The 124,444-nt window shown below is 47.2% G+C and overlaps 16 protein-coding genes across 32 annotated transcripts in view; 11 read left to right on the top strand and 5 right to left on the bottom strand.

Annotated features, from left to right (window-relative positions):
* Oamb (Octopamine receptor in mushroom bodies) overlaps nucleotides 1–26,385 on the top strand; it is a 26,725-nt gene extending 340 nt beyond the window's left edge. Inside the window, exons 2-7 of one of the 2 annotated variants that reach the window (XM_033384850.1) lie at nucleotides 689–1,149; nucleotides 8,580–9,016; nucleotides 14,292–14,583; nucleotides 14,652–14,888; nucleotides 16,314–16,803; nucleotides 24,528–26,385. In XM_033384850.1, coding sequence (XP_033240741.1) covers nucleotides 14,332–14,583; nucleotides 14,652–14,888; nucleotides 16,314–16,803; nucleotides 24,528–25,450 — 1,902 coding nt within the window. In that variant the 5' untranslated portion in view covers nucleotides 689–1,149; nucleotides 8,580–9,016; nucleotides 14,292–14,331 and the 3' untranslated portion in view covers nucleotides 25,451–26,385. Of the gene's footprint in view, nucleotides 1–688; nucleotides 1,150–8,579; nucleotides 9,017–14,291; nucleotides 14,584–14,651; nucleotides 14,889–16,313; nucleotides 16,804–21,786; nucleotides 23,375–24,527 lie in introns of those variants that run through there. The other variant, XM_033384856.1, reaches the window with a different exon arrangement.
* A 10,372-nt stretch (nucleotides 26,386–36,757) lies between these two features.
* On the top strand, nucleotides 36,758–37,999 carry LOC4800889 (uncharacterized PE-PGRS family protein PE_PGRS24). Its single transcript, XM_001358045.4, has 3 exons — nucleotides 36,758–36,908; nucleotides 36,974–37,761; nucleotides 37,828–37,999. Exons 1-3 carry the CDS (start codon nucleotides 36,816–36,818, stop codon nucleotides 37,838–37,840), a joined length of 894 nt encoding a protein of 297 aa, XP_001358082.3. The 5' UTR covers nucleotides 36,758–36,815; the 3' UTR covers nucleotides 37,841–37,999.
* A 4,113-nt stretch (nucleotides 38,000–42,112) lies between these two features.
* Nucleotides 42,113–44,958, bottom strand: Cpr92F (cuticular protein 92F). Its single transcript, XM_001358044.4, has 2 exons — nucleotides 44,801–44,958; nucleotides 42,113–43,812 (listed from the first exon to the last, which is right to left on the bottom strand). The coding sequence occupies exons 1-2, from the start codon at nucleotides 44,810–44,812 to the stop codon at nucleotides 42,664–42,666; spliced, it is 1,161 nt and encodes a 386-aa protein (XP_001358081.2). The 5' UTR covers nucleotides 44,813–44,958; the 3' UTR covers nucleotides 42,113–42,663.
* A 9,523-nt stretch (nucleotides 44,959–54,481) lies between these two features.
* Nucleotides 54,482–61,844, top strand: Nep4 (Neprilysin 4). 3 transcript variants are annotated; one of them, XM_033377236.1, is made up of 5 exons: nucleotides 54,482–54,605; nucleotides 57,952–59,615; nucleotides 59,681–60,689; nucleotides 60,754–61,187; nucleotides 61,679–61,844. In XM_033377236.1, exons 2-4 carry the CDS (start codon nucleotides 57,957–57,959, stop codon nucleotides 61,077–61,079), a joined length of 2,994 nt encoding a protein of 997 aa, XP_033233127.1. In that variant the 5' UTR covers nucleotides 54,482–54,605; nucleotides 57,952–57,956; the 3' UTR covers nucleotides 61,080–61,187; nucleotides 61,679–61,844. The 3 variants fall into 3 exon arrangements, with proteins under 3 accessions (XP_033233127.1, XP_033233126.1, XP_002137135.3); XM_033377235.1 differs by lacking the exon at nucleotides 54,482–54,605 and adding an exon at nucleotides 54,745–54,889; XM_002137099.3 differs by lacking the exon at nucleotides 54,482–54,605 and having other exon boundaries at nucleotides 57,223–59,615.
* A 92-nt stretch (nucleotides 61,845–61,936) lies between these two features.
* On the top strand, nucleotides 61,937–65,677 carry GluRIID (Glutamate receptor IID). The gene is made up of 14 exons (XM_001358043.4): nucleotides 61,937–62,278; nucleotides 62,338–62,498; nucleotides 62,558–62,780; nucleotides 62,842–63,234; nucleotides 63,293–63,456; nucleotides 63,515–63,745; nucleotides 63,809–64,012; nucleotides 64,072–64,156; nucleotides 64,219–64,495; nucleotides 64,553–64,754; nucleotides 64,810–65,035; nucleotides 65,097–65,209; nucleotides 65,260–65,409; nucleotides 65,472–65,677. Exons 1-14 carry the CDS (start codon nucleotides 62,170–62,172, stop codon nucleotides 65,646–65,648), a joined length of 2,715 nt encoding a protein of 904 aa, XP_001358080.3. The 5' UTR covers nucleotides 61,937–62,169; the 3' UTR covers nucleotides 65,649–65,677.
* Nucleotides 65,678–65,751: 74 nt separating this feature from the next.
* On the top strand, nucleotides 65,752–69,572 carry GluRIIE (Glutamate receptor IIE). Its single transcript, XM_001358042.4, has 13 exons — nucleotides 65,752–65,985; nucleotides 66,278–66,438; nucleotides 66,504–66,720; nucleotides 66,780–67,169; nucleotides 67,234–67,397; nucleotides 67,457–67,687; nucleotides 67,746–67,949; nucleotides 68,011–68,095; nucleotides 68,155–68,431; nucleotides 68,490–68,691; nucleotides 68,750–68,975; nucleotides 69,035–69,297; nucleotides 69,359–69,572. The coding sequence occupies exons 1-13, from the start codon at nucleotides 65,859–65,861 to the stop codon at nucleotides 69,518–69,520; spliced, it is 2,709 nt and encodes a 902-aa protein (XP_001358079.4). The 5' UTR covers nucleotides 65,752–65,858; the 3' UTR covers nucleotides 69,521–69,572.
* On the bottom strand, nucleotides 69,540–78,596 carry Lrrk (Leucine-rich repeat kinase). 4 transcript variants are annotated; one of them, XM_015183173.2, is made up of 11 exons: nucleotides 78,424–78,596; nucleotides 77,423–77,582; nucleotides 76,099–77,358; nucleotides 74,168–76,042; nucleotides 73,624–74,109; nucleotides 73,178–73,553; nucleotides 72,042–73,121; nucleotides 71,446–71,973; nucleotides 70,547–71,379; nucleotides 70,059–70,491; nucleotides 69,540–69,992 (listed from the first exon to the last, which is right to left on the bottom strand). In XM_015183173.2, exons 1-11 carry the CDS (start codon nucleotides 78,440–78,442, stop codon nucleotides 69,771–69,773), a joined length of 7,272 nt encoding a protein of 2,423 aa, XP_015038659.2. In that variant the 5' UTR covers nucleotides 78,443–78,596; the 3' UTR covers nucleotides 69,540–69,770. The 4 variants fall into 4 exon arrangements, with proteins under 4 accessions (XP_015038659.2, XP_015038660.2, XP_015038661.2 ...); XM_015183174.2 differs by lacking the exon at nucleotides 78,424–78,596 and adding an exon at nucleotides 77,648–77,879; XM_015183175.2 differs by having other exon boundaries at nucleotides 69,771–69,992; nucleotides 72,042–73,118; nucleotides 78,424–78,442.
* A 1,860-nt stretch (nucleotides 78,597–80,456) lies between these two features.
* Nucleotides 80,457–86,176, top strand: Pi3K92E (phosphatidylinositol 3-kinase 92E). 3 transcript variants are annotated; one of them, XM_015183158.2, is made up of 8 exons: nucleotides 80,457–80,581; nucleotides 81,553–83,558; nucleotides 83,623–83,829; nucleotides 83,895–84,482; nucleotides 84,545–84,851; nucleotides 84,912–85,082; nucleotides 85,150–85,269; nucleotides 85,327–86,176. In XM_015183158.2, exons 2-8 carry the CDS (start codon nucleotides 81,748–81,750, stop codon nucleotides 85,453–85,455), a joined length of 3,333 nt encoding a protein of 1,110 aa, XP_015038644.2. In that variant the 5' UTR covers nucleotides 80,457–80,581; nucleotides 81,553–81,747; the 3' UTR covers nucleotides 85,456–86,176. The 3 variants fall into 3 exon arrangements, with proteins under 3 accessions (XP_015038644.2, XP_001358077.4, XP_033233188.1); XM_001358040.4 differs by having other exon boundaries at nucleotides 80,457–80,605; XM_033377297.1 differs by lacking the exon at nucleotides 80,457–80,581 and adding an exon at nucleotides 80,637–80,657.
* H (transcriptional corepressor hairless) lies at nucleotides 86,124–93,195 on the bottom strand. Of its 4 annotated transcripts, none has more exons than XM_033377292.1 (6): nucleotides 92,602–93,195; nucleotides 91,803–92,512; nucleotides 91,553–91,726; nucleotides 90,618–91,456; nucleotides 88,965–90,549; nucleotides 86,124–86,719 (listed from the first exon to the last, which is right to left on the bottom strand). In XM_033377292.1, exons 1-6 carry the CDS (start codon nucleotides 92,619–92,621, stop codon nucleotides 86,598–86,600), a joined length of 3,450 nt encoding a protein of 1,149 aa, XP_033233183.1. In that variant the 5' UTR covers nucleotides 92,622–93,195; the 3' UTR covers nucleotides 86,124–86,597. The 4 variants fall into 4 exon arrangements, with proteins under 4 accessions (XP_033233183.1, XP_033233185.1, XP_033233184.1 ...); XM_033377294.1 differs by having other exon boundaries at nucleotides 92,991–93,195; XM_033377295.1 differs by lacking the exon at nucleotides 86,124–86,719 and adding an exon at nucleotides 88,176–88,896.
* Nucleotides 93,196–93,770: 575 nt separating this feature from the next.
* Nucleotides 93,771–97,229, bottom strand: LOC6896949 (ras guanine nucleotide exchange factor B). 2 transcript variants are annotated; one of them, XM_015183388.2, is made up of 6 exons: nucleotides 96,982–97,229; nucleotides 96,595–96,887; nucleotides 95,459–96,523; nucleotides 95,182–95,402; nucleotides 94,896–95,107; nucleotides 93,771–94,822 (listed from the first exon to the last, which is right to left on the bottom strand). In XM_015183388.2, exons 1-5 carry the CDS (start codon nucleotides 96,991–96,993, stop codon nucleotides 94,905–94,907), a joined length of 1,794 nt encoding a protein of 597 aa, XP_015038874.2. In that variant the 5' UTR covers nucleotides 96,994–97,229; the 3' UTR covers nucleotides 93,771–94,822; nucleotides 94,896–94,904. The 2 variants fall into 2 exon arrangements, with proteins under 2 accessions (XP_015038874.2, XP_002137134.2); XM_002137098.3 differs by having other exon boundaries at nucleotides 93,771–95,107.
* A 1,399-nt stretch (nucleotides 97,230–98,628) lies between these two features.
* LOC6904092 (lipase 3-like) lies at nucleotides 98,629–100,078 on the top strand. Of its 2 annotated transcripts, none has more exons than XM_002136391.3 (3): nucleotides 98,629–98,761; nucleotides 98,817–99,518; nucleotides 99,578–100,078. In XM_002136391.3, exons 1-3 carry the CDS (start codon nucleotides 98,690–98,692, stop codon nucleotides 99,980–99,982), a joined length of 1,179 nt encoding a protein of 392 aa, XP_002136427.3. In that variant the 5' UTR covers nucleotides 98,629–98,689; the 3' UTR covers nucleotides 99,983–100,078. The 2 variants fall into 2 exon arrangements, with proteins under 2 accessions (XP_002136427.3, XP_033232579.1); XM_033376688.1 differs by having other exon boundaries at nucleotides 99,565–99,778.
* Nucleotides 100,079–100,557: 479 nt separating this feature from the next.
* Nucleotides 100,558–101,982, top strand: LOC4800877 (lipase 3-like). Its single transcript, XM_001358038.4, has 3 exons — nucleotides 100,558–100,680; nucleotides 100,736–101,437; nucleotides 101,501–101,982. The coding sequence occupies exons 1-3, from the start codon at nucleotides 100,609–100,611 to the stop codon at nucleotides 101,915–101,917; spliced, it is 1,191 nt and encodes a 396-aa protein (XP_001358075.3). The 5' UTR covers nucleotides 100,558–100,608; the 3' UTR covers nucleotides 101,918–101,982.
* Nucleotides 101,983–102,192: 210 nt separating this feature from the next.
* Nucleotides 102,193–103,720, top strand: LOC4800879 (lipase 3-like). 2 transcript variants are annotated; one of them, XM_033380866.1, is made up of 3 exons: nucleotides 102,193–102,456; nucleotides 102,511–103,209; nucleotides 103,318–103,720. In XM_033380866.1, exons 1-3 carry the CDS (start codon nucleotides 102,412–102,414, stop codon nucleotides 103,654–103,656), a joined length of 1,083 nt encoding a protein of 360 aa, XP_033236757.1. In that variant the 5' UTR covers nucleotides 102,193–102,411; the 3' UTR covers nucleotides 103,657–103,720. The 2 variants fall into 2 exon arrangements, with proteins under 2 accessions (XP_033236757.1, XP_001358074.3); XM_001358037.4 differs by having other exon boundaries at nucleotides 102,202–102,456; nucleotides 103,264–103,698.
* LOC4800876 (lipase 3) lies at nucleotides 103,673–108,935 on the bottom strand. 3 transcript variants are annotated; one of them, XM_033380860.1, is made up of 3 exons: nucleotides 108,367–108,935; nucleotides 104,887–105,056; nucleotides 103,673–104,802 (listed from the first exon to the last, which is right to left on the bottom strand). In XM_033380860.1, exon 3 carries the CDS (start codon nucleotides 104,688–104,690, stop codon nucleotides 103,857–103,859), a length of 834 nt encoding a protein of 277 aa, XP_033236751.1. In that variant the 5' UTR covers nucleotides 104,691–104,802; nucleotides 104,887–105,056; nucleotides 108,367–108,935; the 3' UTR covers nucleotides 103,673–103,856. The 3 variants fall into 3 exon arrangements, with proteins under 3 accessions (XP_033236751.1, XP_001358073.2, XP_033236744.1); XM_001358036.4 differs by lacking the exon at nucleotides 108,367–108,935 and adding an exon at nucleotides 105,350–106,094; XM_033380853.1 differs by lacking the exon at nucleotides 108,367–108,935 and adding an exon at nucleotides 105,108–105,270.
* Nucleotides 108,936–110,839: 1,904 nt separating this feature from the next.
* Dtg (Dpp target gene) lies at nucleotides 110,840–115,776 on the top strand. The gene is made up of 3 exons (XM_001358035.5): nucleotides 110,840–111,301; nucleotides 113,872–114,177; nucleotides 114,243–115,776. The coding sequence occupies exons 1-3, from the start codon at nucleotides 111,136–111,138 to the stop codon at nucleotides 115,607–115,609; spliced, it is 1,839 nt and encodes a 612-aa protein (XP_001358072.3). The 5' UTR covers nucleotides 110,840–111,135; the 3' UTR covers nucleotides 115,610–115,776.
* A 1,708-nt stretch (nucleotides 115,777–117,484) lies between these two features.
* Nucleotides 117,485–124,054, top strand: LOC4800874 (xaa-Pro aminopeptidase 2). The gene is made up of 8 exons (XM_001358034.4): nucleotides 117,485–117,668; nucleotides 119,770–120,010; nucleotides 121,291–121,364; nucleotides 121,444–122,118; nucleotides 122,176–122,288; nucleotides 122,343–123,055; nucleotides 123,114–123,182; nucleotides 123,243–124,054. The coding sequence occupies exons 2-8, from the start codon at nucleotides 119,962–119,964 to the stop codon at nucleotides 123,647–123,649; spliced, it is 2,100 nt and encodes a 699-aa protein (XP_001358071.2). The 5' UTR covers nucleotides 117,485–117,668; nucleotides 119,770–119,961; the 3' UTR covers nucleotides 123,650–124,054.
* Nucleotides 124,055–124,444: the final 390 nt, after the last annotated feature.

The following is a 124,444-nucleotide window of genomic DNA, read 5'->3' as shown; positions in this document are numbered from 1 at the left end:
TCTGCTCAGAGCAAACGGACGACCAACCATCCAATATTGTTGAATATTCCTCACATTTTGGTACCTGCGGGTGATTGTGGGTGATGTGATAAACGACAGTTGCTGCTGCTGCTGCTGCTGACATTTGAAACTGGCGCTCAATGTTGCTACGTGCTTTCCACAGAAAATAAAAGAATACAATGCAAAAACTAAAGAGGCGAGAGCCTCAAAAACCAACAACAACAATTAAATGCTATTATAATATTCGCAAAAAGCGAGACTATAGTGTGTGAGTGCATTTATTATGCATTCGCCAGCCAGTGTGAAACGAGTGTGAATGCCTTTTATGTGATTTTATTGTGTTTTTGTGTCTTTTGCAGCAGTGCCGTGCCGCTTGTTCTGTTCTGTGCGGTTCGGTTCCTTGTTTGCAAATTGTTTTCCCTCGTTTCATTTAGTTTCGTAATTTCCCTCATTAGCAAACAATTTCATTTGGCTGTCATAGAACAAACAGCATTGACAAACTGCAATTTTCATAATTGTACCGCTGTCAGAGTGCCCATATGCTGAAATAAACATATCTGTTTATAGATGCAGCCCAAAATATGATGTCAGCCAGAGATCGAGCTGTCGGGCTGTTTCTGGTTTCTCTGTGACAGCAAATCGCGACAATATTGCTCAGCAAATAAAACACATTTCCATCAAATTCTAGCGCAAACAAACTATAAATTTTATGAGCCCAGCTTAGCCACACTTAATGGAATATTTCAACCGAATGTGGAATAGAACATGGCGAATTTAGTCAAAATGCGTGCAATTATTCAACGCCTGACAACCGATTAATTGGCAAAAGAGTGAGTGCGGCGCAGCGCGGCGCGGCGGCAGGCAACATTGAGAACAAACGGGAGAACAAACAGCTCGCGGCAACAAGTCGAGAGGCCCACAAAAAGTTAGCCAGGCAAACTGTCGAGCCGGTTAACGCCTCCCAAGTGCATCAACAAACAGCAAACAGAGCGGCAGAGTGGCGGCAGCGACTGCGGCAGCTACAGCGGCCACAAAAACTTGACCGATTTTTCAATCAATTCGGCGACGGCCGTGTCGCTAATCTCGCCCAGAGAGCCCCCTCCCCCCCGCCGTTTACAATCGCCATCGAAATCGCGATGATTTATGCAGGTGAGTCGCACCTACATGCCCCTATGGACATATAGATCTACGATTACTGGGTAGTTAGCTTGTAAGAGTGTAATGTCTGTCACAGGCGCAGGGAACAACAGTTTTCGAATCCCCTTCAAATAGTTAGATAGATATTTCCATGAGTTTTGTGGCATCCCATATTCAGAACATCGCACTCTATTCTTGCCACAATTGAGGTTGCCGCTAGCGTCGTTTAGCTATGTAAATGCGTGGAAAGACGGCTTGGATGGAGCTGTGGTTAGACTATTGGAAATTAGTTTAAGTGCTCGACAGACTCAGTTAATTGCAAACCCATATCAACAGCCATGAGGGGCCCGCAACGTAATTAGCAGACGCGGGGCAGGGGAGTGGGGAGTCGTGTGGCACACAAATTACAAAGCAAAACCGAAAAACGAAAATTACAAAAATACAATCGTCAAGTGTTTTGTGCATTTGTGCGGTTTTTTTCTGTCTAGAGCCAGAGCCGCAGCACGTGCCCCATTCCAATTCTGGTTAGAGACAGTGTTTATACAGTGGCCTTTCAGAGTGTCCTAATTAACTAAATTGGTTGCCCTGTTGACAATGGAAACCAAAGTGTGACCGACCGGCAAGAGTTTCGTCCTTCTTCCTTTTGTTATGCCGAGTGTGAAGCTTAACAGACACAATGAGCCGCTGACAGGTGAAATGGGGGCAAACAATGAAAGTTGTTTTGACAGGCCACACAAAGGGCCGCAGTCCGGACTGCCGACCGAAAGGAATATCCAATAATACGAACAGATGGCTTGGCAGTTGAACACAAGGGAATTTCAATCTTTCCCAGCGAAAGGTGAATTAGGTTTTCCTTAATTTATTGAAATTCAAAGTAGGAATAAGCCAAGCACTGAGGCACTCCAGCTGTCGTCACGATTTTCCGACCTTAATTAAGCCCCAACTGATGAACCGGAGTCTACCCTTTAAACGTTTGTTTTCCCCATTTTATCCGCCGGAGCAACTACCTCCTGCCTCTAACATAATTTTGTGTTATGTGCAGCACTCTGTGAAGGCATTCAAATTGCTTCCTTGTCCGAAAGAAAGCGGAAAACAACAGAAACAACAAAGGCGAGGCAGCGCCTACGTGCATAAGCCACCGAAACCTGAGATTCTTTCGCTCTGTCGACACACAAAAGAGCGTCAGCATAGAATTGTGCAACACCCAGCCCAGTCTTGCCACTCAGGCCCCCACTGGGGCGCGGCAGTGGCAGGGAGGAAGGGAGAGAGTGGGGCAAGCCCACACGTACATCGAAACGAAGCGAAACAAACCAGTTGAAATATATTAATGGGGCGGGAATGAAATTGTTTTAGGTGTTTTGCTGCTCGGAGTGTGTTGGCATTAAACTTGGCATTAAATAACAATAACCCAGCAATAAAACGGGTAGGGGGGCGGGGAGTTCTCTGAACAGAAGCAACGCAACGTAACCCTTTCACTTTCGCTTTCCCTTTCAGTGTCGCTTTTGTTTTTCTTTTCCATGTGTGGTCCTCCGCTGTGTTTTCGTGCCATTTTGCCGCCTTATTTCAAAGTTGTCACCTTACCCTTATGACCCGCTTCCCTGAGCCTCATATGCTCAAGTAGGCTCGCTCATGTAGCAAACAGACAATGGAAGGGCAACCGGAAACAAAGGAGCGCAGCGAAAACTTCATTGCGTATACGACGCGTGAGCCCCCCAAGAAGTCTCCCAGTGTGCGATGTCTGCTCAATGTATTTGGCAATCGTCGAGCGCTTTTTATGGCCATGCCAGATTTGGGTTTGTCTTTTTGTATACCTTTGGATGATGCTATGTGGCGCGAGGTGGAGTCAAATTTTGTGTAGAAAGATCTCGTAAAAGTTTTGATTGACACGCAGTGGCCTGCGAATTAACAGCTCATTCCGATGCAGCCACAAAGTGGATGCCAAATGAAGCATGAGGAGGCAACGAGCAACGACCAACGACCCAACGGTCGTGGCAACGGCCAAGAGCCAGCCAGTGGCAACTGGAACGGAAATGAGTTCCACTGCTCGTGGCGAGCTTAGCACTTGAAAAATCACCTAATTCATTTAAAAAAGCACCAGAATGTCAGAGCCACAGGCGAAGCGAAGGGACTCCATTTGCCAAAAAGGACGCTGTCGTCTGGAGAAGTCTGCCAGAAGTCGCCTTGCTTGGCTTTTATCTGCAAAAGTCGGATACGAAACGAGGCGAGGAGTCGACAAACTAATTTAAAAATCCACTTGCTAAGCGTTTCCCACCTCCACGGTCCATCGACCGGGAGGTGGGACCACTCTGGGGCCACTCTGAGGCAACTCAGGGGCAACTCTGGGGCAACTCTGGGGACTGGGGTCTAGGCTGGGCCGGGGATATATATTTTTTTCATTTCTTGCCTTTTATGATGATTTTGCACTGCGTGGCAATAGTAGAGCAAACATTTTAGCCCCCCAAGTGTTTAAATATAAAACGGAAATGAGCTTTACTCTGGGTCCTGCTCCGCTCTCCTCCTTCTGGCCGAAACGTGCCCAATGAACTGGAGCCATGAACTCGTCGAGAACTTCTACGAGTACCATTCCGCCTGTACAAGTGTCTTCCCCTCCTTCTCGAGAGTGTTCGAGTGTGTATATGGAAATGCTAATTAATGGCTGAAACTTTCTTTGCCAGACACTTTTGAATTAATTGCTCACCTACACAAGTAATTCCATTTCATTTGCCTAGCCCGTTGCCCGTTGCCAGTTGCCCATTGCCAGTTGCCGTTTTTGCAATTTTTATTGCCTCTTCCAGGCCAACAGAAACAGAAACAGAAACAGAGAGCGAGAGTCATCCAGTCATCCGATATCCAAGCGAATTGCCAGACACGAGCCATGTTTGGGATGCCAGCCACGCCCGGACAACCGATGGAATTGCATTCTATCAGACGATAATAAAATTGCATTTGCATCGAATGCAAAATACAACAACAAAAAGAGACACAAATATATTTCTATATCCGACGGATATGTAAAAGAAAAGCAATTTATGGATTTGGTTTCAATTGTTTTGTCATTTTGATTGGCAGCTTGAATTGGCAGCACAGCTCATCCATTTGGCAGGTTTGCCAATGTTTTGTGTTGCGTTTAGTCTGTTTTCGATGTCAAATGTCGGGAATTGCCATACCCATTGCCATTGCCCTTTGCTCTCCGCCCTAGCCAGAATCATTCTGTTGGATGTCGCTTTCAGATCAATGCGACATTAAGTCCGTCATCAATGAAATTTTACCCCTGCTCCGTGCTGACAATGGGAATCGAATGAATTGAAAATCGGATTCGTTTCGTTTCCTGGGTGTGTGGCAGTATGTGACTGTGTGCGACTGTAATTAATCTAATTTGCAGTTTTCCTTCCCGGGAAACATCTGGCTTTGTGGCCCGCTACGTGCGTGTGGGGTAAAAGCCAAAACCAAACCCAGACCCAGACCCACAGCCAGATCCAGAGCAAATCTCTGCAACCGTCGTGCTGTGAATGTACGAATGGTGGCTTGAGGTTATTCATGCATTCATTATAGTGACATTCATTAGTTAATTGATCAGCCATGGCGGAATGCCAGACCATTCATTCGCTTTTCTTTCGACCACTTTTTTCGCCGAAATTTAAAAATGTAAAACATTTTCCCAGCACAAAATCCAAACACAAATTATTTCGCACATGAAAACCAGCAAAAAAGAAAACACAAATTCTGAAAACTAAACAAAAAATATAAACAAAACATAATACGACACGGACATAGACAGAGAGAGACAGGGACAGTTGCATGAAAGGAAAAGTGGGTGTGGGTGTGGGTGAGAGTGTGTGTAAACAGAAGGGGGAAAGTGCCCAAAGCGTTTTCACAGTCAATTTTCTATGTAAAGCCAAAAGACAAGACAACGCCTGCCATGTGTGTGTGCATAGGAAACGGAAAGGGGTTATGGTTGTTGGGGGTGCTGGGGGTGCTGGGTGTTTTAGTGTAAATTTTTATATTTCGTTGAGCATGGCACATAAATTCTTTTGTTAGTTCTGGGAGAAGGCCATCAGAACGAGCCCACGCTCTCACTCTCTAGCACTCTCTGTCCCGCTCTCTGGGTGTGTTTATGTATGGGTATTTGTGTACATTCAGGACAGGAATAAGCATAAAAGCCTTAATGGCACACATTTAAAGTAGTTCTAGGCTGAATGAACCCTTAAAGTACAGGTCCCCATGCGATCGTAGCCGCACTGGACTGACACACTGCACGAAAGAAGTGGTTACTGAGAAAGAACTGTCGTGGATCCTTTAATGAAGAAGCTCTGAAATGCTAATGGTATGCTCTTATGTCCATCATCCACAGTGGGGTAGGACTAGGAACCATTCAACCACCAAAGGTTGAGGTCTTAAGAACTCTTCAATTATCACCATTCGGATGCCAAAAATTGTCAATAAATACTTCTTAGCCAAGAATGAAATATATGCTCATAAAAGGGTTCTTTAAAACACATCAATTATGCCTAAACTTCTCACCTGAAGTAAATATCTATAAAATTGCTCAAATAAAACTACTCCAATTAAATACTAAATCAACTTGCTGTTAAGAACCTCTCCATAAAAAAATCCTCTTCAACCCAAAAGAAAAACTATATTAAAGGCAATCTGTTAATCTTAAATCATCAAAGTCAATTATGTACGAGCCCATTTGTACATCAAGATTAACAATAATAATATTTAACAATCATAAACTTTTGATACTGTAAACAAATGGGAGCCAACCCGACCCCAGAGTACAGATGTTTTTCCTAGCCGTGCACGTTTACCTTAACAGCAACACAATGAAAATGAAATGGAAAAAGGAAGAAAAACAAACACACAAGCAAGTACACAAATGAATGTGATGGGCAGGGGGAAGGGGAAAGGCGGGGAAGGCGAAGGCGGCGGACGCAAATGTAATGACACTTAAGTGGCCCTGAATCTCAATCCCGATCTCTTTGCAGTCGAGTGATTTCGCCTTGTTAACAACGCCACCTTGCCGATGACGTATAGAGGTATACCGAGTACGTATAGTTTTTGTTGCTGTGGCAACTAAGGCACTCCTGGATTTCTTTATGGCCCTTTGGGGCCTACATTTGAACGGGCTAAATAATTTATAGAGCTTTTGCTTATGCTAATATTAGGGGTTGGGAAATATTAGATTCATATTTAATGGCTCTTAAAGTGATTTATTTTTGGAAAGTGGCCTGCGTAAATTTATCCCTGGGATCTATTGTTCACTTTTGGTCTCCTTGTGGGTTCTTTGCCCATAAAAATTCATGTTTTTTTATCGTTGGAAATATATTTTAATGAAATTCGCTTTAATTATATTGTTTTCTCTTCGCTCAATCCCCCATTATATGTCTAAGCCACACACACAATCCTTTTGACTTTCATAAGCAGTCCGGAACCAAAGCCATGACAGCTGTTTGTCTGTTTGTCCTGTGGCTGCTAGTAACAAGAAATGAGAAATTAAACTTTTTCGACGTATTCGACACACACATCTAATTAGTTCGGAGCCCCGCCATCATTGTGTATGCAACGCACAGCTCTATATATGTATGTATAACCCTCTAATTTGCTGGAAGTTGCTCATTTCCGACTACGGAGGAAAATGGCTGCACATGACATGACATCCCATCTGCAGTTTCCCACTCTCCCCCCCGAGTTTCCGCCTCGGAGCCTTTGAGTTAATTTAATTTAGCATATTTAAATTGGATCAGTGCACGATGAGAATGATGACGATGTTCTCTTGGCAGAGTGCATTATGTCATAATGGCAGACACAAGTGTCCGCTAATGCGTAGAAAGCAGGAGAATTATTATGCAAATACTCGTTAAATATACATATCTCTGGACTCAGGACATATGTAGCTAGAGATAGAGGAGGATGGAGGTACAGAATGAATCAATGCTATCGTGCCGGACAGCCATAAGGCAAATATGCATATATTTATTAATAGGTGCCCACTCTAGATTGTCCTGGGAGTGGCTGATGGCTGTCGCAAATGAATAAAAATTAGCCAGGCCTAAGGGCAAAGAATTCTGAATGTCATTAAATACAAATTATGGTTATTAGCAGATTTCGGGCGAAGGGCCACAGGCCCTGACAATGATTTGACCTTCTAAGGCGCCAGAACGCGCCGAAAATTTAAATGACGCATTCGGACTGTGGACTGTGGACTGTGGGATCTATATTCATACTCGGTACACATAAATGGAGCCAGGATGATTTTGGATATTTGGAGGCACGTGGCCTCATTATAATATTCCCATTATAAATGCGTGAACGCGTTACTAGGACCTTTTCGACCGAGCCGCGCCCATGACTTATTCAATGTTTATCGTGTTGTCAGCCATCCAGCCGGTCTGGCCAACGCTTTAGGCCACGGTCAAGGGGCAAACTCAAGTTATTAAACATTGATTACCTATCGATTCAGGCATTGTTGTAGTACTTGTTTGTTTGTCTGTCTGTGAGGGCTGGCGGAGACTTCGAATGGAATGGAAATGGAAATGTAAGAGGTGCCAACAAATGCAAATTACGTGTGAAAATGCAATTTCTCATCTCTCCGCAGTTGCGGCCACGCAGTTTGACATTTCATTTCGGGTTCCTGTCCCCTGCCAGCTGGGAAAGCCGATGTCAAGCTGCCTGAAGGAGTGACAGGCCGTGAAATGAGCGAAGGCCAAATAAAGGGGAATAAATTGTAAGGAAGCAAGGAAGCAAGCCCATGCTGCAATGAGCCTTTCATCAGCAAAAGAGAATTGGGAATTGGGAAATTCTTTAAGGTTTACCAAACTTTTAAATGCATTTTCAAGGCAAAGAAAAGCTTCTGCTGCCGCTGCTGCTGCTGCCACACTCAATCAAAATTGAGTTATTTGTCAGTTTTTCTTCTTGGAACTTGTATATTTATTTTCCGCATAACTTTTCCATGGAATGCAAAACTTTGGGGCTACCTATAGAAATTGTACAAGTCACTGGAGAAACTTCCCCGGCAGGCAATTAGCAAATTCTGATAGCTTTTGTCATCTTACAACTGAAAAATTGAAAAGAAAAACAATTGGATTTACTGATTGTCATCGACAAGTCGCCTGTAAGACTTTACGTCCATCGCCCGTCCCCCTCATCACATCTAAGCTCTCTGTTGATGCTGACAAATCTATATTCTATGTGCCATAGGATTTTTGGGAAACAGTAAATTTATTGACAGCTCCAGAAAAATCAAGTGCCAGCTCAAAATTTCTCTTGATACGAGCAGCAGACAGCAAAGCAATTGACGTAGAGTCTCTCTCTCATGGTGGAAATGAATGAAAATTGCGTATACGACATGTGGTTGGTAGCAATTGACAGCCTTACAATCTATTTACAATCTATATTTGCCAGCCCTTTACTCTACCCTCTCGCAATCTCTCCATTTGCAGGTTATTTGGAAATTTCCGACAGAATTCCAGAGCATATATATTCACGACTTATACATATTTGATATGTAAACCACGAATCGTGTAAACAATAGAGTAAACATTCCACAGGCCGGCGATATTGGAGGAATCCGCTCCGTTTGACTTGACTATTCGTGGGCGTGTGCATATTGACATTGACCCCCCACCGGCGGTACGGTGTGCCACACAAATTCGCTGTTCTGGATGGAGACAGAGTGCGGGTGCCGTGGCCCACGAGACGAGAACGGATCAGCTGGAGCAGCGGCATCGGCGGTGGCAGCGGCAGCGAGACCAGGAACAGGCACAGGCCCCGGCCCACAGTCAACCACAGCAGCCACGACAACAACATGGCCATAAGGGAACAGCAACGAACAAACTGTAGTTCATGGTTACAACAACCCAACAAACTGCTGCTATTGGTGAGTGATTCAACAGGGATTGGGGCAGTAGTTAAGGCGCTACTTTCAGGCGTTAACAAGAGTCCCAACTTAAGGTTCATTCTTATCCCGATTCGATCTGGGTCAGGACTTTCCTGATTTCTTGTTCAACTTTGGACCAACTACAATCAATCAAACGGAATTTGAATGCGACTCTATTTGCCCTAAGGACTTGCCGGGACGGGAATGGCAAGCATGTCGCGGACAATTAGTCAAGCCTGATGTTGAAATTGTGCTTGCTGTGTGTTAAAAATTTAGTTGGCAACATTTCCTGTTATTATTTCCGCTGCGCGTTTCCGCTGTGGCACTGTGGCACGCACGTTCTGCACGTGGCTTCTCGAGGAGTAAACTGCGCCCAAGGAGGAAGTTATTTCGTGCAGGAGCTGAAGTTTAAGTTCCAGTGGGGGCACGTTTTAGTTCTGTTGTCAGTTGCAGATTTGGCCGATGGAAAATATGTCCCTCGTGGCCTTTTCTGTGTATCTGTGTGAATGTTGCAATCAACTTTGACATGTTGACGCGTGTGTGTGTGTGTGCCCGACATTGATTATCTTGTAGATATGCCCTGTCTGTCAAGCTGTTTGCGTTGCACCAGCAGCATCAGAGTTTTGTGTGACGCTTAGTGGAGTTACCGTTGGGCAAATGTACGCCAATAAATCCAGCGCCTCAATCTACATGGCACTTGTGGGTGGAGCAGCAGCAGCAGCAGCAGTCGCGGCATCAGCAGACGACTCTGTCACTTTAATGCTCCGCTGAAAGATGCTCGTAAAGTTCAGACACACACGTCGTACGACGTCTCGTAAAACGACCATTACACAGAAATTTCAGAGAATGTGTGCAAGTGTAAGTGAGGAAGCGACAGATAAATCGGTAGAATGAGATCTGTTAATGGCCCCGACTACTTAGCAATATCAGGCTGCTAAGCCATTAATTCAATTTTAATTACTTAAAGCAATTTTCATCATAAATCAGTAATTTAATTTAGCCCAGCACAGGCACAGGCCTCCTCCTCTCCTGGATGTCCTTGCCAGCAAAGCCACTCAGGTGGCACTTGAACAATTCTTGAATTCCAAATCTAAAGACCAGGCCTGCAAGCTCATCGAGTGGCTTTAGCCTGTCATTTGCATTTGGTATTCAGCAACGTAATAGGTAATTATGTTCGTAAAAGAGACATGACAATGGCAAAGAAGGCTCAAGTGATTTTGACAGAGGACAACAAACTCCGTGTGCCAGATGACGGCACGACACGATACGTATAGTTGAAAATGTTAAAGTTCAACTCTATCTCTATGCCAACCATTTAAGCGTTTGTAATTGGGGATTTCTGTGTGGGTACGAAATTTTTGGCGCTATTCGCTACCAATTATCAGAATTAAATTAAAAGTTTTTGCGGCAAACGGTCGACAGGCGGCGAATTGCAGTTGGCAGAAATCAGCAAGCCGCAAAATTGTTTTATCTGCGTGTGGGGTCTGTGTATAATGGTCCGCTTCCGCTTCCGCTTCTGTGGCCCCCGGAAAATGTTGCGTATTTTGGCATTTTAATTCTCTTCCAACTCATTTGGCGGCGAAACTACGGGCCTGGCATGGCCTGTTCTATCCTGTTCTGGCCTGGCTAATTGCTGGAAACTGTATTTTGTGCTGCCACAAATGTTGTGGCATAGTTGAACGGAAATGTTTCCGCACTGGTTGCAGTCATTGAATTTCCTTTTGGACTACTCTTGACCAAAAACCTAATTTCAATTAGAATAAATCATTATAATGCAATTTCCCAGGGGGTTCAAAAGCCAGATTTAATTTAATCACTCAATTTGTGGTTATTATTTTGTGTGTTTAAGGGATCAGAATTGACTTGACTTCATAAATCCTTTGAATAATCACTTATGTTGTACGAGTTTTTTTGGATTCTGGCATTATCCGGTAGCTTAACAAAATTGTTGTAGTGTAACTGGCACTTGACTGGGAATCCTTTGGTCTTCCTGTTTTCCTTTTCACTCCCTTGTGTAATTTGCCTTGAAATCAAATTTTCAGCAATTTTCCTTCGGCGTTTTTTCCTTTTTTCCTCTGTGCATTCTCACTCTCCATTGCCATTTCCGCTCTACTCGTGTGCAACAAATCAGATTCAGGCTCTCCTCCTTGGAGAAGAAAATTAAATGAAATTATACAATTCTACCTCTGTTCTTGGCGAATGAGTAGTGCTGCTTCTCAAATACATATTATTTTTTGCTTGAAACAATGGTACTTTATGCTTCATTTGTATGCACAGTGCCTTGCCATGGCTCTATACCAAATAGATATGGTGAATCCTGCCGACATTGCAATTAGGACATGGCGGAAAGTAAACTTGTGGGTCAATGGCGCATCACTGGTGCATTCATCGCCGCACTCTAATGGAAAACCTTAATTATTCTTCGTGCCCTGTCTTCGTTGAGTGGCTGGCGAGTCTCTGCTCTCTGTCGACTTTACGTGTTAAGTGTCCATTAGTTGTGTCAATACCATTCAACCCCCTGCTCTTCCTACTCCTGGTCCTGGGTAGTGCCTGTGTGTCGAAAAAAGTAACAATTTCCCAATCAATTTGGACTAAAGCAAACGCTCCCAAAACCTCAATTGGAGGGTTTCGATTGAGTGCAACGAAAGGTCTGGTCGGAGCCACCCCCACTTGAACTTAAACATTGACCTAATAAATAAGGCATCATTCAAGGAGAGGACCCCTCTGCTCTTTAAAGTCATTGGAAATTTATGCCGCCATAAATATCATTATTTTTTTTAACGCCTTTTGACAATTAATTTCCATCTAAAGAACTCTGTTAACTTTTTAATGCTGAGCTAATTAAATTTAATTTGCTTCAAAGCTGCACCACCTCTCGCTCCGCATACATTAAATGCTCGGCTCGGCTTTTTTATGTCATCGTCAACTAGGCGTATGCGTAATTCAACAAGAGACGATAGCTTGCCACACCGGCTGGGCTGGGCTGGTTGGCATGGCAATACCCTTACCAGGATTCCCATATCAGACGTTTTTAGTGATCCAATTACACATTTTTTACCGTTTGTTTGTGTTCCGTGAAGGTAACATAAAACAGCTGATTCTGTGGCTTGCTCTCATACATTCTTGCACTGTTTAAAAGAGTGTACTAGGCATATTCAAGTGAAGAGAAGCGCGAAATCAACGCGTGGGCTGTGCTGTGGGTAAAAAGCTTTTACAACTCGCTTTAAATGTCAATTATTTATTATACTCAGCAGCTTAATGCTGGCAAAATTCAGCCTGCAACTCAATTTGGGCATTTCCCATTATTAGCTGCCACAAAGCGAGTTTCGGCATGCAAATTTTATATGCGAACAGAATGCCGCCATGGACTGGGGGAAGAGGCATGGCCGGGTGCCTTTCTCCGGCACGGAGCTTGGAGCTTGGAGCGTGAATGCCTTTTAAACTTTGCAATCGGGGCAACAGCATTTTGGCTCCTGCTCGTCCTTGCCACTCGGCTCGGCCCTTCCATATTGTTTGTCATGTGAGTAATTTATGCGAGTTCAGTACACGCATTCCCTGTCCCTGATTGGCTACCAGCTACCAGCCACAGCTACCGCTCTTGGCCTGGCTTGGCCTTCCCGAGTGCTGGGAATATTCCATTCAGCCAGCACTGTGAAAATTTCTCCGAGTGTCAGAGGAAAGGCAACAGCAGGCCCGTCCTTCGCCTGGGGCTGGGCTCTTAGAGGATTAAATAACTCATATGGATGTTGGCCTTGAACTTCAACTGTAATCAATGCTTTTTCCAGGTCTATGAGTAATTTTAAAATCGATACGACTCCTGCCACACATACGTGCTGTCTTTAGCTTTGTTTAGATGGGCTCGTTCCCATGGTTGTCCACTTTGTTGTGGTCCCCAGAGGGTCACTTCCGTGTACAAATCCCTAACATTGATCTTTACACAGCAAAACAGGTGTTCATTAGCACATCCACATTCACAGCCACAGAAACGTACCTCCGTTGGTGGAACGTGCCAAAAGGTTCGCACAATCAACAGCCATATATTGTACTTAGATCGGGCTTAAAGAAATGTATACTTTAATCGATTTGTTGCGTGTTCTGAATATCGCGTACCCCCGCCCAATTATTTCCCGAAATATCGAACCAGGGGGTGGCTGCGTGCGTGCCTGCCCGGCAGTCGGCAGAGCCATTAAAGTCAAAAATAATTTCAAATATTGATTAGTAGCCAAATTGTGGGCACAGCCATCGAATGGCGCAGCCAGTTGGCAGTTTATGGCAGCTGATTGCTTGTTTAGCTCGATTTGTAGTTTATCAAGTTAGATGGCATGTTCGATGGTCCCCCTTCTCTCGCTCTCGCTCTCGCTCTCACTCTCAATAAAGAGCCGTGTGCATTGTGTGGAATAGCAATTGAAATGCAGCCAACGATGATGCCGATTCGCATGCCAATTCATTCATAAATTGACTCGACGCGAACACTGCGCACTCAATATATCCCCAGTACAGTGAGGGATCGCAATTAATTATGGCAATTAAATTGCAATGTCCGTCTGCCGGCTGAATACCAAGTGGGTTGGGGTGGGCTCTCAGCCTGGTCAGCTTTACTCGTGTTTCCGCCCGCATTTAATTTTCAATTATTTGCACAGGTCAGCTCTGGATAACACCCAGAGATGGCTTATGCCGTCTTACAAAACAATTAAGCAAATATGCCAGCAGGCATTATGTGCCTGCTCCCCTTCCGCCCTCCTCTCTCCGTATTCTCTTTCCTCTGTAATTTTCCATTTTTTTTTTTCCATTTTGGTTGATGGAGATTTTCCGATTTTCCCTTCTGTGGAAAAGTTTATTTGCCTGCTGGCGCACACAACAGTTGAAAATAACAGAACATCGAGCGTTACTCGAACCCGAGTGCCTTTCTCCTAATTAGAAGCACTGCAATGCTCGTATATTGTTGCACAGTTTCTTTTTAATTCAAGTTTCTATTTAAGGATCCCAATGATTGTTAGCCAATTTGTATCTTCGGGTTCTGTGGTCCACCCCAGTCCCCAGGCCTGTCGATTATTGTTCTAAAAATAGGGACAGTGTCTAAGCGAAAAGCCGTAGGTACTTAATTTAGAGCACACGCACATTTTCTTTCAGTCGGTCTTTTCCTGGGGTCCTGCGGTATTTATAGACCGAAGTTCTTTAATAAATTAATTAGGCACGCGAGGGCCGCTTGGCCCTGACGGATTGTGGCGGCAATCAGTCGAGTTGCGTGGTAACCTTCCTGGTCTTTGGATTGCAGGTGGTGAACACGGATATACAGCCATCTGAAAAGTACCGCCATGAATGAGACAGAGTGCGAGGATCTCATCAAATCTGTGAAATGGACGGAACCAGCCAATCTGATCTCCCTGGCCATACTCGAGTTCATCAACGTTCTGGTCATTGGCGGCAACTGCCTTGTGATTGCCGCCGTCTTCTGTTCGAACAAGTTGCGCAGTGTTACCAACTTCTTTATCGTTAATTTGGCTGTGGCCGATCTACTGGTGGGTCTAGCGGTGCTGCCCTTTTCCGCCACCTGGGAGGTGTTCAAGGTGACTAAATACATATATATATAATACATTTTCACATTTAATCAATGGTTTTCTTTCGGTGTTGGCAGGTCTGGATATTCGGCGATGTGTGGTGTCGCATTTGGCTGGCCGTCGATGTCTGGATGTGCACCGCCTCTATTTTGAATCTGTGTGCCATATCCCTGGATCGTTATGTGGCGGTCACGCGACCCGTCACCTACCCAAGCATCATGTCAACGAAGAAGGCCAAGTCCTTAATCGCTGGCATTTGGGTACTCTCATTTGTTATTTGCTTTCCGCCCCTTGTCGGCTGGAAGGATCAAAAGGTGAGTGTCGACCCACAGTCCCAAGGCCCACAGCCCACCCACAACTGACCCACAGCTGACCCAATCCGATAAATTAACGAGCGAAACGCGGTTTGTCTCTGCCAAAAAGTGAGACGGAGAAAGGAAAACAAAATTGAAAGTCCGTAAACTGTTTTTAGCACGCCCAATCCTCATAAAGAACAAACTAAAGCCCGCTGGTAAAAGTTTTTTGGTGCCCCAAACTGTGTGGCCTCTTCCATGGGGGTGGACGACTGTCATTGACACCATTACGGGTGAAAGTTGTTGCCCAACCGCAATGACGACGACAACGACAACGGCAACGACAACCTCGTGCTAAAGACTGCAATCTGGCTCATTTGTGCCAAAATTACCGTAAAACAAGACACGAGTTTGTCCCTTTTGTTGGCCTGCCATTGGACGGGTCTTCTTCTAATTTCTGCCCACATTCAGATCCGCTTTTCCACAGTTTTTGGCACACATGCAGGCCGTACACTTTCTTACGCAACGGCAATGATAATGATGTGTTATACATGCCCCAACAACAGAGCCATGGGGGCGGAGCACAATTTATGAGCAACCTCTCAGTGGTTCAGTAATCAGATCAGCGAAGATAGCCAGCCAGCCAGCTCTTGGCCCGGCTCCAGTTTATGGGCCTGCCTTTTGGCTCCGTTTATTTGGGCCTACGTTGTGTCTAACGAAGACATTCAGCTGTAAGCTGATGCATGATATACGGTCCGCCTAGCCAGACATATCAATCTTGAGGTGCTCCTTGGTAACGGACTTTGGTGTTGGTGGATGGGACGTTTAGCCGCATAGCTGCACACACACATGAAAATATATCCTCCGGGCGGAATATTCGTGCGCACAGTCGACTCCATTCACGGCGCCGCAGCTGAATGCAATTGAATGCAATTGAATGCAGTTGAATGCGCCGCCCGTTTGAATGAATGGCTGGCGTTCTGTTTGCTTCAGCATGGACTTTTTGGTCCATCGATTATTATTATGGCACTGCCTCTCCTCTCCATATGCTCAATTCAATTTCGATTCAGCTGCAGCAGGCGGCAAGAAGGATGGGCACAACATGGGGCAACATGCTTTCACATATGTATTCCCCATATTGCTGGGGGCATTCAGTTCAGGCGGCCAGGCAGGGGCGCTCGGAGCTTGGCTTTGTTACAACGAACGGCGAGATGTATGCTACCTTTGTGTAATATTTATGCACAACACGTAACCGAGTATATTTCGCAATATAGCCCGACCCGCACCGCTTTAAGTTGCATTTTTATTGGCTTCTTAGCGAAGTGAACAGGGTGCCAGCGCGAGCACAGAATTTTAATGGACCAACCGCTCTCAGTGGAACCCTCTAAATATCAAGTGTCATAACATGTAAGACATAACACGACCCTTTCTCAATCCCCTTTCCAGGCCGTTGAACAGCCGACCTATTCGCGGGGAAACTATACGCTTTTCTATGCCACCACGATGTCAAGCACAGAGGATGGTCAACTAGAGTTAGATAGCATTAAGGAACAGGGCGAGCAGCTGGAGAGCTCCGCCCGCACTAGCAATGGCAACGCCTACAATCCCTACGATCCCGACTTTGCCCCCATCGATGGTTCCGCCGAGATACGGCTAGCAGCCATGACGACCCCAAGCAGCAGCACCACCACCAGTACATCGTCCCCAAGTCTGGCCACCACCGAAATGGAGTACGACGTGCAGAACAGACCCCAGACAACGCCGGGCAGCTGCCCGTGGAAGTGCGAGCTGACCAACGATCGCGGCTACGTACTGTACTCTGCCCTGGGATCGTTCTACATACCCATGTTCGTGATGCTCTTCTTCTACTGGCGCATCTACAGGGCCGCCGTGCGCACCACGCGGGCCATCAACCAGGGCTTCAAGACCACCAAGGGTAAGTTGAATCCGATTCGGAGGCAATCCAATATACATACCCGTACACCCGTAGCTAACAGACTCCACCAGCTCTCATTTGGACACAGTTTGTTTGAAACTTATTCAATTGTCACCCACGATTTGTCCTAACTTGTGCGTAGCTTAGCCATTCATTTCAAACCATTTACTCGTACTCGTACTCGTACTCGTTCGATATACTACCAAATAAGTAACGTACTCACGTAGATAGTTCATTTTATTCAGCTTAATATCGATTGCTAAACAGTTTCAAATCTCTCGACGTGTAGACAATAGTGTGACGTCCCGTTTGTCCCATTTTATGTTGGTTATACAAAAAAAAAGTGTACATTAAAGACATGCTCACACACACATTCACAGACACTTTAGTGCCGTCGTCCTCGTCGTCCTTGCCAGATACAGTACTCCCTCCGAAAACCATAAATTGTCAGCGAAGTAAATAACAATTGTACGTGTACGTTTACATTTACATGTGTGTGTGTGTGGAACAAATACTTTTATGAGGAACTGTATAAATTGACAAAAAGCAAAAAGTATACAACTAAATTTACATATGCATATATTCGTATAAATAACTACTCACACACACAGTCACACAGACACGTTCACACACTCAGATACACACACACAATCGTACATTTATTGTCGGCATTTTGTTTTTGTGTTCACAACATAAATAAACATGCTAAATAACATGGAAATGAGTAAATATAGGTATAAATATACATATGCATATAGACATAGTCGAAGCATAGAACCCGCCCCAAGCAACCGACAAACAAAAAATCAACCCCTAGAGCCGATTGGCCATAGCTGATTTAAATATAAGCCAGCGACCCCGTAAAAACCCAGCAACAATTTTAATTCTGTATAAATTGGATTATCTTTAAAAACCCTATAACTGAATGTCATCGAAAATTAACAATGCCCAAATGCTAAGTACCTCATAAAATAATTTTAGTTTAGTCTACCCATGTAAGTAACCACGAAATCTCCACTTAAATCTGTGAATAATCTCCTAAGAACCTTAAAATATCGAAAGCCCCACTCGAACTCATCGCAAACCCATAACATACGCACATACATACACTGTCAGGACTTTCCATTAAAGTTTCCTTTTCCTTGTCCCAAAAAACTTTAAAGTACGCCCAACATTATACCAATCATATGCTCAAACGAGAAGTCACGCATTATAATTAGCATTATTTCCCATGATGAGCAAAAACCAAAAAAAATCGATGGATGCTGAGAGAACACAGAACACATCAAACAAATCGGCTTAGATTCTCGTATAAAAAAAAGCAGCCTGGATTAAATGAAAGAAATTCAGCCATTAGAGTGAGCCAGAGCTTCTCGAATGTGGTGGAGACATGAAAGAGGGTCCCTGTCCCTGTTGCTGTCTTTGCAAATTGCTGTTTTCCTGGGGCTTGTCATTTTAGGCTTCGTTGTTCTGACTTCCCATCGAAATCTGTTTGCTGGCGATAATCCTGCCCCAAACACATTCTGTTTGAAGTTGCTGAAAAGGAGCTGCCGTTGTGTGGCACACATTAAAATGTCATTAAATGTTTATTTTAATACGACTTGCACAGGACTATAGCTAGGGGCACGACAGCAGCGCACTTTCTTCCGCCTGATCAGCTCATTGGGCACAACTCTAGTTTATTTCCCCTAAGCCCCTCCCCCCCTCCTGGCAAGCCAAGCGCACGCATTTGGCGATAATCTGCAGCTCCCGAAACAGCCAGGCTGGCTAGTTAGTCAGCCCACCTAACGAGTGACTAACTGACTTCATAACGAAAATCAATAGCCGGCCTTCGTGCACGTTTCTCGTGGAAGTCAATGTTCTATCTAATTGATTGGTTCCGGAAACCCAACCAAAATCCATTTATCGTATACTCATTTTGTGGGTGTTGGCTAGTTGACGCTGAAATGCCTTTAACTTAGCCATAATATGGCCATAATTACCTGTTAGTACTTTGCTTTATAAACCTGTTTTTAGTTCATATTTTCACCAGTGAACTTCTTACATGTTTCTGCCGTTTGCTTGCTTTTAAAGTCCTTGGCGATTTCTGTTCAAAATGGCGCTAAGCTTGAGTTAAGACAGCACTTAAACAGTGATGGCTTACATTGTGGCCATATTGAACCCACGTTGATCCTCCTTCTGACGACAAAAATAAGAGAAACTAGTCAGGCACGCCCACGCCGAAGTTTATATACATTTACTTTACTTTGATTTACTTTTTAAGACATGACAAGAGGTCCGATTTTGGTGTTTCAGGAACCAAAATAGCATTTGGAAAGCACCAAAACAGAAGGACATATGGCAGGACTAAATCCAATCAGACCTTCAGACAGGACCTGAGCAGGAAAATCCTTCCTTTTGTGCACTAGAACCCTCTGACCAATTTAGAAATACCCTCTTCAAGGGTATACAAATGCATTTTGGGGGCCAGCTTCTTGAGTCTACGGCTGATGCCAGCATGGCTGCTCTCTGCTAGCCGCTGAGCTGTTTTTGTTTTGCAACTGTCGTGTCGTTAGTTGGCGCCAGATTTGCCCCACACTCACACCCACACACAACCACTTACTGACACAGTCAAAAAATCAGCGTGTGGCAGCCTTGAAATATGCTTTGTCTACACTCCGTCACACGCATACATACATATGTACTGCTGTGAGCCAAATGGGAGAAAGCTGGCTATAGTTCTCTGTGTGTGTGTGTGTGTGGGTGTGGGCCACTTGTCCGTGCGTGTCTTGCCGCAACGTTCCCGGCAGAACGCAACGGAAAAAGTCTAAAAACCTTCCGTGACACAATGCGGGTGTTGCTGATGCTTTTTGCTCAGTTTTTTTCTGTATTTTTTCTGTTTTTTTTTTGGATGTGTCCCACCCATTCCACACGCCTGTTTAGTGGCTTTTGAAGGTAATCAAGTTTCAAGTTCAAAAACTTGACGAGGTTCATGGTGTGTCGACCACTACAATGCACCCGATGCCAGAGCCAAGCGGGCGGTAGGTCTGGGCGCTGTTATTGTTACGGTTTAGAAATTTTAGAAGTGTGGCCCTGGCCCTGTGTCAAGAGCAGAACGGAACAAGAGGAACTTTCGTGAGAGCTGCCCGTGGCAGTGGCAGTACCTCGCCTTGACTTGCAGCCGCGGCGAGGCGTCGTTCAAAGGTCAAAAGCATATGACAATCAGACCCACACTCGTGCAGATCCACAAGAGGTGGCCCGGATTTTTCGTTACGGCTAATTGCCGTTCATTCAATGTTCATTCAAATTACAAACTATTCATGTATCATTAAATGCACTTTAAATAAATGCCAGGTCTCTGAATTATAAATGTCAAATTAATGGCTGAAAGCTGATAAACAAGCAATTTGAATCAAAGGGAAAAAAGGATAATCCCAGGTACGCCCAGGCCAACGAGTATCTGTGTGTCAACAGGATCTATGCTCGTATGCCGGAATGAACCTAAGTAGAAAACAAAAGTAATATACATTTATTTAAATCAACAACGCCCCAGGATGTGGCATGTCCACGGGCCATGGACACAGTCCTTGCCCACCCAAACCCACACACACCCACGCGCAGGACTAGAGACCGTTTGCTCGGATTGAGCTTTCATATCTGGCTGTATTTACATACATTGGGATAGAGCGGTATTATCTTTTTTTTTTATATATTCCTCATGTGTATACAAATTGTTTGTTTAACTTCCATTTTTTAGGGGGCATATGGATGAAGGGAAATCAATAGTGTATCCTTTTTTATACACATATGCTGCTGGCCGGACTTCTTGTTTGCTATCCTCAGCCTCAGTCTCTGCCACTCGTTTGCCTATATTCATGGGCAAACACAATTTTCTTTCAATAAGTTTAATGGGGTTTATGCAAATTGAAATGTTGCACGTTCCGCCTTAAATTAAGATAATACTCAGAGGCACTCTGTTGTTTAAACATACACACACTGCTGTGCTGCAGAAAATGTTTATTTATGCAACGAGGCCTTCAGGAATTAAAGCTGGCAATCAGTCGGGAATTACCAATAAATGAAAAGCCTCTCGTAATTAAAATCGGACGCATTTCATACGGAAATATATCAGATTTCTACCAAGGCTGCGTTCATTATCCATATCATTTCAGTCGGATACATTTCGCAATGCTGTATAATTTGTAGATCCCTTTTTAATGACCCTTCCTGCTTGACGACCCTCGATTAATAAATAAAATTAGACCAAACAATCCCTGCGCTCGGGGCTGAGCAAATACCCTCGATTCCAACACGTACAAAAAAGAAAACAAATAACTCCCCAAAGAAAACAGAACCAGCATATAAATAAACCCCAAAACAAATTAACAAAGTTTTTAATAGCAATTAATTACTGTGGAAATTCGAAAATCTATAATCATTTGAGCAAACAAAAGAGAACAAACAAAATACATTTAATGAATTGCAATATTTGTACTTTTTACTATTGTACTATTACTAGCGTTTTTTATAATGGAATGAGACCCTTTTCTCTATAAATATATATGTATTGATGAACGTAGAACAAACCTTACAATAATCAACTAAGTTATTCCACCTTAAATATCTTTAATATTTCAATGTAACAGTTTGTAGTTAGTTATCCGCTCTCTCTCTCTCTGTGAAGTGTCAGTCTCCAGCAATTTTAACCAAGAAGAAATGTTTCTTGCATCTACTATAATGTTTTTGTGAATGTATCTAACTCAAACAATAACCACAACCACAAAACAGCAAAAACAAACAACAGCAACAGTTCGTTCATTATACTACCACATGTCCCACATGTACTATACAAAATGAATGTTTTAATCCGTGTTCCTCTTACACCAAACACAAACACCCCGAAATAACTATGATACACCCCCCGTTTCACATGTGGTCTCATCGCGAAAGACATTATTCGTTTCGACTGCCGACAAAAACTCCCCCTCCACTCACTAATTGCAGGCAGTCCCCGGGAGTCGGGTAACAATCGCGTCGACGAGTCGCAACTGATACTGCGGATCCACCGGGGACGTCCTTGCAGCACACCGCAACGCACCCCGCTCTCCGTGCACTCCATGTCCTCGACTCTGAGCGTGAACAGCAACGGATTAGGTGGCGGAGGCGGAGGAGGAGCTGGCGAGGATCATCATCAGTCCATACCGCAGACGGGCACGCCCAAGCGAGCCACCTCGATGCGTGTCAGTCGCCAGCGACCCGAGAAGGTGGCCATCAAGGTGTCCTTCCCCTCGTCGGAGAACGTCTTGGAAGCACAGAGAACGTCAGGCCAGCAGCCACCACACTCACCCCACTTTGCGGTCATCAGCAGCTCCAACGGGCGACGGGCCTCCTTCAAGACCAGCCTCTTCGACATTGGGGAAACCACCTTCAATCTGGACAGCACGGCCCAGTCGGCCACGGACTTGGAGAGCGGTAATGCGGCTGCTTCGACGGCAGCCAAGAAGCGGGCGGGCAAGCGCAGTGCAAAGTTCCAGGTGAAGCGTTTCCGCATGGAGACCAAGGCGGCCAAAACGCTCGCCATCATCGTGGGTGGCTTCATCGTCTGCTGGCTGCCCTTCTTCACGATGTATCTGATACGGGCCTTCTGCGAGAGCTGCATCCAGCCGACGGTCTTCTCGGTGCTCTTCTGGCTGGGCTACTGCAATTCGGCAATCAATCCGGTGATCTATGCGCTCTTCTCGCACGAGTTCCGCATCGCCTTCAAGCGCATCGTCTGTCGCTGCGTGTGCACGAGGAGTGGCTTCCGGGCCTCGGAGAACTTCCAGATGATCGCCGCCAGAGCTCTGATGGCTCCAGCCACATTCCACAAGACCATTTCCGGCTGCTCGGACGATGGCGATGCCGTGGACTTCAGCTGACTAATCGGTAGCTATGAGACGAGCTCGGGACCGGGTCCGGGTCCGCTTCAGCGCACATCCTCGCTGCCGCAGGACTCCAGCGATGTGGGGCTAGGGGACGAGGGGTCTGGCAGCACCCGGCGGATACGGCGCGGCGGCTTCTGCAAGGGGCGCGTTCTCTGAAGGGGCAATGCATTTCGATTTTTGATACTTTTCGACTTTTGTAAACGTCGCGAGCAGCAGTATCCCGCCAGCATCCCACTATACAAATTGTCAGTATTCGCATTGAACGACGTTGTAACTGTATGGCAATAATTTTCATGTATTTACCTAGATCTAAGACTATGTTAAACTACTTACTATATGAGATACTCGTACAGATACATAACTACTTATAACTATTCGTATGAGGCACAAGATACAAGATACACGATAAAAGCCGACTAGCCATAAGCAGCCCATTGTTTTCAGTTCTGTTGTGTACATGTGTTAGGCGCAAGGACAAAACTCTCATCAAATTAGTTACATAAAAGATATATATATATATATATAGGCATATGTGTATGTGTGTGTGTATAGCAGCTGTGTGTGTGTAAGTCAACTGCAGTTGCAATAAAAACGACAGCAGAGAAAAACAAATCGAACTAAATACAAATAAAGAATACAAAAGCCAAGAACAAGTGCCGACAACGAAATGACCAGAAATTGGCAAAATGCCGGGTCTATCAAGGTAGCGACAGCCGGTCTGTGAGGGAAGGCCTGAGGCCCTGAGGCCCGCGACCAAAGACATTCCGAATCATCAAAAGAGAAGTGAAGCCACCATACACCACACCAAAGATGAAATACCCTCTCAATACACAGTCAAGCTGCTATCTGCAGAGGGACTTGTTAGTCTCCTACCAGCATCGACTGGGAACACACACAAAAATGAATTAGATTTTTAAGCACATAGCCGTTCAAGCTTGGTTCTTCATTCTACCGGCTTTAAACGTAGTGTAGAGAATTTTCATTTAACGCTTTCCCTCCTCGCAACACACATGAGTGGGCTCGGTTTCCTTTGACCCATATGGTCTGGTGCTCTTCGCCATCAATGACACTCCGTCTTGTCCACTGGACAGCATCGGGTCAAGAGATTCGATATTAAATTGCTCGAAGAGTACCTCGGGCCATAAGCTGACAGATTGGCTAAGAGCAAGAAGTGGGCTTAGAGCTATCGCTGAACAATAAAGCTGCTTTTAATTCTTCAAAAGCCAAGGCAGGAGCAACAGCACAATCAGGAGTAGGGAATGGGAGGGGGAGAATCTCTGATTATTCATTACTTGTCGCCGGTCGAGTACTCGTAATGAAAATGTATTCAGCAGTTAAACGTGCGTATGAGTAATAAATGCAGAGCAAGCGATGGCTGAGGCATATGGTGCACTGGGGGTGCGATGATTATGCAAATGGCTGTGTGTGTGTGTGTGTGTTAATGAAATAAAGTTCACTTTGAAGGCGGCTTAAAGGCGGCTACATGTCTTGCCAGGATACCAGGGGTTCGTGGGGAGACGGCACTACTCGTACAACATCGTTGAGTGCTTGTCGCGTTTATGGGAAAACATTTGCATAATTACGCGTTTAATTTGCTAAAGTGCAGGCTGGATGGCAATGGCTGGCTGCCCCTTTGGCAGAACGCCAGGCCTGACACCCGACGCTCGACGCCTTCGACGAGAAGTGCGTGCAGGACGTGACACGGGGCGTATGAGCGATATTGAATATGTGAGGGGTAGCAAAAAATACAACACCCTCCTAATGATAAATTTATTCATACTTATATGTCTCTTTATCTATTCCTGTTTTCCGTTCGAACAGGCTCCAAGGGCATCGGATCACGCTTCGAGGAGCAGCGCCTGACACTTCGCATACACCGGGGAAGGGGCTCCAACCAGCACGACTCCATGCACAGCAACGGGAGCACCCAGAGCACCACCACTACCCTGGGCACACCCTCGCCAGAGCGACTGTCCAAGTATGCCACGCGCCGCCTTCACCACCACCACGACAAGATCAAGATCTCCGTGTCCTATCCATCCACCGAGAACATCCACGAGCTGACCCACGGAGACTCCGGCCGTGACAGGCGATCCTCGGGCAACGCTCTCTTCGCCGTCCACTACAACGGATCGAGTGGACGCGAGTCCACGGAGTCGCAGCTGTACAGGCAGCAGCATGCAGGTGGCAGCTCCTGCTATCTGCAGGTGGGCAAGGCCCTGCCCGAACTGGGCAGGCGTCAGAGCAACACCAGCGAAGGAGGCGGAGGGTCTGGACACTCCCGTCCGGCCAATAAGAAGATGGGTCGGCGGAACATCAAGGCCCAGGTGAAGCGCTTCCGCATGGAGACCAAGGCGGCCAAGACGCTGGCCATCATCGTGGGCATGTTCATCTTCTGCTGGTGCCCGTTCTTCACGATGTACATCATTCGGCCCTTCTGCCAGGACTGCGTCGACCCGCTGCTCTTCTCGGTTCTCTTCTGGCTGGGCTACTGCAATTCGGCGGTGAATCCCATGATCTACGCCTTGTTCTCCAAAGACTTCCGCTTCGCCTTCAAGCGCATCATCTGTCGCTGCTTCTGCTCCCGCCAGAGTGTCTCGCTGAAGAGCTCTCGTCGCGGCTCCGACATGTCCGCCATCCGGATCCGGGCACGGACACCCAGCATCACGCCCAGCGCGGCGGCCCACAGCTTTGGGGACGAGAGCGAGCTGCACCACTCCGAGATGAGCAACGACCCCAGGTGACGTTCGTTTGGGCCCAGCTCAAGCTCGCAGAGCAGCTTGGGTGGGTTACGGAAGACGAGCCTCAAGGTGCCCGTCTACGAGATTTGCCATCCGCTGGTCATGGAAACGGCCTGCTACTCCTACGTGGAGCCCTCCGGCGATGCCTCAACCTCGGCAGGGAGCGGGCCCAAACGGACCCAGTTGTAGCCACGAGAGCTGCTGGCGCTGCGTGGACTGGGAACTGGTGCGGTTTCGAGGCCCGGGCAGCGACCAAGGCGCATGGTTCGCATCGAGTACAGCGATGCGAGGGTCTAAGCCGGGATAGCATAGGTAATAGTTTTTTCACTTCGAAATCATACCACTAGAAGAGGTATGTGCCATGACTTCAACCTTCCTTTGACATGGATGGAACAGGCTTTGGAGCAGCAGCCAGCCTATACTACTCGTATTACCCACCATTGTACATAGACATCCTGTGAATACCCTTTATCGACTAAACGTTAGCCTAAGATGGCCAAAGCGGCGATATGTCTGTACATAGTTTAGCTAGGATATGGATATCGCTGTCGTTTGAGAGTTGTACCTTTAAACTTCCGTATGAATAATTGTATAATGTATGATACTCGTAAGCCAAGAAACCAAATTGTTGCTACTGGCAAATAAAAAACATTACCCCGTGCTAAAGCAAAACAAGAAGCAAAAAAAAAGAACATACAGCTAAATTCATAAATAGTCAAGTGTTAATGTTGTACTCTCAGCTCGAAGAGCTTATTCCGATAAATATCTGTGTGTCCCGAATACATAATCAATGCAATAAACGAACCCTGGCATGCCCGAAATAATATATATAGATAAAGGCATAGTACATATGTATTACCCAAAATATACGATTCTCAAGTTAAACGTTTTGTGTGCTACGAAAAATAAATGATGTTTAATTTATTCGGCAACTTAAAGTGCGAGTGTCTCTGTTTCTTCCGGGGGGCCATAGCCAGAACAGCCATCGTTTTAATTAAGCGGAAGTACTTCCCTGGAGGCGCAACAAAGTCCCGGCCCCAGAGCCGGCAGAGGTGAGTGCGATAAAAGAGTTGCAGCATAAAGAAATTGCTAAGCTGGCGCGTAACAAAGGCCAAATTAAAAGCTAAAATGCCTGAGGCACTTTCGCTAACTGAATTAGGGCCAGCAGATAGAGGAACGAGAAAGCCGGGAACATAACTGGAACGGAGCGTGGACAAAAAGAATCTAGGGAGCGGGACTGGCGTTCTTTCCGGCCCTGCGCGTCGGCCCATGCTTCCACATAAAACAGACTATCACATGGAATGACTCAGGAAACTAATTTATGCCCGGACCGGACCGGGCAGACTGGTACTAACTAACCAACTTTGATGGAGGCTCCCCCAAGGCCCGCTCCTACAGCTCCGCAAGAAATCCAATTTATTTGCTTCACTTTCCGCTACAAGAAAGTGTTTTATTTGATGGAAATCAATTGATAAAACGCATTAACTGGCAGCTAAACTTTCAGATCTTCTTCCCCCACCAATGTCCATAAAACTGCCAGACGGAGGCAGACATTGAGATGGCAGGGGGAAATATATCTGCCAGATATTCGTATCTTCCATTGTTGCCATTGAATGTTTTTGGAGGGTGTGTGTGGGCCATACCCAGTGCGGAGTTTCGCTATTAACCTGAACGAGCTATCTGTTCTGAAGATTCGCTTTTCAGATTTAATTAATCAAATTGAATTTACTTTTCGATAACAGTTGAGTTGTTTCAAAAGTTGGCCCCAGGTAAGGACCCACTGAAAAACAATTTAAGCGTGCACCTTGGTATTTGGAAAACTTTGCCATGGCATGGACTCCACATGTATACATGGCAAGATTTGCATAAATGTGGCAAAAAGTTTTCAGGCCCATGGCCCAGGGGCAGGAAGACGGGAAGGGAACAAGGCGGCCGATAATTGGGCTAGCAAATGGAAGTACAAACTGGGTAGATGGCATAAATTACAAAAGTTTCTGATTTCATTATGCCAGCCACACATAAACACAGAACAAACAACCTAGGCAGTCTCCCAGCGCTGTAAACTGGACTGTCCTAGCAGGTCCTAGCAGGTCCAAGCAGGTCCTAGCAGGTCCTGGTAGTCGTTAAAGGCATTTAAGTGCAAAGTTCACATCCGAATGGCAGAGCAAAGATGGCCAAACACAAATGAGCCATGTTCCGGTTGCTGGGCTCTAGGCCCATCCTTTCCGGCCAGTGCTGTCTGAGAGCTTTCGTCTTTGGATCTTTGTTTGCCTTGGTTGATACAGAAGCCGATGGTGCCAAAGGCATGCAAATAGCCACTGCTTTGGGACAATCGATGGAGCACACAGAGGCCGTAGCACAGGAGTCGATACTGTAATCGATTTGATTGTGTTAACTGAGAGACTGGGAGACTACAAATATCAACAGATGTGCCCCGTTTTAGCCAAAGGTACTCGACGTTTTCTTCTTTAAGCCATGACTCCTCTGTCTGCAGTTTTAAGATATTTTTTCATGTTGCTTGTTTTTCTTACCCCCTTCCCTGGGGCAACTTTAAGTTTGCATCAACCGCAGTGCGAAAGAAGACGACCAACAACCCAGCAACAAATAAGTCAGCTTGCTAAACTATAAAGCTGATTGACAAATGGAGCGGAAATAAAAATATAAGTATTTCTGAGATCTGAGCAACAACAACCGCAACTGTACGACTGGCAGACTGCCAGACTGGGAGACTGACAGACTGGGAGACATTCCCAGCCTGGGAGTAGATGTTCGAGCAAGCGGCCAACAAACAATGAACAAGAAAAAACTGAAGACAGCTTAGAGAGCTGCAAACTCAGCGAACTGTTTGCACACTTTTTCAGCAGTAACGATGTGTACGGACGGGCAAAGTTTTCCATTCGACCAGCCCGGACCAGGTCGTGCAATGTATCGAAATGTTATCTGAAGGAGTGGGTTCAAGGCTTACTTGAGGCTTCAGCTGCTGGCCTTGCCAAGTGTTTCAGTTTGCCAAGTTGTTATTTAACAGTTTAAGATAACTTAAGTGTACCCGAAAACGGGAGTTCTTGAACCTGTTTAGCACTGAAACTCCTTTTCGAGCAGGCCATTGGCTGGCTCCTTCCACACATGAGACCCACGCACACGCACTTAATTGGGGGTCCGCCCCAAACCGAGTGGCGGTGACAGTTTACGCAATGCGTTAATTCCATTAATTTACGCCTAATTGTTATGGCCGCCCGAAGTGCAATCAAGGGACAGTCCCACGACAGGCAAGTGTTTTGCTCAACAATGGGGAAAAAAAGCTCCAGTCGAAAACAATTTTGCAAGCCAACCCACACACGCAGCCGCCCCCTCGGGGGAGATGTCCAGCAGTGACACGTTTAACGAACAAGCCAACGAGCCGGGCAATGGCACGTTGCCACTGCCATGCCATTTGCAGGACCCTTGATGGGCTGACGGGCTGGCGGTCTGCGGTCTCCCTGCTGTCAGCCACCTGGCCACCGGGCCATTTTGCAGTTCAATAACCCATTTCCTCTCTGCCAACGCCATTGCTGGAATGGCCAAAAAAACGAAAACGAATTGCCGCCCAAAAGTATTTGAAGTTAGAGTTTGCGTTCAAGCAGCCAATCCACAAAAATGGCAAACAATTTGCTTTTATGGCAAAACAAAAAGCACAGAAAACATGGCGTGGATAGGGGATATCCTTGAGCCAGGCCCCATCGCCATGGCGGCCCCAAAGGACTCACAGTCGATTTCCTCCTTACTTTTTCCCCCTGTTTTCTTTTTTCCTGGTCTGGATTTGTGTCACTTGATAAGTTGTTTCGTTATTGTTGCTGATAATTTGTTGACGGAAGCATACGCTTGGCTCAATTCAATAACTTATTTCGTCCGATTCAATTATGATCCGAGTCCAGTTGACCTTATCATCGCTGACACTGGCCGACCCGGGGCCGCAATTTCATTTGGAAGATAAGATCATATAGTCAAAGTTAATTTAGTTTGCCTGACTGGAGCTCGGAGCTTAGTACTTAAGATTAAATGAAGTATATAAAAGTTCATTTAAGCCCACGACAAAATAAATGCAAAACACTCGTAATTAAATGGCTTAAGAAGAAACAAGAAATAACGTTGGAAAAGTTACTTTAAAAGGAGCCAACGATATCTTACGATATTCAAAATTGAACACATACTCTTAGGCGGAATATTTTAATATTTTTCTCTCGAGAAAAAGTTCTCAAATATTAATAATTAATTTAAATAAAGTTAAATTAATGCAACGTTGAGCATTTTGTGGCAACAACAGATGCAGACACCACACCATCGAAATTTATTTGTTGGCCATTATTTGAAAGTTTATGGCCAGAAAATGCACAAAGAACTCAATTTCCAACTGGCCCTGGCCATGGTCCTGGTCCTGGTCCTTGTCTATTGTTGGATCGCGTGCTGGCGATGCACGGATTTATGGCCTCCCCATAAATTGTTGTGGGAACGAGGGACACAGATGGCCCCAACTCGACCTGGACACACCTTTTGCGCTTTTATGACAGCAGACCCTGCCGAATATTTAAATCCTGCACGTGTGTCAGTCCAATGGCAATCAACAAAAATTAATTTAAACTTCCCCCAACCTTAACTTCACCAAAATATCATTTAAAGGCAGCAATGGAGAGTGAAAGATTATGGCTAGGAGTATGCTAAGGGGAAATATTTTTATTGAAATACTTTCAACAGCCAGCAATCTCCATGGGATTGAAAAGTATTGAGCTTATATTCACCTCAACTCACCCCAAAATAGCGCATTCATTCAGTCGACATTCCGACTATAAAATACCCGCTACTCAAGTTGAATTGAAATTGAAATTGAACACGCAACAGGATTTCGATGGCTATCAAAAACATTATGCACTGGAAATTGTTTCCTTTATTTTCGCTGTTATCTGTTCGCGATTACATCGATTGTTATCCTCCACTATCTTTAAGAGGAAATTCACGGGGCGTAGAAAGCCAACATTTAATGAATACAATAAATTCTGGCTGAAAATGAAAGGGGGGCTGATGTATTCAAACGTAGAGCTCAAGTCGAGCCGTATGCCTTTTGAGAATTCGGTCAATTGTCTGGGCGGGCCTTAGTGCAAAACTCCCAAATCCTTAAGCTGGAGGCAGTTGAACACCCATTCGTTCGAAAGTTCGCCGCCCTCCCATGGTGCGACCAAGTCACTTGAATGGTTTTTGAATGCGAAATGACTGAACGGCATACAGTGTGCTCTGCGGTCCTGCCTAAATGTCAGCTCAAAATCGGGGAGGGTGGGCTGGAGGGTCTTCGCCACTGACTGTGGCAAGATAAACAGACTCCCTGTCGCTCGGGTAAGCTGCTGTTGGCTCGGGACTGCCAATGGCTTCTGGGGATGGCATTAAACAGTTGAATGCCACTCTCAGCGTGCCCGTATCGTTTTCGCGAGTTTTTCTCGCAGCTTCACCGAAAAACGAAAATTGCAATGGGGCCCCCTTTGCCATTGCCCCTGCCCCTGAACGCCTGCAGTTGAGCAAAGAGCTCCTGGCAATTGTTGGCGCTGTAGCAGCAGCAAAAACTGTGGCAATCCTCGAAGTTGGCAGTTGCGGCTTTTTTGTTTTTCGACGGCAGCATGACAAGCCTGAAACTATGCCACTGTTTTTGTCCCTCGACGAGTCGAACCGAACCGAATCCCAGGGGCTGGAAAATTCAAGAGGGTCGCAACATTTCCACGGTAAATTATAATGAAAATGAAGTTGTTGCCAGCGACTATTCGGCAGCCACGTGAAATGACTGTTAATAAGTTCCACTCATAAATCAATTGGCTGCTCCGGCCAAAGTTCGTAATTACTGGTTAGAGTAGTTTATCAAAGCACTTTTGTCCCATTTTTTGCTATTTACATTTAAACAAAACTTGCACAAGTCTTTGTTTTGCGGCTGCAGTTGGATGCTTTTAATGTGGGAAACTTTCGAAATATTTCCATAAAAGTCCTGCTAATTATTTATGTAAGTGGTGTATTTGGCAACGAGTGGTAGAGCCTTTTGTTGAAGTACTGATTGATAAATCTCTTGCTCTCTAGGGGAGGAACCACCACAAAAGCAAACCCCAAAGCAAAAGGCGAATTGGTAAACTTATCACGCAATTAGAGCTCCCTCGCACCTGGATATAATTTATGGGCGCGCACAAAAATGAAGGCAGAGCAAAAATTAAAAGCTCACCGCAAAGAAAACAGAGGAGCCCGGGTGGGGAAATTTTGAAAAATTATGTGTACATTCTGTTACTCCGGCCCGATTTTTTCCTGCCTAGAACTTTGCACTTCCGTCCGTGGGGGCGGCAGCCAATACCTTGGGGGCGCCCAACATTTGGGTATGATTAATGCGTTACAATAAAAGTTGATTTGTTTTTTTTTTTTCATTGTTGTTGTGGCTGGCTGTTAACAATATGCCAGGCAACACAACTGACATGGCCACAAGCCACCAGGCCTCAAATCAGCCAGGTGTACGCTCCAGATGTACGCTCACAGATACATTTTGTGGCTTACTGTGCTGCATGCAAATTGGCTTTGAGTGCCCCTTGCCGGTGGTCTCGATGAGTGGTGTTTTGGTAAAACAGGCTGGAAATGAAAGCGAAACGAAATTGAGCCATTTTGTGTGAATGAGCTGGGAAAATGCGGCAATAAATAACCAGGAAACCAAAAGTGGATCTTCGGCAGCCAATCGGTCCCGGGCCTCATACGAGTACGTATGTATGTAAGATACTTATGGGCTTTAGTTGGGTTTTGTTGGGAATCAAATGCCAGCCGAAATGCTATTAATACATCTGCCGACATACGAGTACATACATATAAATAAATGTCTGACTGTGTGAATGAACTTTAAGCCGATCAATGGAGGGGACAAAGCAGCAAAGGAAAGATCGAGAACCACCAAACCAAAGATATTTTCTCGAATGAAGCCAGGAAGGGGTTCACTTTAAGGATATTTATGCCATGGCACAACTTGGCCATCAACGAAATATTAATAAGGACAAAAAGGTCCTCTGCTGATGCGTAGAAGATACTCAATATAAAAAAAGATTCCCTAGATGTTAGATTGTATGGCTGCTCGAACTTATTTCCCGATGACTCATCGAAATTATTGCTCAAGTTGTCGCCATATCAACAGGTTGGTCCTGCCCCAGCCCCAGACCCCGTTCGATGACGAAATCGAGCTTCTTTTGCGGCATCTGCGTCATCAGATGGGACCGAAACAGGAGAGGAGCCCCAATAATAATCTGCAATGGTCATAAATGGCGAAACCCTATGAATAGAGCAAATAGATAAAATAGTCTACTGGCTGTGGGTGGATGCCGGTCACGGTCTTGGGCTCTTGTCTCTCGACGCCCTCCGTTGTCTGCCTCTTGTCGCGGCAGACATTTATGCAAATGGGCGACGAGTCAGAGCGTCTTCGGCTCTATGAATAGCACAAAAACACAGAAAACTCTAAGGACAATACATTCAATTATCAAGGACTGCGCCAAGACAAGAAGCAGCAGAAGCAGCAGCAGCAGCTCGTCTCCACTTCTAGTTTTTGTTCTGCCTGTCACCGACAGCAGACGTTTACATAAATGACTTTTGTGCCGGGCGACCGTGGCTGAAACTAGAACTGCGATTGTGATTGCGATTGCGATTCCGATTCCGAGTGCTGCTGAGATTGTGGGTGGATGCTGTGGCTGTTAACACCAATTACATAACATGACAAGATGAAGCTGGAACAAGTACTCGTGGCAGCAGACCCGGACAATGCCGCGATAAATGGTGCAAAGGCGGAGAAAACTGTGCAAAGAAAGTGTGGCATAAGCCCCCATCCCTAGAAATGTTGTCCTGGCGTGCCTGTGGGGCTTCCCCGCTTTTCAGTTTGCCCACACAAAGTCACACAGTTGCCGACTCAATTTATGAAAAATTCTCACACTTCCTGGCACACCCATTCCGGGCTGCCTGACTGCCTGACTGCTCCCTTGGCGTCAATGGTCTGTGCGTAAATTACAGGCCGAAGAGGGAAAACTTCAGCCTGATAAGGCGATCAGGACTGGAGAAAATTGGGCCCAGACCAACTGGCGGCAGTCAGCACGCAGGCCATAAGACCCTTAATCTTGGCCTGCAGTACAAGTACAAGTATTTATGGCAAATTCGATATTCGAAGGATTTCAATCGAAATATCAGGCTTAACACTTGACGCCGCTTAAATTGCCTCAGCGCATTCTTAAAGCCAACTCAGACTCGGCTCCAGCTCTACTATTACGTGTATTTGTTTCTGGTTATCTGGTGGCCCGCGGCGGGCCCCAACTGTGCTCGTAAATGTTTTGGTCATTAGCCACGGCGTGAAAACCAATAAACGCGTCGGGCCCATAGAAATAAAGAAAACAAAAAAACCAAGAATAAATCGGGGGAAAAACGAGGCAGCAAAAACACAGCGGAGGCCCCAAAACAAAATTGCAATGAAATCAAAAACTACAAAACAAAAACAAATGCCTTTATGATATGGCCATAAAGGCCGACCAGGCTGCCTCAACAATGGGCCAATTTGTGGCGCTCAATAAAAATAATAAAAATATTGCAACTTTTATTAAAGCCAACCATTTTGGCCACATTGTGTGTAAGCTCTTTAGTCACTTGTTTGTCTTCCTTTGTCTGCTCTCCGACACTCCGACCCACGGAGTCTATGGTCTGCATTTTTTTTGTCTATATTGCGGCACGTTTATGAGTTATTATCAGAGCCGTGAGTGTTGGTCAATGTATTTGCGGTTAGATGGCCAACAGCCACGCCCACACTCCCCGCCGCTACACTCTGCTGCTGCCACAGAGGAAACTTTAATAAAAGGTTCTTTGATTTATTAGGAATTTAATGCGGCCTTTGTCTTGTCTGTCTGTCTGGGTGTCTGGGTGTCCACGAGGGTGTCCTGTTCTGTGGTCAGAATTATTATTGATGATTCCGCTTGTTGCTGCGACAGGTGCAAAGGCATTCGAATACCTTGATGAACCGCATTTCAGTGAGCATTCCCTTGGGCTTCCATAAATCATGGTCACAGCCAAAACGACGCGTCGTGTTCCTTCTGTTCACATTTCTTTAAAACCTTTATCCAATTACATCAGACATTTAATGAACAACCACCATCCAATCACTTTCTTTAATTGAATCGACCGCAAGGGGGCCTCCAATTTCCATCGTTCGTTGGTAATCCACGTATTAAATATCATAGTGATAGTGTGGTGCTCATTTAATTCAGTTGCCAGTTCTCTGGCATGCTTTTCACACTTCAGAGCCTGCATTCGTACAACTTCGCACATCACACATACGCCCCATTGCCCATTACGCATTCGCCCAGTGGTAATCATTTCTGTAAACTGTTTTCGATCTCCGCCTCGTGCGGTCATCATCCCCACATCGCCATCGCCGCCATTCAGGACACGTACGGGGAGGGAAACCTTTTTGTGTGTAGCACACACAAGTCGTCGTCCATCGTCCCGGGGTTTTTCACATGCTCGTACAAATGTCCGTCAGGGGCAACGCAGCGGCGCTGGCTTGGCGACGGCCCCGACGACGACGACTTGACTTGGCCTGTCTGTCAGGCAGCTAACAAATGGAGGAGCCCCAAAGCCGCAGCAGAGAAACTATTTATATGCGGCCCCAGGCGTGGGGCCATCTAGGGTGCCATCGATGTGTGGAAATCTATGCCACGGATGCCTGAATGGATGGAGCTCAGCTCTGACGGTTGTCCATCGCGTCGCATCCCCGGCGTGGCCGCACCAGCCATTTATGGTCAACATATTTGAGCGCATTGTTTGCATCTGTGGTGCGTCTTCGCGTTGATTAATCGATGTATTGCCGGACACGACGCTGGAATATCTGCAGTGCCAGCACTAGGAATCTCAGCGTACGTTGTGGGCATAATTCCACGTGCCTGACGCGCTCCAAAGTTGTCTCTCCTAATTGGCAGAAAAGTTTCTTAGGCGCACACATATGCGAAATCATCGCTGTAGAAGCCAGGAGACGCACGGCTGGCCAAACAAAGCCCCGACTTCCTGCCAGACATTGACTCCATTCCGGGACGCATCGCGCCACTGCCGCTGGTCCTCTCTTCCTTTCTGGCTCCTGTGAATAATGTTGTTGCTTGTGTTGCTAAATGCTAACGACGGCAAGGATGGGGGAATTGGGCCGGCTGGGCAGGGCTCGGAATGCGTCACAAGACGATGATGATAATGGCCTCGTTGCCATTACTTTGTTAAGTTGCCGCTGCTGCTGTCCTGTGGCTCCCCTCTGATGTTGCCTGTGGGCTTAATTGATTTAGTTGAAGCTGCACAGAGTTTAATAGTTTCTCATCATTTATAAGGTATCCAGGGAGTCTCAAGGAGCTGTCGCTGCCGATGTCTCTGCCTCTCTGTCGCCCTGTCAGTTCATTTACTGCGGCATTTAATTTTCACCAGCACTGTGTTACACATTTCCACACGCTGCCAGGGCAAACCGGTTGGACAGCATCGCATCTATGTCTGTCTGTGGCTTTGGCAGCATGCAATCCAGTCCAGATATTGAGTCAACGCCGTGGTGTGCGTCTGGGCAGCGGCACGGCCAACGGTTAGCCTCCCTTTGGGGCTCGGATTGCCAACTGACGCCTCATCGCCATGAATGGCAGTTTATCTAATCCACGGCAAAACACCGCCACCACGGGCTGATGTATTTTAAAACCCATTTCAATTATTTATTAGCAGATTAAACGCTAAGAAATTTCAAGAATCTGTTCTACCGATGCTGTAGTCGGGTCTATTCGAACACCATAATACGCTGCATATGGTAGAGAATGAATTTCAATGAATTGCAAAAGAAAAGATGTAAATGTTTAGGTAAGAATTTAATTAGAGATCCAATTCCTTAACAGACATTTATTCAATTGTAAAGTAAGAATCAATCAATGAAATACTAGTACCTGGGGAGTCGCTTTTGGAAATAAATATTCAGTAGCTGCAGCTAACGGGAGTTCAAGTCTTGTAAAGCTAATCGATAATGTACACCCACCAAAAACCTTTGTAGGACTACCCCCTGCACTGCACAGACTGACTCAATCCGTCAATGACTGTCAATCAAACAGCAGGTGAGTTCTAACTGCGTCTTTTGATCGTCTTTCGAGCAGCTCCAACTGGCTGCTGGTGCACATTACATACATTAACAAGATCATTCTCTCTCGTAATTGTTGTTGCTGCAATTAGCGTTGGTAGCACTTGATTTATGCACCTGCCAGCCATGCAAAGTGGAGCTGCTTCCATGTATAGACAATGTATCAGCACTTCGAGCTGGGAGCCATATAAAAGCTGCCCTACGGACTGGCCAATGGAGTCAGTCCCGCCACAGAATCCGTCGAGCACGGACGCGAAGGGATTATCAACATTCTTTTGGACTCTTGACAAGATGCGAACGACAGCAGTAAGCTTTGGAGGAGGAGGGAGTGGAGTGATTCTTCATTAAATCTGTTTCTGTTCCCCCAATAGATGCTGTTGCTGGTGCTCGGCCTTGTGGCCATCCATTACGTCGATGAAGGAGTGGCTCATGTACTGCCCCTGGCCGGAACCTATCTGATATCTCCGGCAGGTCCAGTGCTGTATCTAGTCCAACCACCACCACCACCAGAGGATGATGGCTCATACAAACCTCCCGGTCCCGGAAAAGATGGATTGTGGCAGCCGCAGCCCGGACAAGAGGGAGAGCCAGAACCAGACCCTGCGCCAGAGCCAGAACTCAGCCAGAGTCAAAGTGGCGGCGCCAGCTCAGATGACGGTGAGGATGGAGGTTCGCTGAGCTCTGACAGCTCTGGTTCAGCAGAAGCAGCCGCTGGTGATGGCTCGGGAGCTGCAGGTGCCGCCGGAGGAGGAGCCGGAGGAGCCGGCGGTGCTGGACAGCCTGGTGGTGTTCTAGGTGGTGCGGGTGGAGCAGGCGGATCAGGAGGCGGCGGCAGCGCAGGGGGCGGAGGAGCAGGCGCAGGCGGCGGTGGAGGAGGAATACTCACATCCGGTCAGAGCGGAGAGAATGGACAGCCGGGAGCGCCCAGTCCGTCTGGACCCCAGCCCGATGGCGAGGACGGTGCCGATGGAGCCGACGGTCCAGATGGACCAGACGGTTCCAAGGGAGGAAAGGGTGGTGGCGGTGGAAAGGGAGCGCGCAATGGTGCCGGCGGTGGGGCTGGGGCGGGAGGCGCCGCACCCCAACCCCCACCACTTCCCTTAGCTCCCGCTGTTCTCGTCCCAGCCCCCGTCTGGCCCGATCCGGAGTTGAATTTGATGTAAGTGTGCGACCTTTTGAAAGCCAGATCAAGTTTGATGCAACACTTTTTCTATCCCTTTTTTAGCCACGTTATCTAGCTGCCCTCTGAACTTTCTGCCATTTCCCATATATGTACCTTCTTGATAACCGATTAAGCAACCATTAGTCTTAGGTCTAGTCAATGTTTTTGTAACTCACAATTACCTTAAGCTGAAGCAAACGAATATTAAAATTCCATTACACAGTGTACAAAAGGACTCAAGCTTTTCATTGCGTTTTGGGCAGGGTCCAAATTATATGTTTCTAAATATAAAAGCACCAAGTAGAAGGTCAAATGTGGTGACATTATTCGGGTAGTCGTTGCTCCTCCCTAGAAGCTTTTCTTGTACGAGGCTTATAAATATAGCTATACAATTTGCAAGATTATTCTTTTAAAGAATATATAGAGCTCTACGACATATTTAATAAACCGTTAGCTGAATCTCGTAGATTCAGGTCTGATGAGCTATTTTCGGTCATTGCAGCACTGCATCACCCGAGACCCTTTTTCGAGAGCATTTCAATCGATTTTCTGATGAATTTGTTCCACTATTAATGTCAATTAATTAATCATAATCATTAATTTATGACAACGATGTAGAAGCGGATATTTCGCTACAGATTTAACTACCAGAGAGGCTTCAAGCGGCCATTTTACATGATTTCTACATGAAGTCGACGCACTAAAAGTAGTGCACACCTTTAAGCTGAACTATAAATAAGCTATATACGTCTTTAAGGCTTTAAAATGTAACAAGACTTTGGAGCTATCTGTTTTTAAACAGTCCAACAATGTGCCTTTTCCGACATAAATTAAATATATTTTGCCTGTCAAAAACAAACTGTTTTCTAATGAAAAATATTGAGTTAGCCCACACACTAGGGTATGCAATGGAAAATGTGTGTTTGTTAAAGGGGAGAGGGTAGATGAGGGTTATGCCAACACCGACATCAAGGCCAATTAAATTGTGTGTTCTATAAAAGCTTTCACAGCAAAGTAGGCAATGAAATTAACACAAGCTGTGGCATACTATGGGGATTTTAAAATGCTAATTATGCCCGTCCATCAGATGATATTAATTTTGAACGGGGAAAGCATACGCTAAAATATAACATTTTAGCAAAATAAATACAAGCTATATATGCATCAACATTGTGGCACCAAAAAAAGTCAAAATAAACATCAACATCAATGTGTGGGTTGTCTGATGTTATGCCCGCGAGGTATTCGCGGAAAGGCGAAAGGTCAAGTGAGGATAGCTTCCATTCATATTTCCCAACACAAGCCTTGCCACAGATGCGTTTCCTATGCGTCATAGCTCCAACCCATCTCAGTACGTGAGTGAGTGCTTTTTGTTATTTCGATTTTCCGCTTTCGCTTTGGCTTACTTTGTGGCACAAATTGCGCGCAAAGCGCTGAGAATTGAATTGTCAGCGTTGCATTATCTGCTTTGCAACAATGCTGCTACCAGAACCCATCAAAAGGAGCAGGATGGACACATTTGTTAAGTGCTTGAAGCCCTATCGCAGCCGGGACAAAGTATTCGAGAGTATGTGAGAAAAGGTAAGCTCAAAGATACAAAGATCAAATGCTATAAAGTTCCAGCTTTAATCTGGCAGAAACAAGACATTTTCCCTAACAATCTACCACCAATCTATTTCAACACTCTGGCGATTGCAACACGTATTCAAATCCGATCAATTAGGCCATAAATTAACGCCTCAGTCATAAATTAAATTGATGCAAAACATAAAAGCCATTTGACCAAAAATATGCAAAATGCACCTCAAAAAGAACGCCCACCTAAAGAAAAATAAAGACAACGGCTACAGAATGGCAGCAGGGCAGGAAATCGTTTACCAATTTTGTTATTTTAAAGATTGTTGACTAGCAAAACGCTGCCAGATTGGGCCTGGGATTGGGGCCCTGAGTGGAGGGCCAAATGGCACAATGTTACCCACGGTTCTGGCCACCAGCCATGGCCATAATGGATTCGGTTTGGCCAATTGCTTGGCATGCAAATGAAATTCTTCAATTCGAATCAAATCACTGAATGGGCCACAGAGCGAGAACTGGGGAGCGGGCTGTGCAAATCAACGGAAAAAATTGCAATAATATTATTTGGCAAAAAGAGCTACAACAGCCACAACGGCTACAACGGCGTTGCACATTCACTTTTGACTGGAGCCGGGCCACGCCCAGACACTTGTAGCAAGCAGGGCGGGCGATTGGTCGGATCGGTCGGGCTACCGTTTGGTGGCAAACATTCTGTGAGCCCCACAATCGCAATTTAAACAATTTCAACTACCGATTTCTGTGTTTAACCACCGCCTGGCATGTAATTAAATTAAGAGCCGGGTCACTAACCGCCGCCTTTGGCATCCCCACCTGCTGCCCTGAAGGTCGTCAAAGAGTCCGCACTCATATCGTATTTTAGAGCTTTTTTTTAAAAACTGATTCCACTTGGTGTTTTATTTAGCTTAGCCGACAATTGGCCGTAAATTCAAATGTCAATGCATGCTTAATTAAATGGCAGGCACTGGCAACCAATCCCATCCCATCCTATCCAGACCATCCGCCTCGGCCTAGCCTTCGAGTGCGAGTACTACTCGTACATCAGCGCCTTCACCTTCTCCTCCTTGTCCGGCCTCGTCAGACAGAGGTGCTGGTGGTTTATGCGTGGAAAATATAAAATCCCCGGCCGCATTTTCACTTTGTGTGGCAGTGAATGTGAATGTGACCTTTGCGTGTGTGCCGTGGGTTGTTAATTTTTAATTAGTTGCCGGTGGCCAGGCCAGGCCAGACCGGGCCAGCTAGCCTTCCCACCCATTACCAAGGTTATTGATTGGGCCAAGGGTTGCACTTGAATTTATGGCCCAAAGGCAGGCATTTAATTTCGACTCGACCTCCCATATCCCAGATGCCATTTCCTAAATGGAGCGGCATCCACGTCAGAGCCTTGACAAATGCCGGGCAATCTATTTGTAAGAAAAAACAGACTCTTTGCCCAGCATCTCCCGGCAACTCCGTCAATAGTTCGAGTGGTGGAGTCCCCGTGCCCCAAAGTCAAGTGACACATTCTCTCCGCATAAGACACACAAATTGCAGGCGGCAAAAAACAAGACTCATACCGTATTGATTGATTGTTTGCTCGCTCTCTGTGTCATGCCACATGCCCCATGCAAAGCCCCCGCCCCTCGCCCACGCCTCAGGCATTCCCTCCCGCACACACAAATATTTATACGTACGTACATGTACACATTGCCGTCTGTGAGTGTATGCAAACTTCAATCGTTGCATTGCAAATATTTATGTTCCTTTCAAACGCTTCCCCTTCCCCCCTCTCCCCTTCCCATGCCAATGCAGTCATTGTGGGGCGCGAGCAAAGTCGTCGGAGATGTGTACCAGAATTGAAAACTCCCACGGAAAAGCACGGAAAAGCTGAATTTCTCAAAGATGAACAGTGAACGATTGTGACGCCCAGCGCCAGGAAACCCAAGCGAGAGTAATAAGTATTAGTAGGAATAAGAATAAGTAGTACATAAGAAGACCTGCCATACGATTACAAATCAAATAAAGATATAAAAGAAGTCTGAATACAAAATATCGTTGCTCTAGCTCTTATAGTCTCTGAGGAGTAGGCGCTCATAGGGAGGAACAGACAGACATGGCTCAAAAGACTCCCATATGGGGTCGGAAACGCTTCCTTCTGGACCTTACACACATCCATTTTAACCACAAATCTAATATACCCCTATACTCATTTTGAGTATTGGGTATTAATATCCGTAAGTAGGACCTGATTTTTACGGGAAAAGGAGGGCTACTAGAATTCCTGAGCAGGATGGAGGAGTTAGCAGAAACCTACGGATTAGAACTGGACCACCGGTATTCGCCATGCCGATAATCCCGGCCGTAGCGTCGTCACAGCCTTTGTAGTTGATCTCCACCAGTTATGGCTTTAATGAGCCCAGGCGATTCCTTTTAAATACATAATTTTGTTATTTTCTGTTAAGATTTAAGATATAAGTAAGTTAGTTGCCAGTTAATGATTATTTTGATTCAGTTGGCGAATGATAAATAAATAGACACAATCAAAATACTAACTATTGAGTGATTCATTTTTGGACCATCTAGAGAACATTTTCAATGATTTTTTTAGAGTAATTTAAATTTGATTAATGCTAGTGTTTATTGGACCAAAGAAACATAAGCATCATATCTGATGTGCACTTCCCATGATACAATCATCGAACGAAGATTAAAGGGATACTCCCTGAAGAGGCTTTTGGCGTCCACACTCAATCGTTTCAAATATGAAATGCGCCAATTTGTGATCAAATACATTTTTGCAGTTTATTTGTCTGTTTGCAGTTTCGTATAATATATAGATTCATATCTGTTCAGATACATAAAGATTACAACAGTTATTTACAACATACTCATACAGCGTTTCTCAAACGAAGTTGAAAGGAATCGGAAAGGATATGGAAAACAGTTTATACAGATAAAGACGAGAAGGCAAGTAGGAAAGTAAAGAAAGGAGAAGCTTGTAGAAAGATGTAGATGTAGGTTGTTGGCAAAGTTTAACTGGAACTCAAATCAAGCTCGATCGTTGCTAAACGGGCAAGGAAGCCACTTCCAAAGGAGTGGCTTCAATCTCCCGTCTTGTGCGTATGTGTGTGTGTGTAGGATAGTGAAAGATACACATAGTAAGGATACAAAGATAGATTGGAGAGCTGCTGGAGGGTGACAGTTACATATAGCTAGCTGGCTTCGGTAGTCGGTTAGAGTGAAACGAAGGATGTCAGGCAGAATGTATAGAGAAGATGTTCGTCATTGTCGCTGGCACGAATACACCGGAATACATCGGTCTCCGGCTTAGTAGTGGTCGTAGTGCGCGTGGTACTGGCCATCATCCTCGTGGGCACCACCTGCACCTCCGCCGTAGTAGCCTCCATGGGCACCGGAACCGCCATGACTGGCGGCAGCCACGGCGTTCAGATGAGCGGCACGGGCATGCTGCACCTCTGCGGGCTCCACGGGCACACCGTTGTGGATCACTGGGATGTGGATGGGACCGTTGTGCGCGTAGCCGCTGGCGTAGGCGTTGTGGCTGTTGTGGCTGGACTCCCAGCGACCGTCATAGCGTCCGTCGTCCCAGGAGCTGTGGCCGCTGCTGCCGTGGGCGGAGGCCTGCGAAAGGGCAGCGTAGTGGGCGGCCTTGGCATGCTGGACTTCAGGTGTGTCGACGGGCACTCCGTTGTGGATCACGGGGACGTGGTAGTTGCCATGCGCGATAGGAGCACCGACATGGCCGGAGCGGGCGGCTGCATGGGCGGCAAAGTGAGCTGCCTTGGCGTGCTGAACCTCAGGAGTCTCGACGGGAGCGCCATGGGCATGGGCCACCTGACCCAGAGCCTTGGCGTGGGCCGCATAGTGCTCAGCCTTGGCTGCCTGGACATCGGGAGTATCGACGGGCACTCCACCGTGGGTGAGTGGGACATGGGCAGGTGCTCCGTAGGACCAGCCTCCACCGTAGATCGAACGCTTGTACAGATGATGGCCTGCTCCGGCATTGTGGGCAGCCGCTGCGTGAGCAGCTGCATGAGCGGCCTTGGCGTGCTGGACCTCAGGAGTGTCGACGGGAACGCCTCCGTGCGTCAGGACAGGGATGTGGATGCCATGGGCGTAGGAGTGGGCGTGGCCGGCAGCGTAGACGGGAGCGGAGTGGGCAGCGTAGACGGGAGCGGCATGGGGGGCCTGGGGGAGGTTGGTGCCAACGGCATTGAAGCCGTGATGGGGATCCGCGGTGTAGGAGACGGACTGAACATGACCGTGTCCATCCACGTAGGAGTATGAGCCTCGGGTGGTGCCATCGTGGCCGCGCGTCTCGTGCTTCTGTGAGTTGGGATCGGCGTAGCCGTAGGAGTAGGTATGGCTATGGGGATCCAGGTGCTGGTACTGTGTGGAGACAGCTCCGTGCCACGAGGCGGACACCGTCGAGACGAGCAGAGCGGCGGCAATCAACTGTTGAGACGTGAGAGCAGTGAGAAATGTTGTTATGTCATGGCTAATGATTGATCTGTGGCTAATACGTAACAATCGCCACCTGGCGCGACAATAATTACTCTAGATCCCCACTCTCCCACCCCCTGCACCCCTGCACCCCTGCTCCCCTGCCCAAGTGTCAGAGCTCTCTTTTCCAGCTGTTGCTCTGCTAACCTACATAATTGCATGTTTGCGCTTTTCTTGCGCCTGCGCCAACGCTTTTCCACTCTCGCTTTCTTCTCGACTGCCCATCCCAGCCCCACACACGCCCATCTCTTGGCTTTCCCCCCTTTCACTCTCCCCGCTGTCGGGAGCTATCAAGCGCAACCGTTTGATTTGATTCCGAGATACTGTTTCAGCCAATTCGTAGATGTTACCTCATACGGCAGGCGGCAGGCGGCATGCGGGTCGATTATGTATTATGTGTCAGCAGGTGAGCGGCACACTCGATTTGTTTCGTCTTGGAGGGGTGGGGCTGGGGATGGCTAAACTGTCCGACATGCAACATGTCAACGGCTTATCAGCGGGATTTTGCAGCATTTGATGGCATCTGACGGATTTCTGTGTGTCTGTCTGACATGCACGGAATTGCCTGGCATGGTCGGGGTAATTGACTCTCGGATGGGTTGAAGGATAAATACCGAATGGGAGCTCAGGTGGCATTTGATTGAATGTAGAGTCCAGAGCTTAGACCAATGATTGAAAGGGAATTAACAGAAATGAAACACTATTTACCACAGCGAAGGCTTCACATGCTTTGAATGGACTTCTGGTATTTAAACATTTTTCACTTCGTTTCGGTTTTAAACGTAGAAAGACCCACCCTTCTAGACTTCTAAAGTGTACTTTAGAGACCACAGACTCTGTCTGTTTGAACCAGAGGAACACACATCCTATTCAGTGCTACTCTTTGCAACATCCTTGGCACGAATTTATCCTTTTCATGGCTTGGCGTGTGGGTACTTACAAATGGCTTCATTTTCGAGGGTTTCACAGAGAGCTAATCACAAAGTTGAGCTTCGAAAGGAAGGAGCGTTGGGTGAGAGGGATACACTTGGGATACACACGACACGACACAAAAAGCACTTGGTCGCTGGACGCTGGTTGAACCTCCTAGAACCACGACTAGGACTGTTAACGAACTGTGCTGACTGCTGGCTGGCGGCTCTAATATATACCGCCAGAGATTGCAGCCGAAACCAAGACTGTGGCCGAGACAGAGCCGGCGAATGCGAATGCAACAACAGCAACACCAAAGACAGCAAAGACAGCAAAGACAACAAAGACAATGAGAGCCGAGCAGAACAATGCGGCAAAAGAGTAATCGAATTACAACGTTAATCGAGGCTCGAAGCGGGTTTGTAGCCAAAGCCGAAGTCTAGTCCAAAGCCGAAGCCCCAGCCGCTGCCGCGCAGCCGCAGAATGTGTATCAATCGAGGCGCAGAAAGGCGGCAACATGTTGCCACCATTGTGCATGGGCAACATTTTCAGAGAGAGACACGATCGGCGGCGTGGCTGCGTTTCCTCGGTGGCTGCGTTTGTCGCCTGCCGTGACCTTGCTTTCGACCAAATTGGCTTCCGATTTTCATGGGTGTGCGTGTGCTTGGTTACCAATTTTAATTACCGGCTTCGCCCTGGCTCAAACATTTCATTTTTGAGCTGTGGCTGAGCTTCCGCGCACCGAGCAATTAGCAATCATTATTTGGGCACGGGATTAGGCTGGCAGCGCTCGATCTTATCAGGGCATTGCCTTTCCAAAAAAAAATACATAAAAACTGCCCAGCAGAGCAGATAGTTTCGCCCCGCCCAAGACCTGCCCGGGCGCTCAAATTAAAAAATTCTTATGACCAGCTTACAACATGCCAACGGGGGCCATAACGAAATGTGAGCTGCAAAAGTGAGCAGAAAATATCGAAAAAATATCCGAAAATGGCCAGACAATTTCTGGGCGTTTGCCTCTTTAATCATTGAACTGCATCGGAAAACGAAAACGAAACGAAACGAAAAGTTTGCAAATTAAAAATAAAACAAGAGCACGGCCCAAGAGAAGCCAGCGGAAAACAAAAGACGGGGAAAATGGTATTGGCCAGTGCTGCTGCAGACGCTGTCTATGGTCTGCTGTTGTTGCTGTTGCTGTTGCCACATGTTGCAGCATTTCTTTGCAGTTCTCCAATCTTGATGGTGCACTCACACACAGACAATCATTTATGGTTTTGCTTGCCCCACAGACACACCACAGCGACCCGTAATGAGTGCACACTCCGACTGGGTTCGATTATTTGCATTCGATAAGCGCCGCCATCATCGGTGGGCGCACTAGTGTTTGTTGCATGTGGCACTGTGGCACTGTGGCACACTTCACCACACAGTGCTCGCATTCATATCGGCAACTTAATTTGTTTTGCTTCGCCTGCCGCCAATTTAATTTGAATAAACCAAATGCAAACTGCTCTTTTGAACTCTACTCTCCCCCTCGGCTTGGGGTCTATACGGGTGCTCGTGTGTGTATGTGTGTGTGTAGGGGCGGGCGATCATTTTGGGGCGTGTTTGACATTTTTACGGCATGCGCAACATAATAAATTATATTCCCGGTGCCAGTTTTGTGTGTCGTTTTATTAGTTTTTCCCATACATCTCACCGCAGAGCCGTCGACAGCAGTGGGCTGGCTAACGCTTACGCTTACTGGCTCTCAAGTGCAATCCACACATTTGTGGATATGCCGATACGTATGGCCCACCTTTCCAGCTCCATTTGCGAGCCGTAATTACGGTTTTTCATGTCTGCGCTACACTCTTCGGTGCGAGTCGTATGAACACCGATCCGATCCGAATCTATGCGAAAATTAACTAATTACTTTGTAATAACATGTATTATGCCATCAGAATCAATTTATCTAAATGTATTTCAAATTGAACAGTTCGAATAGGTTTGGGATGTACTTGTTTTTAGCAGGAATTACATTTCCACTGAAACACTCTATATTTAATGCTTTTATTTATTTTTGCTATTCCTAGAAAACATCCTTCCTAGGGCTTTGATTTTTTGTGCTTTTTCCTTGCATTATTTATTTATATCACGCATACGCAACGTTGACTTAAACAACAATCGGAAATTCCTAGAAAGTGCTCAGTACTTTAGCCTTTTCATTGCTTATACAGCACGTTCTAGTGCCAAACTGTCTTTCAGCAGAAAAAAAACAAACAATACGAGTATTTATCTGTCCGTTTTGGAGCCTTCCCAGAATGATGTCTGAGTGTCTGAAAGTCTGTCTGTATCCCCGAATCGTAAGGGAACAAACGGTACAGCCATTGTCTCCGGAGTGGGCGTAGGCTGGCCAGAATTTGTCGGCCTTTGTTGGTTTGGCATAGCCAAGTGGTTACTTGTTGATTTTGATCGGTTCTCCATACGAGTACGAGCGGCATATGCAAATTAAGAGAGCAGAATGCCGAACCGAATAAATATATTCGATAAATGCCTGGTCGGTTTCAGTACTATTTGCTTAATTACTGTTATTTGCAATCTCGGGCTCGGGCTGGAACACATTTGCATCTGCTTCGAATCAACAGCTGTAGGCAGGTGTCAAGTGCGGAATAGTTTTTCTTTTCCTTCCGCTTGCACATTGATACACACTACACACTACACGGGTAAATCATGTTCAATTAATTGCACTCGCTGTTAAACAACATAATTAATATGACACTGCCAGCAGAGTGGCTGGGTGGCAGGGCGGCAGGGTGGCTTCCATTAGGCAAATGAAGCGTGGTCTGTTGCTCTTAGCGACTCCAATTAAATGTAATTAGTATTAAAATTCTGCAGATAGACAATAAAATCCTGCACCACATGACGCAACCGGCCAGCCAGCCACTCGCTGCTTGGCCAATCACAGTTGCAATCGGCATTAGCATGGCAACACCAGACCATCGTCAGCTGCCTTCTAACCTGGCCACGCATCACCGAACCAACACCGCACAGTGGGTGGGCACAGAGCAACACTTCAAACACTTATCCACTTGCATTCTTAGTTTATTGGCCAAGTAGACAGTGGTAATGGAATGGAAATAGAATGACATTGAAAGCTAGATTGTTTGTCTCAATCTGAAGGTAACATTAGAAACAATATCCATGAATATGGGATATAAAGATACATTTTACAAGGGGTGTAAATGGATGTGTCTAATGGTGGGCTGTTCGTTCTTCTCAATCTAAGTTGCAAATTGTATCCACCGTTTGGGCCCTTCATCCCATTGTACTGCAATGGCATTGAAATTCTTCAGACAATTGGCCCGACTGCCTGCCACGTACGACTGCTGGCCATTCGGGCGGCGTGCCCTGCTTTGCCCAGCGGTGCAGTGAAGCGTTGACAGACTTTTGGCCAAGCGGATGCAATCAGCAGCGCGCTAGAGGGTGCAACTTCCATACCCCTGTTCCGCCCTTCCAATGCCCAATAGAAGGCAATCGCAATCGCAATTGAATTATTATTCTTCTTTTTTGCGAGGCTTTTTGTTCTTACACAAACTGTTGCTTCGAATATTTGTGGTAAATTAAAAAATTCTAATTGCCCGGCCAGTTGTTGGCCATTAGACAAATGAGTTTATGGTGCGAGATGCAAGTATTTCATAGATACTGGGTGGGGAAAGGCGGTGCATAGCAATATCCGCCAACTGGAGTGGTAGAACACCCTGTACTAAGGCGCTATCCAAGAATTAATTCCGATCTGCTAAGAGCGCAGAGCTCAAATAAATCATTAAAATTTATGAATTTAATTGCCTTCAATTATTGCCACAGATAAAATGTAAAGCAAGCTGCAGCAAGCAAACCAACTCGGATTGGATCGAATCTGATTGAATCACTAACCATAATCAAGCAGTTATAGGTACACGATCGCGCGGGGGGCAGAGTCTATGGTCTGTTCGATTGGGCTTCGGCTGGAGCAGGAGCTCCTGCGCTCTCGCTCTGATCGCGTTGAGTGGCCAACAATTGAATTCAATCAACAGGGGCCACCCTAACGTGGAATTACGAAAATTATGGCCAAGACGCGAGGGGCCAACAGCTTGCCACCGTATCATTAGGGTGTAGCTGGCGAATGAACGGGGCCAAGGGGGCCACCGGTGGCCACCGGGGGCGGCTGTATCTGCGCCTGCATTTGTCACATAGCCATGACGAACTAATTGGCAGAATGCTGGTACCGTAAGGTTATGTTATCCCATAGTCAGGGCCAGAGCTCGAGCAGATCTGCGGGCGTTGCCAGCAGAAAATTAAATTGCAAATTTCTGAGATCGCTGTGCAAATGGCAAATGATTGATTGGAAACGGGCTGGCCGAATACGAATCGATGGCAATCAGCCAGGCCTGGGATGCCGCTCCCCAGCGCCCATTCCAAGATGGTCGGCGTGGGTGGGTTCGTTCTCAGGCAAATCTATATCACCATCGGGCTTGGATTATAATGGCCCAGTTGGAAAACTGGTCAAAATCCGTTGCGGGCATCCAACTTTGGGAAATTCGGCACGCCATAAACGAGTTTTGGTTCACTTGCAACATCTGGGCCAGCAGCAAGCAAGTTGCTGGTTCACCAGCTGCCACAGGGGCTGCCAGGCAGCCAGGCTGCCAGGCTGCCGCTACTGTCCAACAGCCGCTCCCACGCATCACACACCCCACCTCCCCCCACAGTTGACACACACGTGTCCTGCCACAGAATGTCACACAATCACGAATGCCCCAGCCAGAAATAGGAAGCGGACACGGGCAAAGTTTGGGGGCTCCACCTCCGGCCCAACCAATTTGATATTTTCATTCGCTAACAACGCAAATCCGCCGCACGACAGTCATCGCCCTGCCACATGCCCCAAAGCTGACACACCGCTGCCGCATTCCGCAGCGTTCCTGGCACCCTCTCCCCACCCCCCCTATGCCCATGCCCATGGCCATAAAGTGCGCACAAGCGAATGGAGGCGCGTCCGCTATTCTGCCTCGAAAAAAAAAAACGAAACATGAAAATCTAAAGCTAACCCACATGCATAAAAAAGGCCTTAAAACTCCAAAAACTGACCACCCAACACAGCCATCGAGTACCAGTACGACTTCACGTAGACGACTGCCGGGCCTGGCCTGGCCTGGTCTGGTGGCGCTACGTGCGGTGTCAGCCGAGAGCAAATAAAGTTGGCCAACAGAGTAAACAACTGTTGGCCGCTGTTCGCCGCTGGAGAACGGCAGCGAGGATGCTGGAGCGTAACGTGGCATTAAATGTGAGCAGAGCACCATAAAACCTTAGAGAATACGTTACGGTTTTTTCTGCCCAGTACTCCGTGAGTTCCAGGGTATATCGTGTATCCGAGGAGCCTGTTTTGTGGCAGCAAGATACAAGAAAGTAGTCCTAGAAGTAGTCCCAGAAAAAAGCGATATGGAAAATAAATAAGACCTAAATTTGTTAGAAACATAATATTGCATTCTCACCGTGTCCTTTTGCTTAATTGAAGGCCACAGATAAGCCCAGAAAAAATATCAAAATTTTTAGCAGGTGTCCTTTAGTCGAAAGATATCCTAGAGCAACCATACATCTTGAGATACTCGTTTCGCTCTCCTAAAAAGTCATAAAGAGCTCTTACTTTGACAAACGAAAGAAACTTAAAGCTGAAAATGCAATCACTTAAAGCCGGAGGTGAGTGAGTTGTAAGACAACCATAATTTATGACTCCTTTGTCTTATGCATAACAATTTCATGCTCACACATCAGAGTAGGCTTAGAGCTTGGTGCGAAACTCCCGAATATGACAGGAGCCAAGGAGGCGCCTGCCAAAGATTAATCTTTAATCGTCGTATTTCAAACAGATCCCATCTTCCCCGCTACTCGTATGTATCACAAACACAATGGATGCTCACGTATCCATTTGCCAGGCCCTAATTCGGTCCATCATTGTCATGCATATTGTAGTGGGCGCCATTTCTGTCGCCTCCATTATTCATGAACCACTTATGAAGGTCACGCCTGAGCCGCCCACAGACGCACGGCCCGAAATGATAGTCAAATGACCCTTGGCATTATCTCGATTTCGGTTTCGATTACGGAACAAAAACAGAATGGGGGCTACAATGTGTCAGCAGGCCCTGTACCTTTCCCAGTTCCAAGCTACCAAACTCTTATCCATCTGTCAAATCGCACGTTTGACAGCCAGAGAAACCTTCTCACTTTCAAATCCACGCAATGCCTTCAACGGAGGTGGGTTGGGCTTGGAGTCTGTCAACCGAACAGGCAGCAAAGTAACAAAGGTCACATTTGGTGTCAGAAGAAAGAAACTTTTCAATTGATTGATCGGGTCGGTCGGTTTCAAGGTTAATTAGCCAGGGAAAAGGTGACCCGGGGAAATTCTGATCCGGCAGGGACTAAGCTGACATTTGCACGAGTTGCAGCAAATTGGCTGGGCCCGTGTTGCGGGTTGGAGTTGGAGGCAACCCGAAGCCAGGTTAGTGCCATTGAAAGGGATTAAAAACTAATTAGGCTAGCGCGTGAAGGAGAGTGCAAGTCGAGACCCAGGGCCAGGGCCAGGGCCTGGTCCAGGGCAAGAAACAAAAGTGAGTCACAAAAAGCGTGTCAGCTAACAAGAAAAACCGCAGAATTCCATGAGTTTGCCGAGAAGCAGCAGGACTCTTTCATCTTATCGCTTAAGGCAGCTACTAATTGCGTTTCCACTTCATGGCCTCGCTCGGAAAAACTTGCACCACTTCTAGGAAATGAAGTTCTTCTATGCCCTCCTGGCATATCCCTTATAATTGCTGGCATCCTCTCAACCCATTAAAAAGTTTGCTCAAGTTGCGGCTGACTAATTGCCCTAATCGATTTGCATAATCTGCAGCAACAATCGATTAGCACAATCACAATATAAAAGTTGGCACACAAAGTGTGAAAGTCTGTCGGAAAAAATTGTACTACAAGTGCAATCCAAGCAAATGAAATGGAATTAAATTGAAATGAATTGACTCCATGAGTTGCATTGACAGCATTGGCCCGCATTGCAACATGTTAGCCACATTAGTGACAAGTGTGGCAAATTGTAGGCAACGGGCGACCACATCAATTACCCGGCTCGACGGGCGCCTGCGTGGTCGGGCACACATTGCGTGTACGCAATCTCAGGGACAGCCAAAAGCCAAACCAGTCGCTGTGCAGTTTCTCGATAAACGGGAACTGCTGAACGACGGCAGTCGAAAGTCAATGCCAGGGCTCCCCCCATTCAATGTCGAGTTGCGTGAGCATCGAACATGCGTGGACCTGAATAGACAGCCTCGGACTCGATTGACTTTGGAATGGAAATCTGCGAATTCAAAGCAAATCTTTAACCCCGGCACTGGTTCCACTACCCCCGGTAATTACCAAATGCTATCTGGGAATGTACTGGCCATGCAATAACTAACTTTAATTGGGTGCAAGTCCTTAACTAAGTATTTCTCTTAAGCTCCAAATTAGTTAACCGATCCATTTTCCATATCAATTTCCCAAGCCTGTTGCAATTAAACCAGCGACAGATAGACAGACAGTAAGCCGCTGCTTGCAGTCGGCATGCAAAACAATATAAAGCATATCAAATGCCAGACGGCACCACCAGGCAACAGGCAACACCTCTGCGCATGCGCATGCGCAACTCCACAGAGGCAGGCGGGTGGCCGTTCAGCCGGTCAGCCAGCCAGTGGCCAAAACCACAGTAAGCCACCGCCAAGGCAGTGCAATTGTGGCGCCGATTCCGACGCCGGCAAAAGTGCAAAGTCACGGATGAATGAGCCACTCGCAGCGGCGGCTGGAACTTTGCTTCAGCGATTCGTTTTAATTGATTTTGTTTTGCAGCAGGAACGGTGCTCATAATACGCACCGCTGCCTGCCCCCGCTGCCCACGAAAAATCAGCGCTTGGCCAACTAATTTCGGCCAAACATGAAGCTGACCATGTCTGGGTCTCTGAGTTTGGCTTCGGGCTCGGATTCGGATTCGGTCTGAGTCCCGGCCAGGCAAAGGAGTTGCCAAATGTTTTGCGGCCATTTTTAGAGACTCCTAATTGTACATTTTGCGGCCAGCATTCCGCTTGGCACCCTCTCGCATTGGTCTTGGCCATTTCGGTGGGCAGTAATACTTTTCCTGTCTTTCTTTTGTATCAATAAAACTCAGATTTCTATACTAAAGATTTCTTTATTGCTGCAAATTGTCCCCACGTTTGCCAGGGTATCAAAAGCTTCGTTGTCCCAAGGTTCAATCTTTTCCATCGTGTTTGTTTTTGTTGGAATTGGCACTGTTTGTAATTCCTTTTTGGCTAATTTTCAAATACGAGCCATTTGGATATTGGATCTGTATATTTTCATTTTCACTTCCATTGGAGCGCCCGTTGCGGACGATTTGCAATGGTCTGAGTACGAGTATTGCCGCTGCTGTGGCCCCTGGTGTCGCTGTTGTGGTTGTTGGTTTTTGCTGTTTATGCAATCGAAATTCTTGCCGTCCCCGCGGCAACGAACAGCCAGACAGAGACAGAGACAGACCCAGAGACACAGCCAGAGCTCTCGAATGGCACTTGTGGGTGCAATTGTAATTATCCTAATTTATGTTGTGTGGTGCTGTGGTCGCTTTAATGCAGTTTCCGAGCGGCTCGGTGGTGGCTGCCCTGCCTATCTGCTCCACTGTCCAATCTTGTCCCCACTTGCTTTTATCCCCTCCTGCCCGAGCGTTGATTCTAAAATGCCGCACAGATTTATTGCAAATTATCTCACAGCCTGACAATGATCGATAGTACAAAATTTATGGCCGCCACGGCGGTTTCCCTCTTTTTTTTGGCATTTTCCTCTCGATGGTTAATAAAATGCCTCGACTCCCCCGCTCAGGATCGGTTTCGGTTTCGGGTTCGGGTTCGGTATTTGCTGGCTTTCGGTTTCACTCAAAACGGTGGCTGACGGTTGTGTTTGCAAAAATAATTAGGCTAATAAATGAGGCCGCAAGTGCTGTGTGGAAGTGCATTTGTGAAATGGAAACGCGGAAAATGTGTATGCAAGATTAATCGATTCGATGGGAAGGTAATGCAATTAAGAAATAAACTATTTGGCACACAGCCCATGCATTCATGGGCCCAATGAATATTCATTGAGAGGAGAGCAAAGAATTTAAATATACAAGTAGAATTGGCTATCCCCCCCCTCTAGCCATGGCAAATATTTGCACATGGCGCCCGTCTGTGGAGTGGAGCAGCGCCTGCTGCTGTCTGCCCTAATTAATTAACCATTGACATGGGAAAAATCCGAGTGTGCTAAATTATTAAATCAACCAATAAAGAGCACACTCGCATAGAAATAGAATTTATTCAATTTGTTAGACAAACAGCCTTTGGCCGCTTTGGCAGAGCCAGCGCTGAATAACATGATTGACAATGGAGTGGAGCGTACTCAGGTGTGGTCCCCGCCAATAAAATGTAATTGAAATGTTCCTGTCAGCCAACAAGCCATAACGTGAATGGAACACACACGTTAGCTGGTGTTGGCCAACATGAGCATGAGCGTAGACAAAGCCAACTCCATTGATTAATGATCTCTTAGCGGGGATTTAAATTAATAATATTGCTCGAGTGCCAGATGGAGTTGTCAATATCACTTTTGTGTTCAATACATTACATTGTCGATGCTGTAACGCCATTCAATCGATTCAAATGAATCACACACTTTGGCAACTCAAAGTTCTCGTTCGATTCCCGTTCTAGACTACTTCGGAATATCAGTCACAACTAAGCAATTAAACCCAATCCAGCCGACAGGTGAGTCTTTACATTTCGCAAAGCAGATGCCATTTAATCAGTCCCATTACTCACAATGGCTTGACAATTGAGCAGCAAGCGGTAGTACGCGGTAGCAGTGGCCAGAGTAACACCACCAGCCAACCCCAGCCCCAGCCATAAAACAGCAGACACTCCGTGCAAACCAACCCCGAGGCGATAACAGGCAGATGCCCCACCAGCAACGACTGCAGCCTCTCCAGAACGCCAAACCGTTTTCCGATTCCGAGCTGAAATCAGTTCCCCACCGACAGCGACAGACACCGGTAACGTTCCATAATATCTCAATTCATTTGGAGGTGAAGTGTTCTCGGAATCCGAGATTGCAGCCCAGAAATTCGACTACCCTTCTTCCACCAGTGTGAGTGCCAGTGTGAATGCCAGTGTGAGTGTCAGTGTGAGTGCCAGTGCGAGTGCCAGCGTGAGTGCCAGTGTGAGTGCGTGTGTTTTCCGGGCTGCCTTCTTTCGGCATCTGCCAAACTCAAGTTCAAGCTGGCTGTGGCTAAAAGCTCTGGCCTGTCTCTCTGATGAAGTGCGCGTCCAACCGGTTTGTCTAATAGGAAAAGCAAAAACTCTTCAAATGCATCACGATGAGTTGCATTCGGTGTGGAAACGTGTTTCTCCAACCTTATGTTGCGGAAATGCGAAAACGTATAAACGAAAGTAGACAGTTGAGCGGGGGGGATTCTTCAAGAATCAGAGTTCTTTGCTTTTAAAAGCCTGCACAGGCTCTCGGGGACCATCGTTCTGATGTCGATAACCCCAGGTCAGACACCAACCGCAACTGCAACTGATCTGTACTCTCCCGTTTCGGATTCGCTTTGTTGAGTTGATTTATAGATTGATCAATTGATTGATTCACGATTCGTTCGTTTACCTTTCGCAAAACCCGATGCCGCAATCGAATATACAATACGAGCGTGTAGATATACGAGTGTATGCTCGGTTACTGGGTCACCTGACGATGATTTGGTCTTGAACCGCAGATCAAGTGAACACAGAAGCCAATTGAAATTAGAGTCCATCGAAGCGTTGGCAAATTGCAAGGCATTGGATAACTCTTGGGGGCAGCTGCTGCAGTCCATCCCACACACACACACGTGTACGTGCTAAGTGTGCCCCATGTACAGAGAGATTCTGATTGATAAATGGACAAGTTTTTGCTAATCTCGGTCATAGTCGCTAATTAAAAGGTTTAAGGCTAAAATTAGCATATGAAGCAATTGCAATTTCAACGGACTACAACATCCCAATAGCAGCCACAATGAGGCTACGCATAAACATGAGCACAGGCGCACACAGATACATACACACGTGCACAGATACACGCGTTCTCTCACACAGATACACCTTCGTGTTTAGTGTTCATGAAACACTCAAATTCAGACATGACGTGAACAAAAGCCATCTCTTCTGCCGACCGAGCGACCAAACTATCCCCTCCAGCCATACCCATAGGTAGGGCAAGGCAAGGCATATGCAAAGCGTGAACGTTTAGGAGAGGCAGAGCGAGTGGACAGGGGACAGCGGGCAGCGGGCAGAAGGTGCGTCTGTATGGGTGGGTATAGGCACATGAGATGGCATCGCATGCCGCCAATTACCCGCATAATCTTGTAATACTAACTCCAACCAAATGGCGCACACTAGAGGACCAATTTGGGTTTCAGTTACGCCTCACGAAGCTTTAATTCCCTTTAAACACTGCACTACACGGAGATTATAGCCCTCACACCATACAATGTGGGACTGGCGCAAAAATAGTAATAACCATAACACTCGAGTGATTTAAATGAATTGCAAAATTATATACAGTTGTGAGAGAGAGTGTTTGAGAGGAAACCCTGGCAACACTGGTAATCCTTTGATTTATTCATCATTCTTCCGAACAAAATCGATTCCCAGTGCTGATGCTCGTCATACCTCTCAGAATTCAGGCCCTCAGGCCCCACAAACACACACGCCGTCCGTCCGCCTGGCTCTGCAATTGTTTTGTGAAATTAAATTAAATTGATTGAATTTAGACAGAATTCAGTTGTGAGCTTCAACGTTACGAGCAGGAGGTGCCTAGAGGTCAATGCGGAGGTGCATGAGCCGACTCTCCCACTGTGCTTTCTGTATGTGATGGTTGATTGATGTGGTTGTTGCTGTGTGTGATTGTTGTTGTTGCTATTCCAGTGATAATGACACAAATTTCTGAATGATCTGCTTTGTGGCTTTCGTTTGCCATTTGTGTTGATTAACAGATACGAGTATTAGAGCGTATTAATGGAACTGGATCTGCCGGCTGCCTTTTGTACTCCAATGAGGTTAATAGGTCAAATCAAAGAAGGGATCTAATTGAAACGATTACTGGGAAACTCAAGGCAAAATTAACGAAAGCCTCAGCAGTAACTGAGATTTCCCAGATGGAAATAGATCTAACTATACATTTCTAGTGCTAATAAGGCCAGTCATAATAATGGAATGCCATAGAGATCTCTGATTTAAGTATACCCAAATTGCAAAAACAAAAACACAGTCCCCTAGGTCCAAAGACACCCAAGCGAACATATGTATTCCCAATATTTCAAAACAATATTCAGATACAAACAAACACTCTCCCTAGTACAAATCCTAGATCTAAGTAGATCGCAAATATTTCGAATACTTCCATAGAATTCTTAGAGATCAAAGATATCTAAGTTCCACCCACAACACCCCCAACTGCTCACTTAGGCGCCGCCGCTGTTGCTGCCACTGCCACTGCCACCGGCGCTGCTGCCGCTGCTACCGCGGTCGGCGCTCAATTGGTTGTCGCGCGCCGTGATTGCGCATCCCACGTCCCACGTCTCACGTCGCCGGGCGGATCTTTCAGTTGACCATGCGAGCGCGACTGAGCTGATGCGCCCGCTCTGCCGCAGATTCCCACACACACAGCTCACTGCGGCTGTCCTCAGGCCTCAGTCTGCAGTCTACAGTCTCCGTTTTCCGTTCTCCATTCTCGATCCGACAGTCCACTCGCGATCTCGGTTACGTCCAGTCCAGCTCAGCCCGGTTCACCAACTGCGTAGCGCGCAAAAATTGGGTTTAATTAAAGTATAAAGGCCACAGAGCTACGCTCAATTACTGCGGCAGTACTCGGCAGTGAGTGCCATGAGTCGCCACAGCCAGCTGAAGCTAGCGATGCCATCGGTGGCATTTGTGCACGGGGCATCGTCTTCGGCGTCGGCGTCGGCGTCGTCGTCCCGGGAGCGCGGCGTCAAGCTGGGATTGGGTGTTAACCAGCAGACGGGACGGGTGCAGTGGTGTCCCGGCCTGACCTGCTGCAAACTGCTTCTGTTGCTTCCAGTGGTGATGTTGCCGGTGACTCTGGTGCTAATTCTTATCATGAGGCTGGACGGGATGCTGGCGACCCTGCAGCTGAGCGAGCAGCGGATGCGGGATCAGCGGGCAGTGGCATCTGCCAATATGCCCGGCTACATGGAGAGCTACGAGTCGCTGCTGCCGGAGGGCGAGACCTACAATGAGCTGATCCACGACGAGTTCCTGGTGCCGCAAGCCAAGCGCTCCCACCTGGAGCAGCAGATGGCGGAGCGGGCCAGGCGCTGCCAGCCCTATCGCTATGGCAACGGGGAGACCATGGATCTGGAGGATCGCAGCACGCTGATGAAGGATTCGCGCACCTCCTTCCTGCCCCAGGGCATGCCTCGCGAGTGCTTCTCCAACGACCTTGACCTGGACATCGAATCGATGCCTGACGGCGATTTCAACGATGATGAAGAGCTGCTGCGTGAGATGAATCGCTACCAGCAGAAGTCCGCACCCAAGAGATACAAAGACTTTGCTCCGTACTGGCTGGAGCTGAGTCGCCAGCGTCGCGAGGCTGAGCAGCAGCGGGAAGAGGGCGACGAGGAACTGGCGGCACAGATCAGCGAGGCGACCGCCGCCCTGCAGTCCTTCTGGAACGAGGAGGGGACGCGGGACGGTATCCGCCAGACCCAGGCGCAGACCATGAAGCGCTACATGGACACTTCGGTGGATCCCTGCGTGGACTTCTACAAATATGCCTGCGGCAACTGGGAGAAGCTCCACCCCATTCCCAAGGACAAGGCTGGCTTCGACACCTTCGAGATGCTGCGCGAGAGTCTCGACCTCGTCCTGCGGAATCTGCTCGAGAAGAGCACTCCGAGCGGCATTGTGCCGGAGGATCGCAACATTCAAGTGCGGAATAACCTGAAACTGAACGAGCAGGGCATGGAGCCGCACACAGAGACGGACCAGGCCGCGGAGCTGGTAGCGAAACGACTGCGCCGGCACATTGTCAGCCGAAGGCATCTGCTCAACCGCATCCTGATGCGCTACAAGCGGTTCACCAACAGCACCAAGCGGAAGCGCCTCATCGATCCGACACGTGAGAAGTCCAAGGATGAAGTGGCCGGCGCCCTGCCCATTCCCAGTGGCAAGGACAAGCAGCGGCATGAAGTGGATCCGCTCCATGGCCCCAGTGACAGCGGCACCAGCGAGTACCTGAAGCCGAAGCACAATGCCCAGCTCAAGGCCAAGCACCTGTACAGGTCCTGTGTGAACAGCCAGCTGCTGGCCAGGCGGGGACTGGAGCCTCTCCACAGTCTCATCCAGGACCTGGGCGGATGGCCAGTGCTCGACCAGCAGTGGAGCGACGCCAATTTCAACTGGCAGGTGCTGGCGGCCACCCTGAGGCGCTACAACAACGACATCCTCATCGTCCAGTGGGTGGGGGCGGACATCAAGAACTCGGAGGAGAACATCATCCAATTCGATCAGACGGGTCTGGGACTGCCCACCCGCGAGTACTTCCTGCAGCCGAGCAATGCCAAGTACCTGACGGCCTACCAGCGGTACATGTCCGAGGTGATGCAAAAAATGGGGGCTGCCAAGAAGGAGGCCCTTAGCACGGCCAGAGAGCTGATCGCCTTTGAGACATCGCTGGCGGCCATCACAGCGCCAGCGGAACAGCGCCTCAACGTGACCAAGGCAAGAGATCCATACCCTGAACCACAACTAATTCTCCCTCTAATAGCACTCCATTTTCTCCACAGCTCTACAAGCGCATGACACTGCAGCAGCTGGAGGATTTGGTGCCGGAGATCGGATGGACCGCCTATCTGTCGACGTTGCAGGATCGTGAGGTGAGCGACTCCGAGGAGATCGTCATCTATGCCGTGGACTATATGAAGCATCTGGTGACCCTGCTGGCCGAGACTGAGCCCCGCATCATCGCCAACTACATGATGTGGCGCTTTGTGCGGCACCGCATCAACAATGTGGACGATCGGTTCGACGACATCAAGCAGTCCTTCTACCACGCCCTGTTCGGGCGGGAGGAGAGTCCGCAGCGGTGGAAGGTGTGCATCGCCCAAGTGAACACAAACATGGGCATGGCAGTGGGCTCCATGTTCGTCACCCGCTACTTTGATGACAACAGCAAACGGGACACGCTGCGCATGACCCACGACCTGCAGCAGGCCTTCCGGGACATACTGAAGAAGACGGACTGGCTCGACCAGACCACCAAGCAGCTGGCCGAGGAGAAGGTCAATGCCATGTCCCTGAAGATCGGCTATCCGGACTTCATACTCAATGCAGGGGAGCTCAACGAGAAGTACGCGGGCATCGAAATACACCCGGAGAAGTACTTTGAGAACACGCTGAATGTGCTGCTGCACACAGCCCGGACGGAGCAGTCAAAGCTGCACGAGCGAGTGAACAAGACCAACTGGCAGACGGCTCCGGCCATCGTGAATGCCTACTACAGCCGGAACAAGAACCAAATCATGTTCCCCGCCGGCATTCTGCAGCCGCCGTTCTACCACCGCCACTTCCCCAAGTCGCTGAACTTTGGCGGCATCGGCGTGGTCATTGGCCACGAGCTGACCCACGGATTCGACGACAAGGGTCGGCTCTTTGACAGGAATGGCAACATACACAAGTGGTGGACAGACTCCGCCATCCGGGGATTCGACGAGCGCGCCCGCTGCATCATTGCCCAGTACAGCAACTACACGGTTGACGAGGTCGGCATCGTGCTCAACGGCGAGAGCACACAGGGTAAGTGGCGGAACATACTCTCTCTCCATCTTCCTCTCTTCACAAAAGATCTTTCGTTCGGCAGGGGAGAACATTGCGGATAATGGCGGCCTGCGGCAGGCCTTCCACGCTTACAAGCGCTGGCTGAGGGACCATCCGGAGCAGGTCGAGGAGGAGGTACTGCCTGGCCTGAACATGACCGCACAGCAGTTGTTCTTCCTAAACTTTGGGCAGGTGTGGTGCGGCGCCATGCGGCCGGAGGCCATCCGCAATAAGCTCAACACGGCCATCCACAGTCCGGGACGTTTCCGCGTCATCGGCACCCTCTCAAACTCCTACGACTTTGCCCGAGAGTTCCAGTGTGCCGCCGGCACGCCCATGAATCCCATTACCAAATGCAGCGTATGGTAGTCCCGGGAGGCGCAGCACCCGACGCAGTTACCTATAGCCTACGAGTATTATACATACATGATGATGTATTCCGCGCAGTCCTAGCCCTCACTAGATGCATGCCAGTTGGTGAGTATCCGAACATCAATTCCACCCTCCCCAGAGTTGATCCTCCCAGTTGACGTGGTAATTGCTCCACTTTGGTGTCACTTGATTGGGGCAGTGCTAGCACTAGGGTGGAGTAAGTGGTGTGGTGCCTGTCAGCTTCCTTGTACCTCGTTACCCTCTCCCTTGCCATTCTGCTCCCTCCATCAAAACCATTTGGCAGACGACGGGCCCTTGGTATGTTGGGCCAACAGCGACATCGCACTTCAATTGGGCCGCACTCACACACTTAATTAATGGTGATTTATGCTCAGCAGTTGGTTACTTGGCTCCTTGGCTCCCCCACAGAAACTTCTCCAATTGTCTTTCCAATAAAACCGCAATTGGTGTGTGCTACTTTAGCTGCCTCCGGGGTTGGAGTGCATTGATATCTGAATATCTCAATCTGGCGGGGGTGGGGTTAATGTCTCCATAGAAAGACATTGTACTTACCTTTATCTCTGTCTACCTTTCAGTTGCCGCATAAGTATATCCCAACAGCAGACTGTCCGGATAGTTCCAGGGGGAAGTTTCTCCTACAACAGTAAAGATAATGTGCCAAAAATTGCGATTTATATATTTTCCTAGCCATTAACTACTTTTACTTCTAATTTGCAATATCTTAGTTAATGAAACCATTTATGTTTGTGATAATTCTAATTATATATATGTAAATGACAAAAAAAAATACACAAACTTTCAATATTTCGTGGACTATTTCAACACTGGTGCGGGACAAAAGCTTAACAAAATTTGGAAAACTTTCGAGTGGAATTTTCGAAGGAAATTTTGAGAATTCATTCAGTTGTGAACGTGCGCTCGACAACTTAAGAACATTTCAGAAAACGTTCGCTTGTGGGTGTTCCAAAAATATATGTATATATTTATATATACCAATCAGAAATAGCCGAGAAAGCGGCATGCTGCAAGGAAAAACTGTCACATATTGTTTCCATTACTGATTAAAATGGAGTTGTGGTTGATTTTACTGGCAATTCTTGGCCTCAATCGGGTGCAGGGACAGATTTATGGTAGCAGCTCCTATGGTGCAGCCAGCGGACAGTCCATACGCCTTGGTGAGTAGTCCACTCATTTGGCTCTCCCTCCAAAACTTTCACTCAAACAAAGCATGCAGGCCTTATCACAGACGACGAAACGGACAGAATCCGGCAGACCTTTGAGCACGCCATCTCCGTGGCGAACAACGAGCTGAGCGTCCCGCTGGTGGGCCAAACGGAGCAGGTGTCCTATGGGAACTCGGTCCAGGCCTTTGCCCAACTCTGCAACATGATGCAGGTGAGCAGGGACTTGTCTTGTAATCTAAAATTCAATAAGCATAAACGACATTGGAATAGAGTGGAGTGGGTGCCGTCTTCGGGCCGGCGGCCAAGCACACGGCCTCGCATCTGCTGAATGCCTGCGACTCGAAGGACATACCCTTTGTGTATCCGCATCTCTCGGGGAATGCCCAGGCGGATGGCTTCAACCTGCATCCGCATCAGGAGGACATTTCAAACGCTCTCTACGGCATCATCAAGCAGTTTGATTGGTCGCGATTCATATTCTGCTACGAGTCCCGTAAGTATTCCACTTCAAAATATCGTTTGAGCGATCTAATGAGATCTAATTCCAATCCCAGCCGAGTACTTGGCCATTCTGGACCATCTTATGACACTGTACGGCATCAAGGGGCCCGTGATTAAGGTCATGCGCTACGATCTCAATCTGAACGGAAACTACAAGTCGGTCCTGCGACGCATACGAAAATCAGAGGACAGTCGCATTGTGGTTGTGGGCTCCCGAGAGGGCGTGGCCGAGCTCCTAAGGCAGGCCCAGCAAGTAGGCATCATGAATGAGGACTACACGTACGTAATCGGCAACCTGGACCTGCACACCTTCGAGCTGGAGGAGTACAAGTACAGTGAAGCAAATATAACGGGCATACGAATGTTCTCACCCGATCAGGAGGAGGTCCGAGACCTGGTGGAGAGACTGCACCAAGAGCTGGGCGAAAGCGAACCTGCAGATAATGGTAAGAATGTCTTCAGAAAAGGTGCTCGATCTATAGTCGGTTCATCATTAAATTGTAGGGGCATCAACCATCACCATGGCCATGGCGCTAACCTATGATGCGGTGCGTGTAATTGCGGAGACCACCAAACACCTTCCCTACCAACCTCAGATCCTAAACTGCTCCGAGCGACATGACAATGTCCAACCAGATGGATCCACATTCAGGAACTACATGAGATCGGTTCGCACAACAGACTATCGACGGCCAGTGACCTTATTAAACTTGTACTTCCTTGCAGTTGGAGATCAAGGAGAAAACCATCACAGGTCGCATCTTTTTCGAGGGTAATGTGAGAAAGGGTTTCACTTTCGATGTCATTGAGCTGCAGACAAGTGGCCTGGTCAAGGTCGGCACTTGGGAGGAGGGCCAGGAGTTTGAGTTCAAGCGGCCCGCGCAAGTGATCAACTTCAATGACATCGATGATGGTTCTCTGGTCAACAAGACATTCAAAGTTCTCATATCTGTAGCGGTGAGTAAGAACTACATTGGATATTTAAGATCAATTTTTTTCTAATGAACATATTGATTACAGACCAAGCCATATGCCAGTCTGGTGGATAGTATTGACACGCTCATTGGCAATAATCAGTATCAGGGCTATGGGGTGGATCTCATCAAGGAACTGGCCGATAAGCTCGGCTTCAACTTTACCTTCCTAGATGGCGGCATTGACTATGGCTCCTTTAACAAGACCACAAACACCACTACCGGAATGCTCAAGGAAATCGTCGAAGGGGTGAGTTGCAACAAAATACTTATTCATGAATCTCATTTTGATGATCTGGCTTATAACAGCGAGCTGATTTGGCCATTACCGATCTGACCATAACATCGGAACGAGAAGAAGTCATTGACTTTTCCATACCTTTTATGAATCTGGGTAGGTCCTTATTATTCATATATTGCACACCGATAATGTCTGATAATCCTAATCTGCTCTAGGCATAGCCATTTTATATGTGAAGCCACAGAAGGCTCCGCCGGCTCTCTTTTCCTTCATGGACCCGTTCTCCGAAGAGGTGTGGCTCTACCTGGGAATTGCATATGTAGGTGTTTCGCTATGCTTCTTTATTCTGGGTCGACTATCCCCCACGGAATGGGACAACCCGTTTCCCTGCATCGAAGAGCCAGAAGAGCTGGAGAATCAGTTCACCATCAACAACTCCCTGTGGTTCACCACGGGAGCCCTGTTGCAGCAGGGCTCCGAGATTGCCCCCAAGTATTCCGATTTAAACTGAAGCACAAACTTTTTTTAACAATCTTTCGCTACCCTTAGATCCCTAAGCACACGTACCATTGCGGCCATTTGGTGGTTTTTCACCCTGATCATGGTGTCTTCGTACACTGCCAACTTGGCTGCCTTCCTGACCATCGAGAATCCCACCAGTCCCATCAATAGCGTTGAAGATCTGGCCGACAACAAGGAGGGTGTTCAGTATGGGGCAAAGCGTACAGGATCCACACGGAATTTCTTCCTAGTAGGACGTCGCACATTCTGAAAGGAATGACATTCATTTACATAGATTCTTTCAGACCTCTGAAGATCCCATCTATATGAAAATGAACGAATACATGACCAATAACCCGTCTATGTTGCTGGACAACAATCAGGATGGCGTGGAGAAGGTGAAGTCCGGCAACAAGTACGCCTTCCTCATGGAGTCCACCTCTATTGAGTTCAATACAGTGAGAGAGTGCAATCTAACCAAAGTAGGGGATGCACTGGATGAAAAGGGTTACGGCATAGCCATGGTGAAAAGTAGGTGCTCAACACTAAGCCCTGAAAATACTGCAACCCATGGGATACGATACCTTTCCAGATTGGCCATATCGCGATAAGTTCAACAATGCTCTGCTGGAGCTGCAGGAGCAAGGTGTGCTGGCCAGGCTCAAGAACAAATGGTGGAACGAGATCGGAGCCGGAGTTTGCAGCGTAAGTTATTATTACAGCAATTAGTTCTATCATAACAGTCCATATTCTAGGCCAAAAGCAGCTCCGATGGTCCTTCAGAGTTGGGTGTGGACAACCTGAGTGGTATCTACGCTGTCCTGGCTGTTGGTACCATCATCTCCATCATCTTTTCCATCTTCTGTTGGTGCATTTTCGTATTCAAGAAGGCCAAAAGCTTTGAGGTAAAACATCTCCATAACCTTTCACAATCAAAAGATTGTGTCTGACAGATTTTTCCTTTCAGGTGCCCTTCTGTGATGCTCTGTTTGAGGAGTTTAAAATTGTCATCCGGTTCTCGGAGAACGAGCGGGCCCTGAAGAGCGCACAATCAGTTTACTCCCGCAGCCGAAACTCCTCTCACTCCATAGAGTCCCTCAAAACGGATTCCGAGGAGAATATGCCGCCCGAGGAGGCTGATTGATAATTGAGTTATGTGCGGTTGCTCTCAACTTTTCCCAAAAGCTTTGGGAAACTTTCACTCAAAAAGATTTCCAAATTGGATTTTGGAAGAATCCGTCAGTTGTGGCTCTTCTCTTCAAGTGTGCGGTGTTCCGATTGAAAGCATATATCTATATTTTTGTCTGGATTATAATGTACATATACATTTGAATTTATATGTATAGCTATTAAAATGTTTAGCAAACATATTTTCATTTCGTTCGTCATAATTTTGTCCCGAGTTCCGCTTCACAGCACTCAGTACGAGGGCTATGGCAGCAGCTACGACAGCTTCCAAAACATGGGAAGTGTCCCCATTGGTAAGATATTTTGAAAATCGAAAAAAACCGACAGAGAAATGTGTGTCGCTCGAGTGTTTTTTTTTTTTTCATTCTGCCCAAAACAAACCATTTGCAATGGGCGATTTATTTTTAACAAGCTGTTCGTTCCATCAACGCCGAAAGCTCATAAAATCGTATTTTAGTATTCAGATTTATTTGTTTGTTTGGGTCTCCGAGCGGAATGGGATAGACCGCTGCTCGATGAGGTCAAGATTTGTTTATAAACAAACCGGCAAGAGCGATAGAGGGAATTTCTCATTATGATTTTCAGGTCTGCTCACCGACCAGAACACGGACCAAATGAATATTGTTTTCGATCATGCCATCGAAGTGGCCAACCAGGAGGTGGGCACAACGCTGACGTCCCTCAAGGCGGAGGTTAACTACGGAGATGCCTATCAGAGCTACGGTAGACTGTGCAGGATGATGGAGGTAGTTCACTAGATCCTTCCCCTACAATATTACTCGTAATTAATTCATTATCTTTTCATTCGAAGACCGGCATTGCGGGTGTTTTTGGACCCTCTTCGCGGCACACTGCCGTCCATCTGATGTCCATATGCGATGCCATGGACATTCCCCACATATACTCCTATATGAGCGAGTACGCGGAGGGCTTCAATCTCCATCCACATCCGGCTGACCTCGCCAAGGCCCTCTACAGTCTCATCACAGAGTTCAACTGGACTCGATTCATATTCCTCTACGAATCGGGTATGTTTCAAACGATATTATAAATTCCATTACATGTATAAATTCCGTGCCGCTTCCAGCCGATTACCTAAACATTCTGAATGAACTAACCACGATGTTTGGGATGAACGGACCCGTGGTCACGGTCCTGCGCTACGACATGCACTTGAATGGCAACTACAAGCAGGTCCTGCGGCGAGTGCGAAAGTCGGTTGATAATCGTATTGTGGTCGTGGGCTCCAGTGAGACAATGCCAGAGTTCCTGAATCAGGCGCAACAGGTGGGCATCATCAATGAGGACTACAAGTACATAATTGGCAACCTCGACTTTCACTCGTTCGACCTGGAGGAGTACAAGTACAGTGAGGCCAACATAACAGGGCTGCGGCTGTTTTCCCCGGAGAAAATGGCCGTGAAGGAGCTGCTTATGAAATTGGGCTATCCAAGTGACCAGGATGAGTTTCGAAATGGTAGTGAACCATTGCATGGTATCCTCTGTATAGTACCTTTAACTAAATTTCATTATTTTCGAAGGCTCCTGTCCCATTACCGTGGAAATGGCTCTCACCTATGATGCCGTTCAGCTATTCGCAGAGACCCTGAAGAATCTGCCATTCAAGCCGGTCTCCCAGAACTGCTCCCAGCGCACAGAGAGTGTCCGGGATGATGGATCCTCCTTCAAGAACTATATGCGAACGGTGAGTAGAACATATTTCACATATATACTCGCATTTCCACTTTATTCGTCTCACATCAGCTGCGTCTCACGGATCGCCTGCTCACCGGACCCATATTTTTTGAGGGAAATGTCCGCAAAGGATATCACCTGGATGTGATTGAGCTCCAGCCCTCGGGTATTGTCAAAGTAGGAACTTGGGACGAGCAGCGCCACTACAGAGCCCAACGCCTGGCGGCCACCACAGCCCAATTCGACAACATTGACAACTCTTTGGCCAACAAAACATTTGTTGTCTTGCTTTCGGTGCCGGTAAGACATATATATAGTCTGAATAATTTCTGTATCGATAATACAAATGATCCATCAGAACAAGCCCTATGCTCAGCTGGTGGAGACTTTCAAGCAGCTAGAGGGAAACAGTCAGTACGAGGGCTACGGAGTGGACCTGATCAAGGAGCTAGCCGACAAACTGGGCTTCAACTTTACCTTCGTGAACGGTGGCAATGATTATGGATCGTATAACAAGACCTCCAATGAATCCACGGGGATGTTGAGGGAGATTATGATGGGGGTAAGTCCAGAGCATCCCATTTCCAATGATCCATTTGCATCAATGATTCATTTGATATAAGCGGGCAGACTTGGCCATAACGGACTTGACCATTACCTCGGAGCGAGAAGAGGCCATTGATTTTACGATACCTTTTATGAATCTGGGTATGTTCATCCTGTCCGAATCATTTTCATTCGTATTTTAATATAACAACTTCTTGCAGGTATAGCCATTCTCTACTTGAAACCACAGAAGGCTACTCCTGAGCTCTTTACGTTCATGGACCCGTTCTCTGAAGAGGTGTGGTGGTTCCTGGGGTTTTCCTTTTTGGCCGTAGCTTTGAGCTTTTTCATATTGGGTCGCCTATCGCCCAGCGAATGGGACAATCCATATCCATGCATTGAAGAGCCTGAAGAGCTAGAGAATCAGTTTACAATTGGCAATTCCATTTGGTTTACAACGGGTGCTCTGCTCCAACAGGGTTCGGAGATCGGACCAAAGTATGTATGTTCAACAACTAATAAAAGACTAATTTTTAAGCCATTCTCATCCTTTCAGAGCCCTGTCCACTCGAACGGTGGCCACTTTCTGGCTGTTCTTTACCCTGATTGTTGTTTCGTCATATACCGCCAACTTAGCTGCCTTCTTGACAATTGAAAAGCCGCAAAGTTTGATCAATAGCGTTGACGACCTGGCTGACAACAAAGATGGTGTTGTCTACGGAGCGAAACGTACGGGCTCCACGAGGAACTTCTTTTTGGTAATAACATGATATTCGGTTGCCTATGCACTATTATATTAAATATTATAATTTTTAGACATCCGAGGACGAACGATACAAGAAGATGAACAAATTTATGACCGAGCATCCCGAACACCTAACAGAGGACAACCAAGAAGGCGTGAGGCGAGTAAAGACCAGCACCCATTATGCCTTTCTGATGGAATCTACATCTATTGAGTACAACACGAAGCGTGAATGCAATCTGAAGAAGATCGGCGACGCTCTGGACGAGAAGGGTTATGGCATAGCCATGCGGAAGAGTAAGATATTCACTCACATTTAGAGTCCACATGTAGCAGCGTTGCAAATCATCTTCTAGATTGGGGACATCGGGACAAGTTCAACAACGCTCTCCTGGAGCTGCAGGAGCAGGGCGTGCTGGAGAAAATGAAGAACAAGTGGTGGAATGAGGTCGGCACAGGCATTTGCGCAACCAAAGAAGATGCACCCGATGCCACGCCCTTGGACATGAACAATCTGGAGGGCGTGTTCTTCGTTCTCCTCGTGGGTAGCTGCTGCGCCTTGCTGTACGGCATCATCAGCTGGGTCTTGTTTGTGATGAAGAAGGCACATCACTATCGCGTACGTTAACCAACTTCTCCAGTCTGGGCGATCCTTAAATTTGTATCCATTCCTCTGACAGGTACCGCTTCGTGAAGCCCTAAAGGAGGAGTTCCAGTTCGTCGTCGACTTCAACAACTATGTGAGGGTTCTCAAGAGCTCCGCGTCCATCTATTCCCGCAGCCGTCAGTCGTCCATGTCGGCGGCATCCGTGGCCCAAGACTCACACACGGCGGACAGTTAATTGCATGAGATTCTACTCGTAGATTTATTAAATTTTATTATGAAAAATGGAATGCTTGTGTGTAGCTGACACTGGGGATAGTCACTGGAAGCAACAAAAGCAGATATTTATGTAACTGGAAGATCCCTATCCTAGCCAGAGCCCAGCGAATGCCCCCGATGTCTACTTGCTTGCTCAACAATAATGTGTACGTGTGTATGTTGATTAGGAATACTTTAACAATACGCCGAAGTCGTCGATGAGATCGAGTCTAGGTCCAGTGCTTGGCGCGCCACAGCAGGCAATGGATGTGATTATCAACATCAACTGGCGGCAAGGATTTGGCAGCACCATGAGTGGGTGTGCTAACTGCAGAGCACGCATTAGACGACTCAGCCGAGTCCACGTAGCGGGAAATCAGAGAGCGATACCTTCGCCCAATGGTGGCGATCAAAGGCACCTTGTCATTTGAAAGCGTTATGATGGCTTTTATCTAAAAAAAATAGGCAGATGCAACTGGTCAAGTCAAAGATCAGGTTGGGATAGTTCACATTCTTACCTCATTTTCATAGGGTCGGAAAACACTTATTGGACGTAGGGTCTGTAGCTCGGCCACGATCAGGCATCCCCAAGTGGTGCCTATGTACAGTTCTGTGTTGTGGGCCGCCAGAGCCGAAATCTGGCATTTGATGAGACTCACATGCTCATCGATGGCGATGCTCTGAAGCGACTCGGAGCACGGCAGCAGCTTGGAGCAGTCCAACTTGTTCTCGATACGCTTCGACGTAGCGCCCCACTGGTAAACCATGCATCCTGGATAAAGGCAACTGAAGACATGGCTCTCATTGCTGCACAAGCGGGCCACCTTGACATCCTCAATTAGATTGGGCTCCTCGCTGTGGCAAAGAGCCTGATGCCCACTAACTCCCGACTCGCTCAGGGGGAATACATTTATCTTCCCGGCTATTTCCCCGCACCAAAGTTCATAGACCCTGAAAGAAATGCCAAATAGAAAAAGGTTCAATGTCGAATGATTCGTCAACTCACCCATCGAGAAAAACTGAGCAGGCAGCGTGCAATACAAAGCCAGAACAGATCTCTGTAAGCACAAAGGAGCCCTCAGCAAAGGCGCAGTTGGTGGGCATCATTGTGGCATCCACCAGGAACACTCGACCATTGTGCAGGCCCACGGCCACGCGTGCAATCTTCTCCATGTAGACAAGGCTTATCACAGCCGACTTGATGGCCGGATCAAGCATGTAGGAGAACAAATGAGCGTAGGTGGAGGTGCTATAAGCGTGCAGGTTGCCGGAAACGTCCCCCATCCAGATGGCCTCGCCCACCAGGCAGCAGCAGAGCATGTTCATCTTAGGTAGGCGCTGCGCAGAGCGGGAACGGGATTGGGCGCCATTCTCGGGGGTCTTGGGGGGACCAACCTGCGGCTGTGGAGCACAACTGATGCTGTTGCACTGCACTAGGCAGCCGGAAGGCGTGCAATCGAGTATGTCGATGCGTGATCCGTAAGCGGGAAGCCACAGCTCCAGGCCGGAGCGTTCTTCATCACCCATGCCAATCGTCGACTGGAAGACACCGCAGACAATCTTTTCGCTGTGCGGCAGCGCCACCACATCCAGCAAATGGATGCACTCTGGTGCACTAAGTATTGACACAATCTGACTGGCCGTGGGACGACGACGGGGCTGCTCGTGCCAACAGAGAACCATGAGATCCAGGCAGCAGGTGGGAAACTGAGTCTCCCTTTGGGTGAGAGCCGGACGACTGCCCTCCAAGATACACTCCTTAATGGACTCGTGTCCCTCGAATGGTTGCCGCAAGCTAATGTTCTCGTAGATGAACATTCCAAAGGAGAAGCAATCGACCTGGAATGGACAAGCCAAATACCAAATATGAGTACTTCTTCATACAGGCAGAACCGCATTACTCACCTTCTCTGTGTACTCTTCTTCTCCGTTGTATCGTATTATCTCGGGTGCCATGAATCCCTCGGTGCCGCCAAAGCCCTTGGCTCCGCTTGGAGCTGTCTGCCGGCTAATGCCATAGTCGGCAATCTTAATGTGCACATGGTTTCGGGGACTGTCCTCGGTGTGCGGCTGCGGCAGCTCCCAGACCAGCACATTCTCCGACTTTAGATCGCGGTAGATAATTCTTCTACGATGCAGATATTCGATGGCCCGTGCGGCCTGCAAGACTAGAGTTTGGAATGTATGCGGGCCCATGTGAGCTCCGCTGCGGCGGTACTGCCGAAGCAGAGCATCCAGGCCGCCCAGCGGTGCCAGCTCCAGCACCAGAGCCAAAGGTTTAATGCAGATCCCCACCAAGGGAACGATATTGGGATGTTTAAGGGTGAGAAGGACGGCGAGCTCTTGGCGGGCTGTACAATACGCCTTGCAGGAGTGCTGCAAAGGATCCCGATCCCACTTTCCCAAAGCCACCTTGTAGGCCATGAGAGCGCTCTGCAAAAAAAGTAATGAGAGTACATTGAATCCCCGTAAATACGCTCTCCATAAATGCAATGACTCACCTCTTTGGCCCGGGAGCCGGGCGGCACTGGCTGAAGCATTTTCATGGCCACAGGCTTGAAAGATCGCGCGCCTCTCATCTTGCAGCTGGCCTTGAACACAAAACCAAAGGCGCCTCGACCCAGGAGCGCGCCCTTAATGATGCACTCCGTGGCGATGGTGTGTTTGTCGGGTATATCGGCAAAGATTACATCAGGTGCAAGTTGCGACATGGACTGCTCCAGATGCACAGGACAGCTAAGCTTACTCTGATTATACACGGATAGAATGCACTCTTCGATCATCCAGGCGTAGCACACGTTGGAATTATCCGGCAAATGGTAACCCGGGTATCCGTCCACGGATGTGTTGCGGGAGGAGCCGGCAGAATCGGGGCCCACACCTGAGTCCGCATCAGACCCTGCGCCCAGGGAATCTTCGGACCGTCGCTCCCTCCGGGCTGTCGCATTTAGATAAGCGGAGAACACATTCAGAGCACCATCATCTCCTGGATCGCCTACGCCGTGCAAGAAGTAGGCCCCACCGCCACGTCTGCTACTTCGACTGGGTCTATTGCATCCCATGGCAGGAATCTCTCGGTCCCCGGGCTCAGTGCTGTGCTGCAGCTGCAGCTTTCGGAGGCAGCGTGGACACAATACCATGCGAGTGATCAGGAAGCGACCCTCAGAAGTGTGCACAAACCGCGTGCCCAACGACGGATACCAATCCTCCAGCAACAAATCGATGTGATCCACAGTCAAAGCCAACAGCTTGGCCACCTGCGACATGTGCGGCTGAAGCTCGGCCAGCAATTGACGTTCTCCGTCGTCCAGTTCTTGATAGATGTTCACATGATGGAGAGGGAAGTAAACCTCCAAAATGCTCGAAGAGCTTAAGCTGACATCGCTCCAAATGCCATCTAGTTTGAGCTTGAATCGGTTGCCTGCCGTGCGGAAAGGCTGCGTCCGCTCGTTGCTCTGGAAGGGCACCTCCCAGATCCTAAAGATCATGATGGGTCCATAATAAAGCGCTAGTCCCGTCTGCCACAGATTCCATTGTGTGTCCTGCTCCAGTGAGAGCCGTAAATCAAACTCCACGCACTTCTATGGGAGAACAAGAGTCTAAGAATGAAAAAAGAATCAATAATGTTTTAGCTTACGTCTTGGGCAGCCACATAAACGTTTCGGATCGCTTCAACGATCTGCTCATCGGCCAGTATCCGTGTGATCAGGCGCGACCAGAAGCCTGAAGGGAAATACGTCATGAGAAGAATACGCCGCAGCCCCTGAGTGGCTGATGAGGATGAAGATGGGGAAGTGCGTGGCGAGCGCTGCTCGTAGATCAGAATGTTGAGATTCACCTCCTGCGAGACGGAGCAACCCAAATTGCGGCCACGTGAGCGCTGCGACAACTTCACCGTAGTGCCAGTATTTGGCGTGGCCCCCTCTTGCAGTGGCAGCAGGGAGGGAATCAGTAGAGTACGCGAGTCCCAGGTCAGAGCCACTTCGAACTTATTCAACAAACTGACAATATAACTGAAGGACAGAGGGACGGGAAACAAGTCTAAAAGAGTCTAGGGAGAACCGCAAATAGAAGGCGACTCACCTGCGATTGCCGTTTCCTTGAACCTGGACGCTGCGGAACAGCAGCTGGAGATCATCCAACTTCATAACGCCCGTGGGCGCAAAGGGGTTTATCTCTCGCACCGTAACCACATGGGCCAGCATATCGCACAGCCACTGTGGATCGAGGAAATAGTAATCCCTGAGGGTGGCATCGTCGTAGTGAAGCAACACTCCATTCTCATGGCACCAGGTGGTGGCCTGCTGCAATTCGGCGGCATCCCGAAAGCTTTTATAGTTGTGCAGACGCATCTGCTCTGTGATCAGGCGGCGATACTGCTCAGCATCCAATACAGGATCGCGACCTGCCGCCCGCAAATTGCAGGCAATCACATGGACAATGTCCTCGAGGGCGATATAACTTGCGGGGATTTTCTGGAGCAGCATGGGCTCCTTGGAGCCGGGCGAGCGCAGTTGCATAGAAGTGTCGTAGATAATGTTGGCGAGTAGATGAATGTTGTGCAGGGTGCTGGAAGGAAACAATTTTGCATTTCAATGCTTCTCGGCGATGTATGGATCGAACTCACCGACAGCTTATCTCAATGGAGTCAATCACACGCGGCAGGCCGATCTTTTCTGCGTCTGGTATCGCTATAAACTTCTCCCGAATCAGCTGCTGCAGGTGCTCCGCTTGCTGGGCGGAGATGGATTCGCCCACTGCATCAAAATGGGTGCCCACAATGATGACGGGGGAGTTGGGAGCTCGTGCCTGTATATTCGCCAGCCACTGAAGAAGCTCGGCCAGACCCTTGTGGCCGTCACTGATGCGCCACAAAACCAGATAGAGGCTGCGCTTCGACAAGAAGTACTGATGGGTGGCATAGTACTCCTTCTGTCCACCGAAGTCCCACGTGCGAAAGACCACTGGGCCGTGGGAGCCGGGAGATCGCTTTCGCTTCTCGCATATCCAGGTGCCAATGTCCACGCCCACTGTGGATATGTTTGAGTTTGAGGTAGAAGAATGCCGCTGAGAGCGGGACGAGCTACGCGCATGTCCCATCCTCTTGGCCCAGTGGTTCTCATTGGCTCGGGACCGATGTGAGCTGGAGCTGGAGCTGGACCCGGGGCCCACTCCCTGACGCAGTAAGTCCAGCAGCGTACTCTTGCCTATCCCGGCCACACCTACCACCATGAGCTTCATCCGCGCATAGGGCTGGGCATCTTCGTAGATGGACTTCAGGTAGCCCACAATGTCCATTGTCTTGTGCTTCTTGCTTTCGATCATGGACCGCAATGGCTCCTGAAGCAGGCATCCGCGCGTGTTGAGATTCCACAGCCTCGAGAGCAATCCGAGATGGGGTGGCAGCTCCGTGATATTCACGTTTCCGCTTATATTCAACACCGAGAGGCTGCTGAGCTCGTGCAGCGATGGTGGGATCTCCTTAAGGCAGTTGTTGGTCATGTCCAACATGGAGAGATTTGGAAAGATTACCTTCGACTTACTCACACCCACCACACTCCAGTCTGCGTCCTCGCTCTCATTGAAAAGCGTTGTGGCATCGTCGGTCGACAGCTGAATTCGCGTGAGCAAATTGTCCGCCAGGATGAGAGTGCGCAACGCTTCCAAGCGTAAGTGGCGCCTGTGGCGACAGACGCTTTTCAGCACCGAGGCGCGGAAGGAGGAGGCGTTGCCCTTCGACGCTGATGACTTATAGGTAGGCTCCTCCTGACCCTCCGGCACCTGGACGTAGCTATAGCACAGCAAATGCGGATCCGATTCGGTTATGCGAGGCAGGCTAGGCCAGCAGGAGATCTCATTGTGACTCAAATCCAGCTGCTTCAGCGTGGCAGGATAGCTGGTTACGTGACCCATAGAACGCAGACTGTTATAGGACATGTTCAAACGGGTCAGATTCACAGCCAAGCAGGGCAGTGCAGCGGGTATGCTGTTGAACAGATTGTTAGCTATATTCAGACTGCTCAACTGAGAAGCTCCTGCGCCAGGAGCCTTGCCATCGCCCAGTTCGGGGTCCTGGTGCCATTTCATGTCATTGTCGGCGATTTCCAGCGAACTGGACCAAATATTCCGATGTGTTAGCTCCTGATGGGTCAGGTTGCGCGGCTTATTCGAGGAGGGTTCATCATAAGACTGCAGCTGCAGCTTGTCCAGGCTCCAGACCGAGCTGCTTGTCTGCATGGGCGGCACCGGTAGATCCTTGAGCAGATTGAAGGCCACATTCAGTTCGCGCAGCTTTGGTGCGCGCCACAGATCGAATGGCAGCTCCTGCAACTTATTATTCGAGATGTCCAGAATGGTCAAGGCAGGCAGATGGAAAATGGCAGCTGGCAGACTCGTCAGCTGATTGTCCTGAAGGAAGAGCTCGTCCAGCACGGGACAGCTGTAGGTCTTGCCAATGGGCGGAGGCAGCTCCGTGATCTTGTTCTGAGCCACATTTAGATACCTGCAAAGGAGAGTATTACATTTGGGAGTGTGCAAAGTGCATCATTTAACACGTACTTGAGGCTAACCAGATGCAGCAACTCCTGGGGAATGGTCGTGAGCAGATTATGCGAAAAGTCGATCCGAGTGATGGCCGTCAGTGAGACCTCAGTAAGCCTTGGATGCGTCTGCAGCTTGGGATTCAGCAGCAGTACGCCGCTGACGAGCCACGGAATACGCACGACTGTCAACTGAACGTTTGAGCTTAAGCTGTGCCAATCGATAATGGTGGGCACATTGGGGAACATGGCGCTGTAGGATATGTTGCTCGTGGAGGGCAGAAACACATTCACCTCCACCGGTGTGGGTAGCCCCTTCTTATTGATCTTGTAGTCCGAATCTGGGTGGACGCGGCGTGCCAACAGGCGACTCAAAATCGCCTCGTCGCCACCGGCTAGGGCCATGCTGATGGCTGAACCGTTGTCGTCGCGGGCGCCGTGCTTTAACAGCAGATCCAGCATGGCCAGGGAACGCTGCTTGCAGGCCTCGGCAATCGGGACATTACTCAGTCCGTAGATCTCCTCGCTGCACTTGGGATCATTCTGATCCTCCACGGGCTTGGCCACAATGTTCGGATTGGCGCCATGCTGCAACAGCGACTGCACCACATCCAAATGGCCGCCACGGACAGCCGCCAGTAGGGCTGTTTCTCTCGCGGCACCGCAAAGCAAATTTACGTTGATCGGACAACGCTGCGATTCTGTAGACTCGGCTGGGGGCTGCTCCTCCAAGGCCTCCGATTCGCCGGATATATGCAGCTTTGACATGATGGCTTGGATGCCAAAGGAAATGCGCTTCCTGGTCGGCGTTATGGGAGTGCTCACCGAACTTGCAGAATCGCCCAGCGTCCTTCTGCAGTGAAGCTGCCATTTTAGCAGGACTCCTACGAGCTGCTTGTTGCCCAAAATGCTGGCTATGTAGAGACTCGTCTGCCCCGTGACATCATGGGCATTGGCGTCGAATGGCAGCCGCCACTCCCACTGGCCCTCGTCGTCGCGATATGTCTGATAGAGGTAGTCGGGATATTTATAGCCTATGAGCAGCTCCAGCAGCTTAATGTGGCCGTTGATGCACGCCGCATGCAGGGGCAGCCAGCGCTCCACTGTCGGCTGTTGGATCAGCTCTGGAAAGCGGTCAAGCATTAGCCTGGCGATGCCCATATGGCCACTGTGGACGGCTGCATACAGCGGGGAGTACTTTGTTACCGCATGGGATCGTCCATCAGCCCCGGCGTCCAGTAGCCGTTGCGTGATACTCTCATAGCCAGACTGGCAGGCTCTAAAATTGAAAGTGTGGTTAGAAGTGACGAAGCCGTTGGGGATACCACACCTATTCTACTCACGTGAACAGCAACGTGTTGGCGCCGGATGGTGCCATATTGACTATAATCTGCCTCTCGGTTCCCAGCGCCGACAGAAGGACACGAACCGTGCGCTCATCCCCCTCGCTAACAGCCGCCCTGAGCTCTCCATGCTTGATCTGGCGCACTTCCTCCCGGGCATCTACCAAAGAAACAAAATATGTATTTAGAATAAACATATGGATTATGAGGCCAACACCCCTCTACCAAATCTGGGCCCTCCTGGGCCTCCCGAGCCGTATGTGACCTCATCGACGAAATAATCGCACGCCTCTAAAGCTGTTTCGGTGCCAGGCTTGGGCTCCTCCACAAATTTCCAGGACATTATGCAATCATTCCCAGCACACCGCCCGACAGACTAGCCACAAATATTAATAGCAACGTCTGGGCATTGAGAACACTCGATCCACACAGCTCGCTGATTGAAACTTAAATGAGGCCGCCCGCTATAGAAAAATCGATTGGACTCTGTCATTAATACGTCTGGGGCCAGGCCACGCCGTCGTTCCGTGGTCGTTGATCCAAAGCCCGAAGCCAGTGCGCAAGACGAGTAAAAACAACTGTTGCGGGTGGTCAAGGACCGACAGTCCCGTCATTGATTTGTTTGCGCGGGCATTGGGTTTTATGCTTTGGATGTTTGGATGTCAAATGGCCCAATGGTTGAAGCGCACTAGTTGCTCTCCCATTGGTTGGTGGCGGGGTTGGGTGTGTGGAGAAGCATTTTCAAATTACCAGCTTGGCGCGCATCGTTCCCAGCATCAGAGCTGGAGGGGGTCACACTGTTCCGTGTTGTTGAAAAACCAATAACATTTTTGCAGGGGAAATCTACTGGCTGGGCTGTGATTTCATGCGGGTAATGGCTTTTTAAATATCACCACACACTCCCCACACATCATACATACACGTATGGGCATATATTACATATAAGTCGGGTTGTCGTAAACGTTTATTTCTGCAATTCTGACTCAGAGCAGATATCTCACCTTCATCGGAGTCGCTCATCGCTTTGTCAAATGATCAGCATTTAATACATTGCTCAGTCTCTTTTACTTCAGAGTTTTGTCAATTTCACTAATTTTAGACATTTTGTACAACAGCTTTTACATTATTAAAATTTATTTAGCTCGATTCACTTTGTTTACCTTTTTACTAGTGGTGGGAGAACATCGATGTTTGGTTCAGATCTGGCAGCTCTACTGCAATTAACATTGATTTTCGATAAAAACAGTAAATGTGCTGTTAAGCGCATGTGACTGTTATTCACACATATTTTTCAAATGAGACCGTATATTTTGGTTTTCGCCGCGCTCCCATGTGGTGTTTTTTAGTGCTAAATGGTATTTTTGTCATTTATTAATTTCATTTTCAATGTTATATAAAAATCCAGTAAATGCAAGTATTTGGAATAGGCCACTCATGTATAGAATTGATTCATCAATCGTCAAAAATTGAGTGGGCATGGCTAAATGTTCCATATAGATAGTATTATTCAACGGAACAAAGAATATGAGGAATTGGTCGTTTTTTGAATCGAATTTGAATTCGCCGCAGTTCGCCGCAGTTCGCTTTAGCAACAATGAGTCTCATTCCATACACAAACATGTTGCTAACATACCCTGGGGGAAATGGATGTTATAGAATTGAGGAAAAAGGGTGTACAAAGGTATACAAGCGTTATGTCCTCAAATTCCAGCGACATTGCAACTGTTTTTATGTTGAAATATTTTGCTTAAACCTTGTTTAGTCAAAATACAATAAAAGCAAGGACTAAAAACTGGCCAGTTAAGTAGAAAATTGATTCATTAATCGTATCAAATTATGTGGGCATAGATAACGGCCCGGTTGACAACATTTAAATCCTTGTCGCTCACATTCAAAAAAGTTCGATTTGGCGCGCACCACTCGGTATATTTTTCAAATGAGACCGTATATTTCGGTTTTCGCCGCGCTCCCATGTGGTATTTTTTAGTGCTAAATGGTATTTTTGTCATTTATTAATTTCATTTTCAATGTTATATAAAAATCCAGTAAATGCAAGTATTTCGAATAGGCCAATCATGTATAGAATTGATTCATCAATCGTACAAAATTGAGTGGGCATGGCTAAATGTTCTATATAGATAGTATTATTCAACGGAACAAAGAAAATGAGGAATTGGTCGTTTTTTTTAATTCGCCGTAGTTCGCCGCAGTTCGCCGCATTTCGCCCCAATTCGCTTTAGCAACAATGAGTCTCATTCCATACACAAATGTTGCGCATTCCATACACAAAAGTTGCGGCAACATTTACTTGAAAACCGTATTTTAGTCAAAATAAAATACATTAAGGTAATTAAAAGAAGCAATCTTGTAGAAAATGCATTTATCTATGGGATAAAGCCAAGTGGGCAAATCTATATAGCTTGAAATATAGGCAATACCCGATTCGCCGCAGTTTCGCTTTTGCAACAATGAGTCTCATTCCATACACAAACATGTTGCTAATTCCATGCACACATACCCTGGGGGAAATGGATGTTATAGAATTGTGAATACGTTTGTCTTCCAAGGCTCAGTAGGTATCAGGATCGACATAAATATACACAAGATACTAATAAGGTACTTGAATATGTCTAAAGAATATCAATTTGAGAAAAGGTCTTAATAAATTTCGTTTGATCTTCATATAAAATTAGCGAAATAGGGTGTACAAAGTGCTATACACGCATCACGTCTTCAAATACTAGCAACACTGCGACTCTTTTTTGGTTGGACCTTTTCGTTTAACCCTGTTTTTACAATAAATGCAATAAAAGCAAGGATTAAAGACTATCCAATCTTGTAGAAAATAGATTCATCAATGGTATAAAATTATGTGGGCATGGCTAAATGTTCTATTTAGCTAGTAATATTCGACGGAATATCAAAATCGATGAATATGTATAACAGAACTTGCATTCGTTAGTATATTTACGGTATATTTTTAAAATCAGACCGTATATTTCGGTATATTGGTATGGTATGCTTTATCGATAAATCCGCGGTCACACTGTTTCAATACAAAATAAAAACAATTAAATAATTTTTTTGTATCTGATTTTTTTAAAAATATTGCGTGCGTCATATACACCTCGTTGCGAGTATATGGAGTCGTGGTTACGAGTGAGTACCGGTGCCGGAATACAAGTAGATGGGCAACAATAGAGCAGCTCACACCCAAAAATAAAAATAAAAAAATGTGATAAAGTGGGAGATAGCATAAAAGAAAACAAATGACTCTTTAAAAACAACGATCTGGTTGACTGGGTGGCGGGGAAAATAAGGGCGGTGCTGGATTCTTTGGCGTTTCGTTTGCTTTTCTTTTGGTGGCTGCAATTTCCATTTCCACGGACCTTTGCATATGCGTTTGTGTGTGTGTGTGTGTTTTTTGTGGCATCCCGACTTAGAGATGAGACATCGGTGCCGCGTAACTGTAGAATGCCCTTTCCGCGAGCTGTCGATACACCTGTTCTGTGATGGAATTTGAAATTTGAGGGAGAAACCAAGGCCAGATGGAATATTTGGTGCACTTGAAAACTGTTTCCACTGGAAATTGAGCATTATTTCTTGGGAAATAAAATTCCTTCAAGTCCACAAAAAGCCGACCTGCCATATTCTCTCCAATTCGGCAAAAAGAGTATTAAATCTTCACCATTCGCATGGCCATCATGGTTTATTCTTGTTTTTGTGTTTAAGGTCGCCGCCGCCGCCGCACCACCCCTCCCGCTGGCGTATGGGTGTGTGTGATTCATACTAAATATAAAGTCAACGCTTTTCTTTTAGTTCGGAAGAAGTTTTAATTTTGGATGCATAGTTATGCCCCGAATTTGTTTCAAATTTAATGTGCCCCATAAAAATAGATCCAAGTGATAATCCGAATGGCTGTAAAAAGCGGGCAGATACGACCAAATGTTTCCGGATCTCAGTGCAACGGAACCACAACATTTATTACGGGGCTGCTTCTGGCGCCTATCTAACCGGCGGGCGGGTAATTTCCGTAATCGAACACTGCCAATCCTCCCTGCCACTCAATACATATGTCTCCGTCTGCTTTTCAATAACCCGGGCGCCACCTTCTGATTTATTATTCACAGAGAGATCGGCATGACTAACAATGAGATTGCGGCGCTGATTTAAATGGAAAACTTTGAAAACAACAACGCGCCGAGCCTGGTGATAACGACAAGAACGAAAAACAAATACTAACAATTGCATGCAACAACGAAATAGACAACAAGCCCCAAAGGGACGCAGAGACGACAAGTAAACCAGTAAACCAGACCGGTGGTATGCACCTGGTCGGAGCAACGATGAACCGCACCGCCTCCGTTTCCCACAATTATGCTGCCTGTTTGCTGGACAACCGGCAAGCGTCCTATGCAGACCTCACGTACCCAGGCTGCGACATGCCCCCGACCGAGTACGCCCCATCCGACATGAGATTCTCTATCAATCTGTGGAAGAACGATCCGCCCGACTATGTCGATCTCATATGCATGATCCCGAATGGCACCCTGCTGATGATGAAGGCCCCCTCGTCGACCACGATACGGGAAATCAAGGTGGAGGTCGTCAAGATGGCGAAACAGAACTGCCTGGGCTATATGATCAAGGATGCGTGCGACTATCAGTTCTACGGAATCTCTGTGTTCAACATCGAACCCTACACGGACGAGACGAAGCGCCTGTGCGAGGTGCAGCCCCACTTTGGTCTACTCAGCCTGGGCGACCGCACCGATGCCACCAGCTTCTCCAGCGACTACGAACTAACAAAGATGGTCAGCGGCATGATTGGCAACTCATTCGATCATCACCGAACCCAAGGCACGCCCGAGATCGACGACTTTCGACGCAGCATGACAGATCTCTGCGAGAGCATCGAGGTGGAGCGTTCCCAGTTCACGTGGCAGCAGCGTCTCCTCTATGAGCATCCCCTGAGGCTGGCCGGCTCGGTGGATATGCCCGAGCTAATACGTCAGCGTCATCCAACATCCGCTTTTCTGATAGTCGTAAAGAACGAGAACGATCAGAGCACGTTCACGCTGTCTGTCATGGAGAAGGATACCCCGTTCTCGCTGATCGAGAGCACATTGCAGAAGATGAACCGATCGCAGATGAAGATGAACGATCGCGCCGGCGACTATATACTGAAAGTGAGCGGCCGCGATGAGTATCTGTTCGGCGATCATCCGCTGATACAGTTCCTGTACATCCAAGAAGCACTCTCGGACTCGGCCGTGCCCAATGTGGTGCTGCAGTCGGTGATCCGCATGGAGTCGTACATCAATCACCACAACGAGCAGAGCATGGGCCTGAAGCGAGCCCCCAAGAAGGACCGGTCCGTGGTGCTCCATAAGGCACCCACATCGCTGTGGGATTTGGGCAACTACTTTCAGCTGACGCTGCACAGCATCAGCAACGTCAACTACGACAAGACACGGGCGTTCCGGGTGGGCGTTGATGTGGGGCTGTATCATGGCGAGCACAAGCTGTGCTCGCAGCGATCGATAGATGCGCCCAATGGCAGCTCGGACACGTTCCTCTTCAACGATCAGATCATGGACTTTGACATACAGATGCGCAATCTCCCGCGGATGACGCGATTGTGCATCGTCATCTTTGAGGTGACCAAATTGTCGCGCTCCAAGAAGTCATCCAACAACAAGGACAACGCCCAGAAGGACGTGTCGTACAACAAGAATCCCCTGGCCTGGGTCAATACAACGCTTCTGGACTACAAGGCTCATTTGCGAACTGGCCGACAGGTGCTGTACACGTGGACATATGCGGACGATATACAGTCGGACGAGGTGTTCCACCCGCTGGGCACCATCGAACCGAATCCGCGCAAGGAGGAGTGCGCCCTGGTGCACGTAACATTCCACAGCAGTGGCGCCGAATCCGTGCGCTATCCCTGCGAGAATACTGTCTTGCAATATGCAGCGGATCGAGCGCTGGCCAGCCTCCGAGAGAAGCAACAGCAGCCGGCAGAGCCCGAGAAACCACTGAAAGACCTCAAGGAGTTGGTGGCCAACTACACCGGCCTGGACAAGATCTATGAGATGGTGGACCAGGATCGCAATGCCATTTGGGAGCGCAGGTAACTACCAGTAAAACCATTCAATATCTGAAATTCTAATCTGTGTGTGATTGACTTTTTTAAGGAATGATATCCTCCGCGAATTGCCAGAACAGCTGCCGATCCTCTTGCACTGTGTGTACTGGAAGGAGCGCGACGATGTGGCCGACATCTGGTACCTCCTCAAGCGGTGGCCGCTCATCTCGGTTGAACGATCACTGGAACTGCTGGACTATGCCTATCCGGATCCAGCCGTTCGTCGATTTGCCATCAAGTGTCTACAAATTCTCAAGTGAGTGCACACCCCACTTAATGACTCCATGAGCAATACCTTTTCTACAATCCCATTTCCATTAGGGATGATGATCTGCTATTGTACCTGCTCCAACTGGTGCAGGCCATCAAGCACGAATCGTATCTGGAGAGTGATCTGGTTGTGTTACTGCTGGAGCGAGCGCTGCGCAATCAACGCATCGGCCACTACTTCTTCTGGCATCTGCGATCCGAGATGCAAACGCCTTCGATGCAGACACGGTTCGGCCTCCTGCTGGAGGTCTATCTCAAGGGCTGTAAGCATCATGTGGCGCCGCTGCGGAAACAGCTGCAGGTGCTCGACAAACTGAAGCACGTCTCTGTTTTAGCCAAGAAGGGCAGCAAGGAAAAGGTGAAAACCATGCTGCAGGACTTTCTGGGGGATCAGCGGAAAACGGGCGTCTTCCAGAACATACAGAACCCACTGAATCCCAGCTTTCGGTGTACCGACGTCTCGCCTGACCAGTGCAAGGTGATGGACAGTAAGATGCGTCCGCTGTGGGTGGTGTTCGAGAATGCCGATCTGAACTCGAACGATGTGTACATTATATTCAAAAATGGCGATGATCTGCGCCAGGACATGCTCACACTGCAGATGCTGCGGGTGATGGACAAGTTGTGGAAACGAGACGGGTAAACTTGAATTACACTTAGTTCTCCTTGTGTCATTTTCGACAGTTGTTTCCCCTTTTCAGCATGGACTTTCGCATGAACATCTACAACTGCATCAGCATGGAGCAGCGCCTGGGCATGATTGAAGTGGTGCGGCATGCGGAGACGATTGCCAACATACAGAAGGAGAAAGGCATGTTCTCGGCCACATCGCCGTTCAAGAAGGGCTCGCTGTACAGTTGGCTCAAGGAGCACAACAAGCCCGCTGATAAGCTGAACAAGGCCATCAACGAGTTCACGCTTAGCTGTGCCGGCTACTGTGTGGCCACCTATGTACTGGGCGTGGCCGATCGTCATTCCGACAACATAATGGTCAAGAGGAACGGACAGGTAAATCACTTTATCGAACCAATTCTGTACAAAAATTAAATCCTTGCGATCCATCTTCAGCTCTTTCACATCGACTTTGGACACATATTGGGACACTTCAAGGAGAAGTTTGGTGTGCGTCGGGAGCGTGTACCGTTTGTGCTAACCCATGATTTTGTGTACGTCATCAACAAGGGCTGCAATGATCGCGAGGCGAAAGAGTTTTGTCACTTTCAGGAATTGTGCGAGCGCGTATGTCAACTTCAATCAGTCGAAAGACGGCAGGACGATAGTTTTCATTCTATATAATTTATTGCAGGCATTTTTAACATTACGCAAACACGGCTGCCTTATCTTATCGCTGTTCTCGATGATGATTTCAACAGGACTGCCGGAACTGTCCTCCGAGAAGGACTTGAACTATCTACGCGACACTTTGGTAAGTTCGAATGGCGTAGTAATCGATTGAAGATCCCTCATAGATCTTTATCTCCAGGTGCTGGACTATACGGAGGAAAAAGCACGCGAACATTTCCGGGCGAAATTCAGCGAAGCTTTGGCCAACTCCTGGAAAACCTCTCTAAATTGGGCCTCGCACAATTTCTCCAAGAACAACAAACAGTAAACGGACATCAACAAAATGCAGCACACGATCGTTGTGTTTTCGAAAACACTATCTCACCCCCCCAGAAGCCCCAGAGGGATCATTCCCAATCCTCTCTGCTTATATTTACATTGGTACCACGCTCCGCAACAGACGGGCGTGGGTATCCGTAAAATGCATAAAACCAAGTTCAAAACTACATATGTATGTGTTCACTATGTTAGGCCGACCCACAAGCCCCCACAAAACCCACAGCCCCCATATATGTCACACTATTGATGTAATCACTGCCACAAGTGCTCCAATATAATTTAATGTCCTGCCTCTTGGATTACCTAAATATATATATTTGATATTTGAACAATGAACCCTCCCCTTGGACCTTATTGTATTGTTTTTGTTGTTTCGAAACCTGTACAACCCCCCCACACGTGCAGAAGAATGTATCCTATTATGCTTATGTATCTAATTAAGCGACATTTACTCCATAAGTTAAAAAATTAACTTTAATTTGTTTTCTCTCTCAAAAATACGATGATTTATATTGTGTACTGTACCATAATTTGTTTCCTTTCCAGCAACAAGCAAAAAACTAAATCAGAAATTATTGTGTGTGTGTTTCCTGGTTTCTTTTCTGTTCATTTCGTAGTGTTATAGTCTTATATGTATATGTACTAGTACTTGTAATGTATTTTGTAAATCGCTGGATAATTATAATTAAATGAAACGAATTCTACACATACACATACATATATTTGAACGAGTGTATAGAATGTAATCGAAACAAGAAATATATAAATACATAACATATGTATGTACACCATGTGCTTCTACGAATGTATCTGTATTCGTCTCAACAACTCAATCGTGTTTCACTCGGATTGGGGGCGAAGCGAGAACTCTCACAGGGCAAAACCAAAATCCCAGCGGCGAACCTTGACCACCACACCCGATGAATATTATCTCGAATCGGAAGGGAAGGAACCTGATAATCCATAGTAGAACCATCAAAACTGTTGTCGATGCCAGGAGGCCCATTCTAGCATCCGGTAGCATCCATTATCAATGCCATTTGATGATTATTACAAGACCTTATTGCACTTCGCCCATATATTGATCTTTTGTACCGGCAAGTAGGATTATAAAGGCCATACAGGAGGCTCTTATTTGCCAAATCGCTGGAGGGGTTTCCAATGGTTGGTTGGTTGCAATGTTTCACAGCATCTACAGTACTTTAATTTAATAAGATGATATCTCAGGGGACCGCTTCTTCTGCGGAATAAAACTGAGGGGAAAACTGGAATAAATTACTTGTCACACATTTAGTATAGGTTTTTATTTGACATCAAGTATTCAGTTTCAGTTGCATGTATACATACATATAGTATATGTATATGTATGCCTATATAAAATATATTTGTTTAAAACTAGTTTTGTTTCCGTTTTACTTTACACACATTCCAGCATCAAGAGGATGCAGTAATATTAAATACATATGTATATCTAAAACCCTTTTGCTTGCTGTTTTCCCCATTATGATCTGTCGGGCTATGCCGCTCCGCTCACTGGTGGATGACCATCAATGCCGGCCAGCGCTCTAAGCAAACTGATGGTTAAGTCTACGACTACACTACGGATTCAATAAAATAAAACAAAACGTCGTACACAGTACCGATGCAAAAAAAAGGTAAAAGTATAGTAATAGTCCCTAGGCGCCTAGCTATTAGCTAATCAGTAGGTAGTAGAAACCGTATGGAATTTTCATGGAAATTAATATTTTTGTTTTGTTTTGTTTTTGTTTTTGCTTTCGTTTTTTGTTTAGTAAAAGGTTAACAGCAGATTGTGCAACATTTTGATACTTTTTTTCGCCTTGACCTCTAATGGAATCGTTTTCTGTGTATACATATACATACAATATATCAAATATACAGCATTTTGTTAAAATCCTTTATAAAAATAGGTGTATTAAATATATGGGTTGTTTTCTTGATTTAAATTTTTGTTGTTGTTGTGTAAAAATACTGTATATACAATTAAAATTATTTCCCTACACATAAACACGTACAGTACATACATATAAATAGTCATTTGATTTATATAAATAATTTAGAAAATATGAGAAACCGCGGTTCGTTTTTGTCTTTTTTGCGTTTAGGAATATAGTACTTTTTGTTGTTTATTTGTATCAGTTTCAGTTGTACGAATTTCGGCTTGAATTTTTTACTTTTTAGGATACATTTTTCATTTTTCAGTTTTTAGTTTTTGTAAATATTTTCTTTCTTTTGTTGTATATGTGAATTTTTGTACATTTTCATTTGCTTTTGATTGGGCTGCCATTGACAAGGAGCTGTACTAAGTAGAGCTATACAAATCTGTTGGAAATAGTAATGTGAATCATTATTATGAGGTTTAAGGGAACGGGTTGAGACCGAAATATAATATGGGTTTCACTACCAACTACAGGTCGATCCACTCGTATAACCTTCTCAAGACCAAAATAATGTTTCTGGGAATATCACAATCTTTGGCTTGATCCTGGAGTAAAGCCAAAATCAAACCAAAAAGTTATTCCCTTGGGGGGTTTACAAACATCAAACTACCATCGTATGCGGTCTATTTTGTACAACACTTCGTCAACTTCTGCCCTTTGGACCTCGCTTTGGGGGACATCATATCTAAAATGGATTCAATTCACCTGTAAAGCATCTGTTCCCAGATGTCCTGTGGTTTAGCTCTTCTTGTTTTTATATAATCCCTAGTTCTCTTTATATTTCTTTTTTAAAGGCACACGCTTTTTATAAAAATCTGTTCTTTTAGGTTTTGTAAAATACACTTTAAATGTTGGATGCTGCAATCCATAACTTTATATTTTTGTATCGTTTTTCTTCTTTTTTTTTTCTAAAAAAAATTCAGGTTCAGTCTGTTTCAAGGAAATGTTTTGATGAAAAAACGCAACTCTTTTTGTTTGAGATTCTTTAAGACGTGCAATTTATACATCCTATAGAAAAATGTGTTAATTGTATGGTTTTTACTTATAAGTTGGCAGAGAATAAAATTCCTTTGCATATTAAATATGTGTATCGAAGGGGTTCCATTTCTCAACTGATTGTATAAATAGTTTTTGTTGAAACATTGTTGGAGTCTGTTTTGATTTCCTTGTATCTCTTCGTTTCTTCTCCGCTATTCTCCTTTCCACTCTTCTGTTCTGCTCTCCTTTCGTTTCGTTTGAATTTCCTGCCTTAATCGAGAACCTAACTAGATTTAGGCTTAGGCTAAAACAATTCGGTTACAACTAAATTAGCAGCGAGCTTATCAAATAATTGTATGTGTAGTTGAATGTCATCTTAAGCGCTACTAGTGCGGTAATGTACTTAACTCGATGGTTGCGCCCATCAACTGGGGCAGCTGGGGCGTGTGTGTGTGTGTGTGTGTCTCAGTGCTTCGACAGATTCAGTGGTAAGTCTGAAGGAATACAAAACAATATTAGCTCAGACTCAGTCCAAGTGTCAGTCTTAGATGGGGAGACTCACCTGAACTTTGTTCATTCCTTAGGCTACTATTATGAAACAATGCGGAGGAGGAGGGGCCGGCGCCGGAGGCAGCCGCCGAGGAGACGGATGCATTGGAGCTGGTCGGCGAAGTGGAGGCTGTGCGATGACTGGACGCTGCAGACATTAGATCGGTACTACTATCAGTCAGTTTTGGCGTGGCCAGGTGTGCAGGCGTGTGGTGTGTTAGTGCCGCGGGATGTGTCAGGTGCGTATGCGGATGCGGATGCGTATGCGGACTGGGGGCGGGCTGTCCAAATGCGGCGGCAGCTGCAGCAGCCGCTACAGCGGCTGCCCCGACGCCATTATAGGCAAACGGATGATACGGCGAGGGAGGTGACAGTCTCGCGGCTGCAGCCGAACTGCTGCTGGCCTGTGGATGCGGCGGCATTAGCGGCGAGGCTCCCGCCTGGTAATGGTGCACCCACAACGGGTTGTGCCGCAGGGCCGCCAGTGTGGATATGTAGGGATGGTAAAGCGATGGCGACACCACCGAGGGAATGTAGGCGGCAGCAGCCGCTGCTGCAGCCGCCGCCGCAGCGGCTGCGCTACTGCCCGATGACACAGGCACCGTCGGGCTGCCCGATGATCCATTGCCGTTCACCTGCGGCGGTGGATACATATAGTAGTGCAAGGGCGAGCCGGAGGCTGGTGAACTACGCTGCAGATGCATCTGGTGGCGCCGATCTGGTGGCGATGTACTTCGGTCACCGGGCGACGGACAGCTGCTGCTGCTGGCCGTTGGCGAGGCAAACTCGCGGCGTATCGAGGCAGTCTTCTTGGGAACGGTGCGAGGTGTGGTGGCGGGGGAAGCTGTTGTGGAACGGGGCGGTGAAAGATCTTGCGACGCCACTCCTCCGTGTGAAATGTGTGGCGAAACGGCTGTGCCAGTCGACGTCGATGATCGACCCCCTGTTCCAGAATAATGATCTCTATAGAAGGAATGCCCATAGTCCACGGGCAGCGGCGACCCAGTCGTGTACGGGGGAGAGCGTTTCTTGCTGGCCGCATGTGAGGGCGACTTTCCACCGCCATTGCTGCCGCTCACTTCGGGCGACTTGGGGGAGCTGAGGAGGGATCGTGGATAGTTTCCGGAATTGGCGTACAACGAATGCTGGTGATGCACATTGCTGATGATGGCCGCCGGATGGTCGATGGTCTTCTTGGAAGATGAAGAGGAGGACGACGAGGAGCTGCCACTGCCTCCGCCCAAGAGCGAGTGTATGCTGTAGGAGCTGTTCAGGCGTGTGGGCTGCTGCGAGGCCGCAGCCGGTGCTGGCGATGTAGTGGGTGTGCTAGTGCTAGTGCTAGTGCTAGGCTTTCCTTGAGGCGGTGCCAGATTCATGGGCGCTGACTTGCTGGGCGGTGCCGAAGCCTTGGCACGACTCCGTTTGCCACCGACCCCTCCACTGCTACTGCCCCCGCTGCCGCTGCCATTGTTCACGCAACCATTGTCCTCCAGCGACACCTTCTCAAACTCGCGCAGGATGCGCTTTCTGGGCGAAACATGCTGATGATGGTACTCGACTAGACGGCTGACTGCCGCGGCCGACGTTGGCGGCGAAACCTAAAAGATATTGTTAGTTTTCAGTTAATGGAATGCTCTTTTTAGTGCAATTCTAGGGGGCCACTCACCTTGTGCGTCAGAGAGTGACTTAGATTTCCGATGGCTCCGCCACCGCTGCGCTCTGCTGCCGTGACTGCCGCCGCTGTCGACGCTGGTGTCTTGGACAATTGCTCTAGACGTGCTGGCACCCCATCGATAAGTTTCTGAATGATGCTGTTGAGCTTGGCTCTGGGTTTCGGCTTTTTAAGTCTTCTGTTGTCTGCCCGTGGCGTCTTGTGATCGCCATTCAGATCGCTGCCAGTGCTGCCGTTCGTACTGATCGAAGGCGGTATGGGGGGTTCATTAACTGTCACCGACATGGCCTCTTCGTCCTCACTCGTGTTCATCTTCTCCGCAGTCGCCGGTGCTGTCGCCTCAATCGTGGGCTCGGCATTTACTTTCGTCTCTGCATTCGGCACAAAAGCTTCCTCTTTTGACTCGCGGCTATCATTGATTTCGGCCTTGTTCGACTCCGTTTCCGGCATTGCTTCCGTTTCTACTTTGATCGTTTCTGGTTTAATCTCATTTGCAGTTTCTGCAGAAGCTTCTGCTGCAGCGCCAGTGCCAGTGTCAGTGGCAGTGTCGCCTTCTGCAGCTTCTCCGCCTTCGGCCTTTAGTGTCTCATCGCCATTTTCAGCCTTGACCAACTCGAAGATCGGCTGCAGATCTTCGCTATTGGCAATCGGCTCGTGGGGTCGTCGTCTCTTGCGTAATGCTGTCTGGAGGGCAGCCTTGCTAAGGACACTGTGCCTGGGACGATGGTAATAGAGCGACAGTTCTTTGGATATGCCGCGTCGTGGTCTCGACTGTTTCCAGGGCTGGTCCCGTTGCCACGGCGATGATTGTATCGAGCTATTGTCATCCGAAACTGCAAGAAACCGAATAATATTTTGTTCAGAAATGCACTCGCATCATGGTATATTTAGTTGTAAGTCAAATGCCAAACGGGCCTCCCCACACTTACAGCTCAGAGATGTGGAATTCTCGTTCTTTGGATACGTTGTCGTCACTGCAGACGTTGGGGTCACGGTGGCCGAGGTGGCCGCAGATGGGGGGCGAAAAGTCTTGCGCGTTACAGAGACCCATCCGCTCTTATCGCCGTCCTTCGAACGTGCCAGTTCCAATATGAATTTGCCATCTGTTGCGCAGAAGATTGATGTTGTTTGTTGTTTTATCTTGACGGAAATGGGTTTAAGTTTATGTTTTAAACTTGCCTTTAAAGAACTGCAAACGACCGCCGTAGCCGGCCGTGCTGTTGTTGCTGTGCGTCGATATCGGATGCCTGCCCATATCAAAGCTGCTGCTCATGCTGCTGCCACCCTTCCCGCTCTTCAACGATCCTGTGGGCGCCATGGATGCGGCGGCGGTGGCGGCACTCGGCACACTGCTTAAGGAACTGTAGTCCAGCACACCACCCATTACATCGACAGGCTTCGGAGCAGAGCCGACGAGGGCGCTAGTCGCTGCCACCGTAGCAGATGCCGCCATCGCTGAGGTGCTGCTGCTGCTTGTTGGACTGTTACTGCTTCTAGTTGTCTTTGTTGTGGGCGTGCTGACATGCGGCAAAAAGCCATTTGACGAGGCTGGAGCTGATGATGATGATGACAATGATGAGGAGGACGTCGGCGTCGGCGTCCTGCCTGCTGTCGTGCTAGTGCTCGTGCTCGTGCTCAGGTTCGCGGGCAGGGGCGGGGGCAGTGGAAAGCTGCCGTTCAAACCATTTTTGAGTAGAAACTGTGCTGCCGCCTCTGCAATTATGCGTTCGTTGTTGCTGTTGCTGTTGTTGTTGTTGCTGCTGCTGTCGTTGCTATTGTTGTTGGAATTGTTGCTGCTGTTACTGTTAATGGTACTTTTATGCTCATCGGTCATTGTTGTCTGTCGTCTGTTGCACTCTGTTACAATTGTGACGTCATTTAGAGTTGGCCTTCAAAGAAAAACATTTTCATGTGTTGGCAAAATGATTTTCGTTGCTTAAAAATGTACTCCAGCTCGATTTTCTAATTGGTTTCATACAATTTAAATACAATTTTCATTTTGTTTTTGTTGTAAATTCCTCGCGCACAGTCCGCAGCCGGGACATAACTCAACGTCGACGGCGTCGCGTATCAAAATATGCCAGCTCGGCACGGCAATGGGAGCGTCTGGTCTGGGTAACATTTTCGTGTTTTGGAAGCTGAAACAATTTACTTTATTGCACACATGGCCTATAGCATTTTCGGCCGCCGCTTATCGTTGCATTTACTTTGTCTTTATATGTTTTCACGCACAGAGTTTACTATTGGCATAGGCATTGGGGCTGGCTGCTGCTGGCGGAAGAGCACAAAGAGAGCACAGCAAGAGCAGAGCACAAAACGAAGTGGGAAAAGGAGGAGATAAAATAGGAAAAAACGTTCTCCAATTACCATCAGCAGATATCGATATCCGATAATGCGCGTAATAGGCTGAGGCCACGTGCTGCGACCAAGCTGGCCAGCAAACAAATTATTGATCACTGATTTAAACCAATAAATTAAATAAATAAATTTAAAATTATCAACGAAAAACGCAGCTCAGTGTGCGGACAGTGTGACCGTGAACTGAGAACGCGAAAATACCAAATGCCAAAATGGCACTAAAACTTACAACAAAATACCAAAATGGTCATTTTATTATTTAAAAAAATTAAAATTAAACTTTGTTTATTCAAGAAAATGCTGCCTCGTTTTGCTTGGCGCACATTGCGTCGATAATATGACGGGAATAATATGACAATTTACAAAGATCACAGTTTTCTTTCGTAAAATCCTTTCCAAATTCTTCCCCTTAATCCAAATCGGCCCAGTTATTCTTAGTTTGATTACTGATTTGAATCATTTTAAATATACCCTGATCTTGGTTATAACGCTCCTGAAACACGTCGGGTTTCGTGGGGTCCAATGTTGGAAAGACGTCTTATTATTCTTCCAATTTGTTATTTATTTATCCCCTTTGGTTTGGGAGCTAAAACTACTGCCAATAGTTTTTCCCAAGGTATAGTCCAAGAGAAATTGCAGTCCCTCGTCAAATCTTTCATCTCCACCCGCACGAAAATAACGGGAATTCCTTCCAATGCTAAACGCCGGCTATATGACCCACATGGCTTAGATGGTATTAAACCACTTAACTGGTTCTTCATCGGTAAATTAAAAATAAATATTCGTTTATAGAATAAAATGTTTATTTAAGTCCAGAAGATAAACATCAAGCGATTATGTTATGTTATGCTAAATGCATTCACTTTAGCTAGATAAATACTTATGGTTTGCAAGTGTCTTTTTATTGGGTTTAATACTGTTTGCATGCTACGATTCGGATATTTCAATGATGAGCACGGCGGAATAAAGTATATTTAAATAGCCTATACTATACGTATGCGTGTAGCTGGAATACAACCCTTCATATCTTCACATGTTCTTCTGCTTCTTAAATTTAAACACAACTCCTTTTGTCTCATCTCTTCCTAGACTCAACATTCTCAATCGATGAGCCGCGATACACCTAAATATGTATGTATTTCTAATGCAAAATATAATATAAATCTTATGCGTCTACATACTCGTTTGTATAATATTATGTAGTGTGGGGGCGGGCATGCTGCCATGTTAGATTCGAGTTGGGGTTTGATATGGGTGAGAAGTCGTCAATTGCACAGGAATACATAGTTAAGAATAGATGCTTAGTAGGTATTGCACAAAGTAAGTATTGTAAAATCGTCACAACAAAGGGCACACAATATATAAAAAAAAAAGTTAAATTTAGTTTTTCTTTCCATTTGCCAACATAATTTAAATATCACAGACGTTTTGCCAATTTTTTAACTAATTCTCCATTTTGCGTGTTAATTTTGTATGCCAAATCGGGAAGTACAGAGTGAGGTGAGGAATAAGTCAGTAAAGAAGATACTTAGATTCATAAAAAACGGTTCCAACCGCTGTTTCGATGCACCCTACAAGGCTCAACCTGGTATTATGCGAGGATGACCCCTTGTACAGCGCATGGGCACCGCACCCAACCATAATCCCCATCGGGATCGGGTCGAAATATATACTCGTACACATCTAAATGTCAGTCAAGTGTTGAAACGAAATCAAGTCTTGTGTTGAACATGGCACATAATTGCTAAAAGGAAAACTGGAGTCAAGCCTATGAAGGTGAACCTCTATCCTTATCATATAAATGGGTTTATGTATATGTAATACTATGTATTCTCGACATTCTGGAAGAATTCGAGCGTTAAGTGTATGAAATGATATCATTCTGTTGGGTTCATCTTAGAGAATCTCTCTTACCATCCCCGCCTAGTGCATGTTGTCCAATCTGCCCGATGGCAGACCCAAGGCGGCGCTCAAATTTAGTCCTTGTGGAACGGCGACGCCAACGCCGACACTAACACCTGCCCCCAAGTTACCCTCGCTCTCACTCTTCCAGGAGGAGACCGGTATGTGGGGAGCCGGCAAGCAGTTGCGCAGCGTTTGCACAATCTGAATTGTGTCCATGAGTGCTGCAAATGCAAAGTCAGTGTCTAATATCGCAGACGAATACAAATACGAATAAACCGGTTATCGCTTTACTTACTCTTCTGCAGACTCTCGCTCTGCTTGCCGTAGGGCTTGCACATAGATGGACGTATGTAGGTCTTCATGCGAGACATGTTCCGCATAAGTTCGGAAAAAATGCGTACAATCTTGTCCTGGCCAACAGCCATGTGGTCCAAGCGATAGGCATCACTGGTGGCCCAGGCCCCGTTGTGCAGGGCCAGTAGATCTTTGTTCGACTCAATCGAATCAAGATTTGAGCTGCAAGGAGAAAAACTCGCACTAGGAACGAATAAATGCCAAAAATCTAAACTAACCGCAAGGAATCTGCTGCATTCTTATGTGATAGCTGATCCAGCGACGAGTGCGAGGAAGACGATGAAGATGAGTGCGGCGACTGCGATGGTGGTGGCATTGGATGGTGATGGGTTTGTGAACTGACACCGGAGCCCCCGGACGTGGATGTGCTGGTGGCCGGAGTCGGCTGCTGATTTGCGGCCACGGCAGCGGCCACTGCCTGCGATTGCATTAGTCCCTGGATCTGTAAATTGGCTGCTGCTGCGGCCACGGCCATGGGATCAAAGTGCTTAGGATCCAGTTGAGCAAACACACGCTGCTTCTCCAGCGGACTTAAATTGCTTAGCTTCTCAAGGCTCTGCTGGGCGAGCACTCGATTTTGTTGCTGTATCAGAGCCGCCGTAAGCTGTTGCTGGTGCTTGGCCTGCGCCTGGGCCTGCTGCTGTTGTTGTTGCTGTTGTTGCTGCTGCTGCTGTTGCTGCTGTTGTTGTTGCTGTTGCTGCTGTTGATGATGTGCGGCGGCAGCACTGATCTGTGAGAGCTGCGTCTGGATGCTGTTCTGCTGCTGCTTGGTCAGATGCTGGAGTTGCGGCGGCACTGGAACCTGTGTCACCTTGGAGCCCGTCGACTTGGATAAGTCCATTTCCACATTGCTTGAGCTGGTGCTGCTGGCAGCGCTGGAAGCAGAGCCAGCTGCAGCATTTCCTCCGGCTGCACTGCTGGGCGGCAGATGGGAGAGTCGTTGCAAAAAGTCGGGCGTATTCACGCCAGGATACTGTTGCTCCATGAATGGCATGGGTGAGATGCCCATGTGGTTCTTGTAGTAGCGGCAGGCGGGGCTGGGGCACGACTGGACCACCTCGATAATGAACTCCTTTTCCATCCCGAACTGATCCCGCCCAATCGTGTAGGACTCGATTACAGCCCGCACTGTGGCGTCCACACTTAGATGAAGCCCGTGGGGACCGGACATGTGCTTTAGCATGACCGCATTGGCGAAATGCTCAAACGGCAGAACAATCTTTCCATTATCGCGCAGAATCAGGCGACCCTGTGAGTCTAGCGTCAGTCGATTGGCCAAGACCCTATTAATGAAGAGGACGAACTTGATTCAGTGGAGGGTATTCATATAAACTTACAACATTTGTACACTTACTGCAGATAGGCGGCACTGGGCAGCATGGCGTTGTCCTTCAGATCGCTGAAGCACTGCAGCAGCTCGGCGCTCGGGTTCCAGCCCTTGTTCTGCAAATAGAGCTGCAGCAGCATGTAGAGCTTCTCGGTCACATAGCCCACGCCGGGAAGTCCGGCATTCGGCTGCGGCAGCATGTCGCTGTGCGATGACCCACTGGCCACGCCCCCGACGCCGGGACCCTTGGATAGTGCCGCCTTCATCGTCTCCGAAAGATCCAATTTATAGTTTTCTGGGTAGAAGTGCTTGACGTGCTCCTGCAACAATTGATACACAGGCCGCACACCATGAAACCCCACACAGACACGCCTACACATACACAAACGGCCACCACCACTACCACCCACTTACCAAATTGTTCATTTTCGGCTGTGGGCTACTGTCTGGCTACTGCAGCGGCATCTATTCGCTGGGACGCCACCAATGCATTTTGGAATCGGGACTCTAACGGCTCTTAGCAGTTCTCCAATTGGAATAGGGACGAGACGGCACTAATTGGGAGGCACAAAAGGAGAAAAAATTGTGTTGTCCTTGCAAGCAGTTGTCCTTATTGGACCTATCGATAAAATATACCTCAAAAATATACCGCCTACTTTTCAAAATATACCGCAAATATACCGATGAAAAATCGAACTTAGCCCCCGTAAGCCCCTTTTATTTATTTGGGTGCACACCTTGAGGGAAACGCGACAAATAGTTCTGGTTGTAAGTTCTTCTTGACGATTCATCAAAGAACCCTACGATATCTTTCCACTGAACTGCGCTATGGTTATGGTTATGAGTTATGGTCAACAATGGGTTAATGGTTCTCTATCCATGATCGGAAGTCATATTACTCAATTCAGATATTCGGTTTAACATTACTACTAGAAGGACTCTCAGCCCTGAGCAGTTTTATCCGATTAAACAACTAATTTTCTATATGACTGTTTAATTTTAAGGACTCCTTTTTTTCTATTGTGTCTAAAATTGGGTTTAAACAAACACAGTCAAAGCATAAAACGGAATGTAACGTCATTGTTGCTGGTCAACTGGTATCCGCTATAAGTATGGACTTATTTATAATCTATTTCAATTAATAACTTTAAAATTCTGTTTTCCAAGCTGATTTGAAACTCGACTTTACAAAAAAAAAACAATTTTATTTGCCATAATTCGACCCGTGTTCTTTATGAAATCACTTAGGACAACTTAGTTTTACCAACTTATTTTCATTATTGATGGACGTATTTCCTTCGAGGCTTTTATTTTCGATTTTCCTTCCTTTGAATAGGACTAACCATAACCCAAATTTCTTTCTCATAATAAGGACACTCTAATTGATTTTTGAAAATTTTTTCGATGTCCGGTCGCGACCTTGTCGTATGATTGTCGTATTCAAGTGTCGCATTTTTGAATAACGGAAATTTCAGTTATTTCAATTAAATTATTTTCCTCAATCTACTTTGATGAATATTACTACAATTTTTTTTTTTAAATTTATGCTAATATAGAGGAAAATTAGGTACACCGTTTTCTTTGGCTTGTGCCGGAAATATTAGTGCCTGAAGTGTACGATTTAGTGTGTCGTATTCAAGTGTCGGGGAGTGTACGTACATACTGGTTGCATACTTTTTGGATGGATGTGACGGGGACCACTTGACGGTGCAGTAATTGTATCGCCTCTTGCAAGATGGAGTCATTGCATGTCAACGTCCAAGAAAATAGGCAGATCAAGTTTATTTTCAATATTTTCCCATCCCCTCACAGCCAGAGTAAAGAATGCCCCCCTGTCGAATGTCCCTTTAAACATTTGTACATTCCAAGTGTTACTTGGTATTAAATGGGTTCGAAGGACGCAGAATTATTGTTCTCCGCATCAAGTGGAAATTAAAAATTTTAACTATGTTAACGCCGCAAACGTCATCTACAGAGAGCTTATTCAATCTAACCGTGACTAAGACCTGAATCTCATCTGATTTGAATGCTATTTAAATGTATGCCAAAAAATATCTCGTATATATTTTATCGCTGCATCGATTTAGTATCGAACTATTTCCCAGCGAAATCGAATCGTATAATGGCACAGATCCTCTTAAGGTGGATAGTTCTTGTGGTGAACATATTGGGGGGAGTCGCTCTGAAGGATACGGTGAGTGCTGTGTCTTTGGGGCTATTTCGTTCTTATGATTGCATTGTGCTGCCAGGGCGACTATATCAGGATGCACAACTATCCCGTGGAGAAGCATACGGCGGTGACCCCAGATGGTTACATACTTGGCCTCTTTCGAATTCCGAACTCTCCTCGCCGTCCCAGCACGTCGGGACCGAAGCCCGCCGTCCTTTTCGTCCATGGCATGACTTGCTCCTCTGACTACTGGGTGATTATCGGACCAGAACAAGGTCTGCCATTCCTACTGGCCGACGAGGGCTATGACGTTTGGCTGATCAACAGCCGGGGGAACATCTATTCACGTAAACACCTGACCATTAGCCCTAATAACAAGGATTTCTGGCAGTTCGACTGGCACGAAATCGGAATATATGACACCACAACCTCCATCGACTTTATACTGAGTATGACTGGACAAACGGCTGTCCACTATGTGGGCCACTCGCAGGGAGCTACTTCTTTTCTGGCGATGCTCTCGATGCGACCTGAGTATAATATCAAAGTGAAGACGAGCCATCTTCTCGGGCCGGTTGCTTTCAGCGGAAAAATGCCATCAAAGCTATTTAAAGTTATAAATAACTTTTACCTTCAGCTGGGCGACATGGAGTTGAAGTATAATACTCCCTTTTGGAGCCGAATATTTTCGTCCCTGTGCACCGTACTCCTTCTAAGACACATATTATGCCGAAATGTGGCCTTTCTGATTTCCGGCGGTTCTTCAAGACATTTAAATATGGTTCGTGCTGTCCGCTAATCATATCATATCGATCATACCATATCAGTTATCTTTCCCAGACACTATTGCCGGCGATGGCGGCCACTGCTTCAGCGGGTATTTCAACTCGACAAATTAAGCATTATGTCCAACTTATCGATTCCGGCCGATTCGCCCTCTTCGACTTCGGAAAAAGGGACAATCTCGCAACCTATGGCACCACAGATCCACCAGACTATCCGCTAAATGAAGTAAACCCTTTGAGCCCCATTGATTTTTACTATAGCGAAAACGATGGTATGGCAGCCGTGGAGGATGTACTGCTGACCATCCATTCTTTGCCCAACGCTCGGGGACATCGTCATCAATTTTCCGACTGGGGTCACATTGACTATGTGTTCGGCAATAATCTAAAGTTTTATGTTAACAATGATATTGTTAACATTGCCAATGCTTTTGAATCTCATTTAAACGAAGCTTCTTAGCATCACTGCTAATGAATAAGTAAGAGTAGTACCAGTAGTACCAAGATATATAGAAGATACATCCAAAATAAAAAATTTTTCAATATGATTATCGTATTCAAGTGTCGCATTTTTTTAAGAACGGAAATTTGAGATTGAAATTAGAGATTTGAGGAAAATTAAGTTCACCGTTTACTTTGGCTTGTGCCGGAAATAGTAGTGCCTGAAGTGTACGATTTAGTGTCTCGTATTCAAGTGCCGGGGAGTGTACATACATACTGGTTGCATACTTTTTGGATGGAGCAAGTTTATTTTCCATATTTTCCAGTCCCCCTTCTACACACCTGAAATCAGAAAAAAAAACACAACACACATAAGCCAGAATAAGGAATGCCCCCCTGTCGCATGTCCCTTTAAACATTTGTATATTCCAAGTGTTACTTGGTATTAAATGGTTTTGAAGGACGAGGACTAATGTTCTCCACATCACGTGGCAATTAAAAATTTAGATTACATAAACGCCGCAAAAACCGTGACTAAGACCTGAATCTCATCTGATTTGAATGCTATTTAAATGTTTGCCGTATATATTTTAACGCTGCATCGATTTAGTATCGAACTATTTCCCAACGAAATCGAATCGTATAATGGCACAGATCCTCTTAAGGTGGATAGTTCTTGTGGTGAACATATTGGGGGGAGTCGCTCTGAAGGATACGGTGAGTGCTGTGTCTTTGGGGCTATTTCATTCTTATGATTGCATTGTGCTGCCAGGGCGACTATATCAGGATGCACAACTATCCCGTGGAGAAGCATACGGCGGTGACCCAAGATGGTTACATACTTGCCCTCTATCGGATTCCGAACTCTCCCCGCCGTCCCAGCACGTCGGGACCGAAGCCCGCCGTCCTTTTCGTCCATGGCCTGACTTGCTCCTCTGACTATTGGGTGATTATCGGACCAGACCAAGGTCTGCCATTCCTACTGGCCGACGAGGGCTATGACGTTTGGCTGATCAACAGCCGGGGGAACTCCTATTCACGTAAGCACCTGACCATTAGCCCTAATAACAAGGATTTCTGGCGGTTCGACTGGCACGAAATCGGAATATATGACACCACCACCACGATCGACTTTATACTGAGTATGACTGGACAAACGGCTGTCCACTATGTGGGCCACTCGCAGGGAGCTACTTCTTTTCTGGCGATGCTCTCGATGCGACCTGAGTATAATATCAAAGTGAAGACGAGCCATCTTCTCGGGCCGGTTGCTTTCAGCGGAAATATGCCATCAAAGCTATTCAAAATTATAAAGAACTTTTACCTTAAGCTGAGCGACATGGAGTTGATGTATAATACTCCATTATGGAGCAGAATATTTTCGTCCCTGTGCAGCGTACTTCTTATAAGACACACATTATGCCGAAATTTTGCCTTTCTGATGTCTGGCGGTCCCTCAAAACATTTAAATACGGTTTGTGATGTCCACTATCCCCTAATCATATCATATCGATACCATATCAGTTATCTTTCCCAGACACTATTGCCGGCGATTGCGGCCACTGCTGCAGCGGGTATTTCAACTCGACAAATTAAGCATTATGCCCAACTTATCGATTCCGGCCGATTCGCCCTCTACGACTTCGGAAAAAGAGAGAATCTCGCGATCTATGGCTCTACAGATCCACCAGACTATCCGCTAAATGAAGTAAACCCTTTGAGCCCCGTTGATTTTTACTATAGCGACAACGATGGTATGTCAGCCGTGGAGGATGTCCTGCTGACCATCAATTCTTTGCCCAACGCACGGGGACATCCTCATCAATTGTCCGAATGGGGTCACATTGACTATGTGTTCGGCAATAATCTAAAGTTGTATGTTAACAATGATATTGTTAACATTGCCAATGCTTTTGAATCTCGTTTAAGCAAAGCTAATCAGCATCACCGCTAATGAATAAGTAAGAGTAGTACCAGTAAGATGCGTATACGATATCTATTAAACTGAAGAGCTCCTTACAAAACGAAAGTCTCAGTGGTAATTTTTATGAAAAGTTCCATCCATCCTGCTTTGTTCTGTCCGGCCCTAAAGCAGACCCACCATACGACCTGGAGACAATTGAATTTTCTGCATGAAAATAACATCATCGATCGTAAGTTTAAAATTAATGTAGTTCTTTCCGGTACGACCTAGAAAGTGGATTGCAATTTCTCTTTGTTTCCGCAACGAATTCCTTATTTAAATCATCTATGCAGAGCCGAAGATCATCATGATCAAGATATTGCATCTCTTCAGCAATGCATCAACTATACAATTTTCAGTAGCGAATTGTTGTAATAGCTTAATCGAATTTGCAAGGCTTTAAGTTGTATGCGGAACCAACAGCTTGAAAATTCCTACGATCGATTGTTAGTTACAGTAAAGCAATCGATTACATCGGTAACAAAATGTTTATAGGCCTTTTCCTGGTATATTCATGGTACACGTCCGGCGTGAGTGAAATAGTAAGATGTTTCAATAAGTATTCTTTAAAATCGGAATTTTAGCCGGAAATTCTAGCTTCTTACAATTATCCAGTGGAGGAGCACTCCGTGGAAACAACCGATAACTATATACTAAAGCTAGTACACATTCCAAATTCGCCCAACGCAAGAAATGCACAAAGCCCCAAGCCGGTGGTCTTTATGATGCATGGAATGAGCGGCTCCTCGGACTCCTATCTGTTGATCGGACCCTCTGACGGCTTACCCTACTTGCTCGCAGATGCGGGATTCGATGTGTGGCTGGGAAACTCACGGGGAAACACCTACTCTCGCCTACACAAATACATGGATCCCAAGCACAAAAGTTTCTGGAATTTTAGCTGGCATGAAATGGGCACTAGGGACCTGCCCGCGAGCATTGACTACGTTTTGGATAGAACTAGCCAAAGATCTCTGCACTATGTGGGGTACTCTCAAGGGGCCACCCAATTTCTCGTGATGCTCAGTATGCGGCCAGAATATAACGAAAAAATTAAGACATCACACTTGACGGCACCTGCCGCGTTTCTTAGAAACATGAGCACGGGTTTGGGCAGCATCGTTGAAAAAGTAATCCTGGCATTTGACGACCGAGAGTGGTTTAGTAACCGCCACGGAATACCCAGTTGGGCCTCGATATTTTGCAGTGTCCGACCAATGAAATCGATTTGCGCGGCCTTATTTATGATGGTATACGGTATAAATGGAGATCAAATCAGCAAAGTGAGTATCAATTGATCAAATGCTAAACTTATGACGCACACCTAATCCTCAAAGGCTATTATAATGCTTATTCTGAAAACCCTTCCGGCGGGGATCTCGTCGAGACAGCTGAAGCATTACCTGCAACTAAAAGGGTCGTCGAGATTCTGTATGTACGATCATGGCAAAAAGACGAACAGGCTTATCTATGGGAGCTCATGGCCGCCCGATTATCCCCTGAAGTATGTGAAGCCAAAGTCTCCGATCAATCTCTACTACAGCTCCTCTGACTTTGTGGTATCTGAAGAGAATGTGCTCCTTCTGGCAGAGAAATTGTCCTTATGTGAACTACATCATATTCCGTATTATAGTCACATTGAGTTTCAGTTTGCACGTGCTGTGGGTACAACTCTGAATAGGCCGATTGTAAAGCTCATCAGTAAGTACGAAACGGACCGAAATAAATAAATGAAGGCTATCGATGTGATTTGGGATCTACTCTAAGCTAAATATATTATTTATTTATTAATCAGTACGCGTTGATTCAGAGTTGATCGCCGGATCAACCAAAGACTCTAGTTCGTAAATTTACAAGTTATTTTTTTGGCACTATTGATAGTTCTGGCTGCAGCCCTTCTCTGGCCTTTCCATCCATTTCGAGGGCATCTCTAGCGACGTCGTCGGTGCTCGTAGCGATTCATGGATACCACTATGTTGTCGAAGATGTATTCTCGTACCCCCAGGCCGCAGATGAAATCGAAATGATTCCATCGCTTCCAGGGCACCTTGTACGCGGCCTCGACATTGGGCAGCCGCGTCAAGAGCTTCCAGATGTCGGCCGGGGCGACAATGTAGTCGTTTTCCGAGAAGAAAATGGTTATGGGCGTCGACACCTTCTCCAGGGCATACTCCGGCGGCTCCAGTTGCTGGTAGTGCAGCCAGTTCCGCTCCGGGCCGTAGTCGTACTGCCGGAACTTGGTGGACACGTAGCCCTGGAAGTAGTGCATCAGCTGCTTGACGGATCCGCCAGTGGGAAAGTTGGCCATCAGATCCGGCAGAAGGGTTTTGTTAAGGAACCGAGTGTCGTAGCCAACGGCGGGCCAGAGGCGCGTGATGCACACCAGCGGCTTCTCGTTATCCAGGCAGGTCATTGAGAGGAGCTTCTTGAAGAACTTGTTCGTGGAGAACATCTCGACGCCCTCGAGCATCTTTGATATGTAGTTGCGCGTCCCCAGTATGGGTCCGACGATCTTGGCCAGCCCGCTCTTCGTATTACTCACATAGGCCACCGGAGCCAGCAGGGTGGCCGTCTTGAAGACCGTATTGTATTGAGGCATCATCGAGTTGAACACGAGGAAGATGGTGCCGCCCTGCGAGATGCCCACGAAGTGCATCCTCGCCACACCGCTGGCTCGCAGCACGTAGTCGACCTGGGCGGGCATGTCGTAGATGCTCATCTCATGCCAGCTGAAGTTCCAGAACTCCCTCTCTGTGGCGTTCATCCAGAGGTTATGCCGGCAGTAGATGTTCCCCCGATTGTTGCCCAGCCACACATCGTAGCCGGCGCGCCACAGCAGATAGGCCAGCGAATCTTCGCGTCCGTTCAGCAGCCAGCTGCAAGGGAAATGGGAAATGCAGTTCGCGAGTGTTCTCGTATCTGGGGCAAGCGGAAGCAGCGCTGCTTCTGGTGTTACTCACACATCCGACGAGGCGTACAGGCCGGAGAGCAGGAAGACAACAGGTCGGCGCAGCACGGTGCCATCATTGGGGTCCACCTGCGGTATGCGATGTAGCGTCAGCACATAGCCATCCTTTGTTGTCACCGTGTGGCGTTCGACGTTGTAGCCATCGTTCTGTATGCGCCGCACCTGCAACGACACATCATTAGTGGTGGAGTGGAGTCAGGAAGTTTGTCTCACTCTGTGCAAACAACACACACGATCCGAGGCGAAGCCCAAAAGTCGAAACACAAACGCGAAACACACAAAATGTTGGCACATTTATTCGTATACTGCTTGACATTTGGAGGCCACGAGACGCGTGCGTTGTGACATTCAGGTAATTAGGAATTCTGCGAGCGAGCCGCTGTGCGCGCCAGGGCCTCCCCAGATCCGATACGCTCCGTACCCCCCTCGATTGAGGCTCCCCTCTGGATACCTACCGCATCTGTTATGATAATTTCGCGGGATTGACGTAGGGTGGCAGTCACCTGTTGCAGCCACCACATAGCGACAACGATCAGCGACACCAGCCCGACGATATCCAGAGGCAGAGGCAGCGATCGCATGGCTGTCCAGGATTATGATTACATGAACGCTGCTGGGATGTGGTGGGGATTAAGTAACGCAGCCGTAGAAGCCTGAACCGGTCCGAACGGGGTCGTGCCTCGTATCGATCGAAAACGAAAGCTGGCTGCCACGCGGTGCCCCAGCTGCCCAAGGATTGGGATTGCTACCTAGGACTGGGACTGGGGATCGTGAGTGCGAAAAGAAAGTACGGCCGAACAGCAGACCAGCCGCCAGAAGAGCTTTCAAAAAGGCCGAAACAGTCGCGCTACTCGTACATACGTTCGCATGAATGAATATGAATGAAAATTGCAATCAAAGTGCCGTTGTCGTTCGTCGTTCGTCGCCGTCGTTTTACGCCTCTATTTTTCGTCGTTTTCGTGGTCTCGTGCTCTCGTGCTCGGCCCGGCGGTACCGCTGCTAACGTTCGATTCGAATGTGCTTTATCGACTGCGCATGCGTCCGCGACTCGCAGGGCTTGTTACCCAGCGCCAAGCCAAGCTCCAACCGGCCTGCTGTCTGCCTGCCACTAAGCCCCCGCCGCTGCTGCTGCTGCTGCTGTTCCAGCCACCTGCATGCCGTAGTACCTCAGCGCCCAAAAACATCGGCGCATCCAAAAGCCACCTCCGTCTCTGCTGCTTCTGCTGCTGCTGCTCCCATGCTCTTCGGCAGAAAGTACAGAGCTGTACGTACACTGTGCATAATATCCACAGCTCGCCCCGCCACACCTACACACGCCGCCCCCGGAACTGCCTCCCCAAATGACTTGGCATTCCGCCATGGCAATTTGAGCAATTATAACAGCTTAATGAAAGAGAGAACGCTCCCTACCCAAAGGTGTCAACGCCGCTCCCGTACAGTGGGCGGCATCAAAGCTTCAATGTTAGCTCTGAGAAATGCGAGAAGAAAGTGGAATTGACCTTGTCGTAGGGAGAAACCCATAGGTAGATCATACTCGCATGTGTAATACCGGTAAAGCTCTTCTCACGGACAACACTTGGATTTACAGATCGAATCTCTGTCAATCTTGGGGTCACACCTCGCTATGGCATTCAAGGGAGCTTTCCCTGAATATAAATATTTAAATTCAGTGATTCATTTGGTTGCATTATCTCTGGATAAGTCATATCTATACCCATACATGATCGACAGTTGATCAATCGAAGTAACAGGAACCGAACCCCACTTGGATATGCAAGAGACAAACCAACTGGAAGATAAAGGATGATAAATACTCTCAAAAGGTGCAACAATACGGAACGGAACCCACTGAAAGTTATGCACATCACATACGTACAATGTATTCATGAAATACAATTGATTTTGAGCAGTGTATACATTTTTGGGAGCTACTTACATTTTTTCTTTTTTTTTTTTTGGCTCAGGCTCAGACTCTGAGTGTGGCGGTGGCTGCTTGGCTCGTATTGTAGTCTGTCGTATGTCGCCGTTGTTTTCGCTGAATTGCAATAACCTGTTGCCTAATGAAAACGGTCGTCTGCTTATTTAGGATGTGGCCCGGCCCGGCTCGGCTCGGCCTCTGCCCCCCAGACAGTCGAAGTACTGGCACTGGCACCGGCACGGCACACCATACCATACCCCATACCCCAGCGTAGTAGTGCCCATGGAAGTTTGAAAAGCTATGGATGGTGTGTGTCGGTTTTCTGGTGTTTATGTTTACGTACTCGAAAGACAATTGACGACGTCAGCCCCGGTGTATGCCCCCTTCTGGGGAACCACTTCCCAGTCTCTCACTCTCACACAATACATTCAGTGGAGCGTCCACGACCTGGAGAGCGTTTTCTGTTTGCTTATATGGCTTTTTAATAACCCACCAACATCTGCGCAAGGGGTTGTAAATGCTGTGCACATACGATACTCGTATCATTGGACTTCATTTAACTTACTGCCCGAGACCATTTCATCAATGGACCGGTTGGCCTGACGCTCCACTGGCCCAGTGGCGGCATTGACCACCGGATACCCACCAGATACCCAGACTCAAGTACGTGAATGCCATGCCCCCCAACCCCAGCCCGACGGATCGGCCCAAGGCAAGTAAGTCCCAGGGGCGGTGCCCGTATGCCTGGCGTTAAAACAGTTTACGCTAATTTCTATTGTGACACATCAGACAGTGTTTGGACGCGTGCGTCCAACCCATCCATCCATCCATCCAACCGGCTGTGGATCAAGTAAACTGTTTAGTTAACAGGTTTCGACAATTAAACAATAAACATATGACTGCGAGTGCAAGTGCGAGTACGCTCAATGAAATGGGGCCTAGGGCTTGGGGCCAGGGGCTTCTTTCACAGCTCCGGCCTCCAACCTCCACCTTGTTTGACTTTCTTCACTTTCGGCTAATGCCTAATGGATTCTATATAATAGCGGCCTAAAACAATCCATAATGCATGCCCCATGTCGCACTCCATTGCCAAATTTGATTGTTTATTTTGGTCTCTGTATTTACCCCACATCGATGATACTCAAGTGATGTAATTATGGGGTATTAGTAATTGTATAAACACGGGGATATTAATGAGCAGCGTATTAGGTTTCAGGGAACGGAGACACCTACGATTTCTTTATATTTTTCCCACCATAAGGAAGTTTCTAATTCCTTTTCTATGAGTAATATTTTGTTTCTACTTATCATCAACAAATAGATTGTTTTGTCGCATTCGTTTCAAGGAACTTACTATGGTCTGTGAAGACCTTATAATTCGATCAAACTATTAAGTAGTTTCACATATGAACGATTCACATTTGAGTGGAGGTAGTTCTGAGCAGGGACTTCCTTGAATTGCAGTTATTCTTCAAGGATCACTTCTGAGAAAAGTTCTGCCTGCGCATAACTCCTCAATCGATTGTTTAATTTAAAAGTATTTATTTCATTTACTTATGAATCACATATTTTGAGGAAGAGTATACAGATATTGGTTATCTGGAAACCATTTGGTGATTTCCCCACTTTCGGTCAGTCATTCACAGTTGCGTGGCGTGAACTTTGTATTGAACTTGAAACCCAAACTGGACAAGATCTGCATAATGCGTGCCCCATCCCAATCCCCATCCACATCCACCGAAACTGATGCGATGCGATGCGTTGTGGCGGCCACAAATCAAAGGCCCGTCCAGCTTTTCCTTCCAACAATGAGCTGACATTTCACTTTGAGTGCTCTTGTTTCTGATACTCGAATGTTTGCATTGGGTTTCGTTTTCTTTCGGTCTCTGGAACTGGGTTTCCGGTCAGTCCGCTCAGCTCAGTTCAGCTCAGCCTTTCTTTCGTCTTTCTTCGTTCGTTTATCTAAACCAGAAAAGGCCAAGGCGGGGCTGCCCAGGCGATGTAATCAGTTGCTTATCAATGCAGCGCCAGCCAAGCCGTCGGTCATAAAACGAAAGTGATTGACGACTGAGCTCGGGGAAAGGGCAGGCGATGACTGTCACCCGTTTCCCCGCACTGAGCGCCGGGTCAGTGAATAGCACTATGCTAATCTGGGCCTAATTGCTTCTTGATGTGTTTGTAAATTGGCCCTTGCAAACAGCAGCAGCAGCGGCGGCCTTGGCCAGGAACCGTCTACCTGTCTGAGGCGCTTCTCTAATTGCAGTCCGACTTGCGGCGTCCGCGGCTGCCTGAGTCATGAGCCAGGGATTACATATTTACCGCTGCCTGGATGGATAGTTGACTGCTAACTGCTGGCAATTGTCGGTCGTAAAACGCGGCAAGCAAAAGTAAAATAAAAATTCAACAAAATCTCAATCCACCGCCACGACTCCGGCCGACAACAAAAGGAACATTGTGAGGCCTTAGGAGGAAGTGGCTGCCACCACCGCCGCCACCGTCGACGTCGACTTTGACGTTGTTCGTCATGACTAAGCGCTGTTACTCAAAGGGAAACCAATTGATTCCTTCCTGTTGCCGTCCACCACCGCAGAGCCACGACGGCAATAACAAAATCTAAATATTTAACGACTAAATTGAATCTGAAGGCGCGCTCACATTAGTCAAATTTCCGTGGCACGGTCTGCACTGGGGGTTACCTGCTGGCATAATCAATAAAATATAAACAGTGGGCCGACCAGTTCCGAGTCCCAGGCGGAGGCTGCTACCTCACGGAATGGAAAATGCTGCAGGGAAAACCTACACTCCACGGCCAAAAGTCTCAAAACAACTATATACAAATATACAACAAGTACAACAAATAGGAGTTGTATGTAAAGGCTCCTCCTCGTTGTCGATTGTCGTCATTGACGACAGCTTTGCCAGAAGTTTCGCTTGGGATTCTGTCAGGGCAGCAGCAGCAGACCAACCAGAAGGTAGTGGTCGCCCGGTCCATCCATCCATTCACAGGCACTTTGCCTGGAAAGACCCCCGTGGACAACAAGCACTCCGATGCGATGCTGAACTCTCGTGCAGGCATCGGCTGGGTTTCTAGGCAAAAATCATTCACGCTCGTCCACTCCACTGAACATTAAACAAACAATGCAACGGATTCGTCCCAGTCGATCAGGTTGATAAGCGTTTCGGTCTTGGTTTAACTATGGCATGGTTTCAGATTTTAATTAGTTTTTAAATTATATTATCAGTTATTATTTGGAAATGTGTTGGCTTTGTGTGGTTGCATTTTCCCTCATATCTGGAAAAGTATACAACTTTTAATTCCCATAATTTGAGCCCATAATCTATGCTCTGATTGATTACACATGATATCAAACGGGGGGGCTTGTCCTACTCTCCAGACCCTTATTGTTCATGCTCTCTTTTGTATTGGAGCTCTCGTATTGTACCAAATAAACAATACGAGTACGTACGCGTACGAGTGCCGGGCAGAGGTGGAGGTAGAGGTAGAGCCAGACCGACCCAGCTAAGGGTCCAGTCCCGAAGAGCGCCTGCAAGCGAATTGGCTGTCTACAATGAGAGGGGCTCTCGATGACGATGTGGATGTGAAGTACCCCCGATATAGCCGCGCCAAAATGTTAGTTACGATTCGACGAGCTGGCTCGCATGTTGGCTAGGGATAGGGCTGGGGCTGGCGCTTCGAATACACTTTTACACTTATCAGACCAACACACACTCACACACACACAGTGATACTGTTTTATGGCCGGGGCGGCAACCCCACACCTAGCCCACTCAGAAGCGGCTGCAGAAGCCGTATGCCTGCCTGCCTGCCATGCCATGCCCTATTATTACCCAAAGGCAAACAAATGCAGGCACTCTCATGATGGATCTGGCATGCGGCAAACTGCAGAGAAAGGCAGAGAGACCCGGCCCAGGGCCAGGTCGTCATCAATATATGTATGTATATGTACATGTATCTGTGTCTGCCACACAGCGACAACAACGACGACGACGACGAAGGCAACAAAATTCCAGAGCGCACGCGTTCTCAACTTTAGTTCTTTGTGAGTCGCCAACGCGTACGGAGCTGGAAATCGGAGTCGGAATACAGGCAGCAGGCAGGCAGCAACAGCTGAAACTCTAAAGAGAACCAACGCAAGCTGCATTTGTATCGCATCGCATCGCAGTATCTGTGTGCCCATCATCGTGTATCTGTGCGTGCGCGTGTGTGTTGTGTGCGTGTTAGCCGGCTCTTGGCCAGTTTTGTTGATTTCGTTTCGGGCCCGTCAAACAAGGAGCGACAACCTAATCAATCAGTCATTCAATATGGCAATTTCTAAGAGCCATCGCATCAGGAGAAGCAGCTGCAAAGTTGTTCCAGGCAGATGCTCCACCGGGAACGGGCTGGCGAACCCTCTGGCTCTGGCTCTGGCATTGGTCTTCGTGACGCTGGCCGCAGTGTCCATGCTGGCTCCATGCTCGGCTCTACCTTGTAAGTATCAGACACACCAGCTCCACATCTTCTCCTACCCCTGCCAATCTGAGAGATAGAGAGATGCATTGTCGTCATCATCATCATCTTTGTCGTAATCACTTGTAGATGCTGCGGTCGCATCAGGCCTTTGACTTATATATCTGGCTGCCGTTGCTGCCCGACTCTTCTGAGAGACATTATTGCATTTTCCCCGTTTTCTTTTAGTTTGTTGGCATAATTCAAACAGGCAGGCACTGACTGCAGACAACATGCCAGCAAACTGCGCGTAATTATGCCACTGCCGCGGAAGAGGCGACGCAGAGGCCGCAGATGCCACAGTCCAACCGCGATCCAATCTACACCCCAAAACAGTGGCACTTGGGTGTCTCATAGAGACACTGGGGTCAGAGAGACCCCAGCAGCGTGCGAAAGTTCAATAATGTTTAGCAACAGGCCAATTGAGGCGGTCGCCAGAGTTCAAGTTGTGCGATAAAACAGAGATAACAGGGGGATCAGTCGCAATTCAGTTAAAGAGGGGCCTATGGGGAGAGTCTTTATGGGAATCTAACACTGGGACATTGAATGAGTCAGAAGACATCTAATTAAGCGGGGTTCCCTAATTTCTGGTTGAACAAACTCATAATTTTGATCGCGTTCCATCAATTACAATTCCCTAAGCCCATAACTGTCCCGACCCCACCCTTAAAGGATCATTGATCATGCTTGCATGTTGCCCTGTGTAGAACAAGTAATTTTTCTCACTTAAAACATGCCCACACAACATGGGAGCAACCGAATATGTCCAAAAAGATAATTTCCCAATGCAGGCAGGCACTCCACCACAGAAGGGACCCCGGACCGGACCCCGACAGATGACACTGCCCCGGTTTGGGCAACTGCAACTGCGGCAAGCTGCGTGGACAGCCGAAAAGAAAATCGATTTATTTTTCCTGTTGTTATTTTCTCTAAATGCCATTTCGTCTTTGTTTTTGTTGGTGCGGCATGCTTTGTCCCATTTTAAGACCTTCTTTAGACTCTGGGACGCTCTCTATGCCCCGATGCTGTGTTATTGTTGTTGCCTGACACTCGTTCCCAAGGGATTGGGAATAGGAATAGAAATGGGCATGGGTATGGGTATGGGCCGCACCGCCCATGCATATCTCATGCAGAGCATCTAATAATTCTGTTTTTCCACGAATGCAGTTGCATCTCCTAGAGTCTTTTGGGCACAGGCAAAGAGGCATCGAGGCATTGAGGCATTGAGGCATGCATTGGCATGGCAAGGGATTGAGAATTGAGAACGAGATGTGCGTGCGAAGAGGGACGGGCAGGAATGGATGTCATCTCATAAATAAAGTCAGCTACTTTATAGGCAAAGAAAAGACAAACTGGGCGGGTTGCCGCTGCCTGGTTTCGTTGGTTTGTTTATTTTGTTACTAATTTGGGATGTTGTTGGTGTTGTCGTGTGTGTCTGGAATTTTAATCACTGCATCGACGACCACTTGGAAGCATTTTGAATTATTGGGGCGCGGGCGTACGTATGCGCATACGCCGGACGGGAATTCGGGTTGCGGCCAGCCCGCTATCTGAGATCTGGGACGGGATGTGGCGGGGTCGGGTCCCAAGAAGTTGTCAATGAATGTGTGAGAAAATGTGCACTGATGACAGTGATGATAGCTGCCGAATAGATGTGGCTATGAATGGGCCGTGTCGATGTCCATATCAATGCCGTTTGTCAACGCACACTCGGATATATAGATGCTAGAGGCATGGCCATAAAGAAAAACCATTCGAAAAGGCCTAATGGCGGCTGTGTGGAGGAATATGGCAGCAATATTGGTTTATTAGTTCGTTAAATGGGAAGTTTATCAATGTAACGGTGGGACTATTATCATCGTTTGAGAATACATTTTATTAATTTTCGGTCCAAAAAGCTTTTGGACATTCCTGTACATCACGCATGTTCTTTCCTGTTTTTACTTTCTCCCTGCTGGTCGTTGTTCGAATTTGCATTTCGTAAATCATAATTGATTCCATTCTGTGAAAGTTGTTTAGCAAGACAGTTTACTGGTCGGCCCCACACAAACTAGACTCGAATCTAGATCTAGTGATCGTAATTTGATGATCGTCCACTCAAATCTTTTTTCCACCCACCTGTACACAAGGGAAATTCATGGAAAACTGTTTGAATGCATGAGAGAAGATGCAAACAGGATATTTTAGGCAATAGAATTTCAGTTTTCCTTATTCTTCTGCCTGTTTTCGAATAAGCTGATCTTACATTGATCTTTATATAGGTTAATTTATTCGATAAAAGGCATTTCCTAATGTAAAGATCCGGTAAATTAATCAGTTTTCTATAAGATCCGATTCGTTTTAAAAGGGTTTTTTTCGGTTTCTTTTTAACAAATATTTAAATAAGAGAGCTACAAAATTAGAGAAACAAAGAATTGTATATGACACTTACATGTATTCTACATCATCAGCACACGCCATCTGTTGGTAGTTACATGCCAGCTACATGTAATTCTACATTGAAATTCCACATTGGTTTGTAACTTAACTATGCCTTGTTCATATCATTTTAGCCGAGTCAACCACCTTTCCTGCGGATATCGAAGAAATCGTAAATCAAAATGAAACGACCGTTGAGCCCGCCCTCCAGGACGTGGCGATCGATCCTGTAGAGACCAGAGCGTCTGAAGTTGTGGATGACCTGGTGGACACCAGCTTTGTTGCTTTGGCCGGCGAGGACCTGGAGCAGGACATACGAAATGCGGTGAAGAGTGAAATGGAGTTGGAAATGGAGGCCGATGCCTCGAGTCCGGTGGTGCAACTGAAGGAGGAGCTCGCACAGGACCAGGAAAATAAAACCGATCATCAGGAGACTGAAGGTAAATGGTATAACCATCCTGAGATGGAGCGCAAGGACTAACCAAAATCCATCCTTTATTTGCAGTTCAAAGTGCTCGCGAGCCCAAGACACTTGAAGCTGAGGAAGAGGGTTCCAAAGAAGTCCCATTGAACCCACAAGCGAACAACGATCAAACCAAGGAATTACAACAAACAAATACAAATGCGGATACCACTACGGCTACTGAGCATACACCCGTGTCCAGCGAGCAGGAGGAGGGCCGTAGCAGACCGTTGCCCAGTGTAACCAGTGACCTGGTCTCCGTCATCTTCAACGAGAACCGGGCTATCACCGAACAACCCATCACTAAAACGAACCTGTTGGCCTTGGAGCAGGAGCACGAGGTCTTTGAGGATAGAGAGACAACGCCGTTGCCAATCTATGAAGGACCCAAGCACCAGGTGACCAAGAAACAAGGCGTGGAAGATCTGCTGCCCGTTGAGGTGGCTCCGGAGGTTCCTTCGCAAGAGACTAAAACTGTTCTCGAAGGGCGCACACTTGAGGAGCAAACAGACAGTCTGAATGAAATCGATTCTGAGGAGATTGAACCGAAAGCGATCAGCACAATCAGCGTGGAACCTACCCATACAGAAGTTGAAACTAAAGCTGATATCGAGGCTAAGGCTGAGATCGCGGCAAAGGCAGAGATTGAGGCACAGGTAGAAGAGGCTGGCACGCCAGAGGAAACAGTCGTGGAGCCAGCAGAGCCGCAGGACCCCGTTAATGAGGCCGCTGGAGCAGAGATCGTACCGGAGACTACGGAGGAGACTGCAACTGAAGTCTTAAGCCCCAATGAAGAGCACTCAGAGGAGGAGGAGGAGGTTGCTGTAGCGCGAACTGAGCAGATTGAGACTGTCCATGAACCAACCGAAACACCGAAAGTCGTAGATTCAGATGTTCCCAAAGGCACCCACAATGTTGAAGATGAGTCCATCGAAGAGAAAGAAGCAGAAAGCGATGAAACTGATGCTAAAACCGAACAGTCCAAGGACGATGACGATTCCTCGGAGAAGGAAGAAAAACCATCCGCTGGAGATGAGCCAAAATGTCCATCGGACGACAGCACCGCCACGCCGCTGGTGTCCTATCCACCCCACGACGCCGGACAGACCTTCGACAGCAACTCGGCCGACGAACATTCAGCACCTCTCTCGCGGCCCTCCTCCTACCGTTCCACCATGATCATTGCCCTGTGCTCTGGAACTGCGGTGATCTTCATTATCACCTCGCTGGTCATTTTCGTGGTATCGTTCCAACGCCAGCATGGGACACTGGACATCGAGATGCAGGAGCAACGCCTTGGCAAGGACTCTCTGGACGAGGAGGATGCTCAGATGAAGCTGCTGGATGTGGATCTCTCAACGCCCGTCATTGTGTCGATGGGCAGTGAGGAGACAGAAGAATGCCTATAGACTAAAGGCTATAGACGGCGCTGACTCCCAAGGGTGCCATGTAAATATTTCTAAACACTGAGATTGCTTTCATTATTTAAGGGAAGCAGAAAAGAAGACTTGAGCTAGCTCCTCCGCTCCGACTGGTTGTTACAGTTTGGTTGACACAAATCGAAAGAAAAGCGAAATCGAATCGAAATCAATTGCCATATTGTTTAATTTTAAATGCACATTTATTTCTAAGATTTTGCGAAATTTTTAAAAACATCTTTAATATTTATATGTAGAAATTTTTTTTAGAAATAAGCACATTTTTAATGAGTCTCTGATAGAAAGTCAGAATAAATATTTTCGAATAATTAACATAAGCGAGTTTTTTGTCTTATATGAACAACGCAATCAACAATTGAGTGAGTATTTATCGAAGGTAGGAATGTAGGTTAAATTTATTCAAACAATTTCTAAGAAATGGATCTAAAAGCCACGTATATTGTGTTTCAAATTACATAAAAGTCACTTTTGTGCAAACACAAATAAAATGCTAGGATGGGGGAACCCCCGACACTCAGCCGCGAAAGGTTAACCAGAAAAATGATTTAGATTTCGGTCGCCACGAGAGAAGCGAGAACAATTTATGGCTTCAGTACGACTAATTGCAGTGAGGCGTATTGATCAAAAGCTCATTTGCCACTATGCCACTTTTCCACTTTGCCACTGCGGGCAGCGGCGTGCTTCAAAGTAGATTTTTTAATTAGTTCATAATGTCGAGCGCGCACGATCGATAGTGAGTGGAGAGCGAGAGTGTGCCAGAGAGCTCCGAGCTTGCAACATAATAAATAAGCACATATTGAACTCTCCCCTTGCCGTGCACGGCCCCCCCTCCGTTCCCCTTCGCCTCGTCTCATCAATCCCATAATTTTAGACGCCAACGAGAGCGCGGAGAGCATCGAAGACAAGACGCTTTTCCGATTGAGTTGTTCTGCTTGTGTGTGTCCCTGTCCCTGTCTTTGTCTCTGCGTAAATGAGCTTAATGAGCGGAATGAAAAGGCGCTCCTCCGCTCGCTTCGTGACCGAATCAAATAAACAAAATGATTTTCAGATTAAGAGTTTACGCTGGGCCTTTTCCTATTTAGATATGTATTTGTTTATGCGGGATTATGCAATCGCCCGCACAGTGGGCCGGGCTCCAAACCCTAGCATTCGGCCATTCGGCCACTGGGCGGATAGCAAAATAGTTTCAAATTTCTCTAGCTATTAAAACAATCAATTTAAAAGCAAGAAAATACCAATTGACAGCATAATTTTCACAATTCCATCGAAGTCAATTGCAAAACTCTCAAAGTTGGATTCGAAGTCGGAGTCGGAAGAGCCCCATGACGACCACGAGTTGGCGACGTCATTGTGTGGTTGGGTGGTTCCAGGGCTTGAGTGGTTGACTGCCTGACTGCCTGACTGGGGCGAAATGTGAACCGCCATAAATGCTGTGGCAGAGTCTATCATAATAGCGAATATTAAGTTGCAGTGCCATGCTACATATCGCCATCCACTGTGCTGCAGCCCAGAAGAGACTTTTACCATTTTCTTCTGGAGCCCCCAGTCCCCCCCACCCATCGCTGTCTAGGGAGCGTCTAACGCTTGCCAAAGCTCCCGCTCACGCGCTTTTCGCGCTGCTCAGCTGCTCAGCTCGACTGCTCTGTGTGTTTGTTCTATTCGAAATAAGTAAATTCTTTTTGAAATGAATTAAATAGTCTATGCATGCATGCGTCTCTCCCTTCCATATCGCGCGCTCGCTCTCCCCTCTCTCTCGCCCTGAATGTCTCTCTCCCTCGCTCTCTGTCGAGCGCTCTGTGGGTGTGCGTGCTTTTCATCTCCCACATTTTGAGGCAACAAAATAAAAAACATACAAAATAGCAACATCAAAAGTTTTTCAGTTTGCTTGTTGCTTTACACGCGTGCGGTTCGCTTTGGCTTCTTCTCCGCCAGATACCACAAGATACCGCGAGTGAGTCCGTGAGTGTCCGGATCCGTCTCCGTGTCCGTCTTCGTATTCGTGTGTGGAGGCTCTTTGAGACCGCAAAAGGTAGAATATTCTGAAAATTCCGCTGCTATTTCGGACAGCTGTGCAAACCTAGAGATATGCTCGTACGCTGCGTATACGTAACATTGTCAGCACGCCGCAGATACTCGTAGATAGGGAACACCGGAGAGCCGATACCCCTTGCAATCTGCTGCATGCCGTGACAGAATTCAAATTTTGCTGCTGGCGCTCTGGCATGAAATTTGTGATTTTCAAGGTGTGCATTGGCGCAAAATTCAGTTCAAATTCAAAAACTCGTACATATAACAAATTAAATAAACATAGATATACATAGATACGTCTGAGTATCTATGTGTTGGGGTGTTTGGGTGGCTGGTGTTTTTTTTGGCAACTGTGTTTAACCATGTTCTGTGTGTGAGTCAGCGGCGTCTTGGTCGCGGTCACGGCAGTGAAATTGAAATTGAAAACAAAAAAAGAAATGCATTTGTTCAACAAAAAGAATGAGTCCACCTCGCTCCCATTTCCCCCATTTCGATGCGTAAAAAACCATTTCCACCGAAATTAGTCTGCAGGTGTTGCATTCCCAGATATTTGAGGCTTTCCTCGGGGGTTTCTCTCAGTAATACCCCCCATGATATAACAAACATTTAAGGGCACGCGGCCAGTTGGCAGTTGAGGCACATTACGAATTTGTGGGATATTTGTCAGCGCAATTTTGTTGGCAGCAAATGGTACTCGTATGTTGTGCTTGATGCATGCACACAAGCGTGCTTATAAGTACATGCAATGATAACTAGAGCATCATCTCGTTTGCTGTTTTGGTGCCAAAGTCAAGCGAATAATTGCTGGCCGGAGGCGGCTACAGGGCCAGAGCTGTCACTTTCACAATATATATTGTACGTTTATACATATTTGTCGCTGATGATCGCCCACCACTTATCGAATTTGTTTAACTCTTATTTAATTGTAGTATTTCCTATGTTTTCAATGTATTTTGTGGGCTGCGGTTGCCTTTGCCTCTGCCCCTGCCTCATTGTACTTGTATTTCGATGGGATGTGGGGCGTGTGAGTTGCCATATCTGACGCCGATCCAATGACAATAAAAAACAGCGTGAACAATGTGCGCCTCGAGTATTAGTTCGAGTACAGTACCGCCCAGGCGGGAAAATTGGTTTTGAATCGCTTAATTGATATTGAAACAATACTTTTCTTGGTCACTTTAAAATATATATATACATATGTATGTATGTTAATGAAAAGTGGACTGGCATACAAATTGAAAAAGCAATTAAGTTCAGATCAGAGATCTGTGTTTTATTGACAGCTTCGCAGATATTTGTGTGCCAAGCACGCGAGTCGCATCAAAGGCGTTCAATCATTTTCAATCTTCGGCTCTGCTGCCATCTGCGTGATTGACAGACAGCCCATTCCGGTGCTACCCTTTGAGGTGCTCTATAAGGCTAACAAAATTAAATCAGCATTAGCATTGGGGGAACTTGTGCAACTCCGACGCCATGCCAGTGGCAGTGCCAGTGCGAGTGCCTCCACACCCACGGCATGGCAGAGCTTGGCTCATTTCCAGCATGATCAGCATGTTTCTGTTCGACTGTTTCGGCTGCCTTTACGCATGATTAATTAAAACAGCAATTAAACATTTTGTTAAACTACAAAACGAAACGAGAAAACGCAGACCAGACCAGACCGACAGACCCGAAAAATAGTTGCCAAATTGGCATTTTCCAAAAAATCGAATTCCAAATTCGGCACCACAGCTCGTCGGAGCGGAAGTTATAAATTCCTAAGCTGGGCTGATATCATGGCTATTTATACATATGTCGCCGCCAGATGAGTTATGAGCCCCAGGGAACAGAAGTTGGCCAGCCACTGCATGGCATATCAATTAGAAGAAAGCGCCTCGGCCAACACCCTTTAGATTGGCATATGCCATGGCCACGCCCACGCCCATTCTCACACCCATTCCCTTGCTAGGGGCAAATACATAGGTGCAACATGTGCGAAAGACACGACCCGACACGTTCCGGTCATTAACCGGAAAAGTGCATCGCCACAAAAGAAGAATCCCCACAGTCTCCTTCCTAAGATCGACACTAACTCATTAATGGCCACCGTTTGATTTGTTTAGACCAAAGAAGCAACAATTTTGCAGTTCAGTGAAAGTGCAAAGAGAGAGAGAGAGACAGGAAAGGCCGCGCAATTCGCGCAAACACAAACAATCCGTTCGGGTTCTGGCCAAGTTTTACGGCCTGCGAGTGCCCCCCCCGTGTACCCCCGGCTCCGTGTGCGGAGGGAAAAATTTTAAGTGCAAAGAAAAACAATGACGACAGCCAAATGGATTTGGCGCTTGCTGCTGAACATCTTGCTGGGTGAGTACGTACCTATTACTATGTGCATTTTAAGGCCGACCGAAACTGATTTTATAGACTTTTGATCGATTTACGGTATTTTTAGTTTTCAGTATGTTCTGTAAGCATAAAACGTTTTGCACATGGCTCTCAGGGCATGAAGTCGCCTTCGCTATTCAGTGCGTCACGAAAATATGCGAAGCTGGCCCAAATGTCAATGATGGCATAATATTTATTTATACAAATGCAAAGTCAGCCATGTCCCCTCTGAGGATGTGTTTGTCCGTCATTTATCGTAAATTTCTTTTAAATCACATAAACTAATTTCGAAGAGATGAGTATGTGGCTATTAACATGAAAATTAATTCTTGAATATTTTCACTTTAACAAATGGAGAAGACAAAACATGGAATAAAGAAACGTTGGTCAAGGCGAATCGGAAATACCCTTGAAAGCAGCCTCTAAACGGGTAGACCCTATATAGTCTTCAGACTAAATGGAAAAAACCTTTTTTCCACCTTGAAATATATCAAGCCTTATATGAAAGGAAATACGCCAATTTTAGAGCAGTCTGTACAGAAATAGATTTCTGGCCTACCATGTCAACGTTCTGCTCGAATAAATCAATCGAATATACAAGCATACGAGTATATGAATGTTTATAAATATTTCCCTTTACTGAGAATTTTTTTGGCAAGACTCTGACAAATCGCATTTGAACAGCTGGCCGAGACAGTGACAGTGAAATGACCATCTCCTCACCCATTTGACATTCGGCTTGTCTCCCTGTTTTGACATCCCAATCAGTGGAGTGGGACTGCCGCAGCCTCGCGGAACTTGTTGCCCGTCGAGGCCCCCCACGCTGTTCGACTTCCATTACGCATACGCAGCGTGGCCAGCGGTTGACTCAGCTTAGGCGAAGAGAGCAGGTGGTCGGGCGTTGATATTGAAAGTGAAATTCAAATGAATTCTCAGCCTGTCACCAGTGGCGATGCGATGCGATGCTCTAGTGCCTCGACATCTCTCACTTGAGCGAAAATAAAAGTCGAGCACCAGCACCGTGCGGAATCGAGAGGCCGGAGAGCGAGTCGCATGGCCATTTAACGAGCGTGGGAAATTTGTTTGCGCTACCGTGACGCACTTGTTGCTATTTTTGGACCGCTAGTTTGGCCATTAATAAATATGTATGCAAAAAATGTGCTCCATAAAACTAATGGCAACAATTGAAATTTTATTTATCAACATTCTTAACGACTTGCAAATATTTTGTTTTACCAATTTTTACGACGTTCCATTTTCAGTTCTGGGCGCCGTGGCCGCAGAGCCCCCCCGGGGCTATCACCGAGAGATTTGCCAGTACCGCAAGGGCAAACTGGTGAGAGGAGGTGGCAGGTGGCAGGGTCACCTGCTGGGGGGCCATCGATCAGATATTAATATTCAACGGATAATTACAGATCCAGCCCATGAGCTTGTACCACAGTCGGCTGCTGGCACTGCGTGAGCAAATGCAGATTCGGGCCTCGCTGCAGGGGCCCGAGATCTACGGATATATCCTCCCCTCGACCGACGAGCACCTCAACCAGGAGGTGGCCGCACGCGATCAACGATTGTGCTACCTGACCGGCTACACGGGTGTGCGGGCCGTTGCCGCCATTACGCACCACGGAGCCGCCGTCTGGCTGGAGAAACGCTACGCCCAGCAGGCGGACGGAGAGCTCGACTGCGACTGGGAAATCTATCTGGCCAACGGCAATGTCAGCATCGCCGACTGGCTGGGCAGCCGAGTGCACTTGGACAAGCGGGTGGGCGCCGATCCTCATCTGGTGCCGCATCAGCTCTGGGCCGAGTGGGAGCGCGAGCTGGAGGACAAGTTCCTGAAGCTGGTCAAGGTCAACAACAACCTGGTGGACCTCATTTGGGGAGCAGAGCGGCCCGAGCAGCCCAAGAATCAGGTGATTCAGGTGCAGGCTCGCGAGTTTGCGGGCGAGAACTGGCAGGACAAGATCCGGGAGTTGAGGCGTCGCCTGGCGCACCTCGGCTGTGACGCCATGGTGGTCACATCGCTAACAGAGATCGCCTATCTGCTCAACATCCGTGGCACTGACATACCCTACACGCCAGTGGTGAAGGTGAGTCGCCACACTCTATCCATTTGATACCACCCTCTAATATTTGTATTTTTCCAGTCGTATGTCATTGTGAGCCAGGATGATATATTCTTCTATGTGGATCATGAAAAGATCAGTCTGGGAATCGACCTCCATCTACGCACGGACTGCTTCAACGAGGACTGTGTCAAGTAAGCCACAGAAAGCTTTAAATGAACCCTCACTCATCTGACTATTTATTGCAGAATTAAGGAATATCATCAAATCTGGAGCGATATACGCACCTATGCACAGATCTGGAAGCGTGTGCTCGTGTCTGCCCCCTGCGTGCAGGATCTGGGTACCTCCGAGGCCATTTACTCCTCGATGCCAGGGAAAATCGTTGTGGAGTACATCTCGCCCATTATCTTCATGCGGGCCCAGAAGAACTCCGATGAGCAGGCTGGCATGCGGAAGGCGCATATAAGGGACGGCGCCGCCATTTGCGAGTCCATGAGCAACATGGAGGCCAGATTCCAGACGGAGCAGTGGACCGAGGAGAAGATTAAGTATGAGGTGGAGCTCTGGCGCCTCTCCCAGAAGCATGCCAAGGGGCTGTCCCTGCGCACGGTCGTGGCCTATGGCGAGCACTCGGCCCTGCCCTACTATATATCCAGCAATGTGACCAATATCGAGGTCTCCGACCAGAGCCTGCTGGTCATCGAGTCGGGTGGACAGTACTTGGAGGGCACCACGGATGTGTCGCGGACGTTTATCTTTGGCGAGCCAACGCATGACATGAAAAAGGCCTACACAAACGTCCTGGCGGGCATCTTGCATCTAGCTCAGCTCAAGTTCCCGGCCGATCTGAAGCCCTCCGAGGTAGATGCTCTCGTGCGCAGCATGGTGTGGAAGGATATGACGGACTATCCACAGGCCACAGGTCATGGCATTGGCGCCTACGGTTCTGTAGAAGAGCGTAAGTCGGCTTCGATCGTTAATGGATTATTTACTATTCTAATATTACTCATACGCAGCACCTATATCCGTGGCCTATGGCAAGAACAGCAGCTTCCACTTCAAGCAGGGGTACTTCTTCTCCAGCGGTAAGTATTAAGTGGTTTTCTTCAAAAGATCATGCCCGCTGATCCCATACCTCCTTTCAGAGTCTGGCTACTACAAACGCGATGACTTTGGCGTGCGCCTGAAGAACGTGCTCGAGGTCATTGACACTGGACACAGGCATCCCAGTGGCGCACACTTCCTAGCATTCCAGGACGTCACATTGGTCCCCTACGAGCCGAAGCTGATAGACAGCACCCTGCTCAGTGCCGTCGAGAAGCGTCTGCTCAACGAGTACAATGCCAAGATCCGGAACGACATTGGGGACGAGCTGAAGCGACTGGGCAACATGAGGGCCTTCTACTGGATGATGAACAAGACGCGACACATCCGGGAGTATCTGCCCGAGGACGAGTACCGCTCAGCGACCGCAGGTGGCAGCCACACCAGCCTGCCGCTGGTATCCCTCCTTGTGATGATCATCGCAGCGATCCTCCCAGCCCGGTCCTAGGGGCAAGCCTTCTCAGTGTGTGTGTGTGTGTATGTAATTATGTAGTTTTAGTTAGCTATGCAAATTAAAAGAGAGAATCTGGGACTAACAAGGAATCAAACAACCAATAACTGCAACTGTTAGTATTTTAGTGATGTCTACCCCCAAGCCACGAGTAAGTCCGCACCCAGCCACCCCTCCCCATAGCTCCCCCGCTGTACGAGTTTAGGTATAAGCTATCCACTTAAACCAAATGCAATACGTAAAACGCAAATGTATAAATCGTAATCTCTAATCGTAATCGACCAAAAATATGTTAAACCTTTTACATTAATACGAGCAATGTCTACATATATAAGAAGTAACCTTGTATATTTTTCTAAATGTGATTAAATATAAAACAAACAAACGTCTGTGGACCAAATATTTGCAACTGTCTAATTTACGTGATGAATAGGCCTTATCAATAGGCTATAATTTATTGTTGATTATGGGAGTGGGGTAGGCTACCATATGCTTTAATCTCTATGTTCTTCATGGTGGATAGAAATAAATTGTGTAGGATTCGAAAGCTCTATTTTTTTGTGCCTTTATGTCATATGTTAAATTGAAATGTTAAAAATGTAATTAAATGTGCAGATCACAATAAAAATTGGATCATACTTTATATCGTACTACGCCTAGACTTTGAATGAAACAAATAAGGGTATACCTTCTTTAAAGCACCAAAAAATAGTAATTTATAGTAATAGTACAGTCCAAGTCTGTGTCCTCTATTATACACTTTCTCTACTTTAAAGAAAAGACAGATATTTT

Source organism: Drosophila pseudoobscura, chromosome 2, assembly GCF_009870125.1.
Source record: "Drosophila pseudoobscura strain MV-25-SWS-2005 chromosome 2, UCI_Dpse_MV25, whole genome shotgun sequence".
Taxonomy (NCBI): domain Eukaryota; kingdom Metazoa; phylum Arthropoda; class Insecta; order Diptera; family Drosophilidae; genus Drosophila; species Drosophila pseudoobscura.
This window is presented reverse-complemented; position numbering and strand designations above follow the sequence as displayed.

Coding starts and splice junctions, on each gene's coding strand:
- LOC4800889 (XM_001358045.4), top strand. CDS start 36,816: ATGGAGTCAGTCCCGCCACAGAATCCGTCGAGCACGGACGCGAAGGGA. Junction 36,909..36,973: donor ACAAGATGCGAACGACAGCA/GTAAGCTTTGGA, acceptor TTCCCCCAATAG/ATGCTGTTGCTGGTGCTCGG.
- Nep4 (XM_002137099.3), top strand. CDS start 57,756: ATGAGTCGCCACAGCCAGCTGAAGCTAGCGATGCCATCGGTGGCATTT. Junction 59,616..59,680: donor AGCGCCTCAACGTGACCAAG/GCAAGAGATCCA, acceptor TTTTCTCCACAG/CTCTACAAGCGCATGACACT. Junction 60,690..60,753: donor CAACGGCGAGAGCACACAGG/GTAAGTGGCGGA, acceptor TTCGTTCGGCAG/GGGAGAACATTGCGGATAAT.
- GluRIID (XM_001358043.4), top strand. CDS start 62,170: ATGGAGTTGTGGTTGATTTTACTGGCAATTCTTGGCCTCAATCGGGTG. Junction 63,746..63,808: donor AAGTTCTCATATCTGTAGCG/GTGAGTAAGAAC, acceptor TATTGATTACAG/ACCAAGCCATATGCCAGTCT. Junction 64,013..64,071: donor TCAAGGAAATCGTCGAAGGG/GTGAGTTGCAAC, acceptor GGCTTATAACAG/CGAGCTGATTTGGCCATTAC.
- GluRIIE (XM_001358042.4), top strand. CDS start 65,859: ATGTTTAGCAAACATATTTTCATTTCGTTCGTCATAATTTTGTCCCGA. Junction 65,986..66,277: donor CATGGGAAGTGTCCCCATTG/GTAAGATATTTT, acceptor TATGATTTTCAG/GTCTGCTCACCGACCAGAAC. Junction 68,976..69,034: donor TGGCATAGCCATGCGGAAGA/GTAAGATATTCA, acceptor ATCATCTTCTAG/ATTGGGGACATCGGGACAAG.
- Lrrk (XM_015183174.2), bottom strand. CDS start 77,765: ATGTCCTGGAAATTTGTGGAGGAGCCCAAGCCTGGCACCGAAACAGCT. Junction 77,583..77,647: donor CCCAGGAGGGCCCAGATTTG/GTAGAGGGGTGT, acceptor TTTCTTTGGTAG/ATGCCCGGGAGGAAGTGCGC. Junction 71,380..71,445: donor AAGAAGAGTACACAGAGAAG/GTGAGTAATGCG, acceptor TGTCCATTCCAG/GTCGATTGCTTCTCCTTTGG.
- Pi3K92E (XM_015183158.2), top strand. CDS start 81,748: ATGCACCTGGTCGGAGCAACGATGAACCGCACCGCCTCCGTTTCCCAC. Junction 84,852..84,911: donor TGGTCAAGAGGAACGGACAG/GTAAATCACTTT, acceptor ATCCATCTTCAG/CTCTTTCACATCGACTTTGG. Junction 85,083..85,149: donor TTCAGGAATTGTGCGAGCGC/GTATGTCAACTT, acceptor AATTTATTGCAG/GCATTTTTAACATTACGCAA.
- H (XM_033377292.1), bottom strand. CDS start 92,621: ATGAAAATTGTATTTAAATT. Junction 92,513..92,601: donor ATGAAAATTGTATTTAAATT/GTATGAAACCAA, acceptor TTTTCTTTGAAG/GCCAACTCTAAATGACGTCA. Junction 86,720..88,964: donor AAGGAATGAACAAAGTTCAG/GTGAGTCTCCCC, acceptor TTTTCCCCTCAG/TTTTATTCCGCAGAAGAAGC.
- LOC6896949 (XM_002137098.3), bottom strand. Junction 96,524..96,594: donor CCCAGTGCCGCCTATCTGCA/GTAAGTGTACAA, acceptor CTTCATTAATAG/GGTCTTGGCCAATCGACTGA. Junction 95,108..95,181: donor GAGCGAGAGTCTGCAGAAGA/GTAAGTAAAGCG, acceptor TTGCATTTGCAG/CACTCATGGACACAATTCAG.
- LOC6904092 (XM_002136391.3), top strand. CDS start 98,690: ATGGCACAGATCCTCTTAAGGTGGATAGTTCTTGTGGTGAACATATTG. Junction 98,762..98,816: donor GAGTCGCTCTGAAGGATACG/GTGAGTGCTGTG, acceptor TTGTGCTGCCAG/GGCGACTATATCAGGATGCA. Junction 99,519..99,577: donor CTTCAAGACATTTAAATATG/GTTCGTGCTGTC, acceptor TATCTTTCCCAG/ACACTATTGCCGGCGATGGC.
- LOC4800877 (XM_001358038.4), top strand. CDS start 100,609: ATGGCACAGATCCTCTTAAGGTGGATAGTTCTTGTGGTGAACATATTG. Junction 100,681..100,735: donor GAGTCGCTCTGAAGGATACG/GTGAGTGCTGTG, acceptor TTGTGCTGCCAG/GGCGACTATATCAGGATGCA. Junction 101,438..101,500: donor CCTCAAAACATTTAAATACG/GTTTGTGATGTC, acceptor TATCTTTCCCAG/ACACTATTGCCGGCGATTGC.
- LOC4800879 (XM_001358037.4), top strand. CDS start 102,412: ATGTTTATAGGCCTTTTCCTGGTATATTCATGGTACACGTCCGGC. Junction 102,457..102,510: donor ATTCATGGTACACGTCCGGC/GTGAGTGAAATA, acceptor TCGGAATTTTAG/CCGGAAATTCTAGCTTCTTA. Junction 103,210..103,263: donor ATGGAGATCAAATCAGCAAA/GTGAGTATCAAT, acceptor TAATCCTCAAAG/GCTATTATAATGCTTATTCT.
- LOC4800876 (XM_001358036.4), bottom strand. CDS start 105,475: ATGCGATCGCTGCCTCTGCCTCTGGATATCGTCGGGCTGGTGTCGCTG. Junction 105,057..105,349: donor AAATTATCATAACAGATGCG/GTAGGTATCCAG, acceptor GTGTCGTTGCAG/GTGCGGCGCATACAGAACGA. Junction 104,803..104,886: donor CTGTACGCCTCGTCGGATGT/GTGAGTAACACC, acceptor TTTCCCTTGCAG/CTGGCTGCTGAACGGACGCG.
- Dtg (XM_001358035.5), top strand. CDS start 111,136: ATGGCAATTTCTAAGAGCCATCGCATCAGGAGAAGCAGCTGCAAAGTT. Junction 111,302..113,871: donor TCCATGCTCGGCTCTACCTT/GTAAGTATCAGA, acceptor ATATCATTTTAG/CCGAGTCAACCACCTTTCCT. Junction 114,178..114,242: donor CGATCATCAGGAGACTGAAG/GTAAATGGTATA, acceptor CTTTATTTGCAG/TTCAAAGTGCTCGCGAGCCC.
- LOC4800874 (XM_001358034.4), top strand. CDS start 119,962: ATGACGACAGCCAAATGGATTTGGCGCTTGCTGCTGAACATCTTGCTG. Junction 121,365..121,443: donor AGTACCGCAAGGGCAAACTG/GTGAGAGGAGGT, acceptor GGATAATTACAG/ATCCAGCCCATGAGCTTGTA. Junction 122,119..122,175: donor CCTACACGCCAGTGGTGAAG/GTGAGTCGCCAC, acceptor GTATTTTTCCAG/TCGTATGTCATTGTGAGCCA.